General features: G+C 49.8%; 11 protein-coding genes and 5 long non-coding RNA genes across 29 annotated transcripts; 5 read left to right on the forward strand and 11 right to left on the reverse strand.

Moving 5' to 3' along the window:
• Window positions 1-1,604: 1,604 nt before the first annotated feature.
• Hoxa1 (homeobox A1) lies at window positions 1,605-4,405 on the reverse strand. 2 transcript variants are annotated; one of them, XM_021224189.2, is made up of 3 exons: window positions 3,886-4,405; window positions 3,585-3,679; window positions 2,968-3,105 (listed from the first exon to the last, which is right to left on the reverse strand). In XM_021224189.2, exons 1-2 carry the CDS (start codon window positions 4,243-4,245, stop codon window positions 3,620-3,622), a joined length of 420 nt encoding a protein of 139 aa, XP_021079848.1. In that variant the 5' UTR covers window positions 4,246-4,405; the 3' UTR covers window positions 2,968-3,105; window positions 3,585-3,619. The 2 variants fall into 2 exon arrangements, with proteins under 2 accessions (XP_005088257.1, XP_021079848.1); XM_005088200.4 differs by having other exon boundaries at window positions 1,605-3,105; window positions 3,585-4,383.
• Window positions 4,406-4,419: 14 nt separating this feature from the next.
• On the forward strand, window positions 4,420-8,304 carry LOC110339745. The gene is made up of 2 exons (XR_002381747.2): window positions 4,420-4,703; window positions 7,850-8,304. It is a non-coding gene; the product is annotated as an uncharacterized LOC110339745 (long non-coding RNA).
• Window positions 8,305-8,402: 98 nt separating this feature from the next.
• On the reverse strand, window positions 8,403-11,318 carry Hoxa2 (homeobox A2). 2 transcript variants are annotated; one of them, XM_040738193.1, is made up of 3 exons: window positions 11,110-11,318; window positions 10,154-10,367; window positions 8,403-9,515 (listed from the first exon to the last, which is right to left on the reverse strand). In XM_040738193.1, the coding sequence occupies exons 1-3, from the start codon at window positions 11,119-11,121 to the stop codon at window positions 8,776-8,778; spliced, it is 966 nt and encodes a 321-aa protein (XP_040594127.1). In that variant the 5' UTR covers window positions 11,122-11,318; the 3' UTR covers window positions 8,403-8,775. The 2 variants fall into 2 exon arrangements, with proteins under 2 accessions (XP_040594127.1, XP_005088256.1); XM_005088199.4 differs by having other exon boundaries at window positions 10,154-11,318.
• A 3,684-nt stretch (window positions 11,319-15,002) lies between these two features.
• Window positions 15,003-32,094, reverse strand: Hoxa3 (homeobox A3). The gene is given in 5 exon segments (XM_040737030.1): window positions 15,003-16,693; window positions 18,101-18,340; window positions 18,343-18,748; window positions 29,604-29,686; window positions 31,472-32,094. Coding segments are annotated over 3 exon segments (1,335 nt in total). The 5' UTR covers window positions 18,629-18,748; window positions 29,604-29,686; window positions 31,472-32,094; the 3' UTR covers window positions 15,003-15,884.
• Window positions 21,076-24,792, forward strand: LOC121136488. 6 transcript variants are annotated; one of them, XR_005873540.1, is made up of 3 exons: window positions 21,264-21,916; window positions 22,431-24,076; window positions 24,559-24,792. It is a non-coding gene; the product is annotated as an uncharacterized LOC121136488 (long non-coding RNA). The 6 variants fall into 6 exon arrangements; XR_005873538.1 differs by lacking the exon at window positions 24,559-24,792 and having other exon boundaries at window positions 22,431-22,701; window positions 23,259-24,410; XR_005873535.1 differs by lacking the exon at window positions 24,559-24,792 and having other exon boundaries at window positions 22,431-22,651; window positions 23,259-24,410.
• A 3,460-nt stretch (window positions 32,095-35,554) lies between the features above and the next one.
• Window positions 35,555-37,594, reverse strand: Hoxa4 (homeobox A4). Its single transcript, XM_005088685.4, is given in 3 exon segments — window positions 35,555-36,523; window positions 37,018-37,345; window positions 37,347-37,594. Coding segments are annotated over 3 exon segments (846 nt in total). The 5' UTR covers window positions 37,530-37,594; the 3' UTR covers window positions 35,555-36,188.
• A 195-nt stretch (window positions 37,595-37,789) lies between these two features.
• On the forward strand, window positions 37,790-38,837 carry LOC121136490. The gene is made up of 2 exons (XR_005873543.1): window positions 37,790-37,940; window positions 38,334-38,837. It is a non-coding gene; the product is annotated as an uncharacterized LOC121136490 (long non-coding RNA).
• Window positions 38,838-47,538: 8,701 nt separating this feature from the next.
• Hoxa5 (homeobox A5) lies at window positions 47,539-52,082 on the reverse strand. Its single transcript, XM_005085879.4, has 2 exons — window positions 49,510-52,082; window positions 47,539-48,559 (listed from the first exon to the last, which is right to left on the reverse strand). Exons 1-2 carry the CDS (start codon window positions 50,402-50,404, stop codon window positions 48,279-48,281), a joined length of 1,176 nt encoding a protein of 391 aa, XP_005085936.3. The 5' UTR covers window positions 50,405-52,082; the 3' UTR covers window positions 47,539-48,278.
• On the reverse strand, window positions 50,575-59,143 carry Hoxa6 (homeobox A6). Of its 3 annotated transcripts, none has more exons than XM_021222873.2 (3): window positions 58,784-59,143; window positions 53,883-53,997; window positions 50,575-52,368 (listed from the first exon to the last, which is right to left on the reverse strand). In XM_021222873.2, exons 1-3 carry the CDS (start codon window positions 59,141-59,143, stop codon window positions 52,109-52,111), a joined length of 735 nt encoding a protein of 244 aa, XP_021078532.1. In that variant the 3' UTR covers window positions 50,575-52,108. The 3 variants fall into 3 exon arrangements, with proteins under 3 accessions (XP_021078532.1, XP_021078531.1, XP_005085937.1); XM_021222872.2 differs by having other exon boundaries at window positions 53,883-54,144; XM_005085880.4 differs by lacking the exon at window positions 58,784-59,143 and having other exon boundaries at window positions 53,883-55,503.
• On the forward strand, window positions 53,912-59,228 carry LOC121136489. Of its 2 annotated transcripts, XR_005873542.1 has the most exons (3): window positions 53,912-54,018; window positions 58,142-58,243; window positions 58,790-59,228. It is a non-coding gene; the product is annotated as an uncharacterized LOC121136489 (long non-coding RNA). The 2 variants fall into 2 exon arrangements; XR_005873541.1 differs by lacking the exon at window positions 53,912-54,018 and having other exon boundaries at window positions 57,427-58,243.
• A 1,060-nt stretch (window positions 59,229-60,288) lies between these two features.
• Hoxa7 (homeobox A7) lies at window positions 60,289-63,646 on the reverse strand. Of its 2 annotated transcripts, none has more exons than XM_013125087.3 (3): window positions 63,469-63,646; window positions 62,743-63,326; window positions 60,289-61,807 (listed from the first exon to the last, which is right to left on the reverse strand). In XM_013125087.3, the coding sequence occupies exons 2-3, from the start codon at window positions 63,049-63,051 to the stop codon at window positions 61,448-61,450; spliced, it is 669 nt and encodes a 222-aa protein (XP_012980541.1). In that variant the 5' UTR covers window positions 63,052-63,326; window positions 63,469-63,646; the 3' UTR covers window positions 60,289-61,447. The 2 variants fall into 2 exon arrangements, with proteins under 2 accessions (XP_012980541.1, XP_005085935.1); XM_005085878.4 differs by having other exon boundaries at window positions 60,289-61,764; window positions 63,469-63,634.
• Window positions 63,647-68,714: 5,068 nt separating this feature from the next.
• Hoxa9 (homeobox A9) lies at window positions 68,715-72,978 on the reverse strand. Of its 2 annotated transcripts, XM_005085872.4 has the most exons (3): window positions 71,441-72,978; window positions 71,178-71,267; window positions 68,715-70,093 (listed from the first exon to the last, which is right to left on the reverse strand). In XM_005085872.4, exons 1-3 carry the CDS (start codon window positions 71,997-71,999, stop codon window positions 69,855-69,857), a joined length of 888 nt encoding a protein of 295 aa, XP_005085929.1. In that variant the 5' UTR covers window positions 72,000-72,978; the 3' UTR covers window positions 68,715-69,854. The 2 variants fall into 2 exon arrangements, with proteins under 2 accessions (XP_005085929.1, XP_005085930.1); XM_005085873.4 differs by having other exon boundaries at window positions 71,178-71,854.
• Window positions 72,979-75,368: 2,390 nt separating this feature from the next.
• Window positions 75,369-78,071, forward strand: LOC106022507. Its single transcript, XR_001197471.3, has 2 exons — window positions 75,369-75,900; window positions 77,474-78,071. It is a non-coding gene; the product is annotated as an uncharacterized LOC106022507 (long non-coding RNA).
• Window positions 76,783-86,258, reverse strand: Hoxa10 (homeobox A10). 2 transcript variants are annotated; one of them, XM_005085876.4, is made up of 2 exons: window positions 86,019-86,258; window positions 76,783-78,311 (listed from the first exon to the last, which is right to left on the reverse strand). In XM_005085876.4, exons 1-2 carry the CDS (start codon window positions 86,026-86,028, stop codon window positions 78,037-78,039), a joined length of 285 nt encoding a protein of 94 aa, XP_005085933.2. In that variant the 5' UTR covers window positions 86,029-86,258; the 3' UTR covers window positions 76,783-78,036. The 2 variants fall into 2 exon arrangements, with proteins under 2 accessions (XP_005085933.2, XP_005085931.1); XM_005085874.4 differs by lacking the exon at window positions 86,019-86,258 and adding an exon at window positions 79,479-81,465 and having other exon boundaries at window positions 78,037-78,311.
• A 1,654-nt stretch (window positions 86,259-87,912) lies between these two features.
• Window positions 87,913-91,576, reverse strand: Hoxa11 (homeobox A11). Its single transcript, XM_005085871.4, is given in 3 exon segments — window positions 87,913-89,381; window positions 90,759-91,365; window positions 91,367-91,576. Coding segments are annotated over 3 exon segments (939 nt in total). The 5' UTR covers window positions 91,466-91,576; the 3' UTR covers window positions 87,913-89,148.
• Window positions 91,577-104,385: 12,809 nt separating this feature from the next.
• On the reverse strand, window positions 104,386-106,245 carry Hoxa13 (homeobox A13). Its single transcript, XM_005085870.4, has 2 exons — window positions 105,330-106,245; window positions 104,386-104,630 (listed from the first exon to the last, which is right to left on the reverse strand). The coding sequence occupies exons 1-2, from the start codon at window positions 106,243-106,245 to the stop codon at window positions 104,386-104,388; spliced, it is 1,161 nt and encodes a 386-aa protein (XP_005085927.3).
• Between the last annotated feature and the right edge of the window lie 30,001 nt (window positions 106,246-136,246).

Raw genomic sequence — 136,246 nt, forward strand, 5'->3', positions numbered from 1 at the left:
TTAATGTCTCCTAAATGCATTGCTTGTTAGCTGATTTATTCTACCACCTAGGAAAGGCTAGGGATATTTAGCCGTAATTTATCGTTCTCTTCCCTCTCGGCTACATTAAAATCAGCACCTTGAAGATAGGAATCTCTAGGATTCCAGCAGGTCAGACCCTGCTTTCAGATATTGAAATCAGGACAGTGGTATGCAAATGGCACTTTAACACATTAAAGAATTTGAAAGTCAGCCATCTGTTTTGTTTTGTGGCCTTACACTAATAAACAAAAGATACAGTACAGCCAGGCGGGGGAATGAAAGGAAGGGTAGTGTCTTTGAAGTTCTCTCCATCCACTTGAATCTCTTCAGGCAACCTCAGAACCAGCAGCTGAGGTAGGGTGCCCAGAGCCCTTGATATGCGTGCAGCGACCGCTCCCACAAAGTCCATCCCACTTAACAGGGATGTGCAGGAAATCTCACAAGTGTTCTAGAGGGCCTGCAAATTCCGAAGGTTTGAAGGTTTTTCTCCCCAGCCCATCTTTTCAAAACACCCTTTGAAAAGGAAGGGAGTCGTATGTCTGTATCTGTGATGCTGTAGATTTTCTACTCTGATCTGAAGGCTCAAAGTCTCCAAATGTGTGTGAAAACTAAGGATGGTCCAACACTTGCCTAGAATATACAAGGCTCTGAGTCCCATCCCCAGCATCACCAGGAAAAGAGTTAGAAGATGTTGCTTAAACTCTGAAATACGTTACAAATAAAAGGAAATTGGCAAGAGGTCTAGAACAGCCATGGTGAATGTCATCCTTTGTTGACTCCCTCTGAGATCTGACACATGCCTCCATCAGAAACCGCTTGGATATACAAAGATGTGAGCTGGTTTTCATAAGGTGAGCTGCAAGAATCTAGAGAGTACAAACTTCTGCCCAGGCTCTGCGGCATGGAATTAGAAACGGAGAGCCTTGGCAGTCATGTGGCAATGGTGTGAAAGTTGAATCTGAAGGGGTAAGATGCACAATGCAGACATGCTGAGGAAGTGGGTCAAAGGATGGACGCTGATAGAAAGAATGGGGGAGGGGAGGCAGACCATACTCAACTTAAAAGGTAGACTGTATGAAACATTGCCTGACAATCCAAAAGAGAAAGGAGGGGGGGTTATCCTTACCACAGTTTTATACTGAAGCTGATTAAATGTGAATCTCTCTGCTGTTGGTTCCCTAATGTGAGGAAAGACTGACTGAAGACAGTTTTCAGCTTTTGAAGGGGCTCTGTTTATATATGTGTCAACATTCAGTTGGAGGTGAAAAGGTTAGCACTTGACCCAGGAAATATCCATGTTTGTTTCAAAAATAGATCTCCTTCATACATTCCTTCACTAGCTTTTCCATTTTGAACTTTGATGACAATAAAGGAGCTGCTGTTATGATGAAGAGATCAGCGCATTAACTAGACATTGGTTGGATGAAAACATACTTATAAGAAATGCTGCAAGCTACATGTCAATGGAAGGCCCACTTCTTTGAAAATAAATACTATCCTTCTGTCCTTCCCCATATATCCTTCCCCTTGCTTTGCAGTAAGACACAAACTGTAGCCCAGCCAAATTCACAGATGCTTAAGCATACCCGAAACTTGAATATTTTTATTACAGACATCTTAAGACCCGTAAACTCTGCTCTGGATCACAACCCTCCAGGATCTCAGAGCTGTTCATGATTGTACAGGAAAGGGGGGCTATCATAGACTCACAAAGGATAACTGATAGAACTCAGTGTGGTACTTCAGGGACATCAAAACATTGTGCGACATGCAGAAGACTATTCACGAATCACACAAAATATACATTCATTGTGCCATCACATTAACAATTAGCTGAAAATACATTGTATCCAGCCAAGATAGCTGTGGAAAGAAAGGGTGATTGAAAAGAGTACCTTTAGGTTACAAATAATCCAGCACACTTTTTAAATGGAGGGTGGCCAGAGAAGCAAGAAGAAATCGGTAGTTTGGGAAGAATTGGCACAGCAAAGCTTCTGAACTTTGGGCTTCTCAAGCCTTCTTGACTTTGCAAGAACAAATTGAAGCTACCTTCTGAGGCATCTGGTTCTGTTTGAATGAGAGGATTTCCTCCCCCTTTTCACCCATAATCACACATAAACTGGACCAGTTTTGGGAGTTTGCCCACCCTGCTTGATATAGTTGTACATATTTCTAGAAAATCTGTATAAAGATAAATCTCTCGAGAGAAAGCATTAAGAGCCAGCAAACTCACACATATGAAATCAATAAAGTTAAGGGGTGGATTAATTGTGTAAACACATTCAGTGAATCTCTTCTTCATGAGCCTTCGGATACTCTCTTTTTGTGTGTGTGTCCTACTTAAGAGCCAGGTAGAGAAGAACAATACACAGATAAAAGATGAGGTGCTTCCCTTCCGCAAATGCCTGCTGGCGAAGGGAGCTGTCCTCCGAAGGACATCTGAAAAGAACCATAGATTGTGTGAGAAGAAAGCTCTCACAACAGTGAGGAAGGAATGTTGGGGGCCACCGGAAATTGATATGGGCACCCGATGTGGATTAAGGATTTAACTTCCAACCAAGTCTCCAGAATTTTCTGGAACTACATTATCTTGGCCAAGAGCTCCCTGGAATGAACCAGAAAGGAAAAGAGATACTGTAAAGAAAGAAAGATAAGCTAAAGATGTGCTTTGGGTAAGAAACCCCAGCCCAGGGAGAAGCCTGGACTGCGGAGTTGGGCTGGAGTGACCTCAATGAGGGGTAGTCAGGGTGTCTGAGGTAGATGATGCCGGAGAAGGAACACAGGGCGAGGAGCTGGATTTCTCAGAAGATTCTTCAGCTTTCTCGTCGCTTCCAGGAGGAGTGGCTGGAGAGATGGGCAGGAGCCCCTCCTTCTCACGCTTCTTCTGCTTCATGCGGCGATTCTGGAACCAGATCTTCACCTGGGTCTCGTTGAGCTGCAGGGACGCGGCTATCTCTACCCTGCGCGCTCGTGTCAGGTACTTGTTGAAGTGGAACTCCTTCTCCAGCTCGGTGAGCTGCTTGGTGGTGAAGTTGGTGCGCACTGCGTTGGGCTGACCCACATAGCCATACTCTCCAACTTTCCCTAGGGTAACGGAGGGAGAGAGGTAAAAGGTAAAAAGTCTTAAACCCTTATCCGATTGCCCCGGGTTTGGGGCAATCTTAGGTTAACTGCTCAGCACAAACCCGGCTGGGAAACACTAGTGAAGAACAGTGAGCATGTAAAGTGTTAACCTGAAGTCAACCATTAGCATGGTCAGGCTCCTGATTAATGGAGCCTGTAGATATTAACGAAACTCCACCACCACCGACACCTCCCACCCACAACACACACACACTTCCTACTTGTAGACCACTTAAGCATCAGCCCCTTTGAAAATGCTAGGTCCAGAAACTCCTTTGCCCCAACACACCTGGCCACCCTACACCACACACTACAACTCCAGATAACACCAGACAGCAGCAAGAACTCGTCTTTTAAAATCATTAACTTTTCTAGGAAACGCCGTGCATTGGCCTCTTTCAAAATCAAGCAGCATTTTTTTGCCAGCCGGCAGGACTCACCTGTTTTGGGAGGGTTTCTTTTAACTTTCATCCAGTCAAAGGTCTGTGCTGGAGAAGGTGTCTCTGAAGCAGGGGAGCGACAGGCTTCTTGGTGGCTGGCGTGGAGAGGGGATAAGGAGTTATTATACGTGGCCAGGGCCAGGCTCTGGTGCTCTTGTCCATAAGAGTGGTGAATGTACTGAGGCGAGCCCACCGTGCCCCCAGCATAACCCTGGTGGTGGTGGTGGTGATGCTGGACCATGGGAGATGAGAGGTTTCCAGAGTAAACAGCGGGAGCGCACGGGGAGTACCCACCACTTACGTCTGCTTCCTGATTTAATCCATAGGGGCCATAAGGCGCACTGAAGTTCTGCGCGCCATAGCTTGGACCACAACTCGAGTGGGAGTAGGAAACCCCCAGGCTCCCAGAAGTCTGGTAAGTAGCCGGCTGGGGGTGGTGATGGTGGTGGTGGTGGTGGTGGTGGTGGTGGGGAGAGCTGATCTGCACCCCCCTGCCCACTAGGAAGCGGTCGTCGCCGCCGCAGCTGTTGGCACTGACCGCGCACGATTGGAAAGTTGTAATCCCATGGTCAGAGGGGTAGGCTCGCGCAGAGCAGGTCCCGGAGTCGCCACTGCCAAGGATGGGGTATTCCAGGAAGGAGCTCATTCTTGCATTGTCCATCTGTCACTGAGTGACTGGGTCCTGCGAAGCCCTGGGTGACCGTGCCAACTTTCTCACTTCCTCCATGGGACCAGAGAAGAAAAATGATATGAATGTACAGTGCGCAAGAGGCGGGGCGGGAAGGCGGAGGGCTCAAGGGGAAGGACACGTGACTTTGTCAGCCAATGACTGAGCCGCCTGCGAAAGTTTACCGGCTGCCGCGGTGATGGATCACCGTTTCAGTGGCATTTAAATCCCCGGCGCTCCTCAGTCTAGGTGACGCGCGGTCGCCCCCCCAGGCAGCCCGGGCCGCGGCGGCCGCTGCCAGAGCTGACTTGGAGCACTGGGGCCAAAGGGAGTAGAGATTGACTTCTGCGCGCGCCCGACTCTGCTCGCCTCCGCCTCCAGGATGTGGGGGATGGGAGGCGACCCTCCACTGCCCTTTCCCCACCCAGCCCAGAAAGCTGAACTGGCAAGAGGTGAGAGGGGACGAGGCCTCCCGGCTCTCTTGAGGCGGGCATCGGTAGGCCAGAGCTCTCCGCTTGGTCGCAAGGACCCTGGCGGAGCCGGGAGCAAGCGGGGTGGGAAGGGTTGGAATCCAGCAGACATCATGCCCTCAGCTCGGGATGGCCGCCACCACCCAGTCCCTGCAGAGACTTGAGCCTGGAACCGAGACGCCTAGGGCGAGGCTGCGTCACTGGCTCGCCCGCCTCGGAATGTGGAGGGGACGTGTGCAAAGGATTGTCTGGGAGGAACCAGGGTGGGTGTGCAAGGGACCAGAGAAAGAAAAGAAACTACCGTCCTCATCCCGGAGGGTCTTAGAGCCCTCTGCCCTGACTCATACGGGCCAATTGCGTGGCAATGGGAGCTTCTGTAATTCGACCCCAGGGGGGCCGGGGAGCCCTAGGAACCTAGCTCTCTGGGAAAGGCCGGGTGTCTGCTCTCGTCTCTGCCCTCCCTCTTCCCTGGATCTCTTCCCCTTTCTCCTTCCCAATCGGCTTTGCTCCTGGTAACCCAGCAGGATCCGGAGCAACTCTGCTGCTGGAGTTTGAGGTTGGAAGGCAGATGACGCTAGCAGACGTGGCCGGCGTGACGGCTGCAGGCCATCTGTCTGCTCTTAGAGACCCAGGAGCTTGCTCGCTCCAGTGTAGGCCTCGGAGGGACAGAAAACAGTTCCTACAAAGTATGCTGACCTCCCTCGTCCCATTTCTCTCTTTCAGGGGGCTTGTTAGGAGTGGGAGAGCCTCCTCTTCCCACCGCCCCCTTTTGCATGTCTGGAGAGGGGGTGGGGACTGGCAGGTGGGAGGGGCAGTGGACAGATGGCTGAGTGGATGGGATACTTTCCAACGGACTGTGTAGTTGCTTCAGGTCACTCCCCGGAGAGACACGTGCAAATGTGAGCATCATCCCAGGACAGGGGTCCTGTTTTCCATCAACCTCATCCTATGATGATGCTGTTGGTGTTGGTAATTGCTGTTTACTATTAGGTTTAATGTCAGCCCAAGGCTTGGAGAGAGGAAAGGCCACACAGAGACGAGAATGGACACATTGTTAAGCAGGAGAAAGTCAGTGATCATCTAAGAAGCCTTGCAGACAATTCTGCACAGGTTTTACTCTGACCATGCTTCTAGCCTTGGATTCAGACATGAAATTACCAGTGTAATTGATATGTGAGTTTGGGTGTTCTCTATAGAAAAAGGAAGTTTTGTTCAGGGCAGTCACTTTTCAAATGTGAAGTCACTCTTCAGACTTCTGTGTTTTGTTCTCCACATATAGAAGTCGTGGTCCCTGCCACCCCCACCCCCAGTCCCAAACCTGGCCATCCTCAGGGAAATCTAAGTAGACCTGGCCCCTGTCTTCCTCAGTAGCAACCACTTATTTGGGGGGTGGTATTTCTCTGTGACCTTTGGCTCACCACAAAGCATGGTTAGGGGGAGCAATGACTGGAAACTTTCCCCTGCCTTAACTTCAGGTCCAGAGGAATCATATCAGAGGAAAGCAGGGTAGACCTCCCAGAGGAGGTTGTCTTGGGAGGCCAGGCCTCCAGCTATGAGGAAAGAAGGGACTCCTGTGGGTCAGGAACAGGAAGTGAGAAGCCAGTGAGCTGCTCATTTAGCAGAAGACCTTCCGTTCCTTCTCCCCCTTGCCTCCTTCTGGCCTTCTGTGGGCCTCTTCCCTCCGGATTTGCATTAACCTGCTAGAACCTGGACACTGGTCTCAAAGCTGCCCCGGGTCTCTGTTGGCCCTACTTGTGCTAGTCCTCGCTCCCTTCAGCCCTCTGTGTTCCTGCGGTGTTTTCCTCCAGATCACAGACAGACACTGGAACCCGACCCACAGACGCCCGGGCTTCCACAAACCTTGCCCTATTAACTGCGGGCTCGGCCTCTACCGGCTGCGGGCCCATGCTTTCCCGGGTAGGCTCTCCAAGACAACCTCCCCTAGCCTGGTCTGGGTAGGCTTCTGTAGCCAGGATTCTTTCCCAGCCCCCACCCCAGAGGAATCACCGGGAAGGCTACTGAGCAGGGTAAGAGACCTTTGGTCTTTTGATCAAGGAGGCCAGCAACCCACGCAATCAAGCTAAAGTCTCTTTAAATAGCCCCCAGTAGAGTGGGTGAAAGGCGAGCTTGGACCATGAGTGAAATAAGTCTCTGCAAGCGGCTTGCTCGGCTCCAAGTGCCTCTTTCAGGGCCCTTCCACTGGAAAGGGAACGAGCAAGGAGGAGACAAACCGAGGCCCGGAGCTGTTCTTGGCATCCGCGGCTCAGCCAAGCTGTTGTTTTAAAAGAGCAATAAAAATGAATTATGACTAAACGCCTTCTAACTTAATGCTTTCGGACGGGGATCCCCGGCAAATACGTAAGAGGATTTTTATTTGTGCATGTGTTCCTGCAATTGATCTCTTTGATGACATTCTCATTCATAGAAAGCGTTTGATTTATGAGCTTTGGACGAATCGCATCCAGGAGCTCAACAGCTCTGCCACAGCTGGGGCTGCCCTGGTAGGCTCTCTTGGAGCCTGGGGCTTGAACCTACCCAGTCCCCACATACCAAGGCTACCGAGTGTCTGGGGGAGTAAAGAGTGGAGGGAAGGAATGGTAGGGAGCATACCCCGCCCCCCCCAAGAAAGATCTAGGTTTCCTTGTAACTCCCAAACCTTTGCAGTTAAGAGCTGAGTTCTTAAACACCAATCAGCTCGGCCCACGCACATGTTGCTGCAGTTTCTCACGGTAAGTAGGTCATCAGAACAGAGCCCAGAAAAGAAAGAAAGAAATAAAAGTAGGGGCAGACAAAAGAAGAGGGGGAAAAAACCAGAACACCCCAATAACACACCCTAGATCACATTTTATTGATTTCATTTAAAGTGCTCCTTCTGTCTAAGAAACCGGGTTAAATAATAATCTAAGGTGCAGAAACTCTGTTTTAAAATCTCAACTTGCTAACCTGACTTCAAACCTTTAATGATTTATAATTAGCAATGTAAACAGATCTAAGAATTAAATATTGGTGTGTGTGTGTATGCGCTGTGGGGGCAAGAATCTTGGAATTATGGAAAGAATCCTTCCTGGCATGCATTTTCCAGCTAGTAACCATTGTTTTGTTTTATTTTGTTTTCCTCTATCTTTTAGGTCTGTTTTGCCTGAACCCATCAACAACTGGGAAATAATCAACCACACTGAAAATGGGGAGAGAGGGGGGAGGAGCTGGAATGTAGACGTTTGAAACAAATGCGCATAAGTAAATGAATTTTTGATAACTTGGTTATTGACCTAGAGACTGATAGTTTGTTGTTAAGGGAACTCCACTTTACTTATCCTAGATCTGGGAGTTTCTGTAGGCACTTTATTTCTCAACTTTCAAAAGCTTGGGCTGGAGCCAACTCAGGCTGCCCAATCTTGTTTCTATCACTAATTTAACTCTATGGCTTGAGTCTCAACACTGAAAACCAAATCCATTCCCTTGGGGGGGGAGAAAAAAAACTTGCTAGAGCCCTAGCCACTTTCTGGCTTTCTTCTTTGTTGTTGTCTATTGCAGACTTTGAATGTGCCACCCTAATAAAATATATTAAAATTGAAAAGGTAAACTGTGACCAGACTTTTATTTACCATATTAGACTAAAAGAAGTAAAGAGAATAAGTATGAGCCTTGAGAAAGGGGGGAAGGAAAAAATAAGAAAGCTACTTATAGCAAAGGAGAATTTATTCTACCAAAAATACGCATGACAATGCATCCTAATGTGATACAAAAATAAAAAGAAAGTGACAAGACAATTTATGGTCACTTTCTTGCAGGCCTCGTGTTTTGTTTCCAGGAGAATCACATAGAAGCTTGTTGGGTTCGGTGTAAAACGACTAAAACACCAACATAATCCATAAGAGATGGCTTTAAAACTGGGTCAGAGGAAAACATTAAACAGAAAATCCTCAACATTTAAGAGAGTAGGGGTTAGATCAAGAAGAAAATAAAACGAAAATGAACCCCCGGAATAAAAGAAGGCAAAACCACCTGGTTAAAGGGGTTTTGTGTTGGGGCGCTTTGTTTTGCTTTAATGTTCTTAGTAATTCAGATGCTGTAGGTCGATTGTGGTGAGTGTGTCTGTAAAAAAGTCAAAGCTGTCAGCTGAAATATCTACAGGACTGTCCAGGGAGCCTGGCAAGCTGGGCGACAGTGCATCTGAAAGCTGCAGGCAGGAATCTGTAGAGAAAACATTAAAGTCCTGCAAAGAGGGGACCTCGAGGGCCTCGGGACTGTCATTGTTTAGGCCAGCTCCACAGTTCTGGCCCATTGTTGACAAGCAGTTAGGAACAGTGGGTGACTGATGCTGAAAATGTTTCAAATTTTTCTCATTGCTGGTTAAAGGCGAAACTGGGAAAGTTTGGGAGTCGCCATTGTGTCCGTTGGGAGCCTGCTGTTGAGAAAGCGCATTTTGCTGAAAAGTGTAGCCTTCCCTCTCCAGAAGAGCCCCGGAGACGCTGAGAGCTTGCTCAAAGAGAGACTTCTCTTCCTCGTCCTCCTCCACTTTCTCTGAGTCCTCCAGGATCTTATATTTCCCTTCGCTGTTTTGGTTCTCCTTGCACTGAGTCTGCCTCTTGTGCTTCATCCTCCGGTTCTGAAACCACACTTTGACTTGTCTCTCAGTCAAATCCAGCAGCGCGGCGATTTCCACCCTTCGGGGTCTGCAAAGGTACTTGTTGAAATGAAATTCCTTTTCCAGCTCCAAAAGCTGAGTGTTGGTGTAAGCAGTTCTCAGGCGCCTGGATCCCCCGCCGCTGCCATCAGCTATTTCCAGGGATTCTGCGGGAAGGGAAACCAACAAGAGACACACGTATAGTTGAAGGTGGAGGGGTCTGAGCAGGGTTATTCCACTGGAGAATAAATACAGCCGAAAAGATCAACTGCAACAAAATGGCCGCCCCTGGATGCCGTGCATCTATTGTGCCGCCTTTCCTGGGAGCCCAGCCCGGGGAAGCCCAGTCTCCTTCACCTCCATCAAATCCTGACTATGGCTCCCCCCAACCTCTTCATCCGGGAGCAAACTTTATATTAGCTACAACACAATTTATAATTAATGCATCAGCTGCTTAGCTGAGCAAGAGCGGTCTATCACTCTTCATTACTGTCAAAAAGCCAAACTCTAGGACAACTAGACAAGAGGAGGTCAGTTCCAACTCAAATAAATCATCCTACATTACACAAGTTAGGGAAAGTCCCCCCTCCTCAAAATATATATGTCTCATTGTGGAGCACAGGATCTATTTTCCCCTCCATCAAACCTACTCCTGAGCCCACAGGGGAAGGGGACCCGCCACCAGGCATCTCTCTCTCCCCATCCCCTCGAACCCCACGGTCCCCTCCCCCCCCATAACCGCTCTCAGGGAAGCCCGCAGGGGGAAGAGGGTCCCGGGGACCTTGGGCCAAGTCTCGGGACTGACCTTTGTGGCCGAGGCAGGCAGGGCCCGTGGAGGCGGCGGCGGCGGGCGGCAGCGCTGTTTTCTTGGCCGCCTTCTTCTCCTTCATCCAGGGGTACTCGGGCGGCTGCAGGGCGCCGGCGGGCACCGGACTGCCGCGACTGCCCGCGGGGCTCGACTTGGGGCGGCCGCCAGCGCCGTGGCGAGGGTGACTGCCCGGGTTCAGGCTGGGAATGGTCTGCTCAAAAGGAGGAGGAATCAGTGTCGAGTGTGAAAGCGTCGAGGTCTTGATTGATGAACTTTGAAATGTATCAGCGACAGGGGGAAAAGATGTCAGGCACTCAGCGAGCGACGGCTGGCTATTGATAAAACCAATCTCTCGCTCAAATTCGTAATTCATGGCCTTCTCCTTGGAGCCCCCTCGGAGAAAAAGTTCCCTCTTTTGGAGGGGCTTTGGGGGGGCAAGGCCCAAGAAAAAGGCGAGCGCGGAGGGAAAAAAAATCTATCATAGAAGATCGCTGCTGGGGTGTTTTTTTTCTAATTCACTGATTACAGCCGTATGGGGACCGCGCTACTATTAAACTATTGAATTCATGGAGACAAGGTTGAAATTGGACCGAATTGGCTGTCACATGATTGCTTCTGCCCAATGACAATTTGGGCTTTAATCAAAAGAAGCCACTGTCTGTTTGATTGATCCAAAAAAGTCAGAAAGGAACGCCTCATTGGGGGCCATCGAGGCTTTATTTACACTTTTTTCAGGGCAAAAATACATATATGTGGGTGTGGATGGGAATGCCCCGGAGTGTGTGGGGGCGAGAGTGCCTGTTTGCCTCCCGATCTGAAAGATCTAGTGTGCTCCCTGGAGTGTGTGTGAGTGTGTGCGTGTGAGCCCTGCTGCAGGTCCCGCCAGCGGCTGCCCTCTGCCTCCCCCGCACACTCCGCGCATTGTTTGGGACTGTCGGAAAGACGCCTCGCACCTCACAAATCATTTAAGCACCTCAGTCTGACGCCTGCAGTCATTAACAAAGTAATCCATTAATCTTCAAAGTTTTGACACCCGAGGGCCCTGCATCCCAGTCACATAAGTTCTGCTAAGGCATAAGGCAAAAGAAAACAGCAGAGAGAGAGAGAGAGAGAGAGAGAGAGAGAGAGAGAGAGAGAGAGAGAGAGAGAGAGAGAGAGAGAGAGAGAGAGAATATTGGGGGATTCCCCATTCTTTCTCCTCTATTTTCCCTGAAAATCAGTTCCTGGATCTCAAAACCGATTCATGCATTCATTCATTCTCTCTCTCTCTCTCTCTCTCTCTCTCTCTCTCTCTCTCTCTCTCTCTCTCTCTCTCTCTCTCTCTCCTCCCTCCCTCTCTCCTTTCCCTTTTCCTCTCTCCTTCCCCCACCCACTCTGCCCTGTCCGCCTTTCCTCCTCGAAGCCCCTCTTAATGTCCAGCCTGAGATCTGCGCCCCCCACCCACCCCAGCCCATTGTTAGCTGGCTTTTCCTCGGCAGCTTTGCATCTGGCTCCTGCGGGCAGCCGAAAAGGAGAGGCGGCTCTCGAAGCTTGCCGATCTTCTCTCGCCATCAACTTCTCAGGAGGGGCTGGGGACAGATAGATGCAAGTGCCAAGAGAGACAGCGCCCCAGGTCCTTGTGTCCAAATCCCCGTAGCCTGGGCGGCGGCCAGCCAAAGAAATGTCGCCCCCGAGCAGGCTCTGCGGCTCCTGGCACTCTGGGTTTCATACCCGTAGGGCTCGGGTGCGGTGAGTATTTCCGATTTCCAGGAAGACTGCTGGAACTTGTCAGCAAGGAGGCAGAGGACTCTTGATCCTCTCTCCCTATTCCCTCTTACTCTTCTTCGAGTACTTGTCGCTCTTGTTGGGGACTGGTTGGTTGAGTGTTTCTTGACAGCCTGAATTGCCTCCCACACCTTCCTGCTCCTGGGCACCAGGGAGATCTGCACCCTGGTTCTGTTGTGGGAAACAGCACTGTCGGGGAGAGGGCGACTCAAGGAGGAGTTAACATCGCTTCAACTTCTCCATCATTCTCTTTCCTCCAGTACTGAGAGAGGACTTCAGATTGAGTGCTGGACAGTGCTGAAGGATTCAAAAGATAACACCTTTAGGTACCAAGCAAGAACTTAAAAGAAAAAAAAAAAACACCAAACCAGAAAGGGAGAGAGAGAGAGAGAGAGAGAGAGAGAGAGAGAGAGAGAGAGAGAGATCTGATGAAGGTACCTTCTCTCCCACAAAACCCTAAGGATGGTGATTCGGTTTTTTTTTTCTTCTTCTTCTTCTTCTTCCTTTGAAATGGACCAAGTGATCAGAGTGCCCCAGGCCCGCAGGCATCAGTGGCAGGAAAATAAATCATTCTGATGGCCAAGAAGAGAGAGGTTGGTGGGGGAGAAAATTCTATGCAGAAAACAAGAAAGGCCGAGCAAGGAACGGGGGCAGAACTCCATCTCTGAGGCCAGCATCTAAGGGGTTTGGGTTGGAAATGAGCTATAAAGTGGCCTCCAACCTTGACCAACCCAGAGCATTGCCTTGCAGATAGAGATGCTATTTTGGAAAAATGTAAGGTTTTCCAGTTTTCTTGCTTTTATTCCAAACAAAGCTCTGAAGGAAGTCTGGGTGTGATCAATCTTGCTCACCCAAAGCCTTGACAGCTTCTGGCCCTTAAGAACACATTTCAGCTTCAAGCTTTTTCCAAGCTCAAATGTGGCCGAGCAGAGAGGAGAGCAGGAAACGCAAGTAAACGAGTAAATTCTGTCTTTTTAAAGATCGGGTTTGGGCAGTAGAGATGATTTTAAGACAACACTTAGGAAAGGTGCTTTGCAGATTCGAGGGTGGTGGCTTTGGGCATCTGCTTTTACCAGAAAGTATTGAGGAGCAGGAAAGGAAAGTTGGAAAGCCCACACTATGGGCCTTTGTCAGGCTGCGTGGGTGAGAGTATTTCCCTCCTCTCCACTGCCTTAATTCAAAAGCCATCTGGAAGAAAACTCTTTTCCGAGACCAGCATTCAGATCTTCCCTAGTCTGCTACTTTAACTCTAGACATAGTTTAATAAAGATTTCTTTTTCATCTCCAGGAAACTGAGGACAAAGTGGATATATTTTTTTCTTTGAAAGCCAAAATGAATGCCTTGACTGGCAAGATGTGGGAAACAGTATTAGAATTTCCTTGTACAGTCTCTGCCCTGGGGAAAAAAGGAAGCCTCCAAACCATTCTTGCCTTACTTAAAAGGAAGATTTTAGGAATGGGTTCCAATGCTGAGATCTCTGAAGGGTTTTCAGGTGGAGACCCCACACACACCTCTTCCCCCTTGACGCTGGTCCTAATTTTTCCAGGTAATTTTGTGCATGTTTCTAAAATGCTTACATAAAAAGACTACTGTGTCTGCACGCCATCAACAACCAAAAGGCTCTAGTTCTCTCCAAGACTGGTTTTCCAGCCTCTGCCTTTCCGATGTGAGCACCATATTTCCACAGAGACGTTGGGGTGAGGGAACAAATCCACAGCTACAGGCCAAAATCTTTGAAAAGAAAACATGAACCGGAGGATAAATGTGAGGAAAGCTCCTTTGGTGTGAGACTCCAGTTTTCTGCAGTGGCCTGGTTTTGTATCCTCCAAAATTTTTCTTTTTCCTAAATCATGAAAAGGGTCCTTAAAAGCTGCTCTCTGAGACTCAGTGGGTACCCAGAAATGACTCCAATGCTGGCTTCTAAGGATTTTCTTAGGACACTGGGGTTGTGGGTGGGTAGAGGCCCTGATGGTAGATATTTGAGGCTGCAAACAAAATGGCGACATTTTCCACTTCTGCCTCTGAAAGCTACAATCCGGGGAGAATGGGGGCTTAGATCCTCCCAATTCCCAGACACAGGCTGTTCACCTCCAGCTCCGAGGGGTTGATGATAACTGCATTTTCTGAGGCTTGCATTTTCTGAATTTGGCTTCTTGAATCTGTAATTCTTTACCGTGAAGATGGAAATATTTTTCCTTTTCCTGTGTCTGTCTGCCTTTGACTCTGCCGGCCAGTCAGCCTGCATCCTATCTTAAATCCAAAAGTGAAAATGTAATATTAACTTGTGTTGCAGCAACTGAAAGAAGCGCTTGTACAATTGCATTTTTATTAGAAAGATACCAATCTCCTTTCTCTCTCCTCCTCCCCCTGGGGCCATAAAAACAGAGGAAATAAATCCACAGAATGGCAAATGCTGAATTCCGGGAGGAAGTTGATGATGAGATTCATGGAAGGGATTTCTTCCAGTCCAAGGAAGGCCTGGTGGACTCTCTGGAGCTCAGTTCTTTTGCTGGAGACCTGAGGGAGCATCGGTCCCTTTGGACCTTTGGAGCTGAATTTAGGAGAGCCTTTTCCCCCATCTCTTCCTTCTCCAGGAGCGATAACGAACCACAAAGCATCTGCGATGAAGACCTGGAAGGCTATAGCTTCCAGAACTCAGGGCCCTGTGCGATTCCTAAGGTTGAGGCGTTGGCCGATGGGCTTTCGGTGCCGGGAAGTGGAGAGGACCCGGTTCTCGAGGCTCTGCGTCCCGCACCTGTGCGCCCCCCGCGGCGCCTTGGCCGGCTGCCTTTGTTTTCTCCGCGTCGCCCAGGCACTTCTCAGTCAGGCGCCCTCCGCCTGCCTGGGCGGCAGCTGGGAACCAGACAGCCCAGCGGACCCGGAGCACGGTAAACCCCGAGCTGCTGAGGCCTCCTGAAACCGCGGCCTCTTTCTCATGAACTCGCCGAGCTTCCGGGCTGACATGCCCGGCCAGGCCGCACTCCCGAGTCGCGGTGCTGAGGCAGCGGCTGCCCGCTCGCTTCTGCCTGTACTCCACGCAGAGCCCCGTCTTCAGCCAAAGAACCCCTTTTGACACGTATCTTAATCAGAATAAAAACTTTATTTTTTATTTTTGTTTTGTTTCTCAGAATGTGAGCAGCAAGGAATGTAAAATTCTCAAAACAAATCTAGCATTTTTAGCGTTCACTTTTGTCTGCTGTTACAATCCTAAACCACTGTTTTCAAACGCTGGGTCTTCTCTGTTCTTATTGCATCGCTACGGTTTTTTATAAAGGAATTTTATTTCGCTTTCAAATAAATTTTATATGTATGCCAATACACCATTGAACAAAAGGCTCAAGAAACCTTCTGAACAATCAGGGTACAGAGTTTCTTTAATATAAATACGAACGGATGGGGATAAATAATATTTAAAACTATTCAATGCTTGCAAAAAATATAAATAAATCTGACTGTTCACAAGCATACACACACGGAAAGACGTACACTTAGTCATCTTTGCACAGGGAGTCCCTGTTTCAAAGCGCCTTTGATTTCTTTTTCTCGCTCATTACAAGAAGTGCAATTTTTAAAAACTAAAACTTAAAAAAAACGTAATCGCTTCCTCTCGGGAGCCACAACGTACAAACAAATTCACATTGAAAACTCAACTAGAAAGTTTGTTCATATACCCTGTTTCTTATCGAAGAGTAGAGAAGAAGGTAAGGGTGCTGGGCCAGAGGCCGTGGCCGGTGGGGATGGGAGGGATGTAAATGTCACTACTGATACTGACAGCCTTTCCAGCAACCAAGATTGCTACGTCACATAAACCATAAAAACGCATTACCAAAGAAAACAAAATGAGGGAGGGGTGCAGAGGAGAAAAGGGAGAGGCCGGAAAAACAAAACAATAAAAAAAATTAAAGGAGAAAACCAAAGAAGGTGTGGAGGACAACTCTCCTGGCGCGCAGCCAGAGCCCACCATCACAGGTGGGTGAGCTTGGGCGCTTCCTGAATTCTTCCCTGAGAAGGATGGTGGGCAGTAAGGTCCGTGTAGGTGGGGTGCTGCTCCCCAGGCCCCGGCCCATGGTGGTGACCGCTGCCCAGCGGCCCAGTGCCCCCGTAGTCCATGGCAGCCGAGGTGGTGTGGGGGAGGTGAGTTAGGCCAAAGAGGCTTGGCCCGGAGTTGCTCATGGGTTCCACATAGCTGCCCCCCACGAAGACGGGGCTTCCCTGTAAGTGTGGGGTCCCATAGCTGCCGTTGCCCTGCAAGCTGTGAGCGTGCGGGTCGTAGTCAGGGGTGCCCCCGGCGCCTGACCCCGCCGCCGCTGCGTAGCGCTTCTGCGGGGGAGGTGGGGGAGCGCAGCTGGGCAAGGGAGCAGGGTAGGAGGCCGGGGGCAACCCATAGGCGCCTTGGGGGGGCTTGGAGAAGGGAGGGGGCGACTGGGGCTCATAAGGGACACTGTTGACCAGCGAATGCATAGAGTTCAGATAGCCTCCTGCACCGGGAGGCACGGGACTGCGGCTCGGGGACTGGCCCCCAGACGAGGTCAGCATGCCCTTGCCCTTCTGGTCCTTCTTGTACTTCATTCGGCGGTTCTGGAACCAGATCTTGATCTGGCGCTCTGTGAGGTTCAGCAGGTTGGCCATTTCCACTCGGCGTGGCCGGCAAAGGTAGCGGTTGAAGTGGAACTCCTTCTCCAGCTCAACCAGCTGCGCGCTCGTGTACGCCGTGCGCGCGCGCTTAGACGAAGCTTGCCCAGGCGGGCTCTTGTCGCCAGCGCAGCTCTCCCCTGCCGGGACACAGAGAGGGAGAGCGGTTTCAGGGGCTGCTGGTGACCCCGCCCAGCTTCCCAGCCCTAGGCTAGCCCCTCCTTTCTTCACCCCACCGAAGCCTCCGTCCACACCGCAGAGGAGCAGGACTTCAGCACCGCTGAGGTCCTCTTGGCGTGCGGAAACAGCCCAGTTAGCCTGCCCTTCCTTCCTCTTAGGAGCAGTCGTGGACTTCTTCAAGGGGAAGACGAGCAACTGAGCCTCCTGCCTGCCTTTCTGGCCTGCACTTCCTCTCCAGCTCTTTACCTGAACGGCTTATTCGCTGGCCCATCAGACAATAAGCTTCCTGCAGGCAGGTGTCACTATCTGCAGGCCTTCAGTTGCTGAAATGCCTAGTGTATGCGTGAAGGCCTTTCATCCTCCCTGCGTGACTGAGAGTGGTCAGCCATTAGCTTCAACTAACCAGTTCTAAAATCTACCAAGAGGGAATGGACAGAGTGATAAGGTCAAACTGGAAGACCTCTGACCGATGGAGACCAGACCTCAGTCTAGACAACTTCAGCCTAGTCCTGGTAGGGAGGCCCAGGATCCTGGGGAATCCTGGTCATTAGGGTTCTCGGTGTCATCAGACAGGCTGCCCAATTTTGGCCCATCATGTTTGTGCCTCCTGTCTTCCTTGGATGCCCAAATACCGTCTCTGGATGTTCCAGACACTTGGGCTCAGGGGAGAGCAATGGAAACTGGAGAGGGCAGGGGCCAAGGTAACCAAGAGGCTTGGAAGCCCAAGGCCTTGAGACTGAGGCACCTCCACTGGAGTCCAGTTCCCAAAGCCCCATGTGGTTCCCATTAGGATGATAGGCTGAATCCCCTCCCCCAGGAGATGCCCGGCTGCCTCCTTTATTGTACTACGACTGAGCAAGGCCTTCCCAGAGGTGAGGCAGCCCCTCCATCTGCTGCAGTAAACACTGGCTCTGATCATAGACAAAGCATTGATTCTGACTTGGGCGATGATTAGGTCTGCTTTTATTCTGTCACATTTCTGTGGGGAGGATGCCACTGTTTGCTTAGAAAAGAGGAGGTTTGCTGAGAGAGACAGAGACCCTCAGGATGGTTCTGCCTAGAGGCCACAACTCTCAACACTGGAACAAGGGGAGATTCCAACTTCACCAGGCTCAAGCTGCCTCAGAGAGGTCTAGAGGGACTTCACTCGGGTTTATGGCTGGGGGATCCTTGCCATAGAAACCTTATCACCTCCCTAAGTAGCAAAAATTCTGGAAACATTTTCTTCTTGGGTGTATGTGTAGGGAGAAGAGTGGGGGGGGAATAAATTTCCACTGCTCCTAGACTGTGCTGTTAATGATTAAAGGTGGCTTGGGGCTCAGAGCTTGGCCATAGGCCCCGCCTCCGGAAGGAAGGCACCCATTTACCTGAGCTGGAGCCGCTGGTTTTCTGTTTAGTATTCTGTCTCGACTCCTTCATCCAGGGAAAAATTTGTTTGCCCACTGTGGGAGAGTTGAGCAGGGGGCTCTTGGCTGTGCTGGCGGGGGTAGGGTTGCTGTTGGCACTTTGAGGAGGGGAGACAGAAGAGGGAGGCGGGGGAGCTGCAGGGGTGGGCGCAGGGGGCTGTGGTGGGGGCTGTGGAGGCTGTGGGGCTGGGGGAGCTGCCTGGGGGGAGGAGGAGGCAAAGGCGGGTCACCCAGGCCTGGGGGCTGGCTAGGAGGGCCGCTCAGGGTGCGCAGACACGCCTCACTCAGTTCGTGAGCTTTGGGGTGGCCCCCAGCGCTGGCGGGGGACTGGAGGGAGCAGGCGGGTCGGTGGTACTCAACGCCATCGGTGCCCAGAGCCGCAGACGGAGCGTATGGCTGCTGACTGGCATTGTAAGCGAACCCATTGGCTGCTTGGTAGGGGTAGCCACCGTAGATCGCCGAGCTGTCGTAGTAGGTCGCTTTTTGCATCGCGATGTTTCACGATAGTGATCGCACACTCTGACAGGGGCTTGACACCCGTGAGGGAGCACATTGGCACGCCCCCGCGGTCACGTGACACTCCGCCGCCAATGGCCGCCGCGCGCAGACCTGAGGGGGGGGGGAGAAGTGTAGCGCGGTGAGGGCTCCGCGCAAATCCATCTTACTCTCAATAGCTAAGTGACATGAAAGCCATAAAAGAAAAAGTGGTCAGCAATATTTAGCAGCACGACGTGGCCCCGGGCGCAGGGAGCCTCGCTATAAAAAGCTGCTGGAATTTACTGGCAGCTACAAATATTTGCTTAACTTGCGTCTGGAGTTGGGGGATTTTCCGCGGAGAGAGGAGCTGAACCAGTAAGGGATGGAAGCTGGGTCTCTGGAGTCGAGGTCCAAAATGAGGAAGGCTTTGAAGGTTAGGTTGGGGTCTTTCTTTTCCAGTAGAAACCGTGGTGTCCCTTTGAAGATGCTGAAGCTCTCTTGATATCTCGGGGAAACGCTCAAGAGGGCAACCAACGGGTCGCCATTTTTCTCCAATCTCCATTTTAGGATTTATATTTACCCCAAAGACCTAAGGTAGTCAGACTTCCTTCCTAGCCAGCCTTTTCCTGGCGCTCTCAAAGGAGGTTTACACACACACACACACACACACACACACACACACACACACAGAGAGACAGACAGAGACAGAGAGAGACACACAGACAGAGACAGAGAGAGAGGGAAGCAACTGGCCACTGACCTATCAGACCATCATTGACTTCAGAAGCTGAGCCTGTCAGGCAGTTACCCTGTAGTTCAGTGCAGAGGACCAAGGTCCTCCAAATGAACCCTATGAGGTCAAGAAGTGGATGGGAGGGTGAGAAAACTTTGGGTGGGATTCTCCCTCTCTCTCTCTCTCTCTCTCTCTCTCTCTCTCTCTCTCTCTCTCTCTGTATATGGGGGGAATGTGTTGGGAACAACTAACACCACCACCCCACCCACAAACCACAACTCAAACCCTGTGACTTTCCACATGCTTTCTCCTACCCTGTTTTTCATACACTTTGAAACAAGTCACCCAACCTCTTTTTTGAAGTTACAAGAGGTTCCCATACTCTCTCCTGCCTTGGACTTTCTGAGGTGCTGTTATTCTGGGCAACTATCAAATTCTACCTGTTAAAACATGATGGATTAGAGAAAAAAACAACCCACCAGGAACCTGAAAAACCAGCGTTCATCTCCATGACCACGGCTTGAACTCTCCTTCCAACTTAACGATAATAGGTTCTGTCTTAGAAACTGCTATGCAATTTGATGTATGGGGGTCATTTGGCTCCAGAGGAGGCATAGAAGCACAAACCATAAACTCCTGCCAGACTTCCCTGATCTTTGTATACTGTTGTTGATCATATTTGTTATTTGGTCTAATTTCCTCCTTCAGAAATACTAAGTAAAGAGAAACCTAAGAAACAACTAAAAATCTCTTTTATTTAGAAAGCAGTTTGTAGGAGTGACATCTGTGTTCTCTTGGTTTTCAACTTTTGCAGGAAAAGTTGCTTGTGAGTCTTACATGTACACACACACACACACACACACACACACACACACAGAATGCTAGTCCCTCTGACCATTAAGAAAATTACCAACAAATCCATGCAGATAATGTTTTACATTTCAAACCCCAACTATGGCTATTCAATCTCAATTATTTAACTTTTCTAGAGATAGCAGACATCAACCAGAAAAAATAATATAACAAGCATCCACCAATGGGTGGTTATAATTTTGTTTTTAATAATGAACTCCCTTAGATCATCATTAAACCAACAGTCTGATCAACATCTGGAAAACAGGCACAATTAATTTCCCAGAACCTCAATAAAGGATCACAGCAGCACTTATCCAGAGTTATTGTGCATGGTCATGAACCCTGGAGTATTGTTTCCCTTTTGGAAATATTTAGGAAACTACAGATAACACTATGGAAAGTAAATAAAGGGCAAAATAAAATTTAAAATTGAATTACAATTTAATGTCTATTTTTCTCGTTCTTACACTGAAAACAGTTCCTATTATATTTGGCAGTGTTAATGCCTGTCATACATTTTTTGAGATACCAAGCTTGATTAAGGAAAACGTCAGGTTAAGAAAATTACTCTAGACATTTGAGCAACAAGATATTGGATGAAACAAAACTAAGTTGATTTTGAACGTGCAGTATTTCTAGTGACTTTCTAAGCTATTAGCACAGGCTATACCAGCCTGATGCTTGCTTAAACCTTTTCATCAGACTGTACATTGTCTTTTAAAATAACAACAAAAATCTTTTAAAAAATCAAAGCGCATAGGGCAGCGTTCACAAACTTAAAACAGGAATTCAACTTATAGATCCCATTGTTTGAGGTCCGCAATCACCTTGGAGCCCACACAACCCGCCCCCTCCAGCCCCCAAAGTTTTCAACCTAGTAAAGAAGTTGGAGGTGTGCCAGCAAGGAAACTTTGCTTTGTCCCCCCAAGCAAGGGCTAAGGGTGGAGGGAGATTCCTCCGCAACGATCTGTTCCTGGACAATAACCTCCAGGTGCAAGAGCTGAAGCGAGTTGAGGAGTGCAGGAAGCAAGCCCTGTTGTCTCGACACAAGGTATGCCCAAATGCCACCTCCTTCTCCTGACCCCAGTCCCTCTCCATGCCTTTAGCTGCCCTCACCCGAGTTTCAAAGGGGGACGTCGAGGTAGTAGCCCGGGTTCCCAGCCCACTCCTCCCTTTCTCACCCACCCAGAAAAGTTGAGGCTGGGCTAGGGAAAGAGGGGAGCGTGGGGGCGGGGATGGGAGCGCGGCCTGAACTGAAGTGTGAGGGTATCAGTCACTGCCGGCGAGGAAGCTCCGGCTTGTGAACTCTTCTTGAACCGAGATTTAAGTCTGCGGCCATAAATCACCCAGACACACACTCTACCATTCAGCGCCGAGAGAGGCCGGCGGTGGCCCGGCTTACCTTAACTTCTGACGGCCGCCGCGGGCTCGGGCTCGGGCTGCAGCCTTGGGTCCCCTCGGCGCGGGATGGCCAACGACCCTCAGCATCCGCCGAGCCGGCGGGCGGGCGGGCTGGCGGGAGACCCCCGAGGCCGGGGCTCCGCGGAGAGCGGGACGACTAAGCTGCTCGGGCGGCTGGCCCCGGGCGGACTGGGGCTACTGGACCCCCCTCCCCTCCCCTCCCCCACGCCCGCCCCCGCCCTGCCCGCGGCTGCGACCCCAGATAAGCGCTGGCGCGGCCGGGCTCCGCGGGGCTAGTGGCACCGACTTGGGTATGTTTCTTATGAACACTGCGCCGAGCAGGGGTCGGTCGGGGGGTGCGGTAAGGGGTGCCGGGGCGGGCGGGAGGGGAGAGCCGAGCGGCTGGGGAAGCGCCGGCGTGGGGGATGGGGCTGAGGCGAGGGGAGGAACAGGAGCAGAGCGAGCTCGGCGGCAGCGGGAGGAGGGCGGCCTCCCCCACCCCACGCCCTCCCTCTCCTTCCTAGGCGTCACTAAAGTCCAGGAAAATTATGCTAATGAGGACAAACGGCTCTCACAAAGGGGCTCTCTTGCGGGGCTCTATTTCTTAAGGATTTGTCTGAGAAGCCACGCAATTCCCTGCCCTGAACATTTTTATTGGGGGGTGGGGGGGAGAAGAAGAAATGAGTTGTCCTGACTTTGGGGAGTTTACTTCACCTGCCGCTCCCAATACAGACACCCCGAAGCCAGTCCCTGTGGTGCAGGGATGGGGCCTATTTCCAGACACCCTCCCAAATGCAACTCAACTACCTTTGGTGTTGTTTCTAGGCTGAAAGGAGGGAAGTGTCCGGGGGAGATAGAGGACTGTCCCCCACAGTAAAATGGACCTCTCCGGGCTCAAGCATACACAAAGATACCTAGAAACTTGAGTCTCCGTGTCTTGCGTGCCCATTTCATAGTACTGCACGAAAGGAGGTCGCCTATGAGGAAGATAGATAAGGCTCTGACACCGACACAAACGGACATCCATGATATTCCACCCCTAAGCAGTTGAGTGGCCTTCCTTTTGCTGGGTCGAGCAATGGCCTACACTTGCTTGGTAATATGCCACAACTTTAAAGACGATGGGATCAATTCCCAGTGCCCCCCCCAGCTTCCCAGCTTCAGAAGCAAACTCCTCCAGGGTAGAAGTGTGGCAGAGAGAGAGAGAGATAAAGAGAGAGAGAGAGAGAGAGAGAGAGAGAGAGAGAGAGAGAGAGAGAGAGAGAGAGAGAGAGCTCTGCTTTCGTGCAATTCTGAGGCGTCAATAAGAGTCCTTTCTCAAAGGAAGGTGTTAAAAATATAAGTAGTATGTTTAAACTGTCAGGGAGCCAAAGTGTCACCTTAGAGCAAAAACAAAGCCAGGGGAAAAGGGAAAAATCAAAAAGCACTCCGGGCCAGGGTGGCCTCATGCATACCAATGGTTTTTGTCATTTATGGCTGGGCAAGATTTATGACTCGGCTCCCCAAAGCTGTAAACAGAGCACAAAACAGCAAACACTTGCTCCTTATGGCATATTGCAGCGAAGCAACTTGAAAGGGAAGAGCGGGGCCGTGTAGGAGGTGAGACCCGGCCGCAAAAATCCGCTCGGCGGCTTTTTCTCTTCAAACCCTCAGGGTCGGATGTGGCATTTGAAGAAAGAAGGCGTGGGTCAATAATCAACCCGCACTTTCTCCTCCAAACTGCTGACGCGACTCTCACCGTCTTCTCAGCTAAGCCAGCTGCCTGAAAGGCCGTGAGAACCAGACCTGGGAGTGGACTATCTGGTCCAAAGGGGCTGAGAGCGTTGGAGCAAGGGGCTGGGGCGTCTGCAACGCGTACCTTTCCGGCTCGACCAGACCAAGCTCAGCCACTTAAGAGCTGGAACCAGACCCGACCAGGAATTGCGGGAGCCACAGGAGAGCTTGGGTGAGAGCTCAACTCAGACCAGGGCCTCCACGACTAGATGACTTCTGGGCGGTAGGCCCCAGCGGGCAAAATAGAGCTTTGATTTCAAGACGCGGGCCTGCACCCTGGCCTTATGCCTCTCCTCTGAAATCCAAAAGGCTGGCTTTGGAGAAAGCATAGGCGAGATTATTAAAATTGGTGGTTTACAATAGCAGGTTTTGTTGGCTTGTTATTGTGTTGTGATTGAAAATACGCTATTTCCACCCCTAGAAATTGCTCACTGTTGTGGTAAGCAGCTTTCTAGGCGAATCCCACCGTTCACCCGGCTTCTCCAAACCCGCCAAGTTTTTCTTTGCTCATCACCCCTGAGCTTCCCTAAGTCCCATGATTTCCACAGGGACTAGAAGATAGCATTTTCTCAGGCACAGATGAGTACTTGGAGCAACGAAGGTGCCTGATGGAACCTTTCTGCCATTCAAAGGGGTATTCTATCCGTCTCTGAGAGGCCTCACCGCTCTGAGGCTGTATGTACAAGCCAGGGAGGAAGGTGAGGAGTAACTTTGGGTGAGATACCTTAAAATCCAAGAATGGGGAGGGAAGATACGGAGGAAATACCCTGGCTGGTGAGGTTGATGTTGGAACTTTGAATACCTAGGAGGATCAGTCTTTTTTAATAGCTAATCCTTTGGCCATAACAGGCTGGCTTTAGTTCTTTCCTGGGAGGTAAAAAAACAAAAACAAAAAACACTGTGCTCTATGAAAGCAGTTATTGGCTTCTCACTGTGCATGTTTTTATATAGAACCAGTTTGGAGAGTCTGTCGTTAGATACTTATTCGGTTTGCCGGCACTGAAGTCACAATAAAAAGATGCCTCTAACAAACCTTTACTCCATTTCTCCTTTTTTCCAGTGAAACTATATTATTTATGAGTCTTTAACTGGGTCAAAATGCACAAGAACTGGGTCATAAATCATATGAAATGCTGACAAGTAATTGAACAGCAATTAAAGCTTACATTTTATTTCCAAGGGGTATTTTAGAGCGCTTGAAACAGCCTCAGTTAAGCACAGTTACCACCGAGGTCGCCATGGCGAAGGAGAATCAGCCCTTCCTGGGAAAGTAAATCTCACTCAAGTAGAAGAAGCCTCATTTGCTTTTGTTTTTTTTTAATAAAGAAATATGATTTTTTGTTTTATTAAAGAAAGCAAATTTGATTCCAACTTCTCACCAGGCATCCCTTTCTCTGCTCCAAGGAGAAAAGTAAAACCCAATTTCTTCCACTTTTCCAGAGACTTCCACTCTTCCCGGGAGCAAAAGGCCCCCAAAGCCCAATTAGTCCCAGCCTGCCCAGTACTTTGGAAGCAAGTGGTTTAACTCATTTGCCTCCATGCTGGCAATAGCTCCCTTTAAGGGAGTATAAAAATGTCTCAGTCTCTGCTTGCTGAGAGTCACATCTACAAAATTCCCTCTGATCTTTAACTCAGGCTGGATTAAGGGTATACAGAAAGCACCCAAGCCAAAAAACAAAAACAAAAACAAAAAAACACTGATGGAAGCCCAAAGTGAGCCCCAGTTTCCTTCTGAAAACCACACCAGCCCCAACCTCCAGGTAACTGGCATGATCACCAGCACCCCAAGCTCCCCCTAGGTCTGAGCTGTCTTTCTCCATCACTCCCAGGCACAGATTGCTGTGAAAACAAAGGCATGCCCTCCAGGTTGGACTCCTTGGGTCCGGCATGGGGAACTCTGCCGCTGCAACCCAACACTGAACAAAGTGGCTGGGACCATCATCAATAAAATGGCAGCGCATCTGCATGTTTTCCTCATTGATTTTCCTCTTCCATCTGCTCAGCTGCCCAGGTCAGCCCTAACCCTCCACCCTGCTCAGTAAACACTGGCCAAATGGAGAGAGAGAGAGAGACTCCCTTTCTCAGCTACTGACCCCCACTCTTTTCATGAGGTCTGGCCCCTCTAGCCTCTTGCCAGCCACCTCTGCCTGACCACGGCTTCCAGATACCTCAGACATCGGAGCCCTCCTTCTGTCTGGGGCTTAGCTCCTGGGACTTCAGCCGGTTGCAGTGGGACAAAGCAACCCTACCACTCGAGAGTACTTGGTCCATCCAGTAGCCTAGTAGCCCCTAAGTGCCCCTCCTTTACACAATTTTTTCCAGGGAATTAAACTCAGAGTCTGAGGAGCCACTGGGATCTTTCAGATGCTTTCGGTTCTAGAACAGAAACAAAGGAAGACAGAGGCTGAGAGAGAGTCCTGTCCATGGTCCAGTGTCTCCTCGCCTGACCTTTGTCTCTCATAGCCATAACTCACTCTCAATACGAACAATCAGAGGAAATACCTTAAAATAAATTCCATCCTCCTGGTATGGCCTGGAATCCCATCGGCTAGCTTGCCCAGAACTGCTCCATGAGAACTGAAAACTGCAACCCGCCAGAAGAGCGCCTGCTCCGGAGAAGGGGAAGGAGGAGAAGGAGGAGGTGGGTGCGTGGGGGTGGGGGAGAAAGCTCTCCTTCTAAAGAGAATTTAGAAAAGGCAGTCACAGAGGAAGCCTGCCTGGGTCTCCGCTCCGAGTACCACAATAATGTGCAGTATTATGTGCTCACGTGGTCACACGTCAACTTAAATCTTTTATTTGAAATAGGGAATCACTGAAGGAACCAGGTTTCCAAGGAGAACATTTAGATTTGGGGGAGAAAAAGTAGGGGACCTTGACGGGGTCGGAGGGTCAGAGTTCTGCCTTACCATAAGCAGGACTATGAAGGGGGTACCCCACACAAAGGCGCTAATCTCCACTTGGGGTTCTTTACACACACTCCAAACACAAGGGAACAGCAACACTGTCTGTCTTCTTAGTGTCCACTTAACTTTGCCTATGGCCTCTCTTCTACAGACCAATTGAATTCAGCATGCCCAACCACTACCCCCTCCAGGCTTCTCTGACCCACAGACCAAGATATCAAAAGGCAAGAGCCAAGCCCAGAAATGACTGGCTAGCCAGTGGGTCAGTCAGCAGATTTCTTTATGGTGTGCAATGGTATGGAGTTTGCTAATACCCATTCCATACACCAGAACAACTGGAGAAACCAAAAAGGCCTATTTATTACCTGACAAAATCTTAAAGTCTCTCCTCCAAGTCCAGTTGGTTTTGTTCAGTGGCAGCCCACTTTAGGAAAGCCGTGCTCCGCTATAAAGTTGTGGGTCAGAGTTTGCTAAATCTGGAGAGATCTAATGCCCTAGCCAAACCCATACTTATGCATTTCCTCAGTGCATAGCTGAGTGATACATGAAATTACATGCTTCTAAAGATGAAAAATGTAAGAGGAAATGATCTAATTGCCTCTGAAATAGGGGAAGCACTGAACTCCACTGGAGTCTCCTGTGCTAACCTACAAGACAGCCTGAGACCCTCCCTGCAGACTGTTCTGTACACTCCCTCCTAAGACAACTCCACATCTACCAGCTGCAACTGAACTGAACCGGTTATATTTAGGAGAACCTGGCTAACACAAATAAACTGTCCTTCCAGACTCCATTCCTACTCTTGCCTTCTGTTTGGTAACTTTGCCCACACGGTTCTACCTCTTCACAGGCTGCTTTAAAAAAATTCTAGTCCTGTTTTCTGAATGTTGAGTGTTCTGAGCATGCCATGGTCTTATTCCTGGAGAGTTAGTCTTCAGCTGGCCCTAAGTGTGGGGACTTACTTGTGACAACTAGACTGTATCTGAGTGTCCCCATCTTCTCTCTCCAAAGGGGACCCAAAAGGCGTCTGTTGAGAATATAAGGCCCTAAGTCAAGAAACTTTCTCATGAGGGATGGGGCTGTTCAAATCACACCCTTGGAAGTGAGTACTAGCCTAAGCTGGTGGCAGCACACTTCTAAGGTTCTGGCTATAGCTGAACGACTTCCATAGAAACGTTTCTAGCCATGACCTGAGTCAGATGTTGGAAAGCAAGAACCCAAACCTGCCCGGCCCAGGTTGGAGAGATAAAGAACAGATCAAATGCTGGCTGTATTTGAAGGATTCAATCCATGTGTCCCTGTGTCTTCTGCCCCATGGGATACCCATTCCCCAGTGCCAGTCATTCACATCGAGCTTTTCAGATACCATAGAGGGGCCTAGAAATATGGCCCAATCACTGACAGCTCCCTCCCCTAAGTTTCTGCAGAAGCTTTCAAAGACTGGAAAGATGCCCCTTTGAACACTCTCAAGAGTTGCAAGCAAACAGCCATAAGTCAATAGTAGCCATCCCTGGTGCTGCTTCATAGGGACCTTAACTCCTGGTAGGCCTATTGGCATCTCAGTCCCATGCTGGAGCCTCCATGCCCTAGCATCCCCCTTAAAGCTCCAACTGCTTTTGACAATTAACATTGAGGATGGGTGTAGGTGATTTGGAGGGATCAGAAGGGAAAAGAAATCTGAGTAAGTCAAGAGAAATTTGACTTAATGGGGAAAAAGGCCTCTTCTAAGACTTAGGCTGGGCAACCCCCACAGGCACTGACCAGCTGGGAACCTTCCTTCAGCACTCTGAATTCCACTTTCCTGAAGCAAAACTGGGGTGGGGGGAGATGTCACCAGACCCTTTCCATTTACTCCACTCTGTCCAGGACTGAGAGAGAAACCATGCTGTAAGCCAGGCCACTAGAGCCAAATTTGGGGAAAGTTGGCTTGGGAGAAGCAGGTGACCAAGCATACGGACTATTAGTCAATATTTGCCAGGTTGTTGGCAGATTAGATATATCTGTACTCAAACACTGCAATCTGATTTCTTTATCAAAACTGTACTTAAATGATAAATCCTTATTTAACGTGAGATATTTCCTGTGGGTGCAACTGCAGTACAAACGGGCTCCAAGCTCTCCAGATACAAGTGGATGTGTATATCATGTTATACCCCGCAGCTTTTACTATCCACAACTGCTCTGTCACTTGCAGATATGCAAATCATGTACACACACTGAGTTGTAAATACCTGAAATGTTCCACCTATACCTGATATAAACAGACACCCATAGCTGAGAAAGAAACTCCATTACTAGGACTGTTTACTTCCTATCTGATAAAAAAATAATGGTATCCCAAACTGCCTTCCAGCCTTAAAGCACCATTAAGTAGCATGTTGCAATTAATTAACAACCTGATATCTGTCTGGGGAGCAAATTTTAGAAAGATTTGGACCTAGGGAACAGAGCATAAAATCTGAAAAGTTTGGCTTTTTTTTTTAAAGAAGTAATCCTTGGGTTGGAGGTATCTCACAGGTCAATGGGAGAGTGCCTGCCTAGTATATGAAGAGGTCCTGGGTTCCATTCCCAGCACCAGAAAAAAAATTAACCCCCTGAAAGAACAATGCAAATCATTCGTTCACGCTAAACTTCTGAACCCCCCCATTCCAGCAGCCCTTCCCCCAAACAGGCCCATAATTTATGACTCTTTTACAAGGTAATAAACCACAGTAATCACCTCCATGAATCCCAAACTAAAAGAACAAATTAAGCCAGAACTTGAAAAGAACTTTAAAGGGTTTTCCCCCCTTGTTCCAAATAGAAAAGGAAAACACTCAAACAGAAGATCTGAGCTTTTCCTGTGGGAAGTGCTCTGTGGAAAGCATGGGGCAGACTCTGCCCCCAGCAGGGCCTACAGGCTGGGAGAAAACGCAGGTGGCAGAGACAAGTCTCCTCATCCCAGAGCTGGTACTGACTGGCCATTTCGGAACTCAGAGTTTCCAACCTCCCCAGCCACAGCCCACAATGCAGCCGCCTTGCTGCCCTGCCACCTACTTGCTTCAGCTTTGCAGCTGGGGGTGTGTTTGGGGCTTGTAGGAAAACACATACCCAGCCCCTCTGGCTCTCCCTGCTCCTGCACCCTCTACTACAGGAGCCTGCTCTTTGTCTGCCCCATGCCCACAGGGTCATCCTGCAGCCCAGCTCCAAAGTCTGCCCAAGTTAAATATTGACCAAAACGTCTTTCAACCAGCTCTAGTTGCCAGGAGTGGGGGAGGTACACTTCTCCCTGCCTCCTCACGCAAAGTCCCAAGCCTGAGGAAGAGTCTGATGCAACGCTTACCTCCAAAGATGATTAAATCTGAACCAGGAATGATCTCCAATCCCAGGTGCTCAGGGAATCCCTTTTTCCAGTGCCCAGGCACTCTGCAGACAAATAAACACCAGAGGGTGAATGGTGACTGTGGAGGGAGGGAGTGAAGACTGGAGTTAGAAATGTGTCCTGTATGAGCACCAGGGTGGCCCCAGGGTGACGCGGACACGGAGTTGTCACCAGGGCACTGGTCCATGAGAGACACTCATAGCTCCAAATATTCCAGTCTACAAATGGCCTGAAGTAGGTGATCAATTTTTTTTAAAACAAATACATACTCCATCTCTGCACCCACAATCTCCTTTTCCTTTTGTATAGCTTTTGGGGGGTTGAGAATGAATTAGAGGGGGGGGGAAAAAGAAGATGGCTTTGCTAGTGATGCAGGATTCGCTGGCAGAGCTCCGCTTGTACCCCAAGTTGGGGAATGTGACCGCAAGCTTTATTTTCTTTTGCAAACAATGGGAAGCCTTGTCTGGAAGCATTCAATCACAGACTCCGTTGAAACCTCACTAATAGCGTTCATTTCTGTTGGCGGGAAATGGGACCCCTGCTCAGTCAGTCCACAGATCAGAGGCAGTCTTGGGAGGTTTTGTTTTCTGGTTATTCAAGGGCTGGGCAAGCTATTTCTTGGTCCTGGTGGTCTGGCAGGACTAAAGCAGTGTCCAGTCCCTAAGAAAAGACCAATTACTGCTACTAGAAGCCAAGCAAGCCCAAAGTGCTGTACAATAAATACCAACCCTACCTGTGCCAGCCTCCTTATACCCATCCCCAGCCCCCATGCCCAGACTCTACTGCAACCTTATGCCTCCCTATTTCAGCACTCCCTTGCCTGCTAACCAGAAAATGGTCAAAGTGCCCCCCAGATGGCTTTCTGGAGTCAGGAAAGTGCAGAGAATAGTTCCAGCTTGTTGGTCCTCTTCTGGAACTGAGCAGGATTTTTGCTTCTCCAGCCCTGACCCTAATCCGATCACTACCCACCTGCCAGCCTGCTCCAAACCAGCCCTGTGTAGGTCTGCCCTCCACCTACGACAGCCATCGATAGCCAGAAGAGATCTACCAAGTAGCTGGGGATTGCCTGACTCCTGGCTGGGGAGCCTCCTGGAATACTAAGGGTTGGCAGCAAACTGGCAGCTGCCTTCTGCCACAAATCCACCCACAGCCTTTACCCTCCTTAAGGACCAGAATCCACTCTGGACCCCCTTGTCTTGTTCAAACTCCCATTCTACGCCTTCATGGGGAGAGACCCTGGCCTTGGGACTCCTGATGTGATCCTAAGCAGGGTGGGGAACTAGATGTTCAGTGCTTTGCCACTCAACTTCACCCCCGAGAGATCTGCTGTGCCCTATCCACCACCAAGCACAAGACTTAGGAGTATCGTAATTATTATGGTTATTACTGTTGTTGCTATCTCTTTATCCCTAAGTCTAATATTCATGGTTCCTGTTCCCCATAAATCCTTCAGACTAATGAGTCACGGAGAGACGCTGTTTAGGTCTCTTGCTCTGCAAAGGCTGCAGCCATTGTGGCCTCTCCCGCGTTTTTTTGGCGTCTACTTGCTCCCTCACTTGCCCAGCGCCAGTGATTTATGAACGCCAGGAAAAACTGAACAAAGCCGCATGCTCCTCCTGTGGTATCTCTGCAGCCTTCCCCAGCGTGAATCGGGGGCGCTACCAACTGTCTGCGCTTCTCTCCCACTTCATCCCCAAAACCAGAAAGAAAGAAAGAAAGAAAGAAAGAAAGAAAGAAAGAAAGAAAGAAAGAAAGAAAGAAAGAAAGAAAGAAAGAAAGAAAGAAAGGAGGAAAGAAAGGAAGAAAAAAAAGCCTGAGTTCGAACTCACATTTCCCTGGACACAGAGCCTCCCTGGACTCACGGCAATCTTACAAGAAAGCCTTGGACCTGGTAAGCGCCCACTGGACAGCTCCGTTCTCCACGCTGAAGGGCTCTCTTCTGCTTCCCTGAAGGAGTTAAATGCCTTTGGAGATATATCTGAAGGTGTATGTATTTAAAAATCAAATAGCAAGTTGGAGTCTCACTACTGAGAGATTCATTCCTAGTGAGGCCCTGATGACTCAGATCCATTCCTGACGATCTGCATTAATTATTTAATGAGTCACGTGACCACAAAGATCACAATTTCAATATTTCCTACTCCAACAGGCGCCACACCTTTATCAGTGGCAACCAAGGTTCACACCTGGCTTTTTTGTTCCCCAGGCTTCCAAAACACAACCATCCTAGACCTAAAAGAGAATGTCATGGAAATGCTAGGCTGAGCACTGCAGAATTAGTCCTTCTGGAGCTGCCAGCACTGTGAGCACCAGCAATCTCTCCCCTGAACACAGCTCTCAGGCCCACCTGTTTGAATGCCAAGAATGGGCAGTTTAGTTACATAATCTCCCGGGGCAGCTTTAATAATCCAACCATTCTTCTTCAAGGCTACACACACACACACACACACACACACACACACACACACACACACACACCTATAGCCCTACACATCAGCACAAGACTAGATACCCACCTCCAGTCCTCTCTATTCTTGTTTCTCCTGCAGCAGAAAGATGCCTATGCATGTATAACCTGTCCAGGGTGATGCCAAAGGTCCTACAACCTACGTTCTCATTGACATAAGGAACTTGAAGAGAGTCATTCAACTGCCTCAGTTTCCTCTTCTGTACAACTGAACCCAAATGACCCCCCAGTTCTGTTTCATCTTGAACACTTGACATCTTCAGATTAGAAATGGGGACATCTAAATTCAAGGCAGAAGTTACAGATTAGGATTCATGACACCTTCCTAGAGTGCTTCCCATTTCTCCTCCTCCTCCTTTGCTTTGCATACCTTCCTTTTTTCTTCCTTTTGTTTTTTCAAGACAGAGTTTCTCTGTGTACCCCTGACTGCCCTAGCACTAGCTCTGTAGACCAGGCTGGCCTCGAACTCAGATATCTGCCTGCCTCTGCCTCCCAAGTACTGGTATTAAAGGTGTGTGCCACCACTGCCAGGCAAACAGCATCCTCTTTAAGGTACAAAGCATATTTTTCCCCTTGATGCAGTGTATAATATGGGAAGGGGTGCCAGAAACAGCAGTTGGAGAGGTTAGGCCTGAGTTCTTCCTTGCAGGTCTGTATCTATTGATGCAGACATCAAGGAAATGATGGTGAAGGTCTAACGCTTGAACAGAACCCAGTCACAGGGATGGGGAGACCGAGGTTGTCATTTGCTATATTTATTCTTTGGGGGTGTCTCTCCTTCCACTCTAAAGGGTTGCTAATCTGTTGGAACTGCTAGAGAGAGAGCAGCAGGAGACAGTGGCACAGTCTGAGAGCTTAGGGGAGCCGTGGTGTCCAGGAGACATGGGGAGAAGGGGAAGAAGTAGGGGTACTAGGGCACTCTGGGGTTGCTGATGCAAAGACAAAGACAGTGTGAGTGAGTCTACCCCATATATCTGGGTAATCTTCCCATGAGCTCCATCCTGGGTATTAAGTACTCCACTATGCCTGTCACAGATGAATTCCTACTGTAATAAAACACCAGGTATGTCGTAGATTTCAGCAAAACTAGCAAAGAAAGCCTGCAAACTGCCATTTTTCTTCAAGGGGGAGAGTGTTAAGTACTTAATTCAAACTGTGACCATTAAAGTGTCTCCTACCCGATTTAGGTTGATTTCAGATGTTGATAAAACTTTTCTCTCTAGAGTCATGCACAGCTTGGCTCTGAGACTAATGCGAATGAGTGTGGATTGAAGGAGAGGGAAAAAGTGGGGGGAGCATTGCATGGGTTATTTTGGTAGGAGAGCTACAGAGCTTACACAAAATACTGCCTTTAAAGGTCAAGGGTTTCAAGGACTAGTAGGTTTGCTTAACACACACACACACACACACACACACACACACACACACACAATTAATGAGATAGAAAATCTGTCCTCTGAGTGAACTCCTATGTTTGACCTGACAAAGGGCAGACAATGAACGATTTTAGAGTGCACAGTGAGATTTTTTCTAAGCTGTTATGGTGAGCTCCCTTAAAGGCTGACTGAATCATAAATAGAACACCCACCATGAAGAAATGGTAGAATCATCTGCAGCATCTTCAACAATTTTGGTTTTGCAAAAGCACCAATACCTTAATCATCAATACAAAAATGATGGCTTATCCCAAAACAACAGAAAGAAGATCTTGTCTCTCACTTCCTTTTCTGAATGGACAAATCAAAGGCATCTCCTTTACCTACCCACCAAGAGCTCCAGAATGAAGCCAGTGAATGTCTCACATCCTTCCTTCCCCACTGAGGAGAAATATAAGAATTTATCTTTAGTGATGAAAGTCTGCTATTTGAGGTTTTGTGGCTTGATAATCAATTTTCACTAAGAGCCTAGGCATGATATATATATATATATGTGTGTGTGTATATATATACATATATATATATGCAAGATGCTTCTTTGCCTAAGAAAGCATTATTTGCAAGAGGATCCCTCTCTCCTCCAAAGCCTTTTCCCAGAGAATGCCTTTCAAATTGTTGTTGAATTACAAAGAAGTATTTATTGTATGAGGTGATTAATGATTCCTGGGGAAATTGCTATTTTCAGTGTGATTTCATTTTGCTTTACAAGTGCATGTAGTGGGGGGGTTAATAAGTTGTAGCAGTAGCTACATTGCCTCCAGAAATGCTTAATGCCTGTTCACACCTTATAAAATGCACTTTCTGCCAGGTTCTTCCTAACTTGGGAAGGCATGTGTATACTCCTTTCCCCAGGAATTTTCTTGGCCTCTCAGAGATTAGAGCCCATCGTTTATTTCTAAAAGCTGGCTTTCCTGTAAGGGGAGAACAGATCCCCCTGGCTTGTGCTCAGTACAGCAAGGGTGGCTGAGCTTGTCCCGCTTATGGGAATGGTTTTAAATCTCCTCTGATATTACAGAAGCAGGTGAACATCCCTTCCCTCTCATGCATTTACTGCTCTGTTTCAAGGCCAGATGGCAGTTCGAGTACTCTGTGCAGTGTGTGTGTGTGTGTGTGTGTGTGTGTGTGTGTGTGTGATGCCTGAGTACCAAATTTCAATCAGTGAGCAAATACTAGGGATACAGAGATTGAGAGGTGAATTTTCATTTTTTTCCCCACCCTTTAGATCTAGCTCTCTGGGTGTGTACAGAAACACCCCCAGAGCACTGAGGAATATGACCCTAATCAGAATTTGGCTTTCTCCCAACAGTGAACTCTCCCAAATTGACCTTGCTCAGGGTGTATTTGGGGGTGTCATTATGCTTCTTATCCCCCAGAGGATACTTTGGGGAGTGTGGTGGGAAAGTTCACTTTACTCTAAAAACTCTACCTAAAGAAGCAAACAAGAATTCCCAAGCTGTGCTCAACGAGAAGACCTTAAGATCAGCCAAAAAACCAAGAAGCAATCTCAACCCCTTGCATAAACTATTTTTCATCTCCAGGGAAACAGGCAGATTAAGTGTGAAGGTGCAACAAATGCCCAGGGGCCACGCTCTTTCCAAGTGTGCTCAGAGTTCATCCCGTGGAACAGCTGCAGAAACTCCTGGGCCTCTGCTCAGCACGGTTTCACCTTTCACTGCAGGGACAGACATGTTCCTATGCCTTACAGAGACTCGAAGCCTGAACGCCTGGCCAAGTTTGGAAAGAGGAGCCCTCTCAGGACTCAAGAGCCTTCTGCTTTTTGGAACGTTTCCACAGTGGGTCAAGCTTGACAAGAATTCAAATCAAGTTGAAGACACACACACATACACACAGACACGAATTCTGAGAGTACTCAGAATGGACCTGAGCTCACACTGTCTACACATGGTCAAATATCTCCACCAAGAGGAGTTGGGCTTGGTTGGTTTGTTTTTTGGTTTTGGTTTATGAAAATCTTGGAATACACACAAATCTACCTCCTAGGTTCTTAATGTTTTTTAAAACGTTTATTCTTAGCACATTCCTCTTTGCACAGTCATATCGCTTTGTACAGTTGCAAGTGGGTCTAAATGCATTTCCCTCTCCCCCAAGATTGTGCCCAAGAATAAGACAACAATATCTCTATAACAGTATTTTAAATAAATGCAAGGAGAGGAAACTACATGCCACACCTACCATCAAGGTCTACACATTTTGAGAATTAAATAATCTGGTGAGGTCCTCAGTGTCTACTCAGTGAAGCTCATGTGAGCTGCCTTAAAGTAGATGAGGAAGGTAAGGAAACTGGGAAAGAGCCTGCTTCTTCTGCTTGTAACAAAGATACAACTGCATGTCCCCAGTCAGCAGGTGCTGTCCAGCTGACTCAAAGCCATTCGATGACAAGGGCTTCCTCACAGGTATCCACCCCTGGCAAGGTTGTCCGGGTCAGCAGGTTGCTCCACTAGGCAGTGTCCAGGACATCTGTCCTCTTGAGAATCAAACAGACACTTCTTTTTGGTCATGGTTTCCACCAAGTTGAATTTTGTTTTGGTGTCTGTTATGGTTTTCTTGGGGAGGAGTGGGTGAGGATAGGAGCAGGAGAGAAGGGCAGGTAAGTGACAGAAACTGATTTAAGTCCCCAGATGATTATATGGAGGAGGGAATGGGTGTGGAGGCACTAGGGAGAGGGTGGGGACTGTGAGTTTGTGCTTTTCCAGGCGGGCCGGCAGGGGCCGAGGCAGGGTTGGAAGATCGCATCTTGGTGTTGGGAAGTTTGTGGTCTTTCTTCCACTTCATTCTTCGGTTCTGGAACCAGATCTTGACCTGGCGCTCAGACAAGCAGAGCGTGTGGGCGATCTCGATGCGGCGCCGCCGGGTCAGGTAGCGGTTAAAGTGGAATTCCTTCTCCAGCTCCAAGACCTGCTGCCGGGTATAGGCGGTTCGAGAGCGCTTGGGCTCGCCTCCGTTATAACTGGGGTTGACTGAACGCCAGAACCCCGAAGGAGAAGGCCAAGGAGGAGGAGGGAGTGGAAGAGAAGGAGAGGAGGAGAGAGCAGATAGAGTGAAGAAGAGCAATTGGACATCATCATTATATAATAACCTGACACCAAGTTCACGCAAGATACATAAAACGGCAAAGAAAATGTTTCACAGGCTATTGACAACGGGAAACACCCGAGAGTCATAAAGAATGGTGCTGGGCATTGGGGCTGAAGAAAAGCTTCAAAGACACATGGCCCGGAGCCTCTGCCAGGGCAATTAAATTTATGGGGGCTATAATTACTGCCCTAACAGTTTGGCGTCTCGTAAATCTTGAGATAAAGGGACCCTGGGTACAAAAGGGTTCTCACGTTGGGACCAGGATTCGGGCAGCGTGCACACACCCACAGCCAAAGCGCGGGCCAGATAGGGGGTCCCTTCCCGCGCCCTGCCCCTCGCCCCCGCGCCCCGCTGCCCACCCGGCGGCGCCACATACCGGCGCTCACGTGGATCTTCTTCATCCAGGGGTACACCACGGGCTCCTTGCCCTTCGGGCCCACCGGCCCCTGGTCCGCCAGCAGCAGCGGGCACGCGGGGGCGCTGCCCCCCGTCGCGACAGCCGGGGCGGCGGGGCCTGGAGCGCAGTGCCGAGGGGGCGCGGGGGGCTGCGGGGCCGGGCTGGGGTGCACGCCGGGGGCCGGGGACTGCTCGGGTCGCGCGGGGCTGGCGCCGCGGCAGGCGTAGGGACAGGCGGCGGCGGGTGCGGGGTACAGGCCCCCGGGGTAGCCAGCCTCGCGCGCCCGCGGCGCGTAGTAGGCGGGGGGGCTGGCGGGCAGCGTGCAGGTTCGGGGCTGGCAGGTGCGGGGTGGTCTGGGGCCGCGGGAAGCCGGAACCCCCGCCCGCGCCGCTGTCCCCACCGCCCGGGCCGCCGTGCGGCGCGAACTCCTCGAAGGGAGGGAACTTGGGCTCGATGTAGTTGGAGTTTATCAAAAACGAGCTCATGGTCATTAATTTGTGAAGTGCAAAAATACTAATTTTTCTCGCGGTGTCGTTTTTCTGAGCTCGCCGAGGCCCCTCCCCCTCCCGCCGCGCTTCCCATCCCCCCCCCATCCCCGGCGCCCGCCCCTCCCCCCAGCTGTCAAACGCTCGCCCTTCCCCCTCCCGCCGCCGCCGCCGCCGAAGTTCGAGCGCCTCTCCCCCCCTCCGCCCCCGCGCGCACCCCGCAGCCCTGCGCGCCCCGCCCCGCGTCCCACGTGCCGCGCCCCGGCCAATGGGCGGTCCGCGCGCGCGGACCCGGATCAGGAAACGCGCGGGGGCGTGATGGATGCCGCTCTCCTCCCGGGCGGGCGGGAGGAGCAAGCCGGGGCTTGGGTTCCTCGGCCCCCCCAACTTGGACTCCGGCTGAGAAGTCGGGGCCTGGTAGGCTGTGGGTCCTTCCGAGCCCTCCTCTCGCCCACGTCTGTGCTAGGCCTCTCCGCGGCTCAGCGCTGACCTCCTGTCCATCCAGGCCTCGGGTGACCCTCCGAGGGTTCGAGACCCTCCAGGACAGGGAAGGACACTGCGACCAAGAGGCAGACCCTGGCTTTCTATCCTAGCCCCGGAATAAAACGAAGGAGGCCTACAGACCCATTTTTCTCTCGCCCGTTGATTCTTTACCCACTCTGCTGCTGGGGTGCATCCCTGCTTTGCAAAGCCGGCCTGGGGAAGCACAGGGAGGGTGGGTGGAATGGGCCGCTGAACAGTCCAGTTAAAGATGTACAACGAGGGCGTTCCTTCATGGATACTTATTTTTTTTTTCTTTTTTTTTTCCAGAGGCAGAATTTGTACAGCATTTTTTTTTTCATTTACGATTTGGAACCTTCCTATATTGCAGTTGACAGAGACGCTGACAAGAGCTAAACATGTCTCCATTACTGGGCGCTATTGTGAGACCTCCACCCTAGAATGGGAATGGAGAGGCGATGCCTGCACAAAACCCGGCTTTGAATCCAGTAACTTCTCATTACAGAACAAACCCCACAAGCCTGAGACAGAATAAGACCCTTACGGGTCTGATCGCCAACTGGTCTTCTAACCGTTTTTGTTTGTTTTGTTTTTCCCCTCCTTTTGGATGCCCCTTCTTCAAGCTGTATTTGGGGCAAGGGCTATATTTACAGGACAGTCTGTAATTTCTGAATTGCTGAAAATTAACATATTAACAATATCAGTAGCTCCGGAAAGGAAAGAGAGGGGACTGTTGTCTGCCATTTGGTAATTGAAATTTGGTGGGTAAACTAATTATGTCATTATTAACAAATAAATTACATATTAATTCCACCTAATGTTGATCCTTGAAGTAAATACTGATGCTTCATTCTTTCTTCTGAATATCAGACACGCCTAGATCCCCTTTGCATGATAGTAAAACAGTGCCAACTAGCATGTCACCATCCAAAGCATAACTCACATGTTGGCATGCAAAGCAAAAATATTTGAGTTGGTGCACCTAGTTGATTTTTCAAACAGCAGGATAAACCAACAACCTTCTCACAACTGAGTCTCGAAGACAAGGAAAGTTATAAACCCAAGCCTGGAGACACTTCAAAAAGAATGTCAGTTCTATCTTCATTTATACCGCTTACTCATTTGGGCTGCTAAATGCTGGGATATATTCGTTTGATGGATAGTCATTTAATGCTTAGCCACATAAAGACTATTATATGAGACTAATCTTTAATTTAGAAAAAGAGGTTAAAAAAAGGATCATGTTAGTTTCAGATGGAATTGTCCTGAAATGGCACAAAGAGGTGTTCCACACTGAACACATGGACCCATAGAGAGCTGTCCACTGACATGAGACACCCTGGATTTTTTTAATGAAATCTGAGCCATAGGCAGAAATCAACACTGATTATAACCTTTAGATAGCCTCTTTAGACTGGAGGGAGGAAATCTAGCCTGTGATGTAGCTGCCCTCTCTAGCAAGAAAATATATACACAAATCATATATTACCTAACTTAAGTAGCACACATATATACTATATATACAAATATATATGTATAACACATCTGGCTATGTTTCAAGTTGGAGGAAAAGCATCATGAGGGAATCTTGCTTGTTCCTGGTGTCACCAAGCACACGAGTCCTAACCATGTCTGTTTAATATTATTTACAGGCAGAGACACAGAATTTGTGTTGTTTAGCCTCAGAGTAGTCTACAGAGTCTTTGCTTTTAAGTATTAAGGAGACACTGGCACTGTTTTGTATATGGTTAAGCTGCACGAGTTAACCATGCCTGTTTCCGGAGGTTCTATTACTCGAGGAAGATGGGCTCACACAGAATCCCTCAAGGCCTGTAACTTGTCTTTGCGCTTCTATCATAAACACAAACGGAGCCAGGACCACCAAGTGTTATCTCACACACCGACATTTTGACATTTTACTGCAAGATTTATGGCTGTAATAAACAGTCTCAATACCTTTCCTGAACCTTCCACAGCCTCCCTTTGCAAGCAAGCATAGCATAATCCCATTGAATCGAATAATCTTTTGAAAAACATTAAAACTAAAAAGCACCTCTTGCCTTTACACAACGTCCAAGACACCAAAGGAGAGCTCAGAAGAAACTAACTTAATTAGAAAAACAAACCAAAGTTTACCAGCAGCATCTTGCCCCGGGAAAAGATGGAATGCCCTGGAATGGAGCAGAGAGGGAACATGCTAATCTTCGCACACCAACTGGCTCTAGTCCCAATCGGGGTTGAAGCACTATCTCTTCCTTGGGAAACTGGTAAGCACATTTGTTCATTTCCATGTGCAGGGATAACAGATATCCCCCAAAAAAGCTTTCTTAAAATCCCATTAAGTGAAATAACTTTTCATCATGCCCTCGGATCCCAGATGGAGGAGAGTGGAAGGGAGTCTGAGGGAGAGGGGCAACTGGAAGGAGACAGTGTTCTCTGCTAGGTTTGAATCTGATTTAAATCGTTTTGAATATATTTGGAACAGCCTTCCCACTTGAATGCAACCCTGTCCCAAGTTTCAAAGTGACCGAACAGTGACACCGTGTGCATTTTGTTTCTTATTAATCTTGCACATTGACAGTCTTTGTTAAATCACAGGCGCGCCCTCACCAGCCGACATTTTCATATTTGTTAGACGCGCTGACCTGAAGTTCACCTCAGCCTTGGACTTTGCGCTTCTAAAAGGTCTATACAGTGTCTTTTAGAGAGCGGAGTGCTTTACCCAGGTCAGTCCTTCCCAGGAAAAACCAAGGGGAAAAGGCAAAGGAAATGAAAGCATCATGGGATGTGTTGACTGTATTTGTCCTTTGTTCTTTAGAGTGGGGGCCTCCAGGCTGTCCTCTCTCCAGCGCTTCTCTGGAGCACATTGGGGGAATGGCAAGGCTTTAACCCGCCTGGTAGTGGCACTTGAGGGCTCCCTGCCAACTACACTAGGCATTTGGTTGTAGAGAAACAACACTTGACCGGCCATTTTTACCAATTAGCTTGTTTAGTTTGTAATTCCCTGGTAGTGCTTTAAAATAAAAATACAGTCCAGATATAAGGACTGACACTCATTTTAGGATTATTGCACGAATTTTACCCAGTCTGGTATTAAAAAAAAAAAGCAAAACAAAACCTAATGGTCAAAATCCTCTAAAGAGGTGAGCATTCTCAAAACCTGTGACTTCCACAGGGTGTTTCTGTATTGATGCTAAGGTGTGTCACAAGGCTTTAACCAAAAATGAAAAAGATTCCCTGGAAGAGAAATAATCTCTAGGTGAGCCAGTGGGTGCTGGGTTCTGTTCTTTTTTTTTTTCAGGAGACCAGATGTGAAGTGCTTACTGCTATAACAGCAGTGACATTCCATTTCATCTGGCAAACCCCATTTGGCTCCAAGCTCCTGGCCAGAGTAAAACCTTTACACATCGCACAACAGAGATACTCTGGTTATTTGCTCCCATGAAGGCAACATTTGGGAAATATTTACTCTGCCACTGAATATACACCTGGCACCATTAAATCTAACTAGCCTGAATGTGTAGGGATTGCCTCAAACATACCCTGCAAGGTGGATATTCTGAGCCCTTAAATTACTCCCAAAATTAAGAAGAAAAATATTTTATCTTTCTCATTGTTGCTTTCCTAGCTTGATCATTTGAAGGTCAATATATAGAAAAGGAAAATATGTCTGCTAGATATTATATTCCAACCCAGACACTTAAAGCTAATCTAGATGTATGAAAAATAAAATATTGGTTAACACTTCATTTGCAGCTGACAAATGAGGCATGGTCCCCTGTCTGCTTTTATACACCGGTCCCCTTCTCCTCTGTCCCCACACCCTCCTCCTTTGCACGACTTCTGTTCATCTCCCACCCCTGTTCCACATCTATTTTTTTAAGAAGTGCTTTCTGGAGAGCAGAAGTCTGGTGGTTTTACGACGTGGCACTTCATGTAGGAACCCAGCTTCCTGCCTTCTATACCATCACTCAGCTACAGATTGTAGCAGTCCTTACATCCAATAGTGGTTTAATAACAAACATAACAGAGAAGTTTCCAACCACGTGAACATAATAACACTAGTGAGCATTTCTCTGCCGGTAGTGGTGGTTTTAGGAGGCCTGTCCCTTTCACTCCGGCTTCCACCTCCCTGTCCTCACAACCTCTGCATTCAGTGAGTTGCAGCTGGAGCAGGGGCAGAGTCTGTGCTTGAAAATTGTCAAGAATACTCTTTGCAAGGTCCCTGCCCTTTTCTCCCACACTTTAGAGATCATTACACGTACTGCATCATAAAAGAAGACACCCTGACTAATCAGAATCACTCCCCTTTTTCATAGAAAGGGGGCATAATGGAACATTAGAAACTTGCTACTTGTTTTTTTTTTTTTAATGTCCTCTGATGAGTTCTAAGCATCTTTATTTTGTGGCAAGTCCACAAACCATGCCTGGCTCTCCAGCATTTAAGGTTTTGGTGTTTTGGTAATCTATGCCTATTTACCTGCAGCTATTCCCTCAGAATGGGAGTGATAATTCAATATGAAATGCAGCATGTATTGCTCCCAAAAAGAGGAATTTTCTACCCTTTCCTCCGTAATTGAGGTCATCCAACCACTAGAGTTCACCTGGAGTCCACACCGTGATACACGTGTCACTCTGAGCCATTTTATCTTTTGTGCTGATAGTCAAGATCGCAGCTCTAACATTGACATCAAACTCTGTCTGGGCAGATGACTAAGAGCGCTGCACAATGTAAACTTTTGACCCTCAACTCTTTGACCTGCAGTTGTAACACACTAACCACAAAGACACACAGCCTGAGCCCCCTCTTCAGGGGGAAGGGGCCCTCCGGATCTTAGGCAGTCCTGCTCCTACCACTTTCTGTGGGAATTAGAGGATGGAGTGTGTCTATTTCTGTGTATTTGTGACCACGTTTCCTGTCAAGCCAGTATCCTGCTTCTTTTTCTTCTTCTTCTTCTGTTTTAGTAAATCAGGAATTAGGAGCTAGATTAACTTGAAATCACTGGTGACTCCACTAACCAGGACAGTTTAGGGGAGAAACGGAGAATCTGTGGAAGCAGTAGTGTAAGAAAAGAGAGGGGGGAGGGTGAGCTGGCAAGGGGGTGTGGGGCAGTTTTTGTTGTATTTAAAAATAAAGCCGCAGCCTTAATTGTTGGGAGAGCTGGCTTGGGCGGGCAGGCGGGCCGGCTGACTGTGAACTTGTGCTAAAGCGTGCTCTGCTGGCGGGTCCTAGGGTGTGCAGATTTATACGCTCTGCATTTACTTAACCCGGCAGTGAACTGCATGGGCGCCATTTGTTAGGCGATGACAGACTTCACCTCCAGCAAGAGCTGCTTCACAAAAATCTCAATAATTACCCAGTAACCTTCATAACAAATATTATTATTGAAAAGGCCAGTTTGTGAGGAAGAGATCTGATAGAAGAACAAAACTCTCCAGAAAATACTAAACAAAACAAATCTGGGCTTCCCTTCCAGTTCAGTACCCCTCCCTGTTTGTGTGAACCCCTAGGCTGAATCCCTCACTTTTGCCTTGGCACCCTGTTTATATTCTCACCATTGGCTAGAAGAACCCCCTTGCTTCAGAAGCCGATGGGTTGCAGCCTAAGACACTGCCTTCCTTATGGTGAACAAGCCATGGGTAGACCCCAGCCAGAGAAGGGGAGATGTTAGGAGCATCTTGCAAGCTGAAAGCACTGTCTTCCTCTCTAAGTCAGTCTTCTGTACTGTGGTTGTTGGAATGTAACATTCCCCAACTCTCAACAAGTGAGAACCACTGGTTCTAAATCTCTCTCTGTCTCTCTGTCTCTCTGTCTCTCTGTCTCTCTCTCCCCCTCCCTCCTCCCACCTAAGTGAAGCAGGGCAATGTAAGAAACCGTAGGAGAAAAGGGGATCTTGGCATAATGTTGTGGAATTAGACCAGGGAAACCCTAACAAACCCCTAAGCAAGTGTGAGCAGAAGCCTTCTATGATACTCATAGTCAAGGGAATATTTTTTTTTTGGCTTGTAGAAACAAACAGGGCCTTGCACATTTCCGCCACCTTCTCCTTTTACAAGAAAACACACAGATTTCTGCCACCAGCCGAAGCTGGAGGTCTTCATAAAGCCCTCAGTGGAAGAGGTCCCCCCCAAGTAAATCCCTCTTTTAAAAAAAGACTCAAAGGAATCCACAAGAAGATATAACTCATCTACAAAATGAGCAGATAACCAACCATCTTCTTAAGTATGCATCCTGTGAAAACAGTAAGAAAGAAAAAAATTTCCTCCAGTAACAGTCACACAGATCTGACTGGATGCTGTATTTCTCAAAAGTCACTTAACTCCACATGGGTCAACCTGCCATCTTAAATTCTCCTTAAGCCTTGTAAAGATTAAAACAGACAGAAATAAGCAAGCTGACAACACTCATAGCCTGTAATTTTTTTTTAATTTGTGGGAAAGATCTCTAGGAATGTATTAGGTTAGATATGCTACCACCAGCCTTTTTACCCATTCCTACACCTCAGGGTGTGGCCAACGGATGTTGTGGTAGCTTTCTCTCTGCTAGACACACCCATGAACACCAGCATTTCTATGACCCCCCATTTCAACCACCAAAAAATATGCAAGCAAAATCACCAGACATATAACCAAAAACAGAATCACAACCCACCATTTTCTAATAACCCAAACTCGGAGCAGCAAAACAGAGAATCCAGCATTCTCAGACACATCAAATAGTAAGAACCCATTTCCATGTACATTTTTTTTTACTCCAGTTTTTTCTAAGAGTGCTGAGGCACCAATATTCACTTCACACCAAAAATAACTTCATGGATTCTTCAGCTCGCTACTGTTTAGAGGAAGTGGGATTTGTGAGAGAGTTTGTTTTTTGTTTTTGTTTTTCTTAATGTCCTAGGTTTTGCTTTCTTTGGATCTCTGAATTTGGGTTTCCTGGTGGGTTTATGCTGAATGAAAGAGATGTCTGCATAATAATGCTTGTTGGGATTTCAAATCAACACTTTAAAATGTTTCTCTTTAAGTACTTGGTAAATACCTTTACCAACTAGTACTTGAAGGAACTACCCAGCTCCAGAGAAAAAGAAGAGTCCCTTTGTATTTTTGTTTTTATTATTTGCTCCATTTCTAAACGTAGTTGGAAATTTTGGCTGAGGTCTCAAACAGGATTGGGGGAATATATTAGGTCTCTGGTGGGTACCAACCCTGAAAAGACCCCAGGACAGGCCAGAAAGCCCCCAGTTATTGGTTTCCTTTGCCACTGAAGGGTGTGGGAGGTTGGGCGCTGATGGAATTGTACCCAGGAAATTTTTATTTTACCCAACTTCACTCATTGGTGCAATTTTGGAGACTGTTTTGGAAAACATATATTATGTAAATGTCCTGGGATCAAACAGAAAGAACAAGTAACAAAAGAGACAAGGAAATCTCCTACTGACAAACGAGCAATTTCTTCCTAAACCACCCTTTATGATGTGTCAAGAAAAACAACCTAATGGCTCTAGGGACTTTTAAGTTGGGCATTGAAGACACCTCAATTTCCCTCAAAACTTTAGGCACAGTTTCGGAAGGGAGAATTTGTCTGTATGTTGAAGAGGAGTACGTTTCTCCATCTTTAGTGTTATCTAGGGAACCACTTAAGTTGCCTTTCGAGGGCCCTGAACATTGATGTCTTACTCCTACAAAGAGATGGAGGAAAAGGAAAGAAGGGAGGCAGAAGAAAGGCAAGCGGAAGAAAAGAAAGCGCTTTAACCCCGTTCAATTAGCCTGAGGATTCAAAGACTACAGTTAAATCCGGCCATAAAGTTTATTGCTTCAGACTCGCAGGCGGGTGAGAACACTGCCAGGGAATGAAAAGAACTGAGGAGCAGGGTTCAGGGCCTGGCCCGGTGCAGGGAAGCTGAGTACCCCCTACCTCCTAGGTGGGGACCCGCTGCCCCCAGCAACCTGGTCTCTGCCACCAGGCCCCAGCCAGCTTCCACTTGCTCCAGCCAGTCTGAAACGCAGCCCCGAAGGCCGCTGCCTCAATTCAGTCCTGCCAAATGACCCTGGACCGCGAAGACATATTGCCAAAGCCCCTTAAGGAATCCCGCCACAGTCGGCCTCGGCCCTGCCTGGGCCTTTCTTTCAAACTCTCCAGTTCAGTTCAGTTCAGCCCTCTACTCCAGAGTCCGGGGCCCCTTCAACTCCCAGTTCCCCATCCCAGAGCTCTGTGACCCCCAAAAGCCTGAACCTGGCCAAGCTTATAAAGATGGGCAGAGGCTGCTAAGTTTTCACACATAGACCCATTCTCACACACACACAAAACCATCTTTTTGCACGCCGGCAGAGCAGCGGAAGTCATTAACATCCACGATTGTGCAGCAATTAAAGTTAGGCCTTGGATGCGGCTCGGCCTCAGCGGCTGTTCACCGTGCATGCGGCCTCCTCAGAGCTACCTCTGGCTTTGCTAATTTGGGCAGAGGAAAAAAGTTTGTTCTCCCATTTTGAATTCAGAGACAGCTTCAGCATTACTGAGCCAGAGAGAAGGAAGAGCAAGAAACTTTTCACAGTGCAAATAAACTCAAGAGGAGAGCTTACCTTAACTTGGAGGGAGCCATTTTTCAGAGAGTTTTGAGAACTTGTGGTTTGGACACTTCTCAACCTAAAATTGACAATTTGAATGACCAGGCAGCACACGTAGCCTGCAAAAGAGTCAAATGGAGTCCAGCGTTAGTGAGATTATATGTTATGTGGTATATAATGTTGGATGTCAACTCCCCAAAACCATAAAACTTACTTTAATGGCCCCACGTGACGTTTTATAGCCAGTGAGCCGATCTGTCTGTGCTATGGATGATTTTACGATCTAATTCATAGACAAAACCCTATTCATTTGGCACCCAAATGTCATATAGCCGGAACTGGGGCTTATAAAGTTTACTGTTTTATAACTTTTAAAAGGAAAGACGGCATCCGTGTAAGCAGCCGGTAAATGTGCAAATCTCTAGTTGCTCTGCTTCAGCTGCTCTGAGGAGTTTCCCAATGGAGCTAGGATGGGGTAAGTACTTTCCATTTGTAGCAAATTAATTGTAGCAAAAGAAGCCAACTGGGCTAAGAGAGGAGTGGAGAAGGGGTCCTGGGGTGGGTTAGTGGGTAGACAGAGAATCCCCTTCAGCAAGGCCTAGGACAGCCTTGGGGGTGAAGGGTCTGTGTGGGCCTGAGTGCAGCTGACAAAACCTGGCTTTTCTCTCTCCTCTCTTCCTCTCCTGTTTGGTACACACTAAGTTAACTTGGTTTCCTCAGAGGTGGGCAGGGTGGACTCAGGCTTTGGAACCTCCTACAGCTTCTCCCACCTCCTTCTGGCCTGAATTTTCTGGCGGGTCAGAATTAGGAAGGCTCTGAGTCAAGGTGTTGGTGGGAGACCACCATGAATAGACAGACTGCCCAGGTAGCCTCAGACTCAGCAGCTCCCAGCACTGCAGATGGAAAGCAGAAAGAGGCGCTTGCTATTGGGCACAAATCAGACCAAGAGAACTTACAATAGAAAGTTTATTTTTTGTTTCCAGTCAGTATTTTTCCCTTAAAAACAAATACAAAAAAAAAAAGCTGATCACAGTTTGCTTAAACAGCCAGACTTGGACAATATTTGTAACTTTGTTCACAAAAACATACATCACTGAAGCTGCGCTTATAAGAGCCACTTCCAGAGTTCGTGCAAAGGGTCCTACAAAGGCACGCAGGGACACACGGCTTGGAGTCACAGTTTTCGTCACAGTCACTAGCCACTACACGTTGAACAAGTTAAGTTGTGTCTCATCAAGTCACCTCTACAACAGCATTAATTACACAAGGAATATAGGTAGTCTGAATAAAAATATCTTTAACAGCTTGGAGCTATTGAGACAGGAACACTTGCACGCACATGCACGTTAAACAACTCAAGTGCAACACACAACATTGGCACTACACGAGGTGGGGGGCTTTTTGTGTGGTTTTTTTTCTCTTTTTTTGTTTTAGTTACTTCAAGTAACACAGCTTGCTTCATATAAATAAGTTAAAACATCTATTTTTTTTTTTCAAGACAAAGCCATTCAGGACAAAGAGATGAACAGAAGCAGATCTACTTATACAGGCGCTATAATGGCAATAAACAGGCTCATGATTAAAAGATGAATTAGGGCAAGGAGAACAGGGCTTCTTCACAGAAGGAACACAGGGGGGAGTTTCAGAAAGTCACCTTAGTACTGGCACTACGGGGCGCTCCGCTAATACTGCTCAGTACTTTTTAAGCGCCCCGATACTCAGGGGCGGAAGGCCCCCTCCCGCCGCCGCGGCCATGCTCATGCTTTTCAGCTTATTATCTTTTTTCCACTTCATTCTCCGGTTTTGGAACCAGATTTTAATTTGTCTCTCGGAGAGGCAGAGAGCGTGTGCTATTTCAATCCTTCTTCGGCGGGTCAGGTAGCGGTTAAAGTGGAACTCCTTCTCCAGCTCCAGGGTCTGGTAGCGCGTGTAGGCCGTCCGGGCCCTCTTGCCTTCTGGGCCACCTATGTTGTCTGCAACAGAAAAGTCAGCGGTTTAGCCACCAACTAACTCCTCAGCACCTGGTTCCAAGAGTCAGCCAGGGTCCTGAACTGGGGAAGAGGCTCAACAAGTCCTCCCCACCCACCCACCCTTTCCGAATTTCCTTTCCTTTCTGAAGAGAAAAACAACAGGATTTGGGCTCTGGGAACGACCGGCCCACCTGAGGCTGGAGCCCTGTCTTCAAGGACAGCCTGGCTCTCCCTCGCCCCCATTCTGCTCTTTGCCCCTTCACCAGCTGTCATAAGCAGGGGCACTGTCCTCTCTGGCTGCCCACCGCACCAAAGCACTGTCTTTTTCTGAGTTCCCAAGTGGCCTCCAGGTCACCCTCCGTTAAAGTTCCAGCCGCCCTAGCCGCCTCCTGTTCCAGCCTGTACGCTTGGGGCGCCCACTTTCTTTTTCCCCCTTTTCCTTCCCTCTTTCTCTTGCCCCCAAACTTGAGAATCTCGCCCGCTCTCGCCTGGATCATTCCCCCCCCAAGCCCCTTTTAGGGGCTCTAATTAGTAACGCTGTTTCCCCCACAGCGTAGCCCTTCTCATAAATTATCCACCCTGACAAGCCCGACTCACGGCCGTACTACCATCCCTACCTCTCTCCAAGCCCTGCTCGGCTGGCCTGACCCTTAAGCGCTCTCCGAGGCACTGGGATTCCAGATGGAATTTCTTCCTCTTTCAACAACATCTAAACTTGCTCGTTTACCCCCATTCCCCCACCCCCACCCCCAGTATTTGCGAATACAGGATGCTGCTGCTGCAGTAATGGGGAGGAAGTAAAGAGGAAGGCAGGGAAAGGAGAACCGCAGGGAGAGGCTCTGCAGGCTGGAGAGAGGCGAGACTAGGAGACCCGGAGAGAGGCTGCAAAGAACAGAGGGTGACCGAGACCCGCGCCCCCACGGACGCGTGGATCAGAAAACGGCTGGCTTTACCGTGACTAATGTGCAGCTTGCGCATCCACGGGTAGATCTGGGGCTGAGCTGGTGGCGCCGGGCTCGGCTCGCTCTGGGCGCTCGCCTGCTCGCTGCTGGCAGGGGTGTCCTCCTCGGTGGCGGACGCCGTGCCAACCCCCTCTCTGCTGTTGATGTGGGTGCTGCCGGCGTTGGCCGAGGCGCCGCTGGAGTTGCCCAGGGAGTTTTTCCCGCCGTGGTGGCTGTCGCTGCCGGGCGAGGGGGCCACCGCGGAGCAGGGCAGCGGGTCGGGCGGAGGCGAGTGCGTGGATGTGGCCGGCTGGCTGTACCTGGGCTCGGCGGGCGCCGCACTGGCCCCGGCCGCGTAGCTGCGGGCGCGTTCGCCAGAGCCAAAGTGGCCGGAGCCCGAACGGCCGACGCTGAGATCCATGCCATTGTAGCCGTAGCCGTACCTGCCGGAGTGCATGCTCGCCGAGTCCCTGAATTGTTCGCTCACGGAACTATGATCTCCATAATTATGCAACTGGTAGTCCGGGCCATTTGGATAGCGACCGCAAAATGAGTTTACAAAATAAGAGCTCATTTGTTTTTTGATATGTGTGCTTGATTTGTGGCTCGCGGTCGTTTGTGCGTCTATAGCACCCTTGCACAATTTATGATGAATTATGGAAATGACTGGGACATGTACTCGGTTCCCTCCTACGTAGGCACCCAAATATGGGGTACGACTTCGAATCACGTGCTTTTGTTGTCCAGTCGTAAATCCTGCCTGATGACCTCTAGAGGTAAACTCGTGCACTAATGGGGGAGTTGGGTGGAGGCGAGAGGGGTGGCGCGCGCACCCCGGGCGCGTGCCCGCCACCCGCCGCCGCCGTTCAGTCGGACTCGAGCGCCACCCTCTGGAGGCAGGGAGCATCACATCGCTTCCGACCTCCGGCTGCAAGGGCCGGGGTCGAATTGAGGTTACAGCCCATTATGGCAAAATTATTGCATTTCCCTCGCAGTTCCATTAGGATGTACCAATTGTGAGGCCGTCAGCTGCCGATCGCACGCCCGGCGAGGATACAGAGGATTAGGGGGAGGTGGTGACTTGGAATTATTTACAACAACTTTATTTCCCTGGCTTTGTAGACCCTCTTATTTTTGTGTAGAGGTTGGGGTCGGTTCTGCCCGTCCGGCCCGCAGCTGTGAATTTTGAAAATACAGATATCACCTTCGGGGAAGGGAAGACCATTTAGCCAATTGAAGAAATAAATCCTTCCCACAGCAGCAGCCACAATTACGGCTCTGTTTTTGTGAGCGCGTGAAGGACAGTGTCCCTGCCGCTCTTAAACGACAGGCGTCTATTAAAGACAGCTTTTGTGTAGAGTTTCTCCGAGGCGAGGTCAAATTCCATATACTTGTATAACCAGAGTCGATTTTTCTTCTGTGTAAATGTTTTTCGTGTCATTAGTTTGTTATCTGATTTGATTATTTATCCAGCCCGGAATATCTTCATCCCTGGTCCGGTTCCTCCGGCCAGCCGGGCCCCAGGTAGCAAGGTTCTTGGTGAACCCAGAGAGCGGGCCCTGACTCTCTGCAGCTTCTGAGGCTGTTTTAAAGCTGGGATCCGTGGGTAGAGCTATTGGGGTCTTGCTTACACATCCAGGAATAAATTGCGGGAACTAATGGAATCATTTCGTGGCAGTGCCTGCCTAGTATCTCCGTAGTTATTTTCCTAGGCTCCGAGAAAGACCAAAGTAAATCACAAATGTAACTGAGAGGCAATCAGACTCTCCCCACTAGAGGCCTGGCATCTCAGGCGTCCTTGGCACGGTTGGAAGGTTGGAAGCTAGGACTCTTTTGGCTCCCGTGGTCCTGGGTCCCCTCTTTGGGTCCTGAGAGCTTCTAGGTGGCAGCGCCCGCGCTGTACGAGACAGGGAGTGGGGATCGGGAGCTGGGAGCCTGCGGAGAGCCTAGTCGCTGGAGAGGCTGTACTGTTCCACTCCCGCCCAGGTTGGCTCGCCTCGGCTGAAGCTGCAGTTCTCCCATTGACGGTTATGCGTCGGCAGAAAGACTTGGTTCTGTCGGGGAAGAGGGGAGTTCCCCTTTGTTCCTCCAGCTTCTTGTTTAGGGGCATCCTGAGAGGCTGCGACAGAGCTGGGGCCCAGCTCGTAGGCCCTTTCTTTCCAGAGCCGATTTGGCAATACCCTTCAAGATTTGATGGCGAGAGACCAAGGCGGAAAAACACAGACACCAAAGCGGGCATTGCCTGGGGCTCTTTCTTTCCCCCAACAACCCCGTGTCTGTAGCTCAGGGAGCGCAGTGTCGCTAATACAGCAGCAGGGCCAATTCTGGGTGCACCCCGGGACTCCCCGGCTGGTTCGAGCAGCTTTGGGGAGAGAACCTGTGTGTGTGTGTACAGTGCATCTGTCCCATAGCTGACATTGGGTGTGTAAGCTTTTGTTTGTTTTCTGTAATAAGTAAATGGGCAGACGCTTGCAAAGCTTTGGATTTCCCTAGGCTGCGGAAGCACCCGGGTGGGAGCAGGCTGGAAGAAAACTTAGGGAGCAGGCAGAGGCACCAAGGGGCAAAGCCAATAGAGGTTAGGACACTGGCCTGGTCCCTCCTGCCCTGGAGTCTATTCGCCCGCTTTGGCCTCAGAGTCTTCCCCGCTGGGCTGTGTGGAATTGATGAGTTTATTTTCCTTTTTCCACTTCATGCGCCGATTCTGGAACCAGATCTTGATCTGGCGCTCGGTGAGGCAGAGCGCGTTGGCGATCTCGATGCGGCGGCGCCGAGTCAGGTAGCGGTTGAAGTGGAATTCCTTCTCCAGCTCCAGTGTCTGGTAGCGCGTGTAGGTCTGGCGGCCTCTGCGCCCGTGACTTCCATACACAGCACCTGCAGGCAGACATGCGGTGCGGGTAAGCGAGGCCAAACGAATCCACTCCAAGTGCCTCCCGCCAGCAGTCTCTAGCTTGAAACCACCCTACTTCCAACATAGCGTCTGGCACCACAGCCGAGGGCAAAAAGTCGGCCGGGTGGCAAAGGTGGTTTCATACCAAGCGAGAAGTTTTTCACCTAAAAACGACTAGGGATGGGAAGTTATTGCTTTTGACAAATGTGGTTTGCGAGAAAACCATTAGAAGCAAAGAAATAGTATGGACATTCTTAATTTGAGGGGGTCAAAGTCACTGTTTCAAGGGAAGGTAACATTTATTTGTCTGTAGGTGGAATAGGGATCTGGGAGTAGCATGGAAACCGAATTCTCACATTTGATGTCTGTGAAAGATGCTAAGGAGGCTCCTTGTGTCAGATCTCAATGTATTTTTGGAAACTTGAATATGGCCAGCAAGTTGTGTGACTCATCTGAACACTCTCCACTGGGAGTGGGGGGTTTAAAGCAACAGTGCTGTAAGTGTTAAAGTCCCATTAGGCTCTGTCCTGCTGCAAGGGGCAAGGGGACTCCCTGTGGAATCTTTGAAAACCTGGGGTTAAGAGATGGTCCTGTAGGTGACATGGGGTTCTGGTAGTGCTGACTGTGTTGGGCTGTCTGGGTGCCAGGGGCACCCAAGCTAGGTGTGAGGTTCAGGCAGGGTCTCGGGAGGAGATAGAAGTTGGCTAAACGTGTGAAGTTGAATGGAAGGTAAAAGTGGGAGGAAGGAGAGAGGGAGAGGGAGAGACTGAGAGAGAGAGACAGAGACAGAGACAGAGACAAAGAGAGAAAGAGACAAAGAGAGGGAGACAGAGAGAGAGGGAGGAGGAGACAGAGAGGGGGGAGAGAGAGAAGAGACAGAGAGATAGAGACACAGAGAGAGACAGAGACAGAAGAGAGAGAGGAGACAGAGAGAGAGAGACCATGCATACTCTGAGGAGGTGACCCTCCATAGCTCCATAGCTTTGGTAGAGACACTGAAAGGTCAAATGAGGAAGAGGGCCTCTGCCTGTCTGGGCTTTGGAAGGGCAGAAGAAAGGGGTGGGAGTGTGAAGGAGTTTGTCCATGGTGTCTTCTGGAGGCCACCTTTGCTTGGAAGCCTGAGGGGTGTTACAGGGGCACAGCTGAGCCGCTTCCTGGCCTCCTAGTCTCAACTTCCCTTCCTCTTTTGTTGCCCTGATACAGGTCTCACATAACTTGGCAGTGAATCCTTCACCCTCCCCTAAAGTGTCCCCTTACATGATCTCATAGCCCAGTCTTTCCTCTGTCTGGGCCTGATTACCCCACTGGGGGCAATGTTTGGGTTTTTTCTTTTTAAAAATTCCCTTGAAAGAAAAAAGAGAGAGAGAGGAGGAAACTTTGTTCATCCTTTCCTTCTTCCTATTTCCTTCCTTCCTTCCTTCCTTCCTTGTCTGCCTGTCTACCAGCTTTTTCCTTCTCCCTACACTCTCTGAGGTGGGGGAGCAGGGAAATGCCTTACCCGCACAGGAATTCATCCGCTGCATCCAGGGGTAAACAGGACTCGTGTACTTCCGGTCGGTGCCTTCCTCATGGAGGGCTTTGCCCTGAACGCTGCTGCTGTCGGGTTTGTACTGCTGCTCGGGAGAAAAGTGCAGGTAGTCCCCGGGGCCCCTCTGCTTGCTATTGCCCGAGGGTGAGGCGCCACTGAGGTCCTTATCAGAATAGAAACACGAGGCCCCGTACTCGTAGGATGCCCGGTTGCAGGCCAGGACCGAGTTGGACTGTTGGTAGAAACAAGGTGAAGTGTACGTCTTGTCCGGAAGACTCGACGCCCCATAAGAGGCCGGGAAGGGCCTCAGCGCGTCATAGCCGGCCGGGTAGAGGGGTAGCTGGCCCAAGAAGGAGTCCTGGCCGCTGGGCAGGCTCCCAGGGAAAGTGGGATTCACAAAATAGGAACTCATTTGCGCGCCCCTCTGCAGGACTGTGATTTGTTGTGTATTAGTACATCTGGCTATAACTATTAGTAGTCATCGAACTGGTTTGTTTCTGGATGGCCGAACGCCAAAAGCGACAGCAGCAAATCGCACCAGCTGACGCAGCGGCGGCCAATGGGAGCGAGCGCCGGAGCCCGCTCCCCGGGGACCGCGGCGACCGAGGCAGCAAAGTTACAAACAGCCCCCAGCCCGCCCGCCCGCCGCCCGCCCGGCAGATTAATGGGCGCACACAACCAGCCAGGCCCCCGCTCTCCCCCACACACCCCCAGACGCCAGCGGCGGGCACGGCCCGGGCAGGGATGTGCAGATCAGAGGCGTGTAGAGACACTAGTGCCCAGGTCAATGAGAAGGCCCCAGCAGGCCTACTCTTTCCTCTTTCCCTTTTTGCCTTGCTGGTTTTTGCTGCTTTTCCCCTCCAAACAGGAAACCTGACAAGCTTGAGCCAGAAGGGGCGGTGACTAAAAAGGCTTTGCTCTTGAGAGCACGCTGTCCCAAGCAGGTCCTGAGTTGCCCCTCCCCTAGTGCTCCCTTAATCATGGGTGTGGGTTCTTGAGCTGGAAAGTCGCCTCTGAGAAGCCAAGCCTTTACACTCTGCTTTTTTTTTTTTTTTTTTTTTTTTTTTTTTAGCCCCATGCTTTAGAGATCCGTGAACGCCTTATCCTTTCCCATTCTTACTGCAGGTTGGGCCTTACTGCCAAAAGCTGAAATATCACCCATTCCTCGCTGGCCAGGCCCAGGCCGAAGGCAGGGCCTTCCTGCAGCCCCTTCCTCCTACCTCACTCCTTGCTTGACTCGCCTCGCACGGCCTGTGCCTGTGTGGGCTTAACCCGGCTGTGCACAGCGTCCTGTCTTTGAACCCAGAGAAAGGAAAGGCTAAAAACCCATGGTTTCAACAAGAAATGATCCACAGAGGTGCTTGTGATACCGGACTAGGAAGCCAGCCATGGGATTTACCTCCCCTCACCCAGCTTCCCAAGACTCCCCGAAGCTACTAGAACTGCTCAGAGCAGTAGCAGATAAGACTCCAGATGCAATCTCTCCCTAGTCTCCTTCCAGAAGCAAGAGAGGTGCAGCAACCCCCCCCCCCATGAGCAGGACAGCTCATGAGGCCCCAGACTTCGCATAGGATAACTAATGGGCTTGGTTTTCTGGTAGTACATTGATGTACATATTATGGTTGTGGGGGTATACCCACTTGTCCTCACCCCTAAAATATTCCTTCTGCTGCAGTAGCTGCAAAACTAGAATAGTCCTGTCACCCTGTCACTAGCTACAGAATCCAGAATTGCCTTGACCACTGGCCCAGGCCTGGCGATCCCCAGCTTGGCCGTGGAAAGCCTGCCTTGGACTTGCTTGCACAAGGATCTGTCTCGTTTTGTAAAGCATGATATTGGTTCCATGGCATTTTCACGACTGTGTTGTAGGGCTTGTAAAAGCTCTTGAATCAGCTTTAAAAATCCCAGTTCTGTGGATGGCAGAGAGACTATTTACGAGATTTGGTTGAAACTGTGGAGGTTGTTTGCAAGATCTGTAAAACCCTTGCTGGCCCATGCTGACTGATGGGGTTAGGGTTTGGGGCTAGGTGACAATTGGTAATGGTCCTGTAGGAATCTGGTAAGGACTTCCTTAATCTCTTCTTTGCTTTTCTAATTTTTCCCTGTCCTTCCTCCCCCGAAAAAGGGAAAAACTGGAAAATGGCTGGCCTGAGGCCGGCCCCCAGAGAGTCTCTGAAGGCACACAGAAGGAAGGCTGTGCTAGAAACCTTGTGCCTAAGTCTGTATCTCCCCAACCCAAGAAAGTTTTTTTTTCTTTCCTTAAAACCAAGAGTTATCCAGGAGAGGATAAAATTTAGCGTTTTCCACAGACAAGATGTAATGCAACCTCAATAGAAAAAAATGGGAGACTTTTTTCTTAAAAAGCTGTTTGAATAAAATAAGTTTGAGCTATTGGTTCTTCAAAAAAATCAGACAACAATTATTTCAACCAATATTATTTGAAGTGAAAATCGCCACTTTGCAGGTGTTAATTGTTTACATTTATCATTTCTCTTCCATTCTTCCATGTCCTGCACAGGCTTGAAGCTGGTGACAGTTTACCACTATTATTGTTATGTTTTGTCCTGGATTCTAGACTTAATTGTCTCAGCCAGTAAGAGGATTTGATTTCTCAGCTAAGAGCCAGAAAATGTATTTCCAGCTTTTGTAAAGATTAAGAGAGAAAAAAATTAAATTGAAATCTTTACTGTAAGACAAGGTTAGTGCATATTTAAGTTGACGGTCGATCTGTTCATTCTTCCATATATATGTATATACAAACAGACAGACATACATACAAAATACATACTACAAATGGAAAGAGAGTCACTCCTGACTGATTCACTGAGTGGTGAACAGGAACTGCACACCTTCAGTACTGCCTCTCCTGAGGTGATGAGAGTGACCACCCTAGGACTCTCTGCTAGGTCACAGTCACCAGGAAAACTTACCTTTCATCTTCTCTTCAAAGGGCAGGCTGGCAGTAGTGTCGCACAGTTTGCCCTTGCCCTGGGCTGCCCATTGAGCCCCTCCACTTCGGCCTGCCTGGAGCCGGGCCTGTAGTTGCGTGGCAGGACCCCGAAGGTCCATCTCCATTCAGCCAAATCTCTAGCCAAGAACCCAAAGCACACAGGTGTGGCCTCTGCCAGTCACAGGCCCTCTCCAAGAGCAGCCTTCCGTGCCATAGCCAATTCTCAGGGCCGGCCAGGCCAGCAGGCCTCAGAACTACAATTGGTGTCTCCGATGTCAGAATCTCAAAGCCAACGCGTTCCCCAACTGGCAAATGGCGTGCGCCCCCAGGGCGTCTTTGGGACGCGTATTTTGGACTGAAGCGGCCACGACCGGCCAGGCGGCCTGTACAACCAGTCTCCATGGTGCTGGTTGGGGACGAGGGAAGGACCCGAGTCTATTCCGGCGGCTGAGGTTTCTATTGTGGGTAGCCGAAGCAGGGAGGTTTCACAGCCAAACAGACCCTGGGAGACTGCCCCCGATGTCCCCCTTTGTCCCCCCTCCCCTTCCCCTGCTTCTGGGGAATCTCTGAGGGGCCCGTACAGCAGTCGCGCCAGGCTCGAAGAGGCGGGCCGCTGCTGGCGCCGGTCCCGGTGACGGCCACAGCGTGGCAGCAGCGAGCTCCCAGCACGCTCGCAATAAATAATCTGCCCGAGGCAGCTACAGTCAGGCAGCCAGCGGCCCTAGGAGGCAAATGCGGTGCTTTATCTGCCCCTGCCCGGGGCGCACCCACAGCGTCGTCCAGCAAGCACCCTAAATACCAACGCGTCCTTCTTAATTGTCTGGCCTTTGCCGAGATACTGTCTTCAGATAGGAAAACAACAACAACCACCAAAACCCAAATAAACAAAAAGAACTATAGCTCAGAACCTTGCTAATGATTCTCTAGTGACTGTCTGGGGGGGGGGGCAAATCTGACCTGGTCAGATGCCCTTTCAGGCCCAGCCACCATGGCGGGTACCACCGCGTAATGCAAAGCTACAGCCAGGCCAGCAGCATTCAGTGCCGCCTCGTGGCTAGCTGTAGTCCTCTCCTTGTGGCTTGGGAGGTAGGGGACCTCAGGCTGCCACTGACCTTAGGTGGCCTGCGACTGCCATCCCGTTATTTCTCAGACTCCGTTTTGCAACCTTCCTTCATAAACCTTAGATGCGGTCCTTCCACACGCGCCAACACAGCAGTCCCCAGCACCGAAACATCCCCCCAGTAACACCCAATTAATTCGATTCTCTCCTCCAACACAGAATTCCACACATGCACCTAGTCCCTTTCCCAGGGCTCCAGTCATCACTCTGGTCGGAAAACCGGGCAAATGAAGCGGGCAATCATCGGAGGACCCCGAATTAGTAAGTTTTGCTTTTGTGTTTGCTTGTTTATCCCATTCTCCCTTCTCTCCGAGACTAGCCCCACAGGACAGAACAGTGTGCTGAAGCTAACAAAACACCTATGGGTTACCACGCTTTGCTCTCCTCTCTGCACACGTTCCCAGGTCCGGAAACCATCCCTGGTTACTGGGGGGAGTCATTTGAATCAATTGGGTCACGAATGAAATAATCCCAAACCCCAGAGGCTGATAGGGAACAGCAGAGTGCCAGATGACTGTCCTTCGGGCTCCCTGGGGTCAGTGGGGAAGGGGGAAGGAAGACCTAAGCCCTCTGTGCAGTGCCAGGGTACTGTGCCCACAGAGACAAGGCTGGTCTAGCTGCCTTGAGGGAGTGATGGGTGCGGATGAGTGATGTTTGGGGGGTGCTGCGTGTTGGGGCCGGGTGTGAAGGGGTAGTACCGACGGTGGTGAGAAATGCCCCTTCTCAAAGTCGTTCTGCGCCCTCCCCCATCACTGTGGTATCTCACCCACCTTTGCCCTGTCTCCTCCCCACATGTCTCACCTTCAGACCCCGGCTCCCAGAAGCTCCTGCCTCTCTGACAGCTGTCGCTTCGGCAGCCCAGGAGACGAATTGTCCTCCTTCCTGGTGCCAGAGGACGCAGGAAATTAGCCAGGTTGTGAGTTGCAAAGCGGCGGCGGCTGCTGCTCCAGGAACTGGACGCGCCCCACCTCCAGCGACAGCGGCCGGCCTGGGCCTGGCAGCGGCTTCCCCTCGCTCGCCATCGCCGGACAAAGCGCAGCCCAGGCAGGCTGGGAAGGCAGAGCTCCGAAGCACGCAGGACGGAGCGGAGCAAAAGAATGCGGGCTCTATTCTCACAAGGGAAATTATAAAAAAGTTCATGTTCACGGTTCCTATCCACATGACCGACAGCGGCCAATGGTAGGGCCGAACAACTCATAAAGTTGTATTGCAAAGTTGTAAATTTTCATAAACAACAACGGATTTATGACCCTTTCCCCATCACTAAGAGGAGGCAGCTCTTACACCGGCGCCATCTTACCACCGAGGCTGTCCCAACTTGGGGCTGCAGGTTTTACAGACCCTTTTAGGTCCAATTTTTATTAAAAAAAAAAAAAGAGTCCCAAGAAGCTGGCTCAACCCAGCCAGGAGATAAGAAGGGAGGTCTTCCACGGGCCATGCTCAGGATGCTCTATGCTACTTCCACAGCCCTGGTTCCTCGTCCCTGGTTCCTTGCCACTCACCCCTTCCCCAGCACAGTCCCTCCTGAGCAACAGGACCTGCCTGGGTTGCACAGCCAGGTCTGAGGCCTGTGGCAATCCCAGAACCCCTCCGCTGCAGTATTGGGCCCTGGGGCATCTTCGCCTCTACTAAAGGCTAGTGTGGGTGCTGCGGCAAGGACCCCAATCCCATTTCCTACTCTGGGGCTGGACCCAGGGAGCATACGGAATCCGGAATCAGTTGCAGGGTAGGTAATACCCTTTCAGAGCTCAGTCTACACCTTTACAGGAAAGGTTGAATTTGGAATTCGTTCTTGGAATTTATGGAAGTTTGGGGGGGCATAGGTAGAATGGACTGTGTTAACTAATAGCTTTTTTCAATGGATCTAGATATTGGTGCACACACAATAGCCAGACAAAACATCTGCGAAAGAGGAAGGCACATATATAATTATAGATGCAGAAAATGAGCGCGCAGACATAGAAAAACATGCAGTTATGGACACAGAAACTCACACATCCAATTATAGACATGGAAAATGTTAGCACACAACACAGATACACACATTATGGATGTGGAAATGTACACAATTATGAAAACTATCAGCAACCACGCACAAAAGTAGAAACACGCATATTCATGTAAATCTACACACAAAGCATGGAAAAAGAGACATGACACATTTATGCATGAATATCTAAAATCTGGACTCAAGGACAGTCTCTGCACATTGGCTTCCCCATGGTCCTTTGACTTAGAGCCAGGGCTCGCCCTTAAGCTATGGCCACCTCCCCTTGCCCCAGCCCCTCTGGATAAAGCAGTCCATGTTTCTTTGTCACCAAGCATCTTTATTGTTACATAAAACATAGGTAACTGGGCCGGGAAGCATGCCTTCCCTGAACCCCAGGCTGGGTCTAAGGAGGACATGGGACAACAAGGGAGACAATGGGCACCGGGGTGGGTATTGGATCTCTTTCACCCGCTACAGAATTGGTTCAATACAACACACCATGCTACAAAGTCACCCAATTAAACATCTTCCCAAGTCAAGACATTCCTTTACAAATGAGCTCCAAGATTATAGAAATGACAAAAACAATCTGGTTCAAATATACAGCATTTGTCCTCGGTAGGAAAAGTCAGGGTATACATATCTGACATGGCTGAACAGTAGGACACAGAAGCAAGGGAAGGGACAGTGAGGCTGGGAACATCTCCTTAGTCCCACAAAGCCAAAGCTATTCCAGAGGTCTGCAGCCAGATCAGGACTGCTTCCCTCCAGAAGGAAGGGCAATGGCCCTGAACTTCAGGTACCAAAGCCAGAGGAAGAGGGATTCTACGATGCAGCATTTGGTATGCTTTGGAATAAATATATTATTTTTCAATTTAAATAGAAGCCAATGCCCTGGTCCCTGAACCTCATTGCCTTGTTAGTGAAGCCTCGGTGACCCCAAAGACTGTCGGCTAGAAGCACCAAGGCCTGGCCTGGGAAGAGCGGGCACGGAGAAGCAGGAAAGCTGGCCAGCATGAAATAGGTAGTTTAGGCCTAGTAGGTAGTACTGATCATGTATTTGCAGGGATGGGGAGGGGCGGGTGCTGGGTATCTGCCACTTGTTAGGACGCAGAGGGAGCTTCTTAGGAGTGGTGGCCCCCTGGGACCGGGACCATAGGTAGTTTGGGGGTGCCTCTCAAGGAGGCCTGTGCTAGGTAGTATTTTGGCTGTGCCAGTGCACAACACTGACCCAGGGTTGGGGGTATCTACTGGGGGTCCTCAGAGGCAGAAAGGGTCCCCAAGGTGACCTAATCTCCCCCTGGGAGCTAGAGTGGGTGATGGAGTGGGTGGGATGAGGGTGGGGATTGATTCCCTCTTTCTCTTTTTTTTTTTTTTACACTTTATTCCCCCCCATTTTTGTAACTACAATCAATGAGTCTCTTAAAGACGCTTTTCCGACTGTCCTGTGCAGCCAGGGCCCTGGGCCTGGGCCTTTATTCCTCTTCCTCCTCTTCCTCCTCCTCTTCCTCCTCGTCCTCCTCATCGGCCTTGTCAGCAGCTGCCGTGGAGACGGAGGGCACCGCGTCTTCCGGGGCCGCAGTGGGAGCCTGGCTCTCATCTTTATGCTCTTTCTTCCACTTCATGCGCCGATTCTGGAACCAGATCTTGATCTGGCGCTCGGTGAGGCAGAGCGCGTGAGCGATCTCGATGCGGCGGCGCCGAGTCAGGTAGCGGTTGAAGTGGAACTCCTTCTCCAGCTCCAGTGTCTGGTAGCGCGTGTAGGTCTGGCGTCCCCGCTTCCTGTCGGGTCCTGAGAGCAGAAATTTGGACATATAGACAAACAGACAAGCAGACTGGGATGTGGACAGAAGAGTGCTTTAGTCAGGTCCGCAGTCCAAGAGCCTGTACCTTCCACCCAGCACAAACCCAGGCGCAAACCCCATCGCCCCCAGCTGAGCTGGGGGAGGAGAAGTGTGAGCGGAAGACTCCCGGGGCCAGACAGGCAGGCCTGTCTGTGAAGAGCCTTAGAGCAGGATTCCAACTTTACAACCGGTCTTTCCAGCCGGCTACGCTTCTACAATGTCCTGCTTCCCCTTGACAAAGGGAAATTGTAAATATAGAGAGTGGCACTTTTACCATTCAAAGGCAAGCCCAGCCGCTCCCCAGCCTTGCTAGAAAGTGGGCAACCCTCCTCGGCAGCGCCAAGCACAGGCCCTTCCCGTGGCAATCCCACCCTCTGTCCCGTTTGCTCCGGCTAGGGTCTGGAAATGGCCTCTGGCACGGGGTGGGTATGGGGTCCCGGAGGTCCTGGCTCTCCTTGCCTTTGAGGAAGAAAGCTAGGCTGAAAGAAAAGGTGGCGACAGCTGCAATCAAGAAAGGAATGGAGAACAGGAAAAGAGGGGGGATAGGGGAGAGAGACTGAGGGAGAGAAACGGAGGGAGAGAAAGAAAGAGGGAGGGGGAGAGAAAGACTATGAGAATAGCGAGAAACTTACTGTAAAAATTCCAAGGCAAATAGAGTTAAATAAATTTACGAGGATCGAACCCATTAATTGGGCCATAAAAAGTTTTATGAGCCTCATTTACATACAATGCTATGGGTCTCTCCACGCAATGGCGCCTCAGCTCTAATTAAAACCAGAAAGGCAGCGCCACCGGGACTTGCGGGGCTGCCGGCTGGAAGCCGTCAGGCTGGGCTCTCTCGGTCCCCTGCGCCCCGCGCCCCGCGCCCCGCGCCCGCCGCCCCTCCGCTCCACCCGCAAGTCGACCCTGCGGGCCAGGCCGCCTACCTGAACTGCGCATCCAGGGGTAGATGCGGAAACTGGCCTCGGCCGGGCCGTGCAGCACGCCCTCGTCCGCCTTGTCGCAGGCGCCTTTGGCGAGGTCACTGCAGAGCCCCGGGATGTTTTGGTCGTAGGAGGCGCAGGGCAGGTTGTAGGCGTCGGCGCCCAGGCCATAGCCAGACGCGAAGGGGCTCTGATAGAGGGGGGTGTTGACATTGTACAAGCCCGGCACGGTGGAGGCGAAGGCGCCGGCGCCTGGACCGTAGCCGCTTCTCTGCGAGTTGGGTGCAAAGGAGCAAGAAGTCGGCTCGGCATTTTGGAAGAGAGAAGCCCCCGCCGTATATTTGCTAAAAAGCGCGTTCACATAATACGAAGAACTCATAATTTTGACCTGTGATTTGTTGTCCGGCAGCTTTCAGTGTCGGTTTTACGAGGTAGCGTGATATATGATAACATTACACCCCCAGATTTACACCAAACCCCATTTTCTTTTGGACGGAGCTCGCCGCGGCACGTGACCGCCCACATGACCGCCTCCGCCAATCTCAGCAGCCCTCACAGGTGGTCTCGCGCCACGGGCCGGCGGCCGCCTAGAATGGAAGGGGAAGAGGCTCAAATACGCGGCCCACGCAGCGGCCTGCACCCCGCCGGCCCGGGACGCCGACGCAGTCCGAGCCCCATCCCGGCGCCTGAGCCTGGTTCAGGCAGGGTTCGTCCCCCACAACCTCATACCTATTCCTGAACCCCAGATCCAGTGTGTGGATTGCCCTGTCCGCGTCCACTCTGCAGACTCAGGCCCCTGCAGGGTCTCTGCAACCTGTCGGCCCACAAAGATGGTCTTGAGAGGAAGATCTCTTTGCCCACCTCTCTTTCTGAGCAGGAGAACGTTTGAGACCGGGTTTGATGCTCCAGTGCTCCAGTGGGCCGGCTCCTCTAGCTGAGCAGCCAGAATGCTGCCACAAAACTGGAGCCATGTGGTTCGAATAAAGTCAATGTCTCCCAGCTTCCTTTCTTTAATCTGCGGAGCACTGTTTATCCGCCCTAAAGGAAGCAGTGAAATATTTATCTATTAATGAGCCTCATTTGCCAACAGATTTATTAACATGGGATTCCCTTTCCTCCTCCCGCACAGGAGCGAATGCAGGCAGACTGGCTGCATTCGCTCCCAGGCACCTGGCTGGCCCGCAGCAATTCAGTCGGTGGCTCAACACCCCCTTTGTCCTGCCCATAACCCCTGGTACTACGCCTGGCTCACGGGGAAACTGGGTCATCCTCCGACAGCTTGGAAATTCGGGTCCACAATTTTCTACACACATCTTTCATACTGGGAGGTTTCTGGCAGCTCTCAGCCAAGCTACTCCGGGACCTCCACCTTGTGGGCCAAGGAGCAGTAGACTCAGAGTTGATTTAGAGAGAAAAGAGGGGGAGTATCAGGGACTGAGGCTATAGCCCACTATAGAACCCCAGTTTTTTTAGGAGACTATAAAAGCAAATAAGAGAGTCCTCACAGGGGTCATGCAGATCTTACAGCTTCGCTTAAGCACTGGTTCACAAGCACAGTCTCGTTCCCCTCTCCCCCAAACAGTCACTCACCCCGGGGGCCTGCCTTGGGGGGCTTCAGACTCCCACGCAGTGATAAGTCAGATGAAGGCCCTGCTGCCCAACGCTCTCTGGAGGATATTTGGGTGAGCCCTTTCCCTAAACGCCTCATAAACTGCCCAGGCCGTGCTGGAAGACTGGCCACCTTTTACTGCTCAACTGGATTGCACATCATAAACCCGACTTCACAATGGAATTGCCCCGGAAATTCTCCTCTAAATTATAGAGTTTGGTTCCTGGTGTACAAAGCACTTTCTTATCACTTTCAGTGGGTCCAGGCTGCCCCCACCCCCCGTTCACCGCAACCTCTCAGGGGGTCTTGGGATCACAAAAGAGGAAGAATGGTTCAAACCCCGCTGCGACGGAGCCCCAGCGCCTACCTAGAAAGGGCCCAGGCTTTGGCGGGGAGGAGGGCAGGTGGGAGCTGGGTTATCTCCCCCAGAGCATAGGGACCCTGGGGCGGCCATATCCGGGATCCCCTTTACAAAGGTGGATCAGGATGGGAAACAGGGGATAAAACAGGAAGGGGAAAAATCCAAATAACAGCATCTTCTAACAGAAAAGTAAAATTCTAAAAAAAGCCGAAGGAAGACGAAGCAAACAAAAAGAAGGCTAGGAGATCAAAGAGGCGAAATTAGGCGGCTTTAGACCAATAAATTGTTCCTGGGGTGACACCGAGCAAGGCGCAAAGTGAAAGACTAGGCAGGCTGCGGCGGTCTGTCTAGACTCGGGCGACTGGAGCAGTCCAAAGCGACTATGTTTAAAGTGGAACTTTCCTTTAGAAGGAGACCTGACAACCAGAGTGCAGAGCGATTCGAGGTAGCACAGGAAAAATCACACTCACACGCCTAAGAAGGTCTTCTAGATTTGGCCCTGGCACGACCAAGGCGTCCCGGCAAGAGTCTCTGTCCCCATTTGTCAAATAGGGTCCAAATTCTGCTGCTTTCCAGGTTTGGGCATTTCTGGGCCCAAGTCTTCCAACTGAGCAGGGTCCCCGAGGTCACCGAAAACCTTTCCCTTCGTTTCTGGGTTTTTCTTCCCTGGCTAGACTTCACAACACAAAATTCTGAACAAAATCGAACTCTCAATAAGGCCTATTTAATTATGTTCTTTGGCCATTGGTTCCCTACTTATTTGACAGAAATGTATCTGTTATGCATAAGATTCACATAGTATTTAACCCAGGCCCTGGAGAAGATGCCTTATAAACCAGTTTTTAATCTGCAGAACTATCTAAATATTTCTCAATGCTTTCAAACCTACTGTCAGAGTGTGTTTCCTATGCTTCCCGTGCCAAATAGTCTTCAATATTTAAATCTAGATTTAGAATGTTAACCCAACCCTTGGCAGCACTTCTTGAGAGTTCATTGATCCCGGGTTTGGGGTCTTTAAATGTTTCTATCCTCTTTCCCTGCAGAGGCTGCCGATTTCAGCTTCTGTCCCCCACATGTGAGAGGTTTCGAGCTTGGATGCCGATACCAATTCCTGCCCGGAGTGAATAAATGAGCTCAGTTTCTTGCCGGGTCTTGTCTGAGCGAAGCCTCTCAAGCAACGAAGACCAGAGAGCAGCCTGCCAGTCGGCCGCCACTCGGCCAAGGGCAAGGGATCCTGGCTGCCTAGGCAGTTCACCAGGCCTCTGAGCTCCTGGAGGCCCGCACCTACCTGGGACCTCTGTGATCGGTGCAGAAAATGGGTGCCGCCAACCTGTGACTTCCATTGTTAGCAAAAAGGAGCTTTCTATTTGTGTCCACCGGTCAGCGATTTCTCTGATTATGTGCAGTTACATAAAGAGTAATTTCTGAGGATTAGGATAGGCGAGCACCGGTAACTCTCCAGGAAGCTATAAAACCCTTCCTACAAGCAGAGGCTGCGAAGTAGCGTGTGTTACATACGAAAATATAATGATGATGTGTGTCTGTAATGCCCACGTGTATATAGGAAGATTTTTAAAAGAGAGTAGGAGGGAGAGAGAGACGGAGACCCAGGAGAGATGTCAGCCAAAATCGAGTCCCTAGTTTTACAGCGTGTTCAGCACGGAGATGCGAGTCATAAACATTTTGTGGGCTTGGCCGAGACTATTACGACCCAAATAAATGCACAGCACAGCCTTTATTCGCAGCGCTTCCAAGGGTTGGTTCTGTGTTCGCTCCTGTGTTTTCTTTCCGAAACCATCCCACACTGGGCCGCGTTTGCTCTGGGCTTTGTCCCCCTCTAGCATTAAATGTGGGCTGGGAGTGAGTGGGGATTTTTGCTTCTTGCCTCCACAGCCGGCGACGCCAGAGTAGCCTTGGCATTTCATACCTCTGTCAAAGAAGCAAGAGTGACTTCAACCGCGTGAACGCCAATCCTGGAGTTAGGGTGTTATTCTACTTATTTAAATGTATCATTTGTTTTCGAATGACCTAACAGTTCCTAGTCTATGCCCTGAGTTACCCCAGTGCGGCCAAATTCACGGCAGATCTACGCTAGACAGCCACCAAATATGATTTTATAACTAACCCATTTTCAGCCGCCTAATTTTAAATTCAGGCATTCCAACGGGCCGAGTCCTGACGTCTGGGCTTTCTCTGTCTTTCTGGTGCTGGCTCGCTAGGTCCGGTACCGGTCCCTAAAAAAAGGTCTCAGGTTCCGGGGCCTCGAGGGTCGGCGGGACCCATGGCCACCGGCTGCATTCTTTGTGGGGTCATCTGGTCCTAGGGCTGTAGGTGTCCGTCCCCTTGTCGTTCTGTCGTGAATGACCGTCCCCGAGCGCCTCGCTGCCCCTAGATCACTGCTGTGATGAGTACCGTGACCCTGGAATAGAACCAGCTCTCTGAGCCGCGGCCCCGCACCGTCCATCCGCACCCGCACCGTCCATCCGCACCCGCACCGCTGCTGCCACCATGCAACACAGCGGTCTCGGAATGGGGGCTGGGAGGAGCGAGCACCGACGGTCAGGCAAGCCCTGGCGCATGCTTGTGTCTCTGGGAGGCTTTCAGGTTGGCATGAGCGGCAGGGAAAATATACGACTGCTGTTCCCGCAGATCCCATTCCAGAAAGGCGCGCTTCAAGTCGACATTTTAGGAGCTTTCCTAGGTCGCGGCGGCTGGAGATGGCGGCGGGAGTGTCTCTTGCGTGGAGCCACACTGCCATCTCCTGGATTGCTCTGGGCACTGCAGCCGCAGCTGCTCTGGCCCGCGTGAACTTCGGCCACACCGGTGACCCGACCGGCGTCCCACTCCCATAGGCGGAGCAAGGACCCTGTCCCCGGGGATCCTCAGGGAGCCGGGAATCCGCGCTGCTGAAGGGGCAGCGCCCATAAAAGAGGGCTGTTTCCGCAGTCTCTTTATCGGCGGCAGACAGAGCAAACAAATGAAAGGGTTTTGGTGGGATACCCTAATTGGAGCTGGACAGTTGTAAACTCATTAAGAGCCGAATTCCAGACAGTTCGCAGACCTTCCTTTATGGCACACCCTCACTGCCCAGGCTTTGAAGTTCTTTCTGTCTGCAACAACAGAGGGCGTGCCAACCTGGCGGCGCATTGGGGGTGGGGGCGCCCCATCCGCCCCACACCCTGGTCCCCCTTTCCCTCCTTAGAAAAGAGCATTGCAGGGGAGGAGGGTGAAGCAAAGGAGTTGTGTGTGTGGGTGTGGGGGGAGCAAAGCAGCATCCTCTGGCTCCATCTGGAAGGCGCTTGAGCCTCCGAAGTTGTACCCGTACCCCCAACGCAGCCCTTTACACCCCATAAAGGGTAACAGCCCTCATTTTCTTTTATGGCGCTTCGGGGCTTGCCGCCTGCTAAGGCGTGCTTCTGTGGGGCTGTAAGCTCCGGAGGTGCTTAGCAGTGCAAGCTCCGGAGGAGGCTAGGCAGTGTAGGATGTTGGCCCCCGCCCTCCAACCCACCCGGGCCGGTTGGCAGGACCCAGTGGGTGCAGCTTTTCCATCTCCCCAAAAGCCCTAAACATTTGAAGGAGCCCCCTCATTGTTCACCTCTGGCTGTTGTCTGTCTCCTCAGCCTCCTTAGCTGGCCACAGGCCCTCGGCGTCTGGCCCTGCACCCCTCAGCTCGACCACCCCACTTCCAAAGGCCCCAGCCCTTTGGGTGGGTCCATGTTTGGGGAAATTTTTTGAGGCACCGGGATGAAAGAACGGCTTTTCTCCCACCGCTGCTGGCCACCGGTGCCCGGTGCTTCTGTCCAGGAGCTCAGACACAAGGCCTCCCCAGCTTTCCGCCCCTGCTTCCACCGGAGTGATTAGGCCTGACCCGACTGGTTTCCACAGACGCTGGCTCCAGCACCTTGCTGAAGACGGAATGGGGCTCTTTCCCCTTCACTTCAGCCCAGCCCCCACCCAGATAATATACCCAGGAAAAAAAGGGGCAAAGAGCAGACCCGCACAAAGTAGAAGAATCAATATATTTTATTTGGCAAAAGTTAAATATCTCAACACAACAATTTGGTCAGTAGGCCTTGAGGTAACTATTGCAAAATATACAGTGTATGCTCAGTCAGATGGGAACCCCAAATTCATCAAGGATACAAATCTACAGTAGCCCAATGGCGGTTTCTTGGTGTATAGTTTATTATCAATAAAATTAACTCCATTACAATAAGCACTCATGTCTCCCAATTAAAATTAAGCATAAACCATAGGTAGTAACCCTCTGCACATATGTATAGCTCCGAATTTCCTCACTTCTCCTCTGGTGCAAAAACAATCTTCAAGCTTGTTTGATTATGAATATTTCTTTAATATGGAGATGCTATATACACTGGACAAGACTGGAGTCTAGAGTATGTAAAGATGAAGATGCCTACATTTCAAAAGTAGAGAAATCATGAATCTATGTATCCTGGAGAACTACCTCCCTTTTCTTTCCAAGTGTGATTTCACTGGGAAATCCTTACAGCTAGTTTACAATCGTAGGCTGACAGTCTAGTTACACAGTATTCCACTACAGAGCTATACTCTATGCAACAGCTTATCTCCCCCCATAAACAACCTGAGTTCAAATTGAATTCTAGCTTCCACAATCACAATGGGTGCTTCACCCAGCACAGAAGTTTGAGTCACAAAACATAATTACCACAATAAAACACAGTGTTCAAGTATTTTAGCAGAGTGATCTGCCACACGAAGAGCGAATTAAATTAACTACAGAGACTAAAAACTATACAGCCCGTCAACAGTTGTGCATTATATATAAAAAGGTAGTTTTTTTTCCCTTTTGCTTTAAGTCAGAAGCAGGTAGGTTTCTTTTTAAATATATATACAAGCAAGCACATACAGCCATCAGCGCTAATGCCCTCCCTTGTGTGTGTGTCTTGTAGAAAATGGAAAGCTTACAATACCTCCTCCAATAAAGCCGCAGGCCTAGGAGCCAGCCTGAGCAGGGACTGCCAGGCAGAGATGAGGCCCGGGGTTTAGAGCCACTTTGGGCGGGTAGTGGAGGCTGGGGCTGGGGGAGTGGAGGAAGAGGGGGGACAGTCCTTTCTTTTTCTTCTTTCTAGCTTGCTCTTTTCCAAATGAGCCCTGACCAGCTCATTCGTCCTTTGCTCGGTCCTTATTGATTTTCTTCATTTTCATCCTGCGGTTCTGGAACCAGATCTTGACCTGCCTCTCGGTGAGGTTGAGCAGCCGGGCCACCTCGTACCTGCGGTCCCGTGTGAGGTACATGTTGAACAGAAACTCTTTCTCCAGTTCCAACGTCTGATGTTTTGTGTAGGGGCAGCGCTTCTTCCGCGTGGAGCGAGCATGAAGCCAGTTGGCAGCCGGGTTATCTGCGGGGGAGAGAGACACGGCGTTTAGAAGAAGAAGCATCCTGGATGGGTGTGAAGTTGACTCTTGGGGGGACGGGGGGGGGGCCGGCTCTGGCCGAAGTGCAGGACGCTGCTGAATTTGTTAGAGAAAACACAATGAAGCCCTGGCAGACAGACGCACGGAGGAGGGCCACTTACAACAGCACCCCTCCCATCTCCACCCCCTCTCTCTCCGGCCCCCGCTCTCCTTCCTCCTATAGTCTGCACATTGTGTAAGAGTGAAATGTGGAAATATATTCTTTTTGCCAGCAAAGCAAAAAAGCAAAGAGCGGGCTGCTCTGTGCTCATGCGACAAGAGGAACAAGAATATTCTCTCTCTCTCTCTCTCTCTCTCTCTCTCTCTCTCTCTCTCTCTCTCTCTCTCTCTCTCTCTCCCCCCCTCTCTCTCTCATCGCTGTCTCCCCTTCCCCGGCTTCTCTCTGCCACTGCCCCCACTCTGTTTGACCTTCCCGGAAGGCCGTGGGAGCCAGGCGGGAGGCAGGATGCCTCAAGGCCTTTGATCGGGTCTCTACTTTATTTGAATAAATCTGGCTCCAGAGCCCTCAGCCTCCTCTTGGGCAGGGTTTACGCAGCCACCGGCCGCCCGAAAGCCAGAAGTGGAGGGAATCACGGGTCTCCCCGAGCGTCCCGGGTCAGGTTGCCCGGCTGACGTTGTGGCCGCCGCCGGCAGTTAGTGAACGATCCAGCCGCACAAAAGACTTCTCCGGGCTACTTTCGAAGAACAGCCCAAAGTCTGTGTGTCCCGGGCCAGGGTAGATCAGCAGAGGGGCGGCGGATCCCGGCTCTGTTCTCTGCGCCCGCCCCGCCCCCTCTTGCGGCAACATCCTCCTCCCCTTCCCTCAGCCGGCCCGGCCTGCTCCAAACAGTTCTCTGCACTAGGGGCCCACATCCGAGGTGTTCCAAACACCAACTTCTGGTTCTCGACCCCAGATCCAGAAGCTCCCATCGAGGACGAAGGCAGGCCCGAGAGAAAGTCGACGCGCTGGTAGAGATCCCGGTGGCCGGCGTGGAGGCAGCGGCCGGCTTGCAGGGAGGAGACACTTACTGGGATCGATGGGGGGCTTGTCTCCGCCGCTCTCATTCTCGGCATTGTTTTCGGAGAAGGCGCCTTCGCTGGGTTGTTTTTCTCTATCAACTGGAGGAGAACCACAAGCATAGTCAGTCAGGGACAAAGTGTGGGTGTCAAGCGTGGGACAGTCACCCCTTCTGGCCGACAGCGGTTCAGGTTTAATGCCATAAGGCCGGCTGGAGGGCAAGCCCGCGAAGGAGAGCGCAGCGGGCGTGGGCTCCAGCCAGGAGCGCATGTACCTGCCGTCCGGCGCTGCCGCGGCCACGGGCGCCTGGGGGTGCACGTAGGGGTGGTGGTGGTGGTGGTACACAGCCGCAGGCACCGCATTGGCGCCCGCCGCGTGCACCGGGTTCCACGAGGCACCGAACACCGCCGTCTTGGACTGGAAGCTGCAAGGGCTAAAGTCGGGGTGTTCGGCCAGCGCCGCCGCCTGCCTCGGGGGTTGGCCCAGGGCCCCTGGCGCATAGCGTCCAGCGCCCAGCTCCTCGGCAGAGTCGGCGCCCAGCAGGAAGGAGTCCACATAGTAGTTGCCCAGGGCCCCGGTGGTAGCCATCGCAGTAGCCCGCGCCTGGCCGGCCCAACCCGACCCGCCGAAATTATGAAACTGCAGATTTCATGTAACAACTTGGTGGCACCAGGGGGGGGTGAAGTACAGTCACCTAATAAGTTGCCGGCGTCTGCGCCCCCATTGGCCACGCGCGTCACGTGTCCGCCCAGCAGAACAATAACGCGTAAATCACTCCGCACGCTATTAATGGCCCGGTGTTTTGCAGTCATAATTTTTATAGCAAAAGCCATATGTTTTTATGCAAAGGGATCGCGCCGCTCCACGATCTGGTTTGTTTTAATTGTGGCCAACGAAGATTAAAAGATCAAATCTGGCCTTGCCTCTGTACTCTTCCTTGCCAGCCCCCTCTACACACACACACACACACACACACACACACACACACACACACTTCTTAAGCGGACTATTTTATATCACAATTAATCACGCCATCAGGAAGGCGCGGGTCCCGCGTGCGAGTGCGGCCAGCAGAGCCCCTCACATAAAATTAGACAATAATTGAAGCCATAAAAAGCAGCCAAATCGCATTCTCACTCTACTGTATTTAAATCTATATTTATGATATTTCATAAGGAGTTATTGTTTCGGAAGCCACACAGGCTGGTAGGAAGTCAGCAACGACCAACAGATTCTTTTGCCTCGCTGCAGCTCTCTGTAAAAATTTACGAGGACTTGCAAAGGTTAAATTAGACTGTTGTGTTTGGTTGGTGAGCACCCTGTAAATAATCCTTTAGGTCCTCGGAGATGCGAGATTCCCCCCAAGCCTCCCTCGAAAAAGTCAAATACAAGGCTCTTTCCACCTCAAACAGCCTGGCCACCTCCCCGGCTGCGACACACCATCCCTTCGATGGTACAACCACATAGTCCTTGCTCCACAAGGAAAGGCTCCACAGAGGAACCGCCAAGGAGGGAACTGCCAGCTGCCCTCAAGGGTTTGAGGACCTAATTGTGTCACAAGCCAAGCGCCGCCTGGGCCCTGGCCCACGACTTTGAACACAGGCGGTTCAGCGAATTTGAGTCCTCAGCCAGCGACCCGGTTCCCAGCTCCATCATCTGTAAAGCCCTCGCCCCGGCCCGAGCTGGGGGAAAACACTGGTGCCAAGAGAGTTTGTCCTGCTAAAGGGCAACCTATCCTAAAAGAGACATTTATAGTGGCCCTATCCAGGCCCAGTGTGAGCCCCTCTGGGGTCCTTCCCTGTTCCTTTCTCTCCCACCCCACTTCCCTTCCTTCCCTTCCTCCTCCCGTCCTTCCCCTTTTCCTTCCTTCCTAACTCCAACACCACTGCCTGGTTATCCCCAAAACAGAGCAACAGAGATCCCCAAAACTGGGCGGTTACCGCTCAAGTCCAGTGCTACAGATTAACCGGGGAGGAGCAGGGGACATTGACTTTAATCCTATCCCTTGGTCAAATAGAAGATGGTATTTCTCACCCCTTAGAGTCTTTGGGGATGGCAGAAAGTAAAAAGGCCACAGCCACTATTGTTAATTGTGTGTCTGTGTGTGGGGGTGACCCCATCCCAGCTCAGAACACAAAGTAACAACTCCTAGGAACTGTAATTAAGTTCACGTGTGAATCCTGCGCCTTCCACGAGCATGTTTCTCATTATTTCCCTTCACCATCAGTACAACTGCTGGCCCCAGACACTCCCATCTTTAGTCTCTGCCTTCTTCCTCACAAACAGTTCAAGCAAACCCTTCTAACACTAACACATTCCTATCACAGAAGACAGGAATCCCTGTGATATTAGGCTCTAATCTCAGGGGAAGGCTGTGAAACTCCGGGAACACAAACCCCTTCTTGGCTTGTCAGCAGGAAGAAGAAAAGTGACCAACACCAGGGACTGGATGTGGCCTCAGTCACCTCCCCCCTAATATTTTCCTTTCCCTGAAAATTCCTCCAAGTCAATCCCCCCCACCCTCCCCCAGCATAACCCAAGGTGTTCTAAATATCCACAGTCCTCTGAGGTTCAGATTTTCATTTAAGAAAAAATCCTGGAGTATAACTCTGCTCTTAATAGTAATTGTCTGTAAGTGGCAAAGCATGTCTGGCTGCCCTTTTCACTATTTTTTTACTCAGAGATGACATGGATTATTGTTATTATTATTCATTAAAATAGTTTTTTAAAACAACACTAGTCTCCAAACAGAAGAATTACAAAATAAGCAGTAGGCATTGAGTATTAAGCTTCTGTTTACTGGTGGGCAGAAGGGGGGGAAATTCCCCAAAGCAGATATTGTTTTTGTGAGCCCAGAGATCGGATTCAGCTTTTTATTCCTGCTTTCTTTTGGACGTGAAAAGGGTTGTATGCACATCTAGAAACAAAAAAATGGGTATAATCACAAACCTCTGCATTCTCAACTGAGAATCTTCCTAAAACCTTGGCCTCTGAAAATAAATCCAATACTATGACCCAGAAAAGGGCAGAGAGGAGGTGGAGAGAACCGGGTGTGCTGGTCTTTCAGATAACAGGTTGTTGGCCTGAGCAATGAAAGCAATTCCCAGCCTGAGCTGGGAAGGAAAACAAGAGATCTGTGGTCTCAGGGCAGTGTTGTAGGGGGAAGGATAGTTTGTTTTAAGTTTTCTGTGTTGAGAGTGGTTAGGGTGGCTTTCATAGATTACAATTTAAAACCAACACTCAAGTTTGTGCCCTCTTAGTTCTTGAATTTGGCATTGTTTTCGCTCATTTAAAATATATTGGAGCTGGGAAAGTCCCCCTTCTCAAACACCCAGCTGCACGGAGGGGAGGGGGGACACGAGGCTAACATTTTCTGGATCTGCTACAGCTGGCAAGCCAGCCAACAGCCGAGCCTTGTCCCCAGCGAGGCTCCTTCATCACGGTCAAAGCCCGAGTTAGGACCGGTAAAGCTGGCACAGGCCGCCTGAAGCTTCCTGCTGGAGCTCTCTAGACAGCCAGACTCCACCGAGCCCAGGCTGGGCTTCAACTCTAACTGCAGCTTCCGAACCCTGCCCTCGGTGCGGGCACACAAAGACGCCGCGGGTGCCCCCTCAGCGGATCTCTCAGGCAGCGGCTAACGCAAGGCCGCCGCCATCCGGTCGTGATCGTAACCGAGGCCTTGTCTGCGCAGAGAGGCCCACCAGGCCGAAAACCACCGACCTAAACAGCCTCCCTTATGCACCTCTTCCTCGGCACCCTCAAACCTGTGCACCGAGGAAAAAATAAAAGCGCCAAGCATTCTCCAAGCCATCAGAAAAAAAGAGAGATACAAGAAAAAAGGAAATGGAGAGACGGAGAAATGGACAGGAAAAAAGAAAGGAAGATGCAAGAAAAAGAAAAAAAAGAAACAACGGACAGGAAAAGAAAGGGATAAGAAAGAAAGAAAGAAAGAAAGAAAGAAAGAAAGAAAGAAAGAAAGAAAGAAGGAAAGAGGATGGACCGTGGTGGGCGACTGGGGAGCAGAGGGCGCGCTCGCAGAAGGAAAGGTGAGCAACAAGGCCAGGCTACCAGCCCTGGCAGGCCCCGACTCAGCCTGGGGCTCTACTGGAGAACGAATTTTCCTTCAGCTCAAGGCAGGATCACAGTGAGTGGTGAATACGGGTTCCAGCCCAGCCTCGCTGGAGAACGGCAGAGCCCCAGACAGGCGCAGGTCTACAGTAGTGTGCTTAGGCTGCAAGAGAGCGCCCCTGACCTTGAATGGCCCGGGGCCCAGAATTCTTACCACGCCCCCGGAATCAGCCCCTAACCTGACCATACCTGCCCCGGGCCTGGTGCGGGGCGGAAAGCGTGAGGCGGGTTGGATGGCACAACGCCGAGGACCTCCTGCGTTGGGGATCCGTGGTTGCCACCGCAGGCCTGGCACGATTAGGGCCTGGATGGTCGGTCCGCCTGGCTACCGCGGCTGGTACCTGGAGACGCTTTCAACTGAAGTAATGAAGGCAGTGTCGTGCTGTCGAGAGAAAGGTGGATCCCAACAACAGGAAACTACCTAAATCACCGACCAGTTCTGTAGCTGCCGGCGCCGGGCTGCCTCGCCCGCTGCCGCTGCCGCCTCCGCTGCCGCCACCGTCGCCGCTAAGAGACCTGCGATCGCGCCCAGACCAACCCTCCCAAACCTGCGCCAGCCGCTGCCCTACACTCGTGGTGGAGAAGAGGCCACCAGTGCCCGGGAAGGTACGCCCAGGAGAATGGAGGAGTAAAGGGGAGAAGGGAGAACGCCAAAGGGGGAGGGAGAAGCAAAGGGGGAGGCGAGAAGAGAGGGGAGGCCCAGCGGCGAGGCCAGGGTTCCCCAGATCCCGCAGCTTCGCGAAGCAGAGCCGGGCGGCAGTCGCCCCGGACGATCCGAAAGCGCAGGGGACAGCCTCGAGCCGGGTCCTGTGTCTGGCCAGGCCTCTTCGACTTGCTCCCAGCAGCCGCTCGCCCTCCCCCCCCCATCTCCCTCCTAGCAGCCCGCCCGCTGAGGCGCGCGCTCCCGCGACCCTCCCCCCCCCACCAGTGTCGCTCCCCCCACCTCCGGCGAGCAGGAAACGCGTGGCCTAGCGGAGGGCCGCCAGGTGGGGGGAGGCCTGGGAGGGGGAGGGGGTGACCCTGGACGGCTCGGCCCCGGTCCACTTAACCGCTGCCCCAGCCACTAGTGGTGCTCTGTGGTGAGTGGACCCTCCACCGCGGGTTTAGGGCGATTTAGGGCGTGGGGTCTTCTGGGACCTGGACACCCGCAAAATACTGGCCTCTGTGAGTCTCTCTGGGGCTCCCGAAAGAAATCCTGTTTAGCGTCCTCTGTCTATGCAGCTCTCCTCTCAACTGAAACCACTGGTCCAAGACAGCCACAATCCAGATATACTAGCAAGTCATAAAACTGAACAAAAGCCGACAACCCTTAAGGCACCAGGGCTATAGGGCCCAGACAAATTACGACCGTCTAGGTAATATTTAAATAGATGCCTAAAGTAATTGCAGGGGGCTCGGGCTAGCCCTCCTGTTGTAAAAGTGGTGGACAGGATAGAGTGGAAGGTGAAGATAAGAAGTCAAAAAAGAGGTAAAATTAAAAAACTTCATTCCACAGCTTTTATTCTATAGGAACATAAACATCATCTTTTCCACGCACAGCAGCAATACAATATTAATTTATTCTGATTTAAGATTTGAAGTAAATAAAGCTAGAACTAACATTTATAATAACGATAGAATGCATTTGCTTAAACAAGATTGGCAATTTTTCATAATAATAGACATTTATACAGATTTGTACTTATAGTTTTTTTTTCTTTTTCTGCACCTACAGGTTTGACCCTTTTATGCATGTAACTTCACAGTATAAAGGAAATCCAAACAATGTCTCCCTTCTCTCATCTGTTCGCCCCAGCCCACCTAGGCTTCCATGAATTTCAGAAAGCCTACGAAACAAAAAAAGTGAATTAAAGCAAAACAAGAAAAAAAAACCCCAACTCCATAAAATAGGGAGAATCGTGGTGTGCTTTTCGAGTGTTACCAAATGGTAACCATTTTAATGGCAAAAATCCACTAATTCCATATGTATAAACAAACCTACATTATTTACCAACAGTCAGCGTATGGAAATTCAAAGGAAAATGAAGGGTTTGAGTCAGGCAAGCAAGACCTTAGGCAAACGGGAGGAGAAGGTTTCTTCTCTTGGCCATTTTTATTTTCACTTAAAGCTGGGAGATCTTACTGAGGAAGGAAAAACTAATCTTTCTGATTATTTCTTTCTCATTTTTTTCTCTATCAGCCAGGTCAAGCCCTTTAGCTAACCTGCATATCCATGTTTCGATACTCTATTCCTGGCCAAGGAAGAAAAGAAGGAAGAAGAGAGAAATCAGGCCTGTACTCCCTGATTAAACACAGCCCAGCACTCCAGGCTGGCGAACCCGGGGGCGGCTCCCGGCACCATTGACCTCAGGCCAGACACCTCAGCGCCGACAATGGAACCTAGGGCTTCCGGCTAAGTTTACCCAGGGCTGGGCAGGAAACCAGATCCGGGTAGGAGTCCTGGGAACCCCGAGGCAGCGAACCCAGCCCAGTCAGGACTTGACAGTGAAGACAATCTCATTCTCTATAGAATTTTAGCGATATGGCTTTTTCCCCCAGAAAACAAGTAAACCAACACCGAGCAAACAGACAAAGAAACAAAAAGTCAGAACGAACCAGCCCTGCACAGACGAAGCGGCCTGGGAGGTGAAGGGAGTTAATGGGGCTCCGGCACAGGTGCGGGTTCTGGGGCAGAGGCTGGAGGCAGAAGGAGGGGTACAGGCGCTCTGGAAGCGAAAACACGGGCGTTGCCTGGAGGTTTCATCAGGAAAAATTAAAGTTGGCTGTGAGCTCCCGGATTCGGTTTTCTCGGTTCATTTTCTTCAGTTTCATCCTGCGATTCTGAAACCAGATTTTCACTTGTCTGTCCGTGAGGTGGACGCTACGGCTGATCTCTAGGCGCCGCTCTCGAGTAAGGTACATGTTGAATAGAAACTCCTTCTCTAGTTCCAGCGTCTGGTGCTTCGTGTAGGGACAGCGTTTCTTCCGGCCGCTCTTTGCCGTGAGCCAGTTGGCTGCATTTTCGCCTTTGGAATTGCCTGGAGTTTAAGAGAACACAGAGGGGAAGGTTAAGTCGAGGCCACTCAGGCTGTGCGAGGGGGGTGAATTCTGGGTCTTTCCCTTTAGAGGGATGCCCGAAGTCATAGAGAGAGGGTTATGCCCTCCTTTGACTTTCGGAGAACAAGAAATTCCTCCAAAAGGCATGACAAAACCGAGTGGGCCTCAAATCCACACCCGGTCCTCCCAATTTACATTTTCCTCTACTTTTTTTTCCAGGCACCTGTTTTAGCACCACGCTGCGGGGCGCTTGGAGAATGAAAGGCCGGAGTAGGCGAGGCCGTACATCTTGAACTTAACGCCTTTCTCTGCCTCTCACCCAGTGGCAGGGAAGCATTTCCTGCGGGCCCCCACACTGGGGGCAAGGGATGCTTATTCGGACTAGAACCCTGGCTTACCCCAGCCCCTTAGATTGCTCTAGGTCAGAGAAGGACATAGTTGGGCCCGTAGGGAAGTCCTGAAAAACCGATCCTAGGGTCAAGGGCTGTTCCGCCCCTGTCTCTCCAAGAAACTGGGGTGTGCAGCTAGGCGACACCGAATTCCAAGAGAAGGGAAATGGCCACTCCGAGGTTTTCAATTCAGGGCCCAGGCGTCCGGGCGGGGATTTGCCTTTTCTGCTTCTTGCAGCAAGGATTCCCGCCCCTCCAGGAACTTTGAAAAAGGCATGGGGGATCGTAAACTCGAACTTCGCCGGTTAATGGGCTTATTTATTAGCGCTGGCGGCTGCTTATTTTGGATGCCTTACAAACATCCGTGCTATCTGCAGACGAGCCACTTTTCCCTCCCTGCCCCTCCCCCCCCGCGTGGGCCGCGCTGAGCAGGCTGGGCTGGGGACCAGGGCTTGGGGGTTCTCGGGGCCACAAGAAAGTGCATGCACAGGAGGAGGGCTGCTCACTGGTGTCCTCATCCCCCGAGTCTGGGTGAGCTGGGGCCAGCGCTAAGGACGTCTTGGTGTGGGGCACTAAGCCGGACATGGATTTTTACAGCGTCCCCACGCCCAAATATTAAAAACAAGTTCAGAAGGTCAGCCTGCCTTAAGCTTGGGCCAAGGCCTGCGGCTGCCGCGCGGGCTCCTGGTCCTCTGCTCCTTCCATGTGGGTCTGTCTGTCTGCCCGCCTGACTTGAGCCCTCGGTTGCGCTCTGCTTACCCAGGGAGTCCTTCTCCGGCGAGGCTTTACTGTTTTCAGAGGGGGCCGGGGACAGCTCCTCAGCCGCCGAGGATGACGCGTGCGCCTCCTCGTCGCCCTGCGAGCCGCCGCCGCCGCCACCACCGGCGCAAACCAGCGTGGGTGGCGGCGTGGAGTCTAGGGCTCGCTCCTTCCCGGCTGCCTCGGCCGAAGTCGAGGCCAGTGCGGGCGGAGGGTCGAAGCCGCGCCCCGGGGGCTGCGCAGGGAAGGGACTGGCGAGCTGCTGCGTACCGCCGCCGCCGCCACCGCCGCCGCCGAAGCCCTTGGCCGTGCCGTAGGCCTGGGACAGGCGGAAGTAGCCCGGCACTGGCACTCCGCTGGAGGCGCCCAGGGTGCAGCCGTCGGGCGGCGGGCCCCGCGGGAAAGGGGCCAGGTCGGCGGCGGCCGAGCCTTTGGGGCATTTGTCCGCAGAATCGTAGAGGCAGTAGGAGCTCTCTTCTTTGATGTTCTGCGCAAAAGAACACGAAGTGGCCTGTGGCGGGGGCTGGGGTGGCTGCGGCGGGGGCGGCTGCTGCTGCTGCTGGGGTTGTGGCTGCGGTGGCGGCTGCGGCCCGTCAGGAGGCTCCATCCGGCAGGAGCGGGGCGCATCCAGCCACAGGTCTAGGGGCGCGGGCGCGTAGCCATGCGTCCCGGGACCCAGGCCCCCGCTGCCACCACCACCACCTCCTCCGGGCGATGGCGCTTCATTGCGCTTGCTGCCCAGCGCGGGGAAAAGCCCGCAGCTTTGCAGCCCATAAGGCAGGTCGCTGGCGGGCGGCAGGTAGACCCCGCTGTGGGCATAGTAGCCGCCTCCGCCGCCACCAACGCTACCGCCACCGCCACCCGCCTCGCCTCTGGCCGAGCTGATGAGCGAGTCGACCAAAAAAGAGTTCGCGGCAGGGCTCTCCGAGCATGACATTGTTGTGGGATAATTTGGCGAAGGGAGCAGATAGCCCTTTCTGGCTGACATTTCTTGTGCAAAACATGCTGAATACGATTAGCAATCCCCCCGCACCGCGGCGGGCGCCCGCAGCCAATCCCGAGCAAGAGTTTCCACGCGACCACTCCCAGTTTGGTTTCGTAGGCGCGGGGCCGCTCTCCGAGGGCGCCCTCGGAGCCCGCGATTGATATAAATATGTAATCTGTATTGATGGGCCAGAAGACGTACGTCTGACACCTATGGCCCGAAGGCCAGAACTGTGGGAGCTGCCTCAAAGTGGCAGTCCGGGGAATCTGGTTCTTGAGCCCGCAAAACCCCATCCCCCAGCAAAGATATATTTGGAAGCGCCCTTGGGCCCTGCGCTGTTAACAAGTGGGGTGTTTATGATGTGCACCCCAGCCATCTTCAGGTGCTCCCTTGTCTGCCGTGCAGCAGCCACGAGTCCCTGTCGTCCCTTGATCATTTAGGCAAACCCTGTCGCAGTCTCCCCATTCTATTCATTCCTGGACCTGGAACTGGTCCTAGCTCTTAAATTTGGCTTCCCAAAGTGGCTAGCGTGGTCCTAAGGCTGTCAAGACCCTCGGAGTGTCCAGGATCCACAGTGAACTGGAAGCTGGCTGGTACCACTTCGCACAAAGAACACTGTCTGAAATTCACTGGCTGATCGCTGCCTGACTCCTCAGTCCCAGCGACTTTCCTACTCCATCCTTCGACCGACCGACCGACCGTTAAGACTTTTCTCCTTCACTATGCTCAGTCGGGTCATGCTCTCTATTTCTGTCATCCAACCTTGCATAGCTGCCTTAGTGAGGTGAAAATCAACAGTCTGGCAACTCTAACAGAAGACTTCCCACTACCCTCGGTTCAGAGTCAATGCATACACACTGCAGTCATCCAGAGGAGACCCAAACTCACTTCCTTTGGGGGACTAGATTGTCGGCCTTGGGTCTCTGGCCTTTCTGCACTGGGAGAACTATATCTTGGAAGAATATTACCAAGAAATACCTCTGCCACACTGCTTTCTCTCCGGCTTTACTTTAAGCCTTAGCATTCCTATGTTCCTTGAGATTATGACAAAACCTGTCACTACACTCTTGTCTTGCTGTCCCCACCCTCACCCCCACCCCACCCCCAAAGATATGGCTAAGGCAGTCCTTGTTCCCGCCATTCTGCAGTATAGTGTGCGCATTTTAACAAGGTGGTGATGAGGCGATCCATTCCCTGGACGGCTAAGCTAGGTTTGGGCCTTGCTCTAAGAGACTCTAGAGACCAGGAGCTTTGCTTAGCAGATACTGGGTCCTACTCCGGGGTGCTTTCTTAAGCAACTGAAAGTGGTCAGCCTGGGACATGCTAACCCCCAAGTGTGTGCCTCGTATCAAGCTCAGGAAATGTGACCTTTTCCGGCGGGATCCAGCGGAGCTTGTGCAGTTGACGCTTTGCCCCTGACCTGTAACCCACAAGGTTGTGAGGTCTCCAGGATACCCTAGGCCTGCCAGCTCCAGTTGGAACAGGAGAGTTACTGACTGCCCAGACCCCAGGAACTGCATTACTCAGACCTCTGCCAATGGCAGAGAAAGACTCTTACATTTACATGGTAATGTTCTGGTTCCTCCCAGAATGAATCCAGTCACTGGACAAAAACAATCCTGAGAGTGAAAACACATAGGAGACCGGGCTAGGTTAGAGGCCAGCTTCTGGCTTCTGAGATTCAAGGAACTGAGATTGTAGCTGCTTAGCCAGCCGCGCCCAGGAAGCTATGCTTCTGTTAACACTAGCAAGGCGTCCTTGCCACTTCTACCTCTGTCTCCCCAAGGTGACTGTCTGGGAGGGCTGGGTAGCTAAGCATCTGAATGCAAAAGAAAGGAGTAGAGAGAGAAAGAGAGGTGGAAGGAGAGAGAGAGAGAGAGAGAGAGAGAGAGAGAGAGAGAGAGAGAGAGAGAGAGAGAGAGAGAATATGAACAACACAAATGAGCATCAGCTCTCTGTAGCTGGAATTTTCAATCTAAAGTAGCCACTCCAGAAAATAAAAGCTGGGTCTGTGTGAGGCATCATTAACTATCTGTTTTGCTTCTGTACCCAAGGCCAAGGCAATTTTTCATTTGGGTAGGCCTAATGAACCAGAGAGCCAAAATGCTGCAAAGCTTCAGAGCACTGATGCTTGTGGTCCCACCTTAGCTTTCCAGGATGTGCTTGGTCGCCACTCTGTTCACCAGATAGGTGGAACTCTTTCTTGTGTTCAGCATATCACCTGGAAATGCCCTGATGCTGGGGCTGCCTGAAGAAAGTCACTTTGATCTTTAGCGATCCAGATGTCTCTCTGCAGAGCTGTTACATGGGGAAGTAGTTCCCAAGAGCACTGAGTGCTCCCTCTGTGAGGAAAAGGAGCACCAGCAGGCCAGCAGTCTTGTGGGCTAAGGCTAGAGCCCTCAGCTGGCCCTGTCTGGATCTCAGGCAAAAAGGAGCTTCCCTGAATGTGGTTTTTAAAAGACCAGTGGTCATTGGAGAGAGAATATGAGATAGCAGAGAATACAAGAATAAAGAAAAAGACATTGATACAGATACAGCATCTTTTTTAACCTTTCAGGATTTCAGGGAGCTCTCTGAGTAATCCAAGGGTAGTTCTGACTTTTATCATATGTAAAACCCAAATCTGCATTCCCATGATTTGGCCCATCACTTTGAAGGAGTACATAGACCCATAAAGCCTTCTCTTCAAATTCTCCAGAGCATCCAGGACTCTCCTGGGACTCAGCAGCCCCTGACTATTTGTCTGGCCAAACAATCCAGGTGCCCAGCTACAAGCCACTCTGGCTCATACTAGCCAAGGCCTTGTATGATGGCCAAATGGGCTTCTAGGCTGAATGGGATCCAGAAGCCTGTAATTGCTGACCAAGGCTAAAATGTCAGCTCTGGTACTGCACATTAAGGCCATCTCTGCTAAAGGTTGGAAGAATTAGATTGCCTGCTCCCAGCCTCACAGACCATGGCATTGGCACTTGAATCTTCATCAGCCTCTGTGGAAAACAGATGTGTTGTTCTCAACAGTAGCTTGCCCTCTTTCAAGAAACCAAACTGGGTGTTTAATGTGAGCTCTTTCTTTCTTTTTTCCTTGTGTGTTGTGCGCCTTCATGGAAACCCCTCTCTGACAGACTAGATTAGCAAAGGAACAAGAGGAGAGCCTAACTGTGGGACGCTGTGGGGTATCTGGCCAACTGAAATGATGTGGTTGTCTCAAAGTAAATACAATGGCTCAGAAATTCAAGTTAAATGGAGCTGGCGGGGTAAGTGCCTGCTTGACTTTCTTGGTCTGGAGTCCCAGGCATCCCTCAGCCACCCTGAAGGCTCCAGTGTCTCTCCCTAGACCACAACAATGAGGTGTTAGCCTCCTCAATAAAAATACTCTGTTTATTGAGCTCCTTGGCTTTCTGGAGACTTGCCGTCCCCAAGAGATTAAGTACAGTGATTCCCTTTTCTTTCTTTTCCCCTGTACCCTTCATTTTGGCTGCTGAATTCCATTTTTCCTTTTCTAGATGCCTTTGACCTAAAACCCTTGGTGCCTGCCGTCCTTAACCAGACGTGTGCAGCAATCACATTGCTGCCACCACCGCCGGAGTCTGTGTTTGTTCGGGAGTAAATACTGCCAATTTCTACCTAGTGATAACACCCATTCTCTCCAAGGAGACACAGGAAATGACAGGTACATGAACCAAGACAGCTTGGGGGATTACTCTGCATTTTACTGGATAGCGAATTCCTCTTCCTGAGTAGGCCCTTGCGAGACCCTCAAATACATTCTTATATTTTTGCTTGTGAGCTTAGCCTGTAACAGCTGAGCCATCTCCCCAGCCCCCCAATAATTCTCATTATGAAAATAAATTGAGTTTTTCACTAGGATAAAACAAAACAAACAACAATAAAAACAAAAACAAAAAACAAACCTCTAGGTCCCGAGAATGAAATACAAATCAGTTTGCATATGGAGGCCATTCTCAATGCGTTTGGGGTTCCAAATTATCCTGAGAGCTGTAGGCTAGATTACAGCTTCACGGAAAAAAAATGAATGCAGCTTCAGCAGCCCACCATTAACAAAATTTCAGAAACTCCCCCATTTATAATGTATTAATAACTAGATTTTTCCCCATAAGCAGCATTCTTTTCTTGCTCTTTAAGAACAGAATGTTGACATTTCCAGGGCTGTTTAATGTGTAGGCTTTTTCCTTTCCTTTTCTTGTCTACCAGGTTCAATCTCTTCTTAGCTTAAAATACTTTTATGTTTCTTTTTCATCTAAATCAGACCATCGAGATTGCTGGCCGTTGCCCTTTAGAGTGGGGGGGGGGGAGAGTACTGGGCCTTTTGTCAGTAATCTTGAAGTGCCAGTGTTCTTAGTTTTGAAGGTAAGGAAATGGCTCTGGCCTTAAAACTGGAGGCAGGTCAGGAGTGCTCCCAACCACTGCAGCTTACAGAGTGGGCCCTGGTTTCTGCTCAGGGTTGCTTTTTTTTTTTTTTTTTTTTTTTTTTTTTTGGCATGGCTTAGGAGCCCACACTTCACAAGACCAGCGGTTCATAAGCACGGCTTTTGCTCACACACATGTGTACAGGGACAGCATGCATTTGTTCTGAACTTCTTTTTACTCATCCATGGTATGGTATATATGGGGAAAGAAAGAAACTATTTCGAGAAAGAAATGAAAATATGTCAAAATAAAATTTAAATATGGGAGAAACGAGAGATTTAAATCTAGCCTTCAAAGTGCGAGCATTTTTGGTTATTTAAAACTTGTTGTTGTGAAAGTCTTGAGCAAATGCCTACTGGATCATACTTGATCCCCCACGCCGTTTAAACAGATTGAATGATATTTACCAATGTGCTTTTTGTATAATTTGCAAAATATACAATAACCCCCCTCGTTTTAATAGCTAGGATATTTTATTGGAAAATGTCAGCCAGGTCTATAATGCCACATTCCAAATATGCAGTAAGGGGCTGTCTACAACATCCTTAAAAATTTTTTTTTTTAAAAATCCCACTAAAAACAAAAATCAAAAACGACTTCTTTGAATGGTCTTTTTGGGGAAGAAAGCTTATTTCTAGCTTGCTAGGCAGACTTCTGGACTGCACCTACGAGAAAACCGGTAACCTCTGCCAGGCTGCCGCGAGGAATAAACCCGCTCCAACCGCCACAGATGCTGACCACTCCATTGTTTCCAAGGAGAAACTTTTGCTTTTCTTAGTCTACCATCTCTTTGCTCTCCAAACAGCCCTAACTCCAGCACAGCTGATTCATTCGCTGGGTTCTGACCATACCTACCGCATTCAGATCTGACTATTTCAGCAAAATAGAAAGATCGCCTGGGGTGAGAAGCTTGGGTGAAATTTTGGTGCAGGGAGCTAAAACCGACAACTTTTCCACTTAGGCCTCCCTGCTTTCCAACCATAGAGAGCTATGGGGAGCGCGCTTGCGGGGGGGGGGGGGGAGGCAAACGCGCAACACCCCACAAGCTCAGTCATTTGCTTAGCCATCAGCAGCGTCCCCACTCCCACCTCTACAACAGTGAAACTGATAAACTTGTGGCCACTTACCTTGACTCATTTCTGAAATCACTGCCAAAGGGCAGCAGCTTCTCCAAGCCGCGATGTGAAGAGGCCTAGCAACGGCGCTTTGCTTTAAATCACAATCCCAATCGCTTCTGGAGCGCGAGGCTCCCTTTTTTTTGAATACGAAGGGGAGCCGGACAAGTGAAATAACGTACCGTGCTGCTCTTAGTATCACAAGCGAACAAAGGCCAAGAATCTCGCTGGGGTTCCCGGCTCCCTGGCGGCTTTGACATTGATCGGAAGTGCGCCATCTCGTGGCGGTTGCGGGCCTAGGTGAGGTTGGAGATGCAGCCTGCAGCCCAGAAAAGGAAGCTGGCTCCCGGCAGGGAAAGGGAAAGAGCGAGAGAATGTGCCCAACCCGCTGCTATTGAGATCTCATTTTTACATCTAAGAAATTGCTGCAAAACCCCAGCCGGGTTTATAGCGGCGCATTCCAAATATGCAAATTGGCCGGCCCAGGACGGGTTTACGACCACATTGTCACAGCCATCGGAGGATGGGCTTTTATAGGGCTCAGAAATCAAACCCGCGCCCGCCTGCCGCCTGCCTGCAAGCAGTTCTCCTGGCTAGACTCTCTCTAGCAACTTGAGAGACTTTGGTTAATCTTTAACCATCCCAAAGGAAGTCTTTTCCTAAACCAGGCTTCCCTGCCCACCCCTTTTAGCCCCCCAGGAGGGCCCTTGTTCCTCTCAGTGTGTCTGTCTATCAACCTAGACATTCATCTAGGGGGTCTGCCCCTTTCCCCTTTCAGCTCACTTTCTCCCGTCGCGCCAGTTAGACAAACACGCAAACAAATAAACAGAGCAGAGTCTGGAGCCTAAGGCCTTCCTGCAAAGGAGACCCTCTGTGCTGCTGTGGCTCTGCTTGGGTGGAGGGTGGGGTGACCAACAAAAGGCTCGTCCTTTCAGCCCTGCCCCTCAAGGTTATGGGTGATGTCCAAATTTAAGGCAGAAGTTCAAAGGCAGCAAACAAAGAGCAAGCCCGCATCTTTCTTTGCCCCAGGGAACGGAGAGGGAGCAATGGACAGGAAGCACACTCAGAGGTTCTCAAGATTCAGCTCTGCCTTGGTACCTAGACTCACAGCTCTGTTGTTGAAGGGATCCACAGGGTACACTCAGAGGGACTGACTCTACTCAGCCGTGGGGTGAGCCAGGTTACACTAGGTCAGGCCATTGGCCTTTACAAGCCTCCAAGGCCTTCCCTAAGGGCTGAAGTCAATTGGAGGGAGAAGTCTCACATGCTAGGCCTGGACATATCCCATCCCTAAGAGTCTGCCTTCCACAAGGACATATAACTTCAGCTTCCTATGCTTAGTCTCCATTGCAGCTCAACCCTGATCCTTCTATCTCTTCCACCCACCCCTCAGGGGCCTGGTAACTTGCCCCTTTTACTGACTGATAAAAGGATGCTAGCTAGCTGAGGGCAGATATTGGGCAGGAGAAAGCAAACAAGGAGGTAAATGTCACACCAGGACCCAAAACTCACATTTCTATCCTCTTTACTTTCCATGTGCTCTGCCTGCGTGCATATTAAGACGTACAGGAAATATAGGGTAGGTAGGAACTGGCCAAAGGCACTCATCACAGACAGAGCCTCCAGGGATTTAACACAGGGAGGCAGAAGAGATTCACTAGGAGAGTGCCTGGCTCCCCAGGGGGAAGTTCTCAGGTCTTGGTAGGCTGGCTCTAGGCATGCCAATTCTTTTCAAATGTTCCAGTATTGTAAGAGATTAACAAGACCATCCCCAACATTCTTCCAATTCTCTCTAGCACCCTCAAAGAGATCAGCTAAAGGGGGCGTGGTGGGGGAATAGAAGAATACTGAAACACATTAGGTTATGGTTTCTTTATTTACAAGACTTTTGAACACCATCCCTGTATGAAGCATACATTCAAATATTTTTAGCAGTGAGCGAGTTTAACCGTGGAACACTGTAAACAGATAGAGCCTTTAAATATTTTTATTATCCGTGCCCCCTCTACATTGCATCTTAAAATTCGCTTTGGTTCCTTCGGGGAAATATATATATAATATAATATTTATCTTTTAAAATAATTCCAAATCACTCTCCGGCTCATAGAAGATTGCCAGAAGCTTCCAAGCTCAGTTCTGAGTCAATGAGAGCAGAGTGCTGCGTAAGAATGGGGGACTTGGGATCAGGGAGACTTCAGCCCCTCACAGTCAAAACCAAGGACCCATTGGCCAGGCCTGCTCCTCCGTTGCCTGACAACCAACAGAATCCAAGCTTTCCTCAGCATGGTGCAGACTTTGCCAAGCCATGTAGCATTCCATAGGCATTTCCTGCAGAGACTGAGGGGCCAGCAGCTAGCATAGCCCCTGGATTTGTCAATGTCTTCTACCTAGGAATAGTCAGCTCTGCCATCAAATTTTGGGCTTGAATGAAGACCATCACCACAACTGGGAGGCAGAAAACCCAGGTGGACTGCAGGAGGCAGGCGGCTGCTAGGAGGCAGGCCTGGGTGCAGAACAATGGGTAGCTAGGAGGGATGGAAAGACACTACTGTCACCTGGGCAGGTTTCTCTTCCCTCCAGGACCCCCCAGCTTTCTTCCTCCCAGCTCATAGCCACCTTTTAGTCCAACTTTCTTTTCACATTACTTTTGGAAAGCGACCCCATTCTGGAGATCTAGTAGCCCTTCCCTTTCCTCTTACCCCTACCCCCAAGTTGAACTAGGCCTGGAGAGCATACAACTTCTTGACTTAGTCTTGGGGGTGGCCAGTCTCTGTGCAGAGGGTTCTGAGGGGGATGGCCTCCAAGGGGTTTGGCAGGGGGCCCAATCCCCAGTGACCACACCCAGCCCAAAGCTTTTGCGGGTTCTAAGACTGAACCACCAGGGGTCCCAAACCATTCATTCTGTTGATTCACAACTCATAGAATCCAATTATTAATAGGAAGCTTAACCGTTGAGATCTGAACCAAGAGTTTCAGGCCCCTTCCTATTGGGCTATCTCTGCAAAGGAAGCCTCCCCTCTCTCCAAATCAACCCCCCTCTTTTTTTCCAAGTCACTGTGTGGCTTGACCTTGTCAAGGGCAAAATCTGCATATTATTTCACATGTATGAAGCCCCCCCTCCCAATTCCAGGAGGCTGGAGCCTTAGAGAAGAGGATTCGCTGAGTAGTACTGTAACCGGTCTCTGTTAATCTTTTTTTCCTTCATTCTTCTGTTTTGAAACCAGATTTTGACTTGACGGTCGGTGAGGTTGAGCATGCGGGACAGTTGCAGGCGCTTCTCTTTGTTGATGTAGACGCTGAAGAAGAACTCTCGCTCCAGCTCTCGGATCTGATACTTAGTGTAAGGGCAGCGCTTTTTGCGGGTGCGTTGGCCACCTAAGGAGGGAGAGGAGCAAAGAGTCAGCAGCGAATAGGGGCTGCAACTCACCCCAGGACTCCCAGGGGAGAAAAAGGTCTGGTCACAGGATCTGGAGGCCCAGTCCAGGCCCCTTCAAAGTCTTAACAGGCCCTTGCCTTCAGGCTATTGCTGGCCAGGGACAAGTTGCAGTCGGAGCCGGCTTCAGATAAAAGCCAGCTCCCTAGATAGGCCCCCAGGGAAAGGTCTCAGGCTGCCCCTTGAGCAAAAAGGAGGGCTCCCCACGGCAACAGGCGAGTTTGCGCTGGCTAAACCGCTTTGAAAGCAGGCAAGTGGGGGTTGCGGGCTGCGCCTTGCCCCGCCAGACTAAACAAACAGCCGCCTGAGGACATTTCACCTTCAGCACCTGGGCTGCCTGTTCCTGAGGCAGTAAAGGCATGCATCCTGGCCCCGGGCTTTCCTGGTTGCAGCCATGATTTAGCCCTCCTTAACATCTGGGGCGGCTGCGGGGTCTTTGTCAGCCTGACTCCTGATCAAGAGCTCTAGCGTCTTCCGCCAGCTCTCTCGAGGTGGGAGGTGGCAGAGGAAACCCCCTACCCTGGGCACTCACTGCCACCACACAGCCAGAAGGCCCTCAGCAGGGTAGGGATGCTATTTTAGGGAGGATAGAGGGAAGAGAGGCTTCCTTAAGTTTCAGGCAGGAGCCAGTTGTTCACCCCACCTTAAAAACAAAACAAAACGAGACAAAAAAAAAAAAACCCTACATTGCTTTTGACTGATTTAATAACAATTGCGAATAACAGAAGGCAGCATGTAATTGCCTCCGCACCAAAGGAAAATGGCTTCCTTTGGACAAAAAGGGCAACTTTAGGTTAATTTGTTTCTTTTAATAAATTGCTCAAGCTAAACGGGCTACTTTATCTATTAAATGCGCTCCTAGCGCCATCGTTAAACAGCGATGCCTTTGAATCCCAGCCGGGACTGGAGTCCCCGCCGCAACACATGGCTTTTATAAAAATCTCCGGATTACCTCGCTATCAAAGGCTCCTGAAGCCCTTGTAGGGGGAATTTACAGGCGCCCACCTCCGGCTCCCCAGCCTGGAGCTGGCCTCGAGCGGGATCATGCTGTTGGGTTTGGGAGCTGAGAAGGGAAAAAAGGAAAAAGGGGAGTTGTATTTTTTTTTCCAAGCGTGCTTTGGCCGGTGGGTATTTCACGGCCAATTTCAGCACTCGCCACGTGATCCCTCCTTTTATAACAAAGTTTTGTTGGGGGAAACCTAAAGGCCCTTCATAAACCTTATATGCTTATAAAACAGCATATAAAAATTTAACAGCGGTGCTGCGCTAGATTCCCAACTCCCCTTTCATAAAGCGCTGGGCGCTGCCTTTATACGCACCGGAGCTGCCGGCCTTGTCCTCAGTGTGGCCGGAAGACGACTCCGGGCTGCTGCTGCTCTCGGGTCGCCGCCGCCGCTCCTTCTCCTCAGCCGCCGCCTCCCGACAGCCGCCGCCGCCGCCGTCCGAACTTGAAGTTGTCGGCGCGCCCGTGGCCGCCGCCGCCACCGCCGCAGCGGAGGTCGCAGCTGCCGCTGGGGGCCCTTTCTCGGCGCTCTTGTCCCCGGGATAGTCAGAGGAGGCGAGGTTTTCCGGGGTGCCGTAGGCCGTCTCGAAAAACTGGTCAAAAGCCTGGGGCAGAACGCCGTTCCTGCCCACCGTGCTATAGAAATTGGACGAGACGGCGGGGGTGGGGTGGTGGTAGACGTTGGCCGAGCTCTTGGCCAGCACGTCGCCAGGCACGCCGGCCGCGCTGGGCGCCTGCAGACAGTCTCTGTGCACGAGCTCCTCCGCGGAGTAGCAGTGGGCCAGATTGCCGCGGGGGTGCCATTTAGTGGCGGGCTCAATGGCGTACTCTCTGAAGGTCACTTCGCGCACGGGTTGGACCTGGGGCAGGTTGGAGGAGTAGGAGTATGTCATTGGGCGCGAAGACGGGGTCTGGGGCAAAAAAAGAAGGGAGGCTGGAGAAATCTGGACCCGAGACGTAGTAAGTACAACTTGGCAAATACATGTTAGAGGAGCAGGGACCACGCTCATCAAAATCCATCATTGGGCTACCTTGGGCTCTCCGCAGTAGCCGAGCTTAACATGATTCTCCACTGCAGCTGCCTCTTTGAAGCGGATCCGTGAAGTAGAAATTTGGAGACGTAAGCTGACGTGGAAATCTATCCCCATCCTTAGCAGGGAGGTGCTGGTCATGTGACCCGATGTTGAAATTGACAAGCTGCGAGCTAGTCCCGACTTTTTTTTTTAACCCCCCTCCCTTTCCTTTTTTCCCCCCTCCCCTCCCTCCCCGGCTTCCTTTCTTTGTAGCCACCTCAGGGGAAGCAACAGATCGTCACTCGGTGTTCTCACCGAAAGCACGTAATCGCCGGTGTAACTCATGTTGGCTGGGGGGCCTCCCCGCGCGCAGAAAGGCTGCGGTGCGCCCCCAAGCAGCTCTCCTTTGCTCAGCTACCTGGTCCTGGTCCACGAATGCGCTTGAGGGCGGCGAGAGAGCGCAAGTCCCGACGCCTCCCCCCACTCCCCGGTGGGTGAGGGATGCTCTGGGCTGGGGACGGCCAGGTGAAAGCCCGGAACCGTGTGGCTCCTGGTCTCCAGTCTGTTATCCGAGGGCTTACAGTTCGCCACCTCCTTCTTCGCAGTTTACCCCCACCCCCCCACAGGCTTGCTCTGGGAAACACCTCAGCCTCAGACCCTGGCTGGACCCCATTTGGGGCCAGGCTTCGAAACCGTGGATGTGCCGGCCTCGTGGCTTGTCCGATTTGCACGGTGACTTGATTACACGCTCTTATTCATGGTCACTTCCGAAGCGCTTTAGTGCCTTCCGTCCCCAAACCGCCAACAAGCAGACCAGCTTTCCTCCGCGGTTTGTCAATAATCCGCGCGGTCCGGAAGGGCCTTCGCCTTACCCGGGTTCCACCTTCTCGGTATCTCTTTGCTTACTTTCTACCCCAGCCCTGTCCTTGGAGGAACCCCCTTCTCCTCGCTGCCTGTAGGGGTTCGGAGTGACTCCGCAGAGCCAGAGGCACTGGGACAGCACTTCTGCTCACCGGTCCGCAAGCTGCCTGGTCTGCTGAAGCTGACGAATCCGGAATCCATGCCATTGAGGCGAACCTTGGGCTGGTTTAGAGGCGCTGACATCCGAGGAGCCTTCTCCTGGGTATGCTGCACCTTTGGGGGACCCAGCAGGCTGCTTGCAGCTCTTCAGAGCTGTGAGGGAAATGGAGGGTGGCAAAGAGGGGGTAAGGAGCCCTGGCTAAGAGAGGAGTAACATGCCTCTTCTTCCTCGCACAGCCTAAGAGTGAAAGCAAAGGATATTCAAGGAAAAAATCCAGACAGCTCCGATCATTGTTGCTATTTAGTCCACAGGAGAAGTACAATGCCAAAGAAAAGAGAGGCATTCTAGCTGCCTGCACCTTGGCCCATAGACATGTCTTGAAAAGGCTAGGCTTTCTGTACAGATAGATAGTAGTCAAGAAGCCATAAATGCTAGGATGAACTTAGCTCTCTGCAGAAGAGGAGATGGAGATTAAGAAGACAAAATAATGCTTGCCATTCTGCAAGACCGAAGGAGTATTTGGAGGAAAATGAAAGAAAAAAGAGGGCCCAGGGCAGCTAGACATGGGCAGAGTAGGGAGGGGGGCCAGACCTGGGGGCTCCCTCCAACTCCCTGAGAAGGAGCTAGGGTGTCACAAAAGTCAAAAGTGAAAAATGAAAATCCTTTTCCCTGTCCTCATCCAGGAAATAGCCAACGGTATTTACATATCTTGGGGAGATTTAGAGTATAAATGCTAAGATCTTTGGTATTTAAGTGTCAACATCGATTTATTTATTTATTGCTGAGCTGACTGTAACTGACTCAATAACAAATTTAATCATGTATTGCTCTGGAAAAGAACTATTCTCATTATGTATTTTCTCCAAATAATGACCTACCATTGCATTCGAATGCCCACTGTAAATATCAATAATATCAAGTAATTACTGTGTAGTGGCGTAAACTAATTTATTAGCATTCATGTTTATGTGGCTCCAGTCCGTCCCCCCCCTTACAAGGGTTGCTTATCACAAATCAAGCTCCTCGGACACATTGGTTTAATGAACTCTTTATTCAGGATTTGCTGCAGGAACTTTCGTGCCCCTTGAATCCCTGAGAGCTGAACTTGAAATTATTTGTGCATCTTCAGTTTGACTTATTTGCCCACTGTGGCTTCACAGACTGCAATGGTGCGTGGGGAGACCCAGCAGGGAGAAAGGTTGTTGCAGGAAGGGTAGCTTCAGGCCTTCCAAACCTGGGCAAGAAAAGTACTGGATGGCCCCGCAGGGAAAAAAAAATCTTCTATTTCCTGCACTCGCCAAGGAGGCAAAATATTTGTCTCTTCACGATATCTTTTTGGAGACTGTATAAAAGGGAGGCCAGGTTGAGAGCAGCAGTATTTAACAAGTTCCCTGGGTTGATTTTTGCTACCTCAAACTTTCACCCAGCAGCCCACCCAGTCCTCACCACCCCTACCCTCGAACAAAAGGAATGCATGAAGGGTTTCAGTGACTTTGCCATAACAAAGGCGCCACCATTGCAGGGCTCGCCCCGCCCCTGGGTGAAGGCAAACAAATTCTTGCACTTGTATTAGGGCTTTTAAGACCATAATTGAACCCGGGGGCGTCTAGGAGAACCGAAAACAGTTCTAGACAGACCTGCGGTTTTATAGCAGTTTTGGCAGTCAACTTCAGCTTGTGTCTGAGCAGTGGGGCCCGAGGTGGCCCAGCCGCGGGGGATGCAAGGCCGCCGCCCCTGACTACATGGCAGCTTTCTCTCATAATTAGCTCGACTTCTCAGCATGCCAGGGAGAAGGGGTACCCGCAGAAAGGTCGGTGTGGCACTGCGCATAGCTCCGCACAGCCAGCACTTCCTAGGTTCTCATCGAGGGCTAGTTGAATGGGAGCCGGCAGGTAGGTATCCCATGGGCGTCTACAGAAGACAAGACAAATTCCCCCAGGAAAGGCTGTGGGCCAAGAAGGTGCTCCACGAGTGGTTGGCAAAGCAGTTCGACAGCCTGTAGAGAAAAGGGGTGCCCGGAGGGATTTGCATCCTCGAAGGGAGCGTGTGGGGGCGCTGCGGTGGAGATGGGTGAGGAAAAGGCTTTTGATGGCCACAGAAGGGAAATGGCCTGGAGCGCAGGAGCTGCTGATAGCTGTTAGTTCTTTAAGCAGAGACAAGAGATGGGATGCTCAAATCCCCGAGGTCGCTCAATAGAAGCCGCTTTGCCTGGTCCTGTCCTGTTTGAACGTGGTAGCGTGAATGTTCTTCCGGCAGGCTTCAGAGCACTGGGCGGGAGCTGCTCTGAGGTTCGGACCCAATCCGGGGGAAGGGAGGGAGGTAGATCTGCGGGTCCTTGGTTTTCACTTAGCTCTGAGCCTAACTGACTCTTTGGGTTTGCAGGAGGCCGAAGGTCGTTCTCAGCTCATCAGGCTCTGGGAAAGACCGGACTAGGGATAAGACCACACCGGAAGGCCAAGTCCGAGTTCCATTCCTAGAAGAGGCGGCAGCGGGCAAGGGTATGACATTGGCCCTGGACATTGGTTTCCCAGGAGCTGTTCTTTCTCAAGAACGCCACAGCGCGCGGGCCGTCTCTAGAAAACACTCTTCAACGTTTATTTCCTTTAATCGTCAACCCGGAGCTAATGCAAGAGGCCAAAAAATGTTTGGAGGAAGAAAAACAAAGGCAGGAAGTGGCCGCGGCCTGACGGTGCGTGTGTGTCTGTAAAGAAGGGAGGGAGCCGGCTCAATCTCCTCTTGTTTTTCCGAACTTCAAGGTCTAGGCAGACCCCCTTAGCGCTTGACCAAGGCTCCCGGCCCAGCGTTTGGAGGTGGCCAACGAGTTAGGCTGGTGGGGCTGGGAGGCTAAGAAGAAATTTGAACAGCAAAACAAACCAAGCCTTTTCCAGATTTCTTCTGATTCGGTCCCGAAAGGGTGGAGGGTATAATTGGTATCCACGGTGGCTGCAGTTTTCCTCCTGTCGGACTCAAATGCATCAAGAAGGGAGGGAGGTTCAGGCACCCTTCACTCCACCCTCCTTCCGAGGTAGACTATCAGAATAAAGTGTGTCCAGGTGGCTCTGCTCGGTCTGCTTTTTCTTGCAGTTGGAGATGTATGGTGCAATAGGAGAGCAGCACTGGGGGAAGCTGCCTAGAGTGTCCACTGCTTTGGGAGGGTCATTTTGCAGAAACGCAATGTAAGGCCTTGTCACCGGGGTGGCTATGTCAGTGGTGTTTCCAGCACAGTCATTCAAGAGATCTGAGTTGCAAGCACTGTCATTTGCTAGGTTACATAGTACTGTGCCACTTCAAGGGAGAACAGACAACAGAATCCACGACTAGACTCTGGGCTTCTTAGCATCAACTGGAAAGGCTGCAAGGCTACTGCTGTCTCTGACTGCAGAGCTGACTTCGGAGGCAGCAGCCACCAGATAACCCTAACTCAGGTAATCTCAACTCCCCCATAGCAATTCTTGGAGGGTTCACCACAGCATCCATAGTGTGAATGTTCAACCAAGCTACCCCCACTCTCCAATTCCTCCTCAAGGTTTTCTTGCCCCCAGGCAGTTCCTGCTGGTCAGTTTGCCTCCCTGTCTTGCCTCTTCCTAGACAGCCTTCCTGAGGCTTTCTCCTACCTTGTTGTCTCTCCTAGCTAGAGCAAAAGCTGAGGTGTGGAGTGACCCTAAAAGGAACCTACTGGGCAGGTTTAGAGAAAGGGGTCTATTGGGTTTTCGACTCTCCCCGTTTGGCCTCCACCAGAGACCGGAATTGGATTTCTTTACCTTATTCAATATTACTTTGCAAGCATAATCTCCCCCTCCCTCTTTCCCCCAGGGACGTTTGCTCCTTTTCTGAGCCCATTTCCTTCTTTTCCATTCTGAGTAATCCTAGGATGGTAGGACCCATCAGACTGACCAGGCCTAGCTCTCAATTGTCTACGGTTACTGTTCAGTGCATCGATTAAAACACCATAAATATTCCACCTTTTGTTGCTTGCGGGAGCGCCTTACTTTCCTCTCCCAAACTATGGCATTGTGTTTATAAAGCTAAACTGAAAACTAGTCCAGCGGCCATGTTTTACATGGGTGGGAAGGTTGGCTGCTGAGAGGCTTTGGTGAAATAGTCCCAAAACCCTTCCCAGGAACTGGAAGCCAGCTCTTCGTGTAGCTGCTCTCTCCTTCAATGTAGGAGGTATCTTTGGACTGTCTTTCTCTTGTGGGAAGCTTAAGGAGATGGATTGCATGGAATGGCCCAAAGATCTCCAAGTATTTATTCTCTGGATATGGCTTACTGGCAGCTTATGGCCAATCCCTCACTTTATACTTAGGCAAAATATCACTGTTATCACTACCAGGTGGAGATGGGGCTTGTGTGTGTGTGTGTTAATTTGTATCTAGGTCAAGGCAGCAACTCTCTCCTGAGCTGGCCCACCTATTCTCTAAAGCAAGAGAATAGGTGATACCTTGAACTTGACCTCACAGTTGGTTCTTAGCCTGACTAGTGGGTCCACTTGCTATCCAATGCCCCTGAACATCTGAGTAAGCCTACATCCTTCTTCTGGCCACTGGAGGATGGAGGCCACTGGAGGGTGGAGCACAGAGCTCAGCTTAGGGTCTCAGTCGTCCAAACAATCTGGTTATCATTTAGCTTAGTGAGTCTCAAGCTGATGGGAGAGGGGAGGGTTTATTTCGGAACTATTTTTATTTTTATGGTTGCCGACTCATTAGAGAAGATTTTATTTTATTTTTTTCCTATAGAGTGGGATCTAGTGGGGTGAGGGAAACTTTGAAGGGTAAAAGCCTGGTTCTCAATATCCGCCTCATTCTCCACAGCAGCTTCGGCCCAAACGGGGTTTCCTGGGCTGAGTGTGTCTGCAAGTGTGTCTGCAGTTCAGACAAAGGGGTGTAACACAACCAGAAGGTTGGCTCTGGTCCTTAGGCTGAGGATCTTAAGACATCCCGAGGCCCTAAATCACAAACATCTCCTAGAATGGCTCCAAATCTACTCATTACTGGTGGCAGCTTGCATTTGAGTTTCAAGAGCAGCCTTGATCTCCACCCGGCCCTGGCACTAGGAGCCTTCTCCATTTACCCTGCTAGGTAGGAGTAGGTAGGTACCTACTCCTTGCTCCCCTCCCTGATGTAGCTCCTTGCAACAGCTCTAGGGGGGAAAGCCCAGCTTTCTTGTTTTTTGAAAAAGGAAAAAGATAATTTGCAGATCTCTTTTGGTTCTCTTTGGGTGACAGACTCAGTGGCCAACTAGTCTCAAGCTATGTGTCTACTGCTGGGCCTGATGCTCTGGCCTACTGCAGGCAGATGTAGGGTATTCTCTGTCCTGTAGAGCACAATGGCAGGCGCAGGCGGCTGAGGGACTGGAGGAGGCAGGAGTCGGGGGACTATGCTTTGGCACAGACCACCTCCTTTAAAGTAGATGTAGGCAGAAAGGGCATTAAGGGTCTCACCAAAGACCCGAAAAACTTTGAATCTGGATGGGACAATCCCAGCAGGATCTTTATTTCCATACCTGGTTCCCAGCCTCCAGGCAGGCCGGCTGAGCCACTGTTCCTATCCGACCAGAACTTCCTATTCAGCCACGACTGTTCTCCTGGGCGTGTGTATGCTCGCTCTCGCCCTGGTTAGGCCTTCTCAGGCTCAGAAATCACCCGCACTGAGTCAATTTCTGCCCTTCCAGGATGAAGGCATACCTTGGGCTATCCCCAGCTTCAAAGACTCCTTTCCAAGGAGGATGGGGATAAGGGAATTGAAAATTCAGAATCTTGCCTCGGTGCTCAAGTTCAGGCTACCAGGGCCAGGATCGGCTTGCAACAATTACGTGTCCTCTTCTTTTCTGTAATCGTGGAGGCTCCTTTCTCAGGCAGCCCTGACTGTGAAGAAGGCGGTGGCGTTGAGGACGTGACCTTTATGGTGCGAAGAAGAGCCTTAAAGAGAGGGAGGTCTGCCACCCAAAAGCAGCCCAGACAATCCGTGCCTGCCGGGTCGCTCACCCCCATCTCCCCTTGCGGTTCGAAAGTGCGGGATTACAGGCTTGCGGCCAGGAAACAAAACCCCAAGAGAGGCTTTCACCACCTACCTAGCCTCCTCCCTCCCCCCAGGACAGAAGTGGCCGCTAAAGCCTGTTTCCCCAGGCCCTCTCCTCCCGCCGGACCCCAGCCGCCCTGCGCCAGTGCCTGGGTGTTCCACAGTGCCAGCCAAGCCCGGGCGGTGTTGAGCGTCGGCGCACCCGGTCCTGTCTTCAGACTTTAGGCGGCAGATGCTACGCCGGGGGTGGGGGGTGGGGACCAGGGGACTGCGCGGCCCGAGGCTGCTTCTTTGCCCAGGTGGAGCTCGTCGCGCGCGCACGCGCGCGTGGCTCCCCCGAGGTTCATTCTGTGCTCAGCTCTGGGTTCCCAGGGCGGAAGTGTTAGGGGACAGAACACACGGTTTCCTTTCAGCCCATCTCACAACCCCTTTTCGAGAAAATGCTCCTGTCAAGTTTTATTTCCCGTTGCAAAACCACCTTCCACGCTGCCAAGAATTAAGACCAGGGGAGATTAAATACCCGATTATTCTCCCGGGGACGGAGGGGCGGGGCGGAGAAAGGGGCACCCTCCCAAAACCTTCCACTCGGTCGCCCGTCCTCAGCAAATAGCGCCTGGAGCCGGGCGAGGCCTGCGAGGCCTGCGGTGACGTCAACCTTCAACCCGGGGTGGCTCATCGCGCGCGTCCGCGGCCCTCCTGTGTCCACGCGGCGCGAGTTGCTAGTCCCACCACCGGGACCTCCGCCGCGGTCCCCGGGGCTCTTCTGCCTGCCGCCCTCAGGCCACCGGAGCCGGGTGGGCCGAGACAAGGTTCGGGCCTCCATCTTGAGCAGGGGTGTCCAGTGCCAGGGCAGGGGGTTTGGGACAGCGCCCGTTCCCTACGGGCGGGCGGGCGGGCGCTCGACACCCGGCAGCCCTCCAAGTCCACGGACACACTGCTTTCACTCGCCCGCACCCTTGCACCTGGGCAGGCTCCGCGCCTCCCGACGGCTCACAGAAATTCGAAGATCTTAGACCCCGGTGGAATCATTTCTGCCGGGTGGGTCCGGCTCTGCCTCAGAGACGGCTAGAAATGAAGTCGACTGTGGCAAGGCTTTGACTGCACTCCCGTTGCAATTTTGCTTCGCAAGCATCACCTTTCTTTTATAATAACATTTTAAATAGCAGGCACCTCTCAGGCATTCGTCAGCTCTAGGTAGAAGCGTGAGGACTGAGTGCTAATTTGCATAAAGCACGAAGCCAGATTTTATTTACCCGGCGGCCAAGCAGATGAAAACTTAATTACCGTGCCTGTCTAAAACTCAGGCAGACATAAATCTCGCCAGGCTCTTTGGATAAGGCCGCATCTTTGCTTATGAAAAATGGGATGCGAGCAACTCGCTGCACATTTCTCCGATTCTCCAGGTCTTGGGCTGCTGACACGCATTCGATCAAGTTTAAAGGAATGTACATAAATCAGCAATCCCCTAGCGTCTCTTCAGTAGAGGTTCACAAGCCCAGAAGGGCGCCTCTGAACCCCCATCAGGGGATTAGTAGTCCTGGGCAACCTTCCTCCCAGCTCCTAACCCGGGGAATTCACAGAGAGAAAGCTAGACGCTGCGTCTTCACGCAGGCAAACACATAGCAATGAACAACCTGGACTGATCTACTGTCTGGCTATTACTCGCACACAAATACATCATCCCCGGCTGAATTTCGCTGCCTTCGGGCGAATCTCTAACAAAACATTTAAATTAGGTTGAGTATTTTTAAATGAATATTTCCCCTTTTTATCTCTGAGTTCGTTTGTTTTTAAAATCTTAATAAAAATGACTTCTGCTCGGCGTTAGGCATAAATACCTAGTGAAATGCACAGTGACGTTTTACAATCGTCCACTTAAAGTTACTTAATAAATCTGACAGTATTAGGAGCAGATGGAAAAGGTCGTTTTTTTCAAGTCTCATATTTATAATTTTTTATTCAGAAGTTTCCTTTTTAGAAAAAATACTTGAATGAGGCTTTCAACATCATTATTCATGGATCACTGTCTGCCATTATTATTCCTATTTTTTTTTCAGAAGGAGGCCAGTGTTCTCCTGACTGTCTCTGTTCTAAGGGTTTTAGGCTGGTTGCTTTTTAAAAACTAAGAAGTCTCCAGGCAGGCATGGGACTCCTTTAATGCCAGCATTTGGAGGCAGACGCAGGTGAATTCCTGAGTTCAAGCCCAGCCTGGTCTACAGAGTGAGTGAGTTTCAGGACAGAAAAACCTTGTCTAAAACAATAACAATGAAACAAAAAACCCTCCCAAAAATCAATAATAATAATAATAATAATAATAATAATAATAATAATCTTGAGAAGTCATTCTCGTCCACAACCTCGTCAACTAATATGCTAAAACCATGGCTGTTTTAGGTGTTAGGTGAGATTGACACTGTCAACAACCATTTTAGAACTAAAGGGAGGGGCACCCTGACATCTTCTGGAGAGAGAGAGAGAGAGAGAGAGAGAGAGAGAGAGAGAGAGAGAGAGAGGTACATTACCCAGGACTCCTGCAGTAGTGGTGGCTTTCAAAAGGGGAAGTATTCCACTGGTAGCGTTGCTGTTGGCCTCTTTCCTAGGCCGAAAGCTCAGAATATTTCTTACATCTACAGAAAAATATCTCCCTTGAACAGAAGAATCCCCTTTGGAGCAGTTCATAAACAGCGTTTGATCCAACTCAGAGGGGAATTCCAACACTTTAAACATTTTGGAGAAGTCATTAACTTTGCTTGATGGTCGTTCATTTGGAAATGGGGCTGTGACTCAAGGATCAGGGCGGTGGGTCTGAAGCTGTATTTTTCATTTGGTTCCACAAACGGTTGACAATCCTCACTTTACAAGACCATCTGAGGCATATGTTTCAGAATCATCCTTTGTTGAAACAGCTTTATATTCCTTCCATAATTCCTCATCTATAAAGATATAAAGAAGCTCTCAGTCTTCATGCGAGGCTGGAGATGTTTCCATCATCTGGGATTGTAACTGGCCAATATTATTTTCCATCAAATGGTGAATCCAGTTCTCCCAAGAACTGTTATTTTCCTCTAACATAAAGATAAATTAACCTGCACCTGAAAATCCAAATCCCAAAGCTACTGTTTCCATCAACATTTTAATACATGTGTGCAAAGAATGGACTTCAAACACACATACACAATGTGTATATTAAATACATAAACATACATATGCATCATTTATGACTCTGAACACATTTCTTGTTTTGTTAGGGGTCAATAAACAGTAGCTATAATACTGATTGTTAATGTAGAGTTGATGGTGGTTGTTAATAATAAGTATATTTATTTCTCCCACAAATCAAATGGAAAATTTGCAAGCATCAATATAAGATTGCACACCACCCTGGAGCAACACTCAGCTTTTAGCAGACCAGGATAATTTTCCTTGTGCATCCATATTCTGATCATTTTGTAGATGAAATATTTAAGTTCTGCTGCCGACTTCTCAAAGAGGTGGATTTCTTTGAATTTCTGAAATGTAACTCTAGAATGCTAGAGTTAGGAAGGCATGTGAACTTTTTATTTGCCGTAAAGATTCCCAGATAGTTCTAATTAAGGCCACAGACCACCTAGGAGATCGAGGGCCAGGAAAGAATGGTCATTTAAGAACACCTCTCAGACTGTAACAAACATGGACAGCTTTAAGACAGATCAGCAGAAATCGGAGGCAAAGCAAACTGCCGTGAGGATGAATTAAAGTTGGCCATCAAAGGAAGGAAGCAAACTTCACCACGTAAAGAGCATTTTGTTCCTCAACTCTAGAATTCACTTTAAATTACAGTGTCTTCATTCATCAGCAATTATTACTATATCTGTACAAATTCTACAATTATATACACAAGCACACAAACACTGATATTCAAATGTATACACGTATAAACATATATTATATATCCACATATATACAAGCACATGTATAATTTACATATATTCAAATCTCCTTTTAGAGCAAAACAACAACAACAACAAAAAATTAGTACCAAATCTCTACAAGAAGTCAAGGATTTAAGAGAGCCTGGTTCCCTTGAAGCAGAATTATAAGGAGGCTTGTCAACACTAGGTGGCGCCCTTGATCTACTGATCTGGCTCAGGTCGATTCATGAGCTGTCAAAAGTCAAGGTCACAAATTGTCTTTTTTGTCAAGGTCAAGGTTTAAGGCCTTTCCTGCTCCTGTCATTTCAGCAAATACCCAAACCTGTCCTTTCAGTCACGAGCAGACCCAAGAGCAGACTTTAAATATGACAGTCTAGGTATTGCCGATACTCAACAACTGGTTTTCATTTTCCACAGGGAGCCTGGGAACCTACACTATCTCTCTCTCTCTCCTCCTTTCCTTTCTCTCCCTTCTAGAATACCTGACACTTGCATCTCCTCGGAGTCTTCTCAGTTTTAGGATTTTAGTTATACGAGATTTCCCCTTCTTATAAAAAATTAGAAAAAACACCCTGAATAATAATAGAAAAGAACTGTCCTTAGCTTGTACAAGACAAACCTGCTCATTTTCTTTTCGTACAGTGCAAGTTCAGGATAAAAAAGTAACTCGAGTGTTTCCTTCAGATTTTAACGGCAGTGATTATTTTATTAACAGAATTAATACCACTATCTACAGATCTAATTTTTCATTTTTAGTAGAAGTATTTAAAAAGCAGGTGCACAAATACATTTTCACAGTGTGCTGAATGTCTTTATTTACAAGATATCATTTATAGTGAATATGAACAAAACGAATGTGTGAATTGAAATTACGGCTTGATTAAAAATGTGCTGTGAAGATGAATCCCTAAACTTTCTAATGCGGTCTCATAACACAGTAGACAAGGAAAAATACTAATCCTTTAGAAGATTAAAATATAGGATGTACACATCTAGATATTTTGGGAGAACAGGTTTCCATTTTGAGCTTTTTTTTTTAAAGTTAAAAAAGGAAATGATGTCTCTAGCCAAATGTTTAACAAGTATTGGAAAATGCCAATTTAAATAAGTTTTTAAAAAGAGTATATATTTCAGGAGAAATCCATATTAGGGTGAAACCTTCCAAGAGATGGGGCGTAAAGCGAAGCTTTCAGATCATCTGGTGAGTTTTAAACACTTTAAAAATGACAACAGATCCTATGGAAAAATCTCTGACAATGGGTTAGTCCAAATGCCACCAACCTGCTGGTTGTAAGTCACTGAAAGGTGTTTCCAGAAGTTCGGTGCCCACCCAGGGTTCCCTTGTAGCAGCAAGGGTTTATTTAGTCGACCGCATTTACTACCAAGACAATTGACCCTTGGGTGGACATTCTCTCCTTTCTCCCTTCTTAGCAATAGTTCAAGATCAAAATTGCAGTGCCTTTTCCCTCTATGCCTATATGTGAAACATCCTTTTCAGAACAAATGATGGTAGGAATTTCAGGAAGGTTTACCTGAGCAGGCACTTTACATGGAAGGGGACGTTGCTGGACAAGTGGATGCTGACACAGCCTTTTGTTTCTGCAACCAGTTTTCAGATTATTACCACCTAACACAGTGTCCTAAAATATAATGGTCACATAAATACTTACAAGATTTGAGTAAATTCGTAACTTATCGGAAATTGTGTGTCTTAGGGGCTGAGGAGTTGACTCTAGAGTTTGTCACTTAACCATCTGGAGGGGTTGTCGGGAGAACTGGCAGTCTTTATCATTTCTCAAGGTTTTGGTTTTTGTTCTTTAAACTGTAGGTTCCAATGAAGAGAAAGAGATTCCCCTTAGGAGTGTCTCTCTTCCCGATTCTTCTGTTATTATAAAGCATTATTGCTATCTGGGCTATCTGGGCGAAGAAGTGAGTCCTTAGGTGTTTCTTCAAGCTGCCCTCTGTTCCACCTTTTAATCCATTAACTGGTGGTTTTCAGTTTGTTGATGACTTTTTTCTCTTTGACCCTCCTGTTCTGGAACCAGATTGTGACCTGCCTCTCAGAGAGGTTCGTTGTGGCTGATATCCTCCTCCGTTTGTCCTTGGTAATGAATTTGTTCGTAGCGTATTCCCGTTCGAGTTCTTTCAACTGCACCTTAGTGTAAGGCACCCGCTTCTTCCTCCCCCTCCTATAGGAGCTGGCATCTGAAGGGTGGGAGACGACGTCTGTAAGACAAGGGAGAAGGCAAGTTACACTGGGAGCAGACCAGAGCCAGGACACAGGCGACAGCTCAGTCTGAGCTTCCCCCGGCCCTACTTGCAATGCCTGGTTGCTCTATGCCACGCGCTCCGTACAATCCTGCCTTCTGCCAAAGCCTGGAACATTAGTAGGGGTCATGGTTAGTTGTGTATTGAGATGGAATCGCCCAGAGTTCCAATGACCACCCCAATCGGGCTATCCTGCCCATACTGTGCTCCTGGGTCGCCTGCCCCAGTGGAGTGCACAATTCTGTAGAGCCTTGCTCTCTCTCAGCTTGCCCCAGGTCCCAACTCTTACGCTTCTCCAACGAAGCTGGTTTTTAGAGAACCACGAGGGGTAATTTGGTGAGCTCCAGATCAAGTCAATTTCTCATCTTGGAGTCAGTGTCAAGGGCTCGGGAGGGTGGGGCACACAGGGAGAAGGGGGCTGCCTGAGTTGGAACCCACTAGCTCCCACCCAGTCACCCCTCACCGAAGGAGGGCCGGAGCCAGCTCAACTTAGGGCAGGGCGGACAGCGCCAGCCAGCCAGGCTCAGACTCCCAGGGGTTCAGAATTGCTAGGGCAGTCCAGGCCAGGGGAAATGCAGGGGGACACCCCGGGGTGCGAGTCGAGAAAGAGCTGGAGAAGAGCCGGAAGACCAGGGCTGGAAAGGGGGCGCCATTTACCGGGTAGGGTGGACTTCCAGAGGTGGGGAGGCTGCGTCTGCTCTTTGGGGCAGTACATTTGGCCGTTCCAGCCGTTGGGCAGCGCCCAGGGCTGGTAGCTTTCCATGGGAAGCCCCAGGGGTTCGTGGCGCGACTCGCCAGGGCCCCCGAGCCCCGGGACCACCGGCATATCCAGGTAGCCGGGCACCGGCTGGTGGTGGTGGTAAGGCCCGGCTGCGTAGCCCTGGTGGTAGAAGGCAAACTCCTTGGCGCGGGAGCTGAACTCCTCGGCCGCGGGGCCCGCGGTGTCCATGTACTTGTCGGCGAAGGCGGCGGCGGCCGAGGCGGGCTGCGCGCACGACTTGATGGCGTTGGGGTGCGGGCCCATGCGGGCGCACGGGTAGTAGCCGCTGCCGAAGTAGCCGTAGGGCAGCGCCGCGGGCCCCGACGAGCTTTGTGCAGCCGCCGAGCAGGGACTGCACTGCTTAGCGGCCTCGGCACCCGCGGGCCCCGCTGGCCCGGGCCCTCCCGACGACGACGCGGCGGCTGCAGCGGCGGCGGCGGCGGCGGCGGCAGCGGCGGCGGCGGCGGCGGACGGGGGCGCCTCTCCCGGCGCGCTGCTGTAGGCGGCCGCGGCGCCTGGCGCCAGGGGTGCGGGATGCGCCATCAGGTTGCGGCACTGGTTGGCCGCGGCTGCGGCGGCCGCGGCGGCCGCTGCGGCTACCGAGAAGTTGCCCCCCGCGGCCGCGGCAGCCGGGTGGGGGAAGCCCCCGCCCCCAGCTCCCGCCGCCGCCGCCGCCGCTGCCGCCGCCGCCGCCGCCGCCGCCCCTTCCATGTTCTTGTTGAGCTCGTCGGCCACCAGGCCGCCGCCGTTGTCGTAGAGGAACATGACGGTGGGCTCGATCCAGCGGGGGTGGAGGAGCACGGAGGCTGTCATAGCCCGAGCCGCATGGAGAAGACCCCAGTGGCGCTGTTTTAAAAAAGCCCCCAAGAAGTGAAGAGCGCGCCGCGCGGGGCCGGGGCCCGAGCGAGGGGGGGCGGGTCGCGCCCTGCGGGGTCGCGCCAGGCGGCCGCCCATTGGCCCGCCCCCGGCCCGCCCCCGGCGTATGCAAAGCGGGCGGCTCCAGCTCGGCTGGGCGCTGGGCCCGCCGTCCCCGCCGCCGCCCGCGCGGTCCTCTGGGCCAGCGCCCGCCGCGCGGCCGCCCAGCAGGCACCCACGGAGGAGGCGGGGGACTCGGGAGGGTGGGGTGGGGAACACAGGGAGCGCGCCTCGCGGACCCCGATCCCTTCCCCTGGTCTCTTTGGGGACCAGGGCATCGCGCGGAGGCTGGGAGGGGCCGTGGGCGCCCGCGCTTGGTATGCTACCTGAGGTCGTGGGGACAAGTCAGGTAAATTCTCCAGTAGCCAGGGATGACAGATTGGCTGGGACTGGCCTACCAGGGCCCGGGGATGTTTTAGGGGCCTCTGGGGCTGTTTTCTTTCCAGGTATGGATAAGACTTTCTGCAGCTAGACCCTACCAGGGATGTCGGAGGGAGCTTTCGCCTACGACACGTCGAGATTTGGCTCCCCCACCCCTGGGGAACAAGGGCAGGGCGTTTGTTTCCTGTCAGTTCCTGCGAGAAGTCTGGCGCAAGGGTCCCAGGACATTCCTCTGGGAAACTTGGGCTTCATTTTAGGAGCTCTCTTCCCTGTTCTCAGGCCCTGAAGGACACTTTCAATTAGGCCCACAGACTCAGAATATCAGAACTACGATTGTGTCTCCCTTCTTCCCTTACACGCGCGCGAATTTACACATACACACACACTGCCACATTTCCTACTTGTATATACAACACACTATTCATTCTGATGCAGCTACTATTCTCTCTGGTCTGCAGAGAATTTCAGACAAGGAAGCACCATTCACTCGTGCTCCTGTTGCAAGAGCCTGGGTGCCTTTTCCTGAAGGGGTCTAAGAGGCACAGGCCCCAGCTGGGGTGCCAGCTGGGACTCCAGCCCCGCTTCTGGGGCTTCCTACAAGCCATTCCATAGATCCCGAGTTGGACATGATTCTTCAGACATCTGGGAACCCACTGCTGCATTCCATTTTGGGGAAAGAAGAAGGGGGTCTTTGGGGTCATTACATGCTTTTCCTCCCAGTAGGAGCGGTACCGATGAACCAGTCTGATGAATCCCCGGTAGCTGGGAGCCTGTTGGGGTGTTGGTGCTGGAAGTAGCACCTGAGTCTTAGTGTTTTGGTGAGGGATTCTGGGGACCCTGTCTCTTTAAGACGACGTCCACTTCTGATTGTGCGACTGTGAGTTGGTCAGTCGTTCAGGGGGTAACAAATGATCAAAGTGAAAGTGTGTGCATTCTGGAATATAGAAGCTGGGTACAGTTCAGTATTCCTTGGCCTCAGACTCTCGGGTAGGCAGCCAGGCTTGGACCTGTCTTCTAGTGCCAGTCTGTAGATTTAGCCCTAAGCTAGGGCACCACACATATCACCCAATTCATCTGCTGCTCTCTAAGCCCTTGGGCTTCTGGCAAGATTGGGACCCATAAGGCTAGGTCAGGCTTTTATCTGCCCAGATTCTGGATTTGTTCTGACTAATGTTAAGTGTCGCCCAATAAAACCTTCCCTGATCCCCACACCCGATTCTCCCCCACACCCAGTGCGTCCTTTCTCCCCTGACTTTTTAGCCGCCCTGGGTAAATACTGATCTGCCCCCAGTTTACCTTCTCACTAACTGGCCATCCGCAGACTAAGGAACCAACCTCTGGGAAGACTTGATTTTTGTGTTACTTTGGGGTCCTTTCCATCCATTTCCTCCACTCCTTCCTCTCTCTAAGTGGCATTGTAAAACTCAATAGCAACAAAGTAGGGTTCCAGGCTCCCGTTCTTGTCGACTTGAGGGCTTGAGGGCCGTTTACATACAGGTCAGACACAGCCGGAGGCCAAGGTCAAGTTGAAAGTTGCTGTCTAGTCAGCGTGAGAAACTGCACTGAAAGCTGGAGACTAGGGCCACACGGAGGGAGGCCGGCTGCCTGCCCACCTCCCCTCACTCTCAACTCCCCCATCCTTTCTTTCCATTTCTAGTTTCTGGCTCTGTTTGGCTACTCAACATCATTTCCCACCTCTTTGTAGATTTGGGGGGGGGTAGGGACTGCACTGATTCTTCTGTGCGGCTGCCTTGCTCCTAGCTGGGTTTTTTGAGTCTCCGAAGTTTTCCAGAGAGATTCGGAAAAAAACGAAAACACAGCTCGGGAAGCCTCCACCAGCTGATTCCTATGCCAGTTCACCTCTGGCAATGGCTGGACTGCTGGAACCCAGAGCAGCCAAGACCAACTTCGCATTCTTCCCGCCCCCTCATTTCACTGGAGCCGGGAGCCCTGCGCTCAGGGGAAGGGCCTCAGCTCTACAGACTGCCAAAGTCCGCTGGGTCTCTCCACTCCAAAAATGGTGAGAAAGGATGTCATCTTTTTCGCAGAGGAGCCAGAAGCAGGTTTGTCTGGGAAGAATGGGGTAGGGGGGAGGATTTGGGTTGCATCCCGAACTCATTGGGTTTTGATTCCTACGCGTGGCATCCCGCTGTGGAAGGGCTTTGGATCTGAGTTACTGAGGGTTATGTTTTCTTATCAATTAAGAAAAAAAATCCCAAGACCGAATCATTAGGAGAAAGCCAGTCTCCTTATTCTCTTCCTGTCTCATACATTGGTGTGATTTTCTTAGAGGCATGTGCCAATGGCATCTTGGCATATGTAACTTTTTTCCCTTGTGTCTTCATTATTTTTAAATGACTGAATGTCCTGCTAGTTATCGAGTTGTAGGCATCACTAGAAATTGTTCCTTGAATTAGAATGCTCTCTGGAAATAATTTTGGGTAAGACTTTCTAGAATTTCTACTCACTTCAAAACAAGACTAATCCCTCAGTCTTTCAAAGAGGGAGAGAAGAGACTCATTAATGAATTTTAATACAATGGTCCTGGCAGTACCAGACCAGCTTGGTGTGGGAAAAGCAAGGGCAGAGGATAAAGGCTGGCTCTTGGAAAGCCAGCAGTCTCTTCCAGTGTTCTTCCTCCTTTCCCAAAGGCACAGGCAAATTTTCCTTGTCTGGCCAGCTAGCAGGGCCTGACTTTCTGAGCACTTTTTTTTTTCCTCCAAGGCTTAGGATTCTTCTAATATTTGGCAGAAGCACCAACACCTTAGCAGTTTTATCCCCCAGGTTCTCCGTGGCCCAGAAAAGAGAAGTCAGGGCATCCACGATGACCTTCAGGTCGCAGTGGTCCCTGGAGCCAAGCTTAGGACTGGGGTGGAGCTTTGTCAGATTTCTCAGCGAAGCCCTTCATAGGCAGCATGGCTGGGGTCCGGCCTTTGTTCCAGGAGTTTCCATAGCCTTTCTTCCGATCTTGGTTTTTACCAGGGTAAGCCAGGGTCCATGGGTTTTGACAACTCTCTTGCATCTGGCTTGAGATCTTGGGTCCATTTTTTTTTTCTTGATAAAGGACTCCTTACCAACCAAGGCTAAAGGACCTTAGGCTCCTGGAGCTGAAGAAGAAAAAGACAAAGGGAAACCAAGGTCTAATCGAGTTTGATTTTCATTAGCAAATGAAATTTACCTGCTCTCACTTTACCGTGGAGGAGGCTGTCAGCACTGTTTTCTGGAACTACTTCTTTGCATTGATCTGGTATTAGGATAAACATTCCTTGTTTGGTTTTAAAGACACTTTGTATTTCGGGATATTCATGTGTTTCTAATGTATCCAAGCCGCTTTATGAGCTGCATTTGCAGGATATCTTAACCCTCTGGCTTCCACCCCAGGCGGGCAGGGGGCAAAGAGATAATGGCAAGAAAGATCCAGAAGGGGGAGGGGGCTGGGGGGCCTAAAAGAGAAAAAGGAAAAATTCTCAGAGAAGGCAGAGCCTCAAAATTCTCACCAGAGCAGAGAAAGTGGGAAGCTGAGTTTTGTTTTTGTTTTTAGGGTCCTCAATCCTGTATGCACCAGGGTGAAAGCAATGCCTTGGGGTTGTAGGGGAGAAAGAGTTGTCTGGAATTCTGGACTGGCTAGAACACAGGGGAATGTGATAGCTTGAGTCACTTCGTTTGAGGTTTTGTTCTAGAGTGAAGCAATAAAGAAGTCAAGAAAAGTTTGGTGCTTTGGGGATAATTTTGGAACATGGGAAATAACTCTGTACCATGGTGACCAAAGGCTTATAAAAGCGGAAGTGGGGAGTCAAGGAAGAAAACCACAGACCTTGCCCCGAAGATCACCGCAGGATCGACTTTGAAGAGAGCAAAATATTGGATAAGTGGCCCGTCCCCTGCTTGCCAGATTGAACCAGGTGCAATGGAGCCTGCCATAGGGCCGTACAGAAGGAAAGGCAGCAGAGACTCAGAGAGAACCCCAGTTTCATCACAATCTCAAAGAAGGGAGAAGGCAACTCCGCCCCATTTTAGTAGAACCAGCAGCAGGTCTTAGGCTCTGTTGAGGAGCCATCCCTTGAACCGTCCGTCTGAGATTAGATGGTGGCAGGAGCTTTCCCTGTCCTAACAGCGGCATCACTCTGCTATCCTTCACCAGATCAGGAAACACAGCCTCCACCTAAGGACTCGAATGTGAGTAGGAAGCAGAGGGTCCGAGTTCCAGAAAATAGAAGCTCGACCTGAAGGAGGACGCTCCTTTCCGCAGGGAGGGGCAGGCAGCCCGGCCAAGGACCTGCTTGTGAGACTGCGGGGCCCCAAGCAACTCTGGGAGTGAGTTCGCTGCCACTGGGACTGTGTGCTGGCAAAAAGCGATACCTCCTGGCAACCCAGCGCCTGCAGCTGCCACGTGAAAAGGACCAGGAGTCTGTATCCGACGCCACCAGCCCCCACTCCAAACCCTAGGTTGATGCTCACTGCCCGCTACAAAACAGGAAACCAGTGCCGGGCTGTGGATTCTTTATGTCAACAAATACACCGAAGACGTTCAAGAGTTTGAAGGAAGTAGGGGGTTTGCACGTAAGCCTGCTCTTTTTGGGCTCAGCGTTTGTCTACGAGAAATCAGCGAGGAGCCAGGAGACCTGGGCCCACAGGAGTCCTTCTCCGTAAGGACTGGTCCCACACTGATCTGGTTGTGAATTCTTAATAGGCAAAGCACCAGAGGGATGGAGAGTAACCAGCAAGGACAAAGGGGGAACTCAAGACCCCTTCAAGTACACACTGAGGTGTAATCAGATTTTACAGGCACGATATATGCTGTAATCATAACGGTGTGTGTGCTTCATATGCGTAGTGAATGCCTGCATGCCTCGTGTGTTGTTGGCGAAATACAGGCGTTATACCAAAGTACTAAGGGATAAAAAATATCACCTTGTCAAATCAGCCTGGTGGTCGATGTGTCTCCCCTGGTTCCATTCTGATTTCTCAGACCACTGGTCATTCCCCCTGGCTCTGTTAAAAAAAAAAAAACTGTAAATACACCTGTCTTCAGCGGAAGGTCAGGCTGTCATCAGCATTTATCTGGTTCAGACCGTCCTCTCTAGAATCTTTGGGTAGCTCTGGACTCCACTGAGCAGCTTCTGAGGGAGCCTCTGGCTGCTCCCTTTGTCTGCGGGACTAGAGTCCTGCTGTGGCCCAATGCTCCGGGAAATGGAGTAGCTCAATAAAAAACTTTTGATATTAGTTTTTATAGGTATTTAGACTCTGGTGAGGTAGCTGGGTACGGAAGCTTTGCTAATCAGCCCCCAGCCTTGGGTTTGGATAGTCCACTTATAAGCTGGGGAAAAGAGCTGGTCAGAGAGGAAAGAAAACACCGAGAAGTCGGAAATAAAAGAAAATGTTCCTGGAAATTGAAGAGTAAATGGGCAATTCCAAGCACTACCCAGTTGATCACTCTCCCCCCCCCCTTACAGGGAAAACATTTTCTGCCTTTGCCTAATACAATTAAAAATTATATCTCAAAATATAATTTCTGCAAATATATACCAAAGTGTGACAAGTTCCTGTATGCCCAGCTTATCCTGGTGACCTTGCACTCTTTTTTGCATATTTAAAATTAAATTAAATTCTAGACATTAAATGGCTTTCTTCTCACTAGAAGGTTTTGAGACTATCTCAAGAATGAGAAGAAGGGTTGAACATGAGTTGTTTCAGTTTTGGACTAGAAAAAACCCCAAGGTTTCACTGAGAAGGAACCAAAAAGAGTTGGGATCTTCTCTGAAACTGTATGTGTCTTCTTTATAATTGTTACACGCGCACAAGGGGGACTATATGAGTCTTTTCTGATATCAGCCTTTTCCGTGAGTCCTTTCCCTGAAGAGTTCTGTCGTTCCCTGAAGGTTAGGGGTGTGTGAAAACTGTGCCCAGTGCTTCCTGTGTCCTGAACTGATACATTTGCATTCTGAGCAAATTATCTATTTCTTATTTCAAAACATCTTCCCTGTAGAAGCCCCAAAGAAATTTATATGATTAAGCGAAGAGGAGAGAGTTGTACTGGATTGATATCAATGATATCATGGTTTTCAAGAAGAAACACACTTCTGTGTACTTCTAAAAATATCCCTTCTGTAACAAGAGATTTAAAAAAAGTGAATACAGGCATTGCCATTTTGTTAATTCCATGATCTATTTGAAAATGAGCAAAATTCCAGAAAATTCTGAAGTTGATTTAACTAAAAGTCTTGGCAAAAAAAAAAAATCAAAATGGCAAACCCAAATTATAGAAATTGTTGACTTTGACAAATCCTACAACCGACAGCTGCTTAATAAGCTTCATCCCCACCCAGTCTAACTTCTTTCAAGGCCAGAGTATTGGGTTGTTTATGGTTTTTAAAATTACCTTCTTTTTTGCGGCTAAATATCTGGAATGATTTTTACAGTAAGTACATATAACTGTTCACAGCAAGTGCTATTTGACTAAACTCATAAGGGATGTATAAACTAAACAGGACAATTTATGTGCATATACTTTATGTCAATTTCTAGCAGTTCCAATAGTATGTGGCAGAAAGCCCTAGAAATGTTCCTCAGGCAATCCCTCCCTGACTGTAGCCCTGAACTTCTAGCAAATCTGCTCTTGAGTGGCCTAGGGCATAGTGGCTGGCAAGCATGTGGGTGTCCTAGGTCCCCTGATCTTAAGATGGAGTTCACCAAGGGAGTAAAAGCTTGGGTCAAGGTCAGGGCAAAAACTGCAGAATCAGGGATATAAAATATTCGGAGGAAGAGGGAAAGGGGAAAAGAGACACTAACAGGGAGGGAGGGAGGGAGGGAGGGAAGGACAGAGGGAGGGAAAAGGAAAATGAGGAAACAATGAAGCCCTAATTCCTGAGGAAACATTTTAAGCATAGCAACCCAAGAAAGGCCTGTGTTTTAAAGTTAACGAGGAAGCCCATCTCTGCAGAGGCCAGCTTTCTCCAGAATCTGGCTGTGCTGTCTCTGCACCCCCACCCCAGCCCCTGCCACCCACTCAGGTCTCATTTTTGAAGCCCAGGTTTCAAGCCTCCTTGTGATTTCTCTAATTGCACAAAAAGAATTTGAACTCTGAGAACCTGATTAGGGTCCAGAGTTAAATTCAAAAGTTGAGCTTCTGTCTATGGAGAGGCCAAGCGTGTGAATTCCAGCTGGGATCTGCTTTGGTTGGTAGCTGAGTTGGGGACAGCCCTCCAAGCCTGCTAGCAATTACTTGCTCTCAGCCACTTTTTAAAAGGCCATATTTCTTTACATTTTTTAGGATCTAATGTGAGGTTATGTAGGGTCATGGGACCCTTGGCTGGTGCAAAGTAATTTGATGTCACCGAGAGCAAGCGAACTCGTTTGTCACCCCAGGAACAGAAGTTCCTATAGCCTGTGCTAGGAACAGGACAGAGTATAGTTTGGGTGTATGGTGTGGTGGTGGGAGCCGTGTAGAATCTAGCTAGAAGTCCAGTGTTAATCTAGCTGGGAGGGCTGGCTAAGGTAAGGGGACTTTTCAGGTACTTGCACAAGGTTGGGTGAGGGATCTGAAAGTCTCCAAACAGCACCCAGTCCATCTAAAGGCAGCATGGCATCTGGGCTACTCCTGGCCCTTGGATCCTGGGCTCCTTTGCAACTCAGATCTTAGGCTTTCATTCTCTGGCTAATTTAGCCACTGTCCTACCTCCTAGCCCCCACCTACAACTGCTTCAGTAATCTGTAGCTAATTCAATAAAACATAAGGGAGTTTCCATCTAGCCAATAGGTGGTATGCACTGAGGTGAAGCAGAGAGAGTCACAAACGTTGTAGTTTTTGGAGGATGCACTTCAGGTCTATGAAGTGTTTAGGAAAAGCTACTGTTGGGGCTGGAGAGATGGCTCAGAGGTTAAGAGTACTGGCTGTTCTTCCAAAGGTCCTGAGTTCAATTCCCTGCAACCACATGGTGGCTCACAACCATCTGTAATGAGACCTGGTGCCTTCTTCTGGCCTGCAAGCATACATACAGACAGAACACTGTATACATAATAAACAAACAAACAAATAAATCTTTTAAAAAGCTACTGTTTATGAAAAGCTGTAAAGCAATTTTTTGCAGTTAATCGTCTTATCTAACATTTCTAATTTTTAATTATTTTTTAAGAAACTGGGAGTAAATAAAGGCCCTCCTTTAAGAATCAAGGGGATTCCAAGCCCAGATAGGATTATGCGTAACTTGATGGAAAACACAGGAGAAAAGAGGCCCTTTCCCAAAGCCATAGCCAGTGCTGGTCCTGCCAATGAACAAGACAGGGTGAGTAGGCCTTCTTACAGAGGGCAGCCCCCAGAAACTATCATGTCCTTTTCAGCCTTCACCTCCAGGAGGTTCCTGCATTGGTATCCACAATGTATTGGTATTCATACATTAAAAAGGTGATGTAGAGCAGTGTCTCTTGGCTCTCATTTTTAAGATATTTATTTATTTTACTTTATGTGTATGAATGCTTTGCCTTCATGCATGTATGTGTACTATGTGTGTGGTCGTTGGATCCCTTGGATCTGGGGTTGTGAGTCACCATGGGGTGCTGGGAATCAAACGCAGGTCCTCTGCGAGAACTGACAAGTGCTGCTAACTACTAAGTGGTCTCTCTCGTCCCTTCCCCCATCACCTCCACCTTTTTTAAATCACAGAGACAAGCAGCATCCTGATGCTACTCTTTCCCTGACAATTCTAGGATGATGTGGTACCACAACAAATGGAGACCCCTCCCAGCAATATAGTCAGCTAGGAGGCTGCCTGGGTTAACGATATCCCTACTCTCTGAAAGCAGGTGAAGCCAGCTCCCAGAGAAACTACATCCAGCATCTCTGGAGCACAGAATGTTGACTTGGCCTTAAAGTTCCAGCTGCCAGGGCTGGGAGAAGAAGATGAGAGAATGTGGTCCACATGTGGAGTTTCTTTCCACAGGGTTGTTGCGCCTGGGATGCCTTCTGTATCCACATGGATTAAGGTGTGGTCTGTTGAGTCCCTGATGCAGATGAGCTGATAATGCTGCCTGGCTCCCTGGGTGCCTGACCCCCTGCTGTAGTTGATTGCAGTCCAAAGCTTGACAGGCTGTCTTTCTCGCCTCTGTCCTTCAGTGAATCTACTCTGTAGTCACATATAGGTATCCGGGGGCTTCTCCCAGTGTAGAATTGGGCGCTTCTGGAAGGATTGGATCAGAGCAGGAATCTTGGACACTAGAACCACAACCTGGAGAGAAGGTTCACCAGAGCTGCTTCTTTCCTCTCAGAGTGGAGATGACCCCTTGGCACCCCGCTCTGGGATCTTTGACAGTCGAGTAATTATATGGCCGGCTAAAAGACTGCACCACAGAGACTGGCTTTTCTAGATGGCCTTGCACCTCACCCCAATAGTCCAGCAGGGTTGGCAGCGGCGGAGGATGCTCCCAGGACGTCACTGCAGTTGCGATCTCTCCCCACTAGATGTCTTCCAAGTTAATCAGAATTACAGAGCGCTGTCTGTCCCCGTGCCTGAGACTTGGTTTCCCCTGCCTGGGTTGGAAATCTGGAGTTTCTCTGGGAAAGCAAAAACGTGTCCTTTGCTTCTTTTTTTCTGTTTCTTTTTTAATTTTTATTTTATTTATTTGTTTTGTCCTTTGTTTCTAACGGCCCGCTTGTTGCCCTACTCTCCAAATCCTAGCCCTGGAAGCCAACTAGAATAAAATGCTGGCTCCCTGCCGGTCTGAGTTGCCCTGCTCACGCCTTTGGAATCTTTTTATGACCTTTGATGTGTTTAAATAACATGGCAAGGCTGAGCACACACCTCGGATTAAACTTTAATCGGCTGCAGTCAAGGTCGTCCAGGTGGTAAATGCGTTTCCTGTGACTTCTCCTAGCGGATACAGCAGGGTCCAAGGTCTGGGGGCACAGCCCTGGGCTTCTGTCCTCACCTCCCGCCTCTGCCTAGGATTGGGAGGGACAAACGTGGGGCCACCCCATCGAGCTCCAAAGGAGAAGAAGGAAATGGAATCGGAAGTAGACACCCAGGGTGGGCTAATGACCGAAGTGATTTTTTTTTTTAATGGCTACTAAGACAGAATAGTTAAAAACTCCAAGAGCCACTGCCAATTTCCCCTCACCTCAGAGAATGGTTGAAGTTCCAAAGTCATGGTCAATGCCTTGATTATTTCTCCCAGCATGGTTCTGCTTCCAGCCAACTGGAGTGGGGGTCCTCCGGTAATGACAGTTAAGTCAACTTAGCTGTTATACTGGAGGTTGCCAAGCTCATTCACATTGGATCAGGACCTAGAACTCAGGCTGCCGTGGCCCCTCTGTGGGCCAAGCAAGGTTAGCTTTCACTTTGTTTGTTTTCTGTCTGAGTCACTGGGTCTGAATATAGCTTTCTGAGCCAATACACCTGTCAGTGGAAAACTGACTTACAAAGCCAGGACAGTGTGTACAGTGAAGTTTCTGTACTTTCCAAAAGTCCTCACTAACAGTGACTCCTCTAAAAAATTGGGGTCAAAGCATTGGCATGGAGATCTCTCTCTCTCTCTCTCTCTCTCTCTCTCTCTCTCTCTCTCTCTCTCTCTCTGTGTGTGTGTGTGTGTGTGTGTGTGTGTGTATTGTGATTTGTAATCAACTAAGTATGTTAGCTGTTGGGATTACACCTCTTCACAAAATGGGCCAAGAATCCCATTGGGAAATTTTCTTCTTTTATCAAGCTATACTTGGATTCAGGAAGGGCACTAAAATTAAATATCTCAAGGCTTGGGCCTTAGCTTTACAGGCATCTATTCAGATTCCTCTCTGGGATCAGTTCTCAGTCTGGAAATGAGCATTCTATTCATGCCCATGAAAAATTACATTGTCCCCCAAATAAGCGCAAGCCTCATAATCAACTTTCCCCATCCTGAATACTTGTATGCAAGACCCCAATGCTCCTCTAGAGTAGAGGTTCCCATAGCTCATTCCTGTGGTAATAGTAAATATCAGTTGTGGGAGTGGTGTATGTTTTTGATCCTAGTCCTCAAAGCAGAGACAGGTGGATTTCAGTAAGTGTAATGCCAACTTGATTTTCATAGGGAGTTCTAAGACTATCAGTACATATAGTGACACCCTCCCCAAGTATTAATATTATTATTAATAACACATTTTATTTATATTTTTATAAGGCCTTGTGCATGGTACACAAGTACTTCACTACTGAATCATACATCCAACAAATTATTTAATAGTTTTTTTTCCCCTCAAGGTCAAGAAACTCTGTATATTAAAATAGGGTTCTGAATCTTTGAGTTGGAGACAATCATCACATAGTAAGCTAGCTTTAAAATGCCTTCTTCACAGAAACTTCTGGGAACTAGTAACACCATTTTATACCTTGATCTTTGTAGTAGTTCACAAGTGTATACATATATAAAAAAATCACTCAACTAGGTATTTGAGATTTGTATACTTGGCTATATGTAAGTTATACAGCAATAAAAAAAATTTAAGTGCTTCCTCATAACGACCTGTGAAGTAGGTCCCGGGGTTATTATAATCATCTCCATTTTACAGACCACACAACTAAGACTCACAGGAAGCTAGAGAGACCCAGGCCTCTGTGGATGACAATAACTACCTAGGCATCTTTCTTCAGTCTTGCTGCCCTGCCGTCATCCAGCTCGTCCTCCTCTCCTAGGTTCCCCAGGTTTGCAGGGTGGTTTCAAGGCAAGAACTCAACAGTCTGCCCCTTCAGTTTTCTTAGTCCTCGGGTAGAGAGATGATGGGAAAGGCTTGGTGACCAGAGCCTTGAGGCCTAGAGGGCCCTACGAGCTAGCATCCTCCCATAATAAGGAAGCCAAGCCGTGTGCTGAGGACTCAGAATCCATTTTCTTTGTATGGTCGCTGGTTCAGGTTTAGAGGGGCTAGGATAACTTCCCCTGCCAGCCTCACCCCCCGGCAGCGTCCCACCCCCACCCCACCACCATTTTTTTCAAAAGCACTACCGAAATGAGGTGAGGGGTGTTCTGAAATAACGGCAGACTGCAGTTGGATAGCCAAGGACCTAGAAAGAGGTTTTTATTTATTCCAGGCTCAGTCGCAAAAATATCGAGCGGAGATATTTTATCGTCCAGCCTGTCTGCAGTCAGTAATTATGCGTTCAAGATGTTTAATGTGTGCAAATGCATTAGCTGCTTTCGCTGGTTGAAAACCTTAGCTGGGGGCACGGGAGAGGCAAATCTGGAGATAGTTATGTCGTACAGTCGCAAACATTATTCTGCCCTTACTGTAAACAGCCGAGCCACCTTTATGAGAAGTCAGGAAAACTTTTAGAAGGAATAGCCTAGCCGCCGCGTTTACCCAGGAAGGCTGCTTTTGTTTTGTTTTGCTTTGGTTTGATTTTTCTTCCCTTTCCCGGATTGTTCGAATCAGTAGGATTTCAGGTCAGGTTCCAGGGTGCGCCAGAGAGAGGGCTCCCTGCAGAGGTAAGCTGCGTGAGCCTCTGGCGCCTGGGTCCCCAAAGGCCTCGCCACAGGGGCTCATCAGCACCGGGCGGTGACTCGGCCTGTAGTCGCGGAACCCTCGGCGGCGGCGAGACGCCTCACTTGAGCAAGGTCAGACTCCTCCGTAGTTTGGAGTTATAACCGTTTACTCTTCACTTTCTCAAGGCCGGGCTCACCGGACTCCAAGGTCACTCCGGACTGAGATGAAACGTCTGGAAGCAGGCCTTGCTCTCGTGAGCAGGTCTCAAAGGTGCAGACCGAACCTTGCTGGGGTGGGGTGCAGGGTCAGCACTAGCAAGGCTGACCTGGGGTGAACTTGCTATTTTGGGGCCAGGAGGACAGCTGGGTTTGGGGGGGGGTAACCCCGCCTCCGTTCCCGGGCCAGCACGTCCTCACCTCGGGCAGGTCAACCTCCCACTTTCTCAGTGGTGAGGGCAGACGCTAGGGCTCCGGAGGGAACCTTGTAAGGTTCTGTGATGGCACCTGCCCCGCATGCAGAGGTCCTCACTTCGGGTCGGGGTTCAGGCTGCGGCCCGCCTGCAGTGTGAAAGTGGCCAGCTAGATCGAGTGTGGCAGACGGCGCCTTGCCCTCAGCTCTCGAGCAGTGGGAGTGTGCGTTTGAAAGTCGTTAGTAGGTCTCTCCCTCCAAGCCCCCAATTTTCGTTTAGTCCAGCCGTTTAGCACAAAAACAAGGCAGAGGCTATAAGAGTGCCCGGCTGCGCTCAGCCAATTTGCTGGACAAAAGTGTCTCTGGTTATGTGTCCCAATCCCGTCCTTCAGTCCTTCATCGCTCAGTATAACTGGGTCCTGGCACTCGGCAGGAGGGGTGGTACGGCGGGCGGGGACCACACCGAAGGTTTCTTTGCTGGAGTCGGGCCGGCTTGCTATCCAGAACATTGGATCTGAGCTTCCTTTAACTCGGTCTTCCACCACCCCGCAAGTCTTCGTTATTCCTTAGAAAAGATCCGATTTTAAAACTCGTCTTAGGCTGCTGCCTCAAAACAAAACAACAGGTCGCTCCCTGTGCGTTGTGGGGCAAGTAGAAAACTCTGCATGGGATCTAGGCCTTTTCCTGGCTGCTGTTGATGCCTCCGGGTATGGAGAAAGGGAGGGTGTGGAAGGACCCGGGAGGATGACGAAATCCCAGGGAGGGAAAGCGCACACACAAAGAACTAAAACAAAATTTAGTCACTTGTTCCTGATCCAAAGGGAACCCCGTTGGGCTAAAGTTTCTTGGCGACTTAGAGTCTATGCCCTTAGATTCAGTGAGAAGTCACTGAGATGTTCACTTCCAACCTGCCTCTCGGCGGTTAGGGCTCTAGTCTCTGAGAGAGTTCGCAACTCACGGGGAGTCCTGGGTGGCTGCGCACTCAATGCAAATTCAGAGCGCTTTGAGTAATTTTGCATAATGAGGTTTCTGAGGCTTCTCCAGAGATGGATTGTATTAGTGACACAGAGGCTAGACATTGGTGACAACAAGACTTTGGGAGGAGCAGACCCTCTCTCCCTGTTCTTTCTCTCCTCATCACTCTCCTCAGTCTTCCTCTCCATCTGTCTTCTGTCTCTCTGCCTGTCTCTGTCTCTGTCCTTCCGTCCATAGGAGTCATACTCCCAAGTGAAGTCAACCTGTTGGGACATTTAAGGAGGGGGTGGAGCTGGGGTGCATATTTCGGACTGAAGAAGTAGCTTTGTCCTAAAGGCTGGGAAATTCGAGCAGTGTTCTGCAAGCCTGCAACCACTTCTAGAAGTGGTAGCCTGTGAGGGAGGCTAAGTAAATTTAGTACAGATTTCCTGGATCCGTTCTCAACCTGTGGGTTGTGACCCCCTTTGGGTCGGCTGGCCCCTTCACGGGGATCACCTATGATCATAGGAAAATGCAGATATTTACATCATGATTCATAACAGTAGCAAAATTACAGCTATGAAGTAGCAATGAAAAGAATGTTATGGTTGGGAGAGTCACCGCAACATGAGGAACTGTATTAAAGAGTCACAGCATTAGGGAGGTTGAGAACCACCGCCTTGGAGGAAGGAGGGAAGGCATAGTTGTTTTGAGTGTACTTCTCCTGTCTCTCCCTTTTCCTCTCATGTAGAATCGCATTTTTCTCTATGTCCTCACAGCAATCCACTATGCGATCCTTCCTACAGGAAGTGAGCATGAGCAGAGCTTCCGTGGTCCCTACTGCCAGTGTTCTTTAGCCACCCAAGTAAGAGCCTGGGGAAGCAGAGAAATGGATGCCCAAGGCCTCCTGCTTCTAAGTCGGAAATGGGGAAGGTTTTTCTTCAGAAGCTGCTTGGGCCCTGCGGCTGGGAGAGGCTGGATTTGGCTAGACTACCGAGCAGTGGGGGATTTCCCTTGCAGCTGTCCTAACCAGGAAGAGGTGGACGGAATTCTGCAGGATGCAAGCGAATTGGTGAGCAGGCCACCTGGGAGAAAGACCTTGATTTCTCAATTCTTCAGATCCCTGGAGGGGGTGTTATCAAGTTGAGCAAGCTCCTGCCAGTTTCAGCCTCTCTGGTCGGTTTTCCTGCCCGGGAATATTGGGGTTTTGTTCAGACCTTTTCCTTGTAGCCCCACACTTTTTCTTTTGCTTTCTGGTTTCTATTAGCACGGGACTTCATGTAAGATAATCTGGGTTTCTCCCTCTGACCTCTGAAACATGTAATTTGGGGGAGATACTGTATTTAAAATGCCAGTCCCAGTAATGAGCCCAGCTTAGCAGTGTGAGCTCTAACCCTCCCCTTAATGAACAGAGCTGTCGAGAAATCATTTCACTTTGATCTAGTTTGTGACCTGAGTTTTTGGCTTAAAGAAGACTGGGCGGCTAATTGGATTCTTCAGTTGCCTTTAATCTCCACCTCTGCACTTGGAACCTGACCAAGCTGAATTAAAAGTCTGATAAACAAGATGTAGCTGGCTCCCAGGTTAGCAGAAACAAGAAAGCCACTCCCTCCTCTCCCCACCACTGTGGGTTTTAATGATCACAGTATGGTTGGCACCTCACAAAACCCACAGAGCTATAGGCTCCCAGAACCTGCAGGGTGGAAGTCTTCGGAATCCTTCCCCCTCTCTCCTGACACCCTGGCTTAATTAGGAAGAGAAGGAGAGGTACCGGGAGAAGGGGAAGAAAAAACTTACAATTGGTGCAAGAGGCGAGGTTGGGGTCATCTTAAAGAGAGGCAGTGCATGTCCAGAAGGCTTTATCCCTAGCAGAGGAAGCAAGCCAGGCTGAGCTTTTGAGGGCCAGACAGTGAAGATTTGAATTTCCAACTATGTTTCAAGAGTTGGGGGGTGCAGGAGAGAAATAGGATATGAGGGGCAGGGTTATGCAAGCCCGAGGGGCTGGGAATCATGGGTTTTATTTAATCTCTTCAGATGGGGGGGCTGTGCTCTGAAGGCAAAACAGAAGGACCCAGCCTATTGGCACCTCCCATTCTCAGCTGGGGCCTGAGAAAAGATTCCCTTAGACTTCCTTCTGAGGCTCTAGTTGGCTTCCTTCCTCAGCTGGAGGAGTCCTGAAGACTTGCTTTCTCCAAGGTGGGGGCATTTGTTTTAGGTGACACTCGACAGTTTGGTCCCCAGGGCCTCCTTTGCTGTGGAGGCTGTCATCATTGGCCTCTACCTACTAAATGCCAGTTGTGAGGATAACAGATGTCTTCAGACATTGTCAAGTATCTGCTTTGGGACAAGAGTTGCTTCCAGTTGAGAACCATCAGCCCAGGACTGCTACACAGAGAAATCCTGTCTGGAAAAAACAAAAAACTAAACCATATACAAAAACAAACAAAAAAAAACAAGAAAAGAAAAACTTTCTAAGGGTGTTTGAATATCTATTGCAAATCTTTTTTAAGTCTTTGGATAAGCACACAGCTTCCTACGCATGTGATCTAAATTTTGAATTAAAGATAAAGGTGTTTGTGAATTTGTCTAGAGTGAACGCTAGGAAGAGGCATATATAGGTCTTACCTTTTACTATAACACTGAGTATAACACACTTGTTGATGAAATCAAATGGTCAGTCCATTGTACATCCTCCGTGAGTAAGTGGTGTCTGTGAATGCAGAGCCTCCTGCACATCTTTGGGTGTGATGCTGTTAGTATGTGCCGTTAGTATGTGCAGGTTTGGCAGCTCTGCAAACATCCCTTCCCTCCAGCTCCTTGAACCATCCACCCCACTTGACTCTGAGTAAGCACTTCTCACGGGGGCTTTGCAGACTACTGTTACAAGCAAAGAATGGTTTGCCATAACTTCTATTTTGTTGTTGGGTTTTCAAGGCAGGGTTTCTCTGTGTAGCCTTGGCTATCCTGGAACTCACTCTGTAGAGTAGGCTGGTTTTGAACTCATAGAGATCTGCCTGCCTCTACCTCTGAGGTGCTGGAATTAGAGGCCTATGGCACCACTACCTGACATTGTCATAACTCCTTAAAGGCATGGTGGCATATGTTTTTAATCCCAGCACATTGGAGGCAGAGATAAGTGTATCTCTTGAGTTCGAGGCCAGCCTGGTCTACAGAGCAAGTTTCAAGACAGCCAGGGCTACACAGAGAAACCCTGTCTGAAAAACAACAACAACACACCAAAAAGCAAAATAAAACAAGAAAAAAACCCAAACACAACAAGAAAGTCTTCTATAATTATGGAAAATAATTTGTAAGGTAATAATTTTATGGGCCTGAGGGATGGATCATCATTTAAGAGCACTTGGCCTTCCCGGAGGACTGGAGTTCAATTCCCAGCACCCATGCCAGGCAACTCACAAACACCTGCAATTCCCATCCCAAGGGACTTGATACCTCTGAGGGTGCCTGCAGTCATATGCACATATTCAAGCACAGACACCTATACATACAATCAAAAATAATTTTCAAATCTTTGAAAAAATAAGAATTTTACCACAGCCATCTCTTCCTGCTGTTGTTTGTTTGCTTGTTTTGTTTCAGTTTTGAGTCAGGGTCTCACAATTTAGCTCTGGCTGTCCTATGTAGACCAGGCTGGTCTCTAAATCGCAGAGATGCACCTGCCTCTGCCTCCTGAGTGCTGGCATTAGAAGCAGTCACTACCTTGCCAGGCTACTATATCCATCTCATCCAGACTTTTTTCTTTCTCTTTTGGGTCTTTCTTTTGGAGTTCTCTCTCCTTTTAGAGTATATCCTCAGAGAAAACAGCAAGGATTGACAATGACTGTGACTGTGTGACTGTGACAATTCACACAGCCAGTCCTGTCAGTCTTGAATATCAGTAATAACACAAAGAAACATGAAGGTTAAGTTATGTTTTGACACACACATGCACGTATGCATGACATAATTTTTAGGTGTTTGCATCGGCAAGACACATTTTGGAATCTGGGGACTGAGGTGCCGTCCTTTAGTATTTGACAAAAGTCACTAAGTATTTAGAGCTAATCACATTATGAATATTAGCTCATTTAATTTGCCTAGCAACTCTGATTTATAATCATCTCTATCTTAGACCAAGGCTCACACAGGTAAAGTAACTTCCCCAAGGTCATTCTGCAACTAGGAGATGACATAAGGATTGTTTCTTGCATTAGATCCAAGGCTAGCACCCCTACCTGTGCTGAGGATTTAATCATAACTCTTTTTTTTAAATTAATTAATTAATTAATATGCAGTGGTCTGCCTGCCTTTATGACTGGAGGCAGAAGAGTACACCAGATCTCATTATAGATGGTTGTGAACCATCATCTGGGTGCTGGGAATTGAACTCAGGACCTCTGGAAGAGCAGCCAGAGCTCTTAACCTCTGAGCCATTTTTCTAGTCCTAGTCATAACTCTTATACATACTAAGCATATGATGTAAAACTGAGTTCCAGGGTTCATATTTCAGTCATCAATTTCTTTTTTTTTTTTTTTTTTTGGTTTTTCAAGACAGGGTTTCCCTGTGCTTTGGAGGCTGTCCTGGAACTTGCTCGGTAGACCAGGCTGGTCTCGAACTAACAGTGATCCGCCCGCCTCTGCCTCCTGAGTGCTGGAATTAAAGGCGTGCACCACCAACTCCCGGCCCTCAGTCATTGATTTCTTCTATCCACTGTTAGCTTGCTGGATACAGACAGTGGCCAGGATGACAGCTGGAGATGATGGTCCAGTGGTTAAGAGAGCGTGCTGGTCTTGTAGAGGATCAGAGTTCTGTGGCTACCGCCCGCCTACTTCTGGTGGCTCACAATTTCTCGTAAGTCCAACTTCAGGAAACTCACAGCCTTGTCTGGCCTCCTCTGTTACCGCACTCATGTGAACATCCCTCATACATATATTAATAATTCAAAAAATTAAATAATAAATTATGTTTTAAAAGGAGGATAGCTGTTGAGGAGATGGGCATCTCTGTGCTTAGTATGGTGTATGTCCTAGAAATGTCAGTCTAAACTGGCTTCAGGGCCAGATTCCTCATCAACAGTGGGTATATTAACAGAAGATTTTCTGATAATTGTAAATTATGGGAAATGTAGTACATATGCCTGGTATTTACTACCCTAGGAACACGAGAGACTTACGTAATGAAGGAGGGAAGGCTGTAATTGCAGAAAAACATCCATTCTGGTAACAGAACTCAGTGGCAGCCAGAGACGGTCTTCACAGGTTTCCGGCCCTGCTGGTGGCCCCTCCACCAGGCTCCATACAGGCAGGAACCCCCAGAAGAGGAAAGGGGCCTGTTATAGGAGTCGTCAACCTGTCACCACTGCTAGGGTGAATATGGCCTCTGAGTTGGATGGGGGGGCTGCTTTATAGCACACCAGCTGCAGGGCTGGGGGCAGGGTTAGGATGGAGAAAGGGAAGCAGAGGTATAGCCCATGGCCTTTGAGCAGAAGTTTATGGAGGTGCTTGCCCTGGCTAGCATTGAGCCTGGACACAGAGGTCTTTTCCCTCCTCAGGGTCTCTTCACCATTTGCCTGTGCGTGTATGGATTTCCGAAACACTGGATAAATGATCCCGTGAAGAGTGACTCGAGAATCCTGGCGTGGAGCAGTGGGGGTGGTGTGGTAAGAGGTATGAGGTGTGGGGCGTGGGGAAGAAGAGGCTGGGGCGCTGGTGGTGGACCCTGATGGTATTTCTAAGTTTGGCAGGCTGAAAGAGCTTGCTCCTCCTGGGTATGGAAGGTTGATGTTGGAGCCCAGTACTGCCTGGATACAGATGGAGGATAAAAAGGAAGTTTCATTAAGCTCCTACTGGTGTGCCACATAATGTAATTTGCTTTGTTTCTTTTTCTTCCTTAAGGATTTTATTATTTTTATTTATGTGTGTGTGCCAGTGTGGGTATATGCCATAAGTATACAGGTGCCCACAGAGGCCAGAAGAAGTCGTGGGATCCCTTTGAGCTGGAGTTGCAAGCAGTCATGAGCCCCCCCCCCAAGGGAACCAAACTTGGGTCCTACGGAGGATCAACAAGCCTCATAACAGCTGAGCTATCTCTCCAGCCCCCATTTCTACTTTTAGGTGCAGTATTTTGTAGAAATCTTCTCATAGGGCACTACCCCCGACTTTTCTGAGTTGTGAACTGGTGTTAAACCCACTTCACAGATGAGGAAACTCAGTGACTAAAGCAAAGTCTTCCCGAATGGGTGGCAGAGCCCTTTTCTCAGCTGCTGGGCACTGGGACTACAGAGGGAAGCCAAGACAGGGCATGGTGAAGGAGGGACCCCCCGCCCCCCCCCCCGGAGGGAACCTTCTGTCTGTGGCTTTCAAGGTTATCACAAGAGGAAGTGGTGCTGTTCTGCATCTCTGGTTGTCTGTCACCGTCAGCCCCACCTTAGGAAGACATCCAATGGTGATGAAGGTCTTTTGTTTCTTTCGAGGGCCAGGTGGGAAGGCATCATTGTTTGCGGTATGGGTTCCAGGGTACAGTGGCTGTGAAGGTCCTAGAAGATTGACGATGCCAGCTGGGTGGGCTGGACAAGCGACTGATGTCCCTCAACGCGAGGTTCTACAGGAAACTCCAAGGCCTAGGCCTAGATCAGACACGCAGAAACCTGCCTCCAGACCTCTAGGCCTCTGCGCCGGATCCCACAGGGATGCACTCAACTTGGCCAGTGCAGCGTGGGCATCACGACTAATGGTCTTCCTGCTCCTCTTTGCAGCCGCCCAGCTCTAGGACTTCACCAGGTGCCAGGTGCCGGCACCTGGATCTTGCCCTGTAGACCAGGCTAGGACCTCTAACCTGCAAGGGAGACTTGATAACTCAACATGGGCTGATACTGTGAGCTCCAGTTTGTCTCAGGTGAGACCTCGCCATGACAGGTGCCATAAGAGATGCTTTCCGTTCTAAATATTTACTTCAGTTTATGTGCTTTGCATAAATTTTATTGAAACAGTATGCGTAAAAACAAGCATAGGCATAAGATCGAGAAAATATCACAACATGAAGACACCTGTAGGCAGTAATACCAGAGAAACAGAACAAAACCAGTCCCTGGACGCCCCAAGGAGAGCCACTCTCCTGCTGCTGCTTAACAAACAGTGGCTCTGGCTACTGCTGCTTAACAAACAGCGGCTCTGGGATGTTTATGGACCCTGGGTGAGGATGCTGCAGGCTGTCAATAAAGCGCTACCAGTAAGAGGCCTGCGACTGTGTTGCCTGCTTTTGAAGTGGCTTGGGGTCTTCCTTCCCCTCAGTCTTGTTAGGGGACTGGAGCCTTCTGTACTCTTACTGAAGTTTGAGGTCACCTCCTGTGATCCCCACTGGGCTTCCTCAACGGAGTGGGGTGTGGCCTTCTCTCCTAGTACCTGTCCTGTGCCTGCAGAGTGTGGATTTATTTATCCCAGGATACATGCAGTATTTATGATTAACGTAAATACTGATGTATTGTAATAGTAGCACACCTCCAGCCAACTTGCTGGAATAAACGTGGGGCCTGCGGTTCACTAGGAAGCCTCAGCGCACTGGAGGCGCAGCTGGCAGTAGACTGCCTGCCTCGAGGGCTGTTTGCATATGCATGAGGCTTGATCCGAAGCTCAGCAAAACAAAGGGTTAAACATTCTCTTGCTACCCAAGCAACCCCAGAGTCTTTTTTTTTTTAAAGATTTTATTTATTTATTATGAATACAACATCCTGCCTCTATGTATGTCTGCAAGCCAGGAAAGGGCACCAGATCTCATTACAGATGGTTGTGAGCCACCATGTGGTTGCTGGGAATTGAACTCATGACCTCTGGAAGAGCAGTCAATGCTCTTAACCTTTGAGCCATCTCTCCAGCCCCCTCCCCAGAGTCTTCATAGTTTTGTTTGAGAGACAGTGTGCAGCTTGTCCCTGCAGATTCTTCCTACAGGCTTGTCACGGGGTGGTCAGTCGGTCAGTTGAAATAGTTTGGTCTCACTGTTACCATGCATTTCCATATTCCGAACTAACGACCCTGCCCTTCCCTGCAATAGGCTGAGTAGGGTGTGGCTCACATCCTTAATTCTAGCACTTGGGAGGCCATGGTAAGAAGATTGCCATAAATTCAAGGTCAGCCTATTCTACGAAAGTAGACCCTGTCCCAGAAAACCAAGCACCAACACTCTTGAGATGCTAGGAAGGAATGCAATGTAGGGCAATTCCCTTTGCTGAAGAACAAAGGATTCTGGTTTGGGTTCTAGAGTCAAGACTTAAAATTCAAGTCCCCATGTCAGGCAGTGGTGGTCCATGTCTTTAATCCCAGCAGGAGGCAGAAGCAAGTGGATCTCTGAGTTCAAGGCCAGCCTGATCTACAGAGTGAGTTCCAGGGCAGCCAGGGTTATGCACAGAAATCCTGTCTTGAAAACAAACAAACAAAAAAATTTGAGTCACCTATTTGCTTTTCTTTTCTTTCTTTCTTTTTTTTTTTTTTTTTTTTTTTTTTTTGGTTTTTCGAGACAGGGTTTCTCAGTAGTTTTTGGAGACTGTCCTGGAACTCTCTTTGAAGACCAGGCTGGCCTCAAACTCACAGAGATCTGCCTGCCTCTGCCTCCCGAGTGCTGGGATTAAAGGCACGCGCCACCACCACCCGGCCTTCCTACTTGCTTTGTGGCTTTGGCCAAGTTGGTTTACATTTGCACAGTTTAATTTACTAAGATAGAAAATGAATATAGTACTGTCAGGTCTGAATTTTATGACTCAAATAAGACGTAACTTGGGGCCTCATAGACCTAGATGCAACGACAACTAGGTAAAAGTTACTTATTTATTTTTATTTAATTTTTTACTATAGTTCCTTTTTGAGATAGGGTCTCACTATGTGGCCTGAAACTCACTATTTAGATCAGGCTGGCCTCCAGCTCACAGATATCCACCTGCCTCTGTTTCTTGTGTGCTGGGATCAGTTGTGGGAGTTGGCTCTCTCCCTCCACTGTGTGAGTACTGGAGATCCAGTCCAGGTCATTAGACTTGGCAGCAGGCATATTTACTAGATTAGCCATCTTGCTCATCCGTAACCTTTGAACTTCTGATCCTCTCACCTCCACCTTCTGAGTGCTGGGATTTACAGTTGTATGCTACCTCAAGGGGTGTATTCAGTACTTGGGATCCAACCCAGGGTCTCCTGAATGCCAGGCAATTACTCTACCAATTGAGCTGCATCTAAGCCCAAGTTTTAGACCTAATTATGTATTCTCAAGAGTTTATATGTTGTGGTTTTTATAAATATGACAAGAAAGCTTGCTCTGATTTCATTGGTGATAAAAGTAATGAAATACTGATACATATTACATGTGGTTAAACCTCCAAAATATGCTAGGAGGTAAAGGACAGAAGAGAGTGGCTTCTGCATGAAAGGGTGGTGGTGGTGCACGCCTTTAATCCCAGTACTCAGGAGGTAGAGGCAGGAGGATCTCTGAGTCTGAGGACAGATTGGTCTACAGAATAAGTTCCAGGACAGTCAGAACTACACAGAGAAACACCGTCTTGAAAAAGAAATGGGATTTATAGAAAGAGGAACAGAGACTAAGGGTTGCTTCAATCTGGAAATGGGACAGGAGATTCGCTATAGAGATCATGATGGATCTCACTGAGAGGGTGAAAATAATCTAAAATGGTTTATTTTTGTGGCTGTAACATTATGGGACCAAAACACATGAACCTTTACACTTAAAACGAGTGCATTTTGTACTGGCTGCTTTTACAGAGGAGCTGGGTTCAGTCTCCACACCCACTTACTTGGTGGCTCACAACTGCCGGTAACTCCAGTCTCAGAAGATTCAAAGCCCTCTTCTGACCTCTATGATGACATCATGCACACAGTGTGCAGACATACATACAGGCAGAACACTCGTACACATGAAATGAATAGTAGCAAAAATACACATCAACCAAGGAGTAGTCCCCTCCCCCTGAAAATACCACGAGGAGAGAACAGAGCCCGGATTTCCCTTTGCTGTTCATTTGATGGTGGTGAGTTTTTGTTCTCACTGGGGAGGAACTAGGAGGCCAATATCTGGGACAAGCTGAGCCTAGAATCACCGTGACTCAGCGATATTAGCAAAGGAGAACTGAGTGGGATAAGCCTTTCCAGGGGTATAAAAGAGGGAGTGATAGTTGTACTAACTTACACTAAACCCTTAGCAAGTACCTCCCGATGTTCTGAAAGCTTCAGGGACATCCGCACTCACAGCTGCACGCTGAGGTAAAGAGTACTGTCTGTCACCTGCCCTCCAGAGAGGATGGACTTATTAAGCACAGGCAAGTTACATATGTTGACCACTAATATGGTGGAGTCACGATTGAAACTCAGAGCTTCTGTGTGGGGAGCGAGCTGGTGAACAAAACAAGTTACAGTGTGACTTTGAGCCTAGAATATTCAGAGAACCCAAGGAAACATGGTTGAAAGAATTTCAGGTATTTAAAAAAGTTTTATGTGTATGAATGTGTGTGCACCATGTGCTTGTCCACAGTGACCAGAAGAGGATATCAGTTAGATGCCCTGGAACTGGAATTAAAGATGATTGTGAGCCTCCATGTGGGTGCTGGGAACTGAAACCTGGTCCTCTGTAAAGAAGCAACCTAACCACTGAGCAGTCTTCCCAGCCAAAGGAAACATGGTAACATGGTGTGTGTGTGTGTGTGTGTGTGTGTGTGTGTATGTCTGTGTAAGAATCACATCACGGTGGTATATGCCTTTAATAAAAAACAAAAACAAAAGTAGCCCCCCACCCCTGCATCAAAACAGAACAAACAAATAAAAAACCCTACAACAGATCTCTTGGTGAGGGGGTGGGGTGAATTCTTCCTGCTTGTTGCTACTGAGTACCACTTTTATATATGAATACATAATTTTTTACATTCTTTTTTTGGGGGGGACAGGGTATCACTGTGTAGCTCTGGCTAGCTTGGAACTCACTATGTAGGTCTGGCTTTGAATTCACAGATATCTACCTAGCTCTACCTCACTAGTGCTGGGATCAAAGGTGTGTCCCACCACACCGCTGACTTTGTTAAGGTGTGTGTGTGTGTGTGTGTGTGTGTGTGTGTGTGTAGTCAGAGGACAATGTATTTAGTTATATGTGTATGTGCCTGAGTTTAATTCAGGAATGCTTTCTCTCCTAACACCATGTGGGCCACTTATGTCATCAGCTTTGGCAACAAGGGCCTTATCCACTGATCCATCTCGATGATTCCAGTATATGAATGTCTTAAGCATTCAGGCAATCCTCATCCTCTCTATGTGGTTGAAATATGGCTGTGTTCATTCTCAGAGTTTAAACTAAAGTTTATTATTTATTTATTTAAGATGTTTTGAGACAGGGTTTCTCTGTATACCAAACAGCCCTGGCTGTTCTGAAATTTGTTTTGTAGATCAGGCTGGCCTCAAACTCACAGAGATCTACCTGCCTCTGCCTCCTGAGTGCTGGGCTAAAGGTGTGCGCCACCAAACCCAGCTTTAAAAATGATTTATTATTACTATTAATTTTATGAGTACAGGTGTGTACCTGCATATAGAGTATGGGTACTATGTACTTGCCTGGTGTCCCTGGAGGCCAGAAGAGGACATCAGATCCCTTGGCACTAGAGGAGGTTGTGTACCTCCATGTGGGTGTTGGGACTCATATCTGGGCCCTCTGAAAGGAAGTCAGAGTTCTTAGCCATGTCTTCAGCCTCCCGAGCTCAGGCTTTAAGAATGACATCCAAATTGATTTAAACAAGCCCAGAACAACAGCTCATGTTTCAAGACCCATTACCCTTTCAGAGTCTTATTCCCCCCCACACCCTCCCTTCCTACTTCCATTCATACCCCTAGAAATCTTCAGCTTTTCAATTTAGGTCCTCCACAAGGCGTAAAGTCTTTCGAGACTGAATAGGAGAAAAATAATGATCCACTCTTTTTTTTTTAATATTTTATTTATTTATTATGTATACAATCTTCTGCATGCCAGAAGAGGACACCAGATCTCATTCAAGGTGGGTGTGAGTCACCATGTGGTTGCCAGGAATTGAACTCAGGTCCTCTGGAAGAACAGTCAGTGAGTGCTCTTAACCGCTGAGCCATCTCTCCAGCCCAATGATCCACTCTTTTGATTTGCTTCACGGAGAGAGAATATTTGCAGGTAGAGGAGCAGCAGTCCAGGAGTGAGTTTGGGCAGGGGTGTGGCTCAGTTAGTACTCACGTAGCATGAGATCTGGGTTGGACCCAAGCACTGCAAAATGAGCACATAAAAGGGCTGGTGAGATGGATCATCGGTTAGGAATGATTACGGCTTTTGCTGAGGACCTGGGTTTAGTTCCCAGCATTCCTGTGGCATCTCACAGTCTGCTGTCCTCAGAAGGCACTGCACACATACACATGGAATTAAACTCAGGCACCTATGCATATAACTAAAACAAATATTTTAGAAGCCCAAAACATGTAAAGAAGGACATAAACAACTCAATGCTTCTAAAAGGCAAAGCATCGTATTTTCATTTAAATGGCATGAGCACCTGGGGTGCAGACATGACTCAGCGGTTAAGAGTGAACTGCAGTCTTTAATCCCAGCACTCCTGAGGCAGAGGCAGGCAGAACTCTGTGAAGCCAACCTGGTCTACAAAGCGAGTTCCAGGACAGCCAGCACTGTTACACAAAGAAACCCTGTCTTGAAACACAAAAACAAAAACAAAACAAACAAGCAAAAAGAACCTAAGTTGCCCTTGCAGAGGGCTTGAGTTCATTTCCTAGCATCCATGTCAGATCCCCCTAAAACAGTTGTGAGCTTCAGGACATAACCAAAGAAATGTAAATATTCTTTTAAAAATATTCTTGGAGCCGGGTGGTGGTGGTGCACGCCTTTAATCCCAGCACTCGGGAGACAGAGGCAGGGGGATCTCTGTGAGTTCGAGACCAGCCTGGTATACAAGAGCTAGTTCCAGGACAGCCTCCAAAGCCACAGAGAAACCCTGTTTCGAAAAACCAAAATAAATAAACAAATAAATAAATGAAAAATTCTTGAATGCATCATCGTATAGGGGAAGAATATTTCAAGAAGTAACATTTCGAAGACAAACTGAATAACTCAATTTAGAAATGTCAAATTGTCTCCAAAAAGGTTTCTATCGCTCCCACCCCCACAAGAAAAAGAACACAGAAAGTAATTGCACGCTAAGGCAGCCAGCGTCTTTTCTTTGAAATTCCACCGGTATCACACCGATATCTTTGTGTGCGGTTGTCTCTCTCAAAAGTTCTACATAAAATGCACAGAATTGAAAAAAGGCTTATGTATCTGAACTTGGCAGAGCATCGCCTCGGTAGACCTAGGGCCGGAATGGGGGCGGGGTGGTGTGGCAGGTTAGAGTAAGGATCTTGCAGGGAGAAGGTGTCTGCAGGACTCCCCACAACTCAGAGATTGGATCCCGCCGCGGATCTCGAGTCTTTCTCGGCAGATGGAGAATTCCTTTTTAAGCCCAGACAGGAAAGGGCGCAGACACCAGCCCACTGCTCCTGGAGGGTCGAATTTCCTCCCAACAAATACCAAGCCTTGGAATGGAATTCCCTCTCCGGGGTGCACTACGGTCCTGCGCCTCCTCTGCTGCCCAGGGCCAACATCTTGCCCTTCCCCGGAGCCGCTTGGCCCTCACCGCTGTGCATTGTGCCTGAGCGGAGGGGCCCGTGTTGCCCAGCACTTGCCCGTGGCGTGAGCTGGCAGCTAGACGAACCTGTGGCGGTCACTCACTGCGGATAAGGTGCGCCCTGGTGTCTTGCCACGGCACGGTCTCCGAGAAGCAGGCAACAGTAGAACCTGTAGCCATCATGGACTGTCTGTCCCTTGTGGTACCATAGGCCAGAGGCCCCAGGCCCCTCCCAGGGCACTGCGCCTTTCGGTTTGGCAGGGTCATCCCGGGACGTTTGGGTGCTCTGAGAGTTTGGTTCTTGCCAGCCTGTGGATAGAGGAGAAAGGCCTGAGCTAACCTAGCTATGGCTGAAACTCAGAAGGGTCTGGGTTGCCTGAGGCTGGAAAGGCAGCAGATGGGAGGCTGTAGAGCTTAGACCAGTCAGCCCCAGCCTCCCGCAGGATGCATGCCCATGTTGCCTACCCTGGTGCACCCGGAGACATGGCTATGCCCACTCTCTAGTCCATGTGCTTTCCAGGTTAGTGGGCTGCAGAAAGCTTCCTCCGTGGTGGCCTTGTGGGGGCACTCCTGGGCTGGAGTCACTGTTTAGTAAATACAGAATCAGACAAAAAACACTCCTCAATCTCCAATCTCTGAGGCGACAAAGGAGTGTTCTTCCGTTTCTATCTGTCAGCATAGGGGCTTGTCTTCTGACAGTTTCAGTAGTGACCAGCCCACACCTCTGTGGCTCTCTGATAACCTAGCTAGTTCTTTCTGGCTCGTCAGTGAAAAATGAAAGACAAACCAGAATTATGACCGAGTTAGGAGTCACAGAATGCCTGGCTGGGATGTTCTAAAGAATCAGTTCTTTCTTGTCCTTTGTTATTGGATGCTTGGAATTGATCCTGTTCACCCAGAGTTGAGACTGTACTCTATTCACCAGTCAGGACCTGGAGGGAGACACACAGTGGCAGGGACAAGTTTAGAACCCACTTCCCTGAATCTGGGTCCATGCTCTGGGCTGCACAGCAGTGACCAAAGATGTCACACATGGCCCTCACCTGGGGCTCCTGGACTTCGATCCAACATTCGCCTTTCTCTCTCTGCATGGACAGAGAGTCCTTGATGGGTGGCACGGGTCTGCCTTTCAGCTTTCAGTTTTCGGTTCTGGTCAGTGTCTAAGAAAGCACAGAGCTGTGGGCAGGTCTGCTCTTGACGCTCATTCATACCCTGAACTTAGAGCTGGCAATTGTGTTTGAAAGGGCTAATTGATCTGGCTGGAAACCAGTCCATCTAACTGTTAGGGAAATCCCTCAGACCTTGGGGTATGTGGGAACAGAAAAGGAGCAGCCAAGGCATTTGGCTGGCAGTCATAATGTTGAGTTGGGTCCCCCATTTTTCACTGGAGAGCTAAAAGGAATTGGCCAGACTAGCCGAGGGCTACAGCGGTGGGGGATTTCCTATCATAAAGTCCGTGGAAAAATGAGTTGTTGGCAGGAGTAACCGGGCTGGGAAAGACAAGAACTCTTAAAGTGACTTCGTGTTTTAGTTACGGTCATTTCCCACCCAAGACTAAAATGTGTAAAGCAGGCCAGAGGCCTTAATGTTTCTGCAGGAAGGAAAAGGCCGAGTGAGGCTTTCATGTTGAGTCAGCACATGGAATATCTATCTGAGACGGTGTTAACTAGTGAGATGTATCGCCTTACTTCACACGGAATAAGTGAAGACTTTACAAAAGCTGTAGTTTCTGTGGGAGAGGCTGGGTTTGGATTTGAAACCGAGAAAGCTCAGCAATGGCTGCTCTCTGTGGAGTTACCACCCTGTCTTAGTAAGGCGCAAGGTGTTTACTAGTTCACTCTACAGCCAGTTGGGAACAGGGGTTAGGAGCTGGCTTTTTCTCAACAGGGCTTCTGAGAGAAAATATTCATTTCTCATCCGTCCTCTTTGCACCTTTCCCCCAGTATCTGTCTCATTCGGATATTACCACAACGGCTTTTACATATTACATATGTAAAGATAATTAGGTTATGCAGATGGTAGTGGCACACTCCTTTAATTCCTACAT

This window comes from Mesocricetus auratus, unplaced genomic scaffold, assembly GCF_017639785.1.
Source record: "Mesocricetus auratus isolate SY011 unplaced genomic scaffold, BCM_Maur_2.0 Super-Scaffold_100676, whole genome shotgun sequence".
NCBI classification, from domain to species: domain Eukaryota; kingdom Metazoa; phylum Chordata; class Mammalia; order Rodentia; family Cricetidae; genus Mesocricetus; species Mesocricetus auratus.

What these genes read in the sequence shown, in the direction of transcription:
- Hoxa2 (XM_005088199.4), bottom strand. Translation starts at nt 10,529, where the DNA reads ATGAATTACGAATTTGAGCGAGAGATTGGTTTTATCAATAGCCAGCCG. An exon ending in TGCCTGCCTCGGCCACAAAG is followed by an intron (nt 9,516 to 10,153) that starts GTCAGTCCCGAG and finishes CCCTTCCCGCAG; the next exon opens with AATCCCTGGAAATAGCTGAT.
- Hoxa1 (XM_005088200.4), bottom strand. Translation starts at nt 4,245, where the DNA reads ATGGACAATGCAAGAATGAGCTCCTTCCTGGAATACCCCATCCTTGGC. An exon ending in AAGAAACCCTCCCAAAACAG is followed by an intron (nt 3,106 to 3,584) that starts GTGAGTCCTGCC and finishes CCGTTACCCTAG; the next exon opens with GGAAAGTTGGAGAGTATGGC.
- Hoxa6 (XM_021222872.2), bottom strand. Translation starts at nt 59,143, where the DNA reads ATGTGGATAGGAACCGTGAACATGAACTTTTTTATAATTTCCCTTGTG. An exon ending in CTGGGAGCCGGGGTCTGAAG is followed by an intron (nt 54,145 to 58,783) that starts GTGAGACATGTG and finishes TTCTACCAACAG; the next exon opens with TCCAACTCGGTCCTGGCCTG. An exon ending in GCGGATGAATTCCTGTGCGG is followed by an intron (nt 52,369 to 53,882) that starts GTAAGGCATTTC and finishes GTCTGCCTGCAG; the next exon opens with GTGCTGTGTATGGAAGTCAC.
- Hoxa9 (XM_005085872.4), bottom strand. Translation starts at nt 71,999, where the DNA reads ATGGCTTTTGCTATAAAAATTATGACTGCAAAACACCGGGCCATTAAT. An exon ending in GCGGCAGCGCCGGACGGCAG is followed by an intron (nt 71,268 to 71,440) that starts GTACATGCGCTC and finishes GTTCTCCTCCAG; the next exon opens with TTGATAGAGAAAAACAACCC. An exon ending in CAAGCCCCCCATCGATCCCA is followed by an intron (nt 70,094 to 71,177) that starts GTAAGTGTCTCC and finishes TCTCCCCCGCAG; the next exon opens with ATAACCCGGCTGCCAACTGG.
- Hoxa10 (XM_005085874.4), bottom strand. Translation starts at nt 80,466, where the DNA reads ATGTCAGCCAGAAAGGGCTATCTGCTCCCTTCGCCAAATTATCCCACA. An exon ending in GCCGGAGAAGGACTCCCTGG is followed by an intron (nt 78,312 to 79,478) that starts GTAAGCAGAGCG and finishes CTTAAACTCCAG; the next exon opens with GCAATTCCAAAGGCGAAAAT.
- Hoxa5 (XM_005085879.4), bottom strand. Translation starts at nt 50,404, where the DNA reads ATGCTCCCTGCCTCCAGAGGGTGGCGCTCGAGTCCGACTGAACGGCGG. An exon ending in CAAGCTGCACATTAGTCACG is followed by an intron (nt 48,560 to 49,509) that starts GTAAAGCCAGCC and finishes TTTCTGTTGCAG; the next exon opens with ACAACATAGGTGGCCCAGAA.
- Hoxa13 (XM_005085870.4), bottom strand. Translation starts at nt 106,245, where the DNA reads ATGACAGCCTCCGTGCTCCTCCACCCCCGCTGGATCGAGCCCACCGTC. An exon ending in CTGGAAGTCCACCCTACCCG is followed by an intron (nt 104,631 to 105,329) that starts GTAAATGGCGCC and finishes CTTGTCTTACAG; the next exon opens with ACGTCGTCTCCCACCCTTCA.
- Hoxa7 (XM_005085878.4), bottom strand. Translation starts at nt 63,118, where the DNA reads ATGAGTTCTTCGTATTATGTGAACGCGCTTTTTAGCAAATATACGGCG. An exon ending in CCCCTGGATGCGCAGTTCAG is followed by an intron (nt 61,765 to 62,742) that starts GTAGGCGGCCTG and finishes TTCTGCTCTCAG; the next exon opens with GACCCGACAGGAAGCGGGGA.